The 136835-nt window shown below is 42.3% G+C and overlaps 1 protein-coding gene and 1 long non-coding RNA gene across 8 annotated transcripts; both read right to left on the bottom strand.

Annotated features, from left to right (window-relative positions):
* Nucleotides 1-15284: 15284 nt before the first annotated feature.
* Nucleotides 15285-17705, bottom strand: LOC139368633 (uncharacterized). 2 transcript variants are annotated; one of them, XR_011627003.1, is made up of 2 exons: nt 17688-17705; nt 15285-16133 (listed from the first exon to the last, which is right to left on the bottom strand). It is a non-coding gene; the product is annotated as an uncharacterized lncRNA (long non-coding RNA). The 2 variants fall into 2 exon arrangements; XR_011627004.1 differs by lacking the exon at nt 17688-17705 and adding an exon at nt 16183-16237.
* Nucleotides 17706-21265: 3560 nt separating this feature from the next.
* Nucleotides 21266-115683, bottom strand: LOC139368632 (vitamin D3 receptor A-like). Of its 6 annotated transcripts, none has more exons than XM_071107742.1 (11): nt 114935-115683; nt 114387-114526; nt 86549-86577; nt 58766-58913; nt 46222-46352; nt 38927-39111; nt 38598-38697; nt 33744-33927; nt 30535-30689; nt 24863-24979; nt 21266-24029 (listed from the first exon to the last, which is right to left on the bottom strand). In XM_071107742.1, the coding sequence occupies exons 3-11, from the start codon at nt 86553-86555 to the stop codon at nt 23776-23778; spliced, it is 1281 nt and encodes a 426-aa protein (XP_070963843.1). In that variant the 5' UTR covers nt 86556-86577; nt 114387-114526; nt 114935-115683; the 3' UTR covers nt 21266-23775. The 6 variants fall into 6 exon arrangements, with proteins under 6 accessions (XP_070963843.1, XP_070963844.1, XP_070963845.1 ...); XM_071107743.1 differs by lacking the exon at nt 114935-115683 and adding an exon at nt 114633-114792 and having other exon boundaries at nt 22711-24029; XM_071107744.1 differs by lacking the exon at nt 86549-86577 and having other exon boundaries at nt 22711-24029.
* Nucleotides 115684-136835: the final 21152 nt, after the last annotated feature.

The following is a 136835-nucleotide window of genomic DNA, read 5'->3' as shown; positions in this document are numbered from 1 at the left end:
GAAGGCAGAGAAGTACACGGAGACAGAGGAGAGAGAGAGAGAGAGAGAGAGGAGGCAGAGAAGTACAGAGACAGAGGAGAGAAAGACAGATGAGAGAGAGAGAGAGCGAGAGAGAGGAGGCAGATAAGTACATGGAGCCAGAGGAGAGAGAGAGAGAGAGGAGGCAGATAAGTACATGGAGCCAGAGGAGAGAGAGAAAGAGGCAGATAAGTACATGGAGACAGAGGAGAGCGAGAGAGCGAGAGAGCGAGAAAGAGAGAGAGGAGGCAGATAAGTACATGGAGACAGAGGAGAGCGAGAGAGAGAGCGAGAGAGAGAGAGAGGAGGCAGATAAGTACATGTAGCCAGAGGAGAGAGAGGAGGCAGAGAAGTACATGGAGACAGAGGAGAGAGAGAGCAAGAGAGAGATGAAGCAGGGATAGAGCAGAAGAGAGAGGGAGAGACACAGAGACCGGTATGTAAGGGAGAAGAGAGAGGGGGGAGAAAGTGAGTAAGGGATAGAGCAGTGGAGTGAGAGTGAAGTTCTGTGAGAGGAGGGCTGAGAGCCCCAGCTGGGTCCTGGTATCTGTGTGGTCTGGTCTGGTCCGGCTTTGTATGTGGTGCTGTTGGGAAACAGGCCTAACTCACCACAGCACGCAGACCCACAGTAATGCTATGTAGCTTTCAGATTCACATGCAACCAGAACAGAGCAAGAATGCAAGCTCTCCTCCATGTCCAATTCACCTCCCTCTCTCCATCCACCACTGCCTTTTACCCAGGCTGCAGATGCTTGCCTGGGCCTGGGTTCAAATCTCTCTCTTTGAGGCCATATCCAATGATTGTAGCAGACAGAGCTCTTAGCTCAAGGACATAGTGGTGGGTTTAACAGCATGCTTGGATGGTTCTGCACCTTGTTTGAGAGGCCATAATAGATGAGCCACACAAGAGGATGTTTAACATCTCCACAGGACTGATTCTTGGGTTAAAATCTGGTATACAATGTCCCCTCTGATGTCATAAACCCACATGGTCAAACCATGGTTGACCACAGGTCTGATCAACCTGGTCTGGTCCTGAGAGTTTAGAAAGTCATGGTGGACAACGCCGGATAGTCCTGGTCGTGATGTAAGAGCAAACATTACCCTCTGAACTTAGTAATGTAACAATGCTGCTGCTCACTCAGAGGAGAGCTACTCTGTTACATCAAATGGAACACATCTGCCTGCTGTTGGAAAAAAATAACAATTGGATACACATTTAATTCTATTATGGCTTTGTTTCACGAAGCAGGAGGAATTTGCTGTGAAATACTTTTCCTCCACTTTTTATTTTGGCACATCCGGAACTGGAACTAAAGCAGAAGAAAAACGTTAATAAAACATAAAGCTGTGTGGAGAAGGCGATCTTAAAGGGCCGGTACTCCTTTCCTCCTGTAGAGCCACCAGGCGCTTGGGCTGGAGCAGCCAGGCCACCGCAGAGGGCCCCCAACCCCATCTGCTTTTGTAGGTCACCATTACATCAGCAGGTTTATGGAAAAGACTTAAGAAACACTTCATCTTGACCTACTTTTAGATTGTGAATGTGCGCAATTCTCTGGTTTCTCAACATTCGTCACTGTATCAATGACGAATAGGTTGTCTTATGAGTGAGGTTACCTTGGTTTCCAGTATTAAATAAGACACCAATTGTGGTCGAGCAGACTAGAATAACCACTTGATGAAGGTCAAAATGATTATGTAAGAAGCTATGAATATATTTCATTGGCTCACATAATGTATATGAAGGGGTTGGGACTAGGGGCTGTGGGGGAAGTGAGCTCTCAGACAGACCTGGAGGAGGAGTGTTTGGGTCTGGCGTTATGTGATGAATGACTCCATGTTGACTTGTCGGTCCCAAGGGCTAAGTACTGACTCTGGCCTCTCAGGGAGTAGTGCGCCACAAAGGTCATGTTTTTCTCTCCCCTACAGGGTCGAGCTCAACTAGAGCGTATGGTTGTCTACACATATACTCTCTCTAGCACACACACACACACACACACACACAGTACAAATCACATTTTATTGGACTCATACACATTAAGTAGATATTGCTGGGTGTAGTGAATTGCTTGTGTTTCTAGATCCAACCGTGCAGTAATATCTAGCAATTCACAACAATACACACAAACCTGAAAGTAAAAGAATTAAGAAACGTATAAATATTAGGACGAGCAATGTCAGAGTCTGGAGCATATACAGTATGTGTGATGGGAAGTATAGACATTATGTACAGTATGGGGATAGAATATGTAGTATATCTAGAATACATAGGATAGAATAGTATATATACATACAGAAATAGTTGAATAGGATATAGAATACAGTATATACTTATGAAATGAGTAAAACAGTATGTAAACATTATTAAAGTGACCGGTGTTCCATGTCTATATACATAGGGCAGCAGCCTCTAAGGTACAGGGTTGAGTAACCGGGTGGTTGCCGGCTAGTGATAGGGACTAAGTTCAGGGCAGGATACTGGGTGGAGGCTGGCTAGTGATGGCTATTTAACAGTCTGATGGCCTTGAGATAAAAGCTGTCTATCAGTCTCTCGGTCGCAGCTTTGATGCACCTGACCTCTCCTTATGGATGATAGCGGGGTGAACAGGCCGTGGCTAGGGTGGTTGATGTCAATGATATTTTTGGCCTTCCTGTGATATCGGGTGCTGTAGGGGTACTGGAGGGCAGGCAGTGTGCCCCTGGGGATGTGTTGGGGTGGGGGGCACCACACTCTGGGGAGCAGAAACACACCATTCTCTTCTCTGGTCCTACTGTCCTCCTAACGTTGATGTATCAACACGCTATTAATTCACCTGCATTGTGATCACCTGCTTAGGTCTGTGCACACAAAACAGGGGATCATCGAGGAAGGAACATGGCAGCCAGGAACCAGAGGATGGGTTTTACAGGGGCCAACAGGGGCCAGTAAGGACAGTTGTCTCAGGGAATGTGGTGGCTGATTGGGACGTGTTCTCCTCATCGTCCGGTCGAGCCATGACTAAATATAGAGGAGGAAAAAGGAAGGGTTTTAGGAAGGCATCAGAAGATGCTTTGGTTTGGAGACAAATGTGCTTTAGACACAGTAAGACATTTGTGAGTGTACGTGTGTGTGCGCGTGGGTTTGGGGGTTGATTTGCTGTTCCAGTCAGCTGTGGCCTGTCTGTCAGAGAGACAGCCATTTCAGGGCCTCAGCTAAGTAAACATTGATTTTTCAAAATAATGATCAAAACATCAAGCAAACATGGATATTTAAGAGATTTGGCAGATTAGCACAGTTGGTAAATGCCATATGAACACACACAAAATATAATGTACAGTACCCTCAACAAATTAAGTATATATAACAACCTCCGTCCAATCCCCCCAAATTATATTAAATTACCTGTCTCGCTCACTCTCTCTCGTCTCACTCTCTCGAACGCACGCACACGCACGCACACACACACAGACAGATATGCTGAGTGGGGTGAGGAACAACTCATCACAGAGTGAAAAAAGGGTGTGGAGGGGTCAGAGCTAAGGAATGAGTGGTGGTAGAGGTGATGGTGTTGGAGAGGTGAGTTACAGTGTTACACTGGGGGAAACTTGGAGTGGGGGGGGGGTGCATCCATGAGTCATCACTGACAATATTGTGCTTCTGTCCCTTGAGTGACAAAGGTAGTACATAACGCCTGTAGAATGAGGCCTTACACACGGGGAAGATCTCCACTGCATACTCCTTGCGTCCTCTCGCATCATCTCCTTCTCAAAACCCATTGGAGGAGAAGTTCAGAGGAGCGGGACCTCTGGCTTTCTCATCCAATGGGTCTTGAGAAGGAGATGAGGAGAGAGGATGTGAGTAGTATGCAATTGAGATCTTCCCTCGGTCTCATTTACCCTAATACCTTTCTCTTCCCACCACCCCCACCTGCATGAACACAAAGAGCAGTTGCATGTGTGCAGCATTATGACAACTCTATTACAAAGAAACAGAGGGTAGGAGCATCATAACGTAACAACCTTCAGATTGAGCGGTGGATGCATATCTAAGGATCTTTGTGGTGTGTGGTCAGGTGAGCGGAGGCGGACGGCAGGGGGTGGTGGGGCTTAGAGTTCTGGTAGAATGCACCTGCACACAGCAGGAAGCCAACACATTGTCAACATAGACCCCCATCCTCTTCTCGTCACTCTAATGCATGCTGTAACGCTCATCTCTTCACTCCCACTATCTTCTCGATCTGTGCCTCTCTAGCATTCTGTATTTCTTCCTTCTCTCACACCTCTCTTTCACTCTCACATTCTGAGAAAATGAATTAAAGTGGGTTCTCTAATTCATTTTCTCAGAATGTGAGAGTGAAAGTGGGTTCTCTGGAGTCGGAGGAATTCTGCAACTGCAAAGATATGGGCATTTTAAGAACAAAAATACACAGTACTCGTGCATACGGTTTCTCGCAGACTATCACCACTCCCTTTGGAGGAAACTTTCTGCAGAGGGAATGCTTTCCGAGGGGGAGTCGTCAAAACAGGAAACGTTTTATGTTGCTGAAACATTCCATTTTTAACTCTCACAGGCAAACTAAAATAAATAACACACTTAGGCTGGCTGAGGGAGGTGGCCGGCGCCCGAGGAGACCAACCCTGGGGCAGCGTGGAGGCCCCAGCGCCTCGTGAAGTCATTTCCTCTAAGACACACAGCACAGCCCTGACTCTGTGGCAGCCTGCTGCCTGGTTGCAGTCATGACTGCAGGACTCCATACTGTAGCCCTCTCCTCTTCAGTAGTAGCAGCAGCACCCCCCTTCCTTTTAATGTTCTCCAATTGACCTAATGGAAAGAGATGTACTGCCCTACCAAGCAAAAAGGCAGTAACTGCTCATAGCGTGGAACTGAGAAAAATTGCTTTTATTTAACTTTATGCAGTTACTGCTAACATGACCCCCCATTTTCTCCAAAACACAAGAGGCAAGATACTTGTCCACATGATTAAACATGTATTTAATGTAGCAAAAATGTCTAACTCAATTTCAAACAAATGAGCAGTTACTGCCTTTTTGCTAGGGCAGCATAGGCAGTATAGGCCTACAACTGGAGAAAATAAGGACATGCAGAACAAAAAAACACACATACAAACCCTTTCTATATGAAATGGAGGTGCAAATTTGGCAATTATTTCTTCCTGTAGCTAATCATCTGGGCCATTCCGAGCGCTGGCGACATACAGGCACATCTGTTTGTGCACGCTGGATGATTCCCTGTTTTCTATTAGTCACAGCTACCCTATCTGGCCCCTGCAGAGGACCGACCGACCGACCGACCACACCCTGACGGACAACGGACTGCTGCCGAAAACTATCTTTGAGGAAGATGAAAAGTCAGAGGGAACTACTGTCACTAACGGAGACAAGGCTTTACATGTTACACTGAGCCAATACAAACCTTTCATCCACAGCCAGGTCTTCCTCCCATCCAGGAGCGGCAGAGCGACTTCAACAGAACATCCAGTCACCGGTGACAACCATCTCTCTCCACTCCCTCAGGCTGCTGCAGTGAAATGATGATGGGCTGTGGAGGCTGGGCCATGTCTGCAACCTGGACCTCGATAGAGAGTGGACAGGGTGACCGAGAGACTGACTACAGACATTGTAATTAGGAATACCTTGTAGTAGAATGGGCCTCTGATTCCTATAGAATTCACCTGTGTTAACTCAGGTTCACGTGGTACAGTAGGCCAGTCCCAGACTTCCAGTTGTCCAGGCCAGGGTAAATTGGTATTTGTTGTGCCGCTGTGTCCCTAGTTGCATTGGTCATGGAAGACTGAATTAATGAAATGAATGAATGAAAAGACTACTTCCGGCAGTACGGTGGTAGAGGATTTATTTTATGAGAGGAAGTAGGAGCTAAAATGAATAATTTTCATGCAGTAGTAACATGTGGATCTATGTAGCAGATTGTGTTTAACATAGTTCAAACCAAAAGTCAGTGCAGAGGAGGATTTTCCAATGCCAGAATTCTCCTCCACCCACACACACTTCCTACAGTTACAGCCACCAACATGTGTTCAGCTGGAGGTATGGAGAGCAGTGCAAGTGTGGAACTGAGAAAAAGAGCCACAACTTCCATATTGAAGTTATATACAGTATTGGACAGTTACACGGTATATCAAATGGGCAATTACAATGTGCCAGGTCCTATTTTCTTAAGAGAGGGGTAAATTGTTGTGTGCTTTCCTTATGTGGAGTGAGAGGAGAATGATTGATTCCCCATCATGCAATATGAATAAACCCCTGGGATACACACTTCAATCGCAATTCCAGTCCCAAAAACAGATTTCCTATTTTTACCACCATTACACTCCCTAGAGGGAAAGCACCAGCCCTGAGCTTTTGGTTTTCCACAGATATGTTGTCCCTCTAGAAATTAACATAAACACACAGAAAACCACAAGGATACATTTGGCAGCTTGTGTGGAAAAGCTTTTCTTCTGTCTCTGTGATTGTGCTTCCTAAACAAATTGGTAGTTGAGGGGCAGTCACGGGAAACGATGGAAATAACATTTTTTTAAAGTTAGTGGATGATGAAGTAAATTACTTTCTGGAATTGAGTGTCAGCAGAGAAAAGGATGAGATGGTTGTAATTTAGTTTGTAAACATGCAAGGAGGGATGAATGCTGCAAAAGCATTGATCACCCAGAACGAAATCTATAAAGCCAAGTAACAAGTTCCACCATATGAAGATCATAAATCATAAAAAGTGTGATGCAAACGATAGAAAGAGAAGTCATACTAATATACACATGCAAGAAACGTAGGGCAGTCAGACTTAAATAACTAGAGTCAACGTATTGGAATTGTAGTGCACACCTTGTGTCGTGATTAATCGCATTGTCTGAAGGCATTCAAATACATCATCTATACAGCCAAAAACAACCATGTAAAACCAAGTTGACATTGAAGTTCTGTGCTTTCTCATTTCACCAAATTGTGCTAACCATTACTTCAGACAAAATTACATCAATATTCTTGTAACGTTTAATGTACAGAAAAAAATCTTAAAATGCAGTTTAATTTGAGCAAATTCAGAATGTGATTAAATCACAGCAAATCCTGCAATTAACACATTTTTTTTATCGTGTGACAGCCCTAAAAAAAAAGAAAAAAAAAAAAGACTAAATCTATATGCTGGCTGTGACCATCAGAAAGAGTCAGAGGAGGGTTTTCTCTCACTTGCTAATCCGCTGATGTGTGTTAAATTAAGTTCTCAGCTTTGGCTAACGGACACAGTATCACCTGTCGCTCCATATCTAACTGAGAATGCCACTAGGTAATCTGGGAAACATCTCTGAAATAACAAACTATGGTATCACAAACACAGACAGGGTGTCTTTTGGGCATTCATTTTCAGAAATATTTCCGCCCCACTGCAAGCCAGTGATATAGCAGCTATGTTGTAGCTTGTGTTTAGGGTGGGGTCGGTATACAGTACAGTCAGTCTGCCTCTTGGCAGTAACAATGGCCGCTTCGCTTCTCCAGCTGAAGCAACAGTTGTCTGCTGCTCTTCCCAGATCTCCACGGTAATGTGAGCCATGCTGTTATCGGATCCAGGGTGCTTTTTCTCTCCGGGATGCAAAAATGTGTAGGGGAGGAGGCGGCAAAGGAGGAGAGATAGAAGGGGGCAGAGAGTTTGGTCATGGTCCCGTGTGGGGATATTTAATAACAAACATTAAAAATACCACAGAAATCCTTTACCACATTCCCACGGTCTGACTGTAGCCAGGCCCTGACAGCAGGGTTATAAATACCAACCACTGGACCCAATCCAGAGTGGGCACGTACGCGCACCAACATATTGGCAGACAGTCACAAACATACAACATAAACCAGCACACTTAAACACTATATACAGACGGATCAGTTCCACAATACAAACACAAATGCTGTAAAGAGCAAGCAAAAACATGAGCACAACATAAAACAATAAGATATGGGGAATATTCAAGATAATTCAAGATATTTGAATAGAATCACTCTGACAGCACAAAACATCCCATGTTTGTCCATGGAAGAAGTGGTCCGAAAGGGACTTTTTGGACCGAAATGCCAAAACATTCAGGTGATGAAGTTGACTCATTTTGCGTACTCCACCACAAGACATCCATGTCTTTATCATTTGGAAAAGATAAACGGTTGATTATCTAAAAACAAGGAAACTCTGATTTTTTTCACATTCGCATATGTTGTAGCTTAAACCCAATTTCACATCTGAGGTTTTGTGTTGTCCCCCTCATTGGTCGAGGCATGCTTTTGAATACAGGGTGTGTCATTTCAATCATAGAAATATAATTCATAGAATGGACCGATTTCTTGAGACCACTGCAATTTAGCTCGTACCACATTGAAAATTACATTGGATTGACATTTTTACTTCTAATTACTACTACAAAGATGACCACCAGTCCACACATCGTTGAATGTCAACTTAAATGGTCATGTCTATTCTATTATCTATATTTCTATGATTTCAATAGGTTTACTAGGGAGGATTGATAGTGTCAATTAAAACTGATATTCCTATTCAAGTCAACATTCTCGGATGTGTGGACCCCCAACCACCTTCGTGGAACCATATCAAATGTTATTCCCACTTTAGTACATTTATCCGACAAAACATGACACCCACCCTGTATTCAAGAGCATGTTGTGTCTCAACCGATGGCGGGCAGAGCACAAACACCTTAGATGATGTCGAAAATACAACATGCAGTATGTGAATAAGTAAAATATTGAGTTTACACATTATTTGATGTGACTTTAAAAGGTTAAAAACTATTTGTTGTGTGTATATATATATATATATATACACATATACACACACATATATAAGAAATTATAAAATACTTTGACAACCCTGTTTGTAAGGTTTAAAATGCTATCAATCTCAACTGTTTATTTTTTCCAGTGAGGAAGACATGGATGTCTCATGGTATGGTGGGGTATGCAAAATGGCTCAACGTTGAACACCTTTATTTTGTACAGTACCAGTCAAATGTTTGGACACACCTACTCATTCAAAGGTTTTTCTTTATTTTTACTATTATCTACATTGTAGAATAATAGTGAAGACATAAACTATGAAATAACACATGGAATCATGTAGTAACCAAAATAGTGTTAAACAAATCAGAATATATTTGAAATGTGAGATTCTTCAAAGTAGCCACCCCTTTGCATGATGACAGCTTTGCACACTCTTTGCATTCTCTCAACCAGCTTCACCTAGAATGCTTTTCTAACAGTCTTGGAGTTCCCACATATGCTGAGCACTTGTTGGCTGCTTTTTCTTCACTCTGCGGTCCAACTCATCCCAAACCATCTCAATTGGGTTGAGGTCAGGTGATCGTCAGGTGATCATCTGATGCAGCACTCCATCACTCTCCTTCTTGATCAAATAGCCCTTACACAGCCTGTAGGTGTGTCGGGTCATTGTCCTGCTGAAAAACAAATTATGCGCACACCAGATGGGAAGGTGTATCGCTGCAGAATGCTGTGGTAGCCATGCTGGTTAAGTGTGCCTTGAATTCTAAATAAATCACTGACAGTGTCACCTGCAAAGCACCCCGACACCATCACACCACCTCCTCCATGCTTCACGGTGGGAACCACACATGCGGAGAAGATCTGTTCACCTACTCTGCGTCTCACAAAGACACATCGGTTGGAACCAAAAATCTCAAAATTGGACTCATCAGACCAAAGGACAGATCTCTGTAATAACACATATTGAATCATGAAGTAACCAAAGTCTTAAACAAATCATTTTAGATTCTTCAAAGTAGCCACCCTTTGCCTTGATGACAGCTTTGCACACTCATGGCATTCTCTCAACCAGCTTCATCAGGTAGTCACCTGGAATGCATTTCAATTAACAGGTGTGCCTTCTTTCCTTCTTAATGCATTTGAGCCAATCAGTTGTGTTGTTACAAGGTAGGGGTGGTATACATAAGATAGCCCTATTTGGTAATACTACGGCAAGAACAGCTCAAATAAGCAAAGACAAACGACAGTCCATTATTACTTTTAGACATTAAGGTCAGTCAATCCGGAACATTTCAAGAACTTTTAACGTTTCTTCAAGTGCAGTCACAAAAAACAAGTGTTATGATGAAACTGTCTCTCATGAGGACCGCCACAGGAAAGGAAGATCCAGAGTTACCTCTGCTGCAGAGGATAAGTTCATTAGAGTTACCAGCCTCAGAAATTGCAGCCCAAATAAATGCTTCAGAGTTAAAGTAACAGACACATCTCAACATCAAACTGTTCAGAGGAGACTGCATGAAATCAAGCCTTCATGGTCAAATTGCTGCAATGAAACCACTACTAAAAGGACAGCAAAAATAAGAAGAGACTTGCTTGGGCCAAGAAACACAAGCAATCAACATTAGACCGGTGGAAATCTGTCTTTTGGTCTGATGAGTCCAAATTAAATATTTTTGATTTCAAAAATATCTTTGTGAGACACATAGATGATCTCTGCATGTGTGGTTCCCACCGTGAAGCATGGAGGTGGTGTGATGGCCTGGGGGTGCTTTGCTGGTGACACTGTCTGATTTATTTAGAATTCAAGGCACACTTAACCAGCATGGCCACCACAGCATTCTGCAGCAATGCGCCATCCCATCTGGTTTGCGCTTAGTGGGACTATCATTTGTTTTCAACAGGACAATGACCCAAAACACACCTCCAGGCTGTGTAAGGGCTATTTGACCAAGAAGGAGTGATGAGTGCTGCATCAGATGACCTGACCTCAATCCAATTAAGATGGTTTGGGATGAGTTGAACCGCAGAGTGAAGGAAAAGCAGCCAACAAGTGCTGAGCATATGTGGGAAATCCTTCAAGACTGTTGGAAAAGCATTCTAGGTGAAGCTGATTGAGAGAATGCCAAGAGTGTGCAAAGCTATCAAGGCAAAGGGTGACTACTTTGAAGAATCAGAAATCAAAAATATTCTTTGATTTTGTTTAACACTTTTTTGGTTACTACATGATTCCATATGTGCTATTTCATAGTTTTGATGACTTCACTATTATTCTACAATGTAGAAAATAGTAAAAACAAAGAAAATCCCTTGAACGAGTAGGTGTGTCCAAACTTGACTGGTACTGTTTGTTTTGGCCTTCAGGTCCAAAACGTCACTTGCTGATCACTTTTACAATGGGCAAAGAAGTATTGAAGAAGGTTCCATTCGTGTCAAAAGGGATGCTGTCAAAAAGTGATTGAATTTAAATTGATCTACCCATGTGATGGATCCCACACACACACAATAGTAAAGCAAGGAAGTGTTGAGCACAGTCGATAGTGTGACTGATAGCATTTCCCTCTAAAGGAACGATTTCTCGGAGACTCTTCCACCAAGCAGCGTCCTGCCATCCCAAGCTACAGAGGGGAAAGGCAGACGGGGGGCTGCTGTGCTGTGGGGTAGGAAATCAAAGTTCCATTGCTTTCCACTGCTGAGTCTGTCTCCTTAGCTCCTGCTGCTTGGCCACCTATCATCCTTCCTGGAGCGGCAGCTTAATAAAGCCTCCATGGAACGCTCTTCTGGGTCGAGGGTCACTAGCACATATGGAGAGGTAAATCATTCATAAGACATTGATAGTTATCAGACCTTTAAAAAGAGCTAGATTCTATCCCTTTCCCTGGTCCATGGAACACTTTGTTTGGGTAGAGGCCGGCACTTAGCTGATAACTATCAGTTACCTATGAATGACTTAACTACGTCAATCAGAGTGCTAGTTTCTCTCCCCCTTCAGCGGGTTGCAAAGTACATTCATGCTGTCGCCAGCGGCTCCATGACCCCGTCAACACTGGGATTAGAGACTCCTGCAAGGGATTCCATTTGCCCTCCCTTAATGTTTCCCTCGTGCGTCAGCACTGTTACCACAGGCCTTTTTCTCTGTTAACCTCCTCATTCTCTCATAACAGTCTAGCCCAAACTGTCACAGCCTCCCCTCTCAGCTGAACCAAACCCTCCAGCACCCCCCTCTCCCCAGCTCAGGGCCAGGGAGAACTTCCCTCCTTCCTCATCTCTGCTCAGACCTGCCAAGTTATCTGAAAAACTAAAACTAGCCCATCTGGGCCACACCAAGAGGAGCGATCAGGAGGGGGAGCCACAGCCTTTAACCCCTTTAGGCCCCATTCTCCTCAGAAGCACACTACATGTCCAAAAGTATGTGGACATGTGCTCGTCAAACATGTCATTCCAAAATCAATCATGGGCATTAATATGGAGTTGGTCCCCCCTTTACTGCTACAACAGCCTCCACTCTTCTGGGAAAGCTTTCCACTAGTTGTTGCAACATTACTGCGGGGACTTGCACTGGTATTGGGCGAATAGGCCTGGCTCGCAGTCGGCGCTCTAATTCATCCCAAAAGCGTTCGATGAATTTGAGGTCAGGGCTCTGTGCAGGCCAGTCAAGTTCTTCCACACCGATCGACAAACCATTTCTGTATGGACTTCGCTTTGTGCACGGGGGCATTGTCATGCTGAAACTGTTGCCAAAGTTGGAAGCACAGAATGGTCTAGAGAATGTAATTCTACGCTGTAGAGTTAAGATCTCCCTTCACTGGAACTAAAGGGGCCTAGCCCAATCCATGAAAAACAGCCCCAGACTATTATTCCACCTTCGCCAAACTTTACAGTTGGCACTATGCATCGGGGCAGGTAGCATTCTCCTGGCTTCCGCCAAACCCAGATTCATCCGCCGGACTGCCAGATGGTGAAGCCAGAGCCAGTTTGGAACTCGGTAGTGTTGCAACTGAGGACAAACGATTTGCACGCGCTGCCGCTTCAGCACTCGGCGGTTCCGTTCTGTGAGTTTGTGTGGCCTACCACTTCACAACTGAGCCGTTGTTGCTCCTAGACGCTCCCACTTCACAATAATAGCACTTACAGTTGACTGGGGTAAGCTCTAGCAGGTCAGAAATTTGACTAACAAACTTGTTGGAAAGGTGGCATCCTATGACGGTGCCAAGTTGAAAGTCACTGAGCTTTTCAGTATGGGCTATTCTACTTTCAATGTTTGTCTACGGAGATCGCATGGCTGTGTGCTCAATTTTATCCACCTGTCAGCAACGAGAGTGGCTCAAATGGCTGAATCCACTAATTTGAAGGGGTGTCCACATACTTTTGTATATATAGTGTATTTTGGCTGTCACTACAAAATTACTTTCACATTGTAGCCTTGCCTTGCGAAGGTATGCTGGACATATTTATGCTGTTATACTTAGCGTTATTCCAGGAAGGAAAATGACTAATATGACTAATAATCTCAGAAGGGGGCTGAATCATTAACTTGACTAGGAGACTTTTGCTAAATCACATTCCTGCATGTTGCTTAAAAAAATATTGAGGCACACAGAGATAATTAGCAATCAACACAACACTAAAACTCACTGCGTCTACAACTTCAACTTAAATCCGACACTTTCAGGGAACCGAAGTCGAGGGCTAGAAACGATTCTGTCATACCTCAGAAGAAGAGACCGCTCTGGGCGTTTATCTCCTTTCCCACTGTATGTCAGTCTCTTCCAGAATGTGCAGACTCCAGTACAAGTACATGGAATGCATTCTAGTGGGTCACATGCCAAAGAGAGGAGCTTGGCCTCGTGATGTTTGGATGACTTCAGAGATTTACCACACAGCCGCTCTCCTCCTCCGTCAGAGCATCTGCTCAGCTATAATGGGTCCCAATTTAAGTGTAAAGTATGAAGAGAATAAGAAAACATACTTAACAGAAAACAGTCTCACACGTTAAACATTCACAAGCCAAGTCATATGATAACCACCACCAAACTACGCTTGAACTAGCTAACAAAATCCTAATTCGTGCACCCCACTCAGTCTCTTGCTGATCACTATAACCAATTCATATATGGACGATTCACATTAGTCCCATGACTGGGGAGGCAGGACAGTTTAATAAAGGGAAGTTGACTGAGCAGGGGACTAGCTCCCTCTACTGCGGCAATTATTTATGAGAGGAAGGCATAAATCAAATTGTATTGGTCACATGCTTCGTAGATAGCAGGTATTTGACGAAATGTGAAATGTTTACTTACGGGTCCTTTTCCAACAACGCAAAGTTAAACATAAGATGAAATTGAAAAAAATAGTGACACGAGGACTAAATGTACAGTAAAAAAAACATGGCATATATATAAAGGGAGTACCAGTACTGAGTCAATGCGCATGGGTATGAGGTAGCCATGTAATGTACATATAGGTAGGGGTAAAGTAACAAGGCAAGCCACTAACAGGATAGATAAGACTGTAGCAGCGTAATGAGTCTATGATACGAGTCTATGACTTGGATGGCTGGAGTCTGACAATTTTTAGGGCCTTCCTCTGACACAGCCTGGTATAGAGGTCCTGGATGGCAGGGAGCTCAGCCCCAGTGATGTACGGGGCTATACGCAATACCCTCTGTAGTGCCTTGCGGTCGGATGCCAAGCAGTTGCCATACCAAGCGGTGATGCAGCCAGTCAAGTTGCTCTCGATGGTGCAGCTGTAGAGCCTTTTGAGGAACCGAAGGCCCATGACAAATCTTTTCAGCCTCCTGAGGGGAAAGAAGCAATGTGCCCTCTTCACGACTGTGTTGGTGTATTTGGACCATGATCAATCCTTAGTGACGTGGACACAGAAGAACATGAACGCTTGACTCGCTCCACTACAGCCCTATCGATGTGAATGAGGGTGTGCTCGGCCCTCCTTTTCCAGTAGTCCACGATCAACTCCTTTGTCTTGCTGACATTGAGGGAGAGGTTGTCGTCCTGGCACCACACTGCCAGGTCTCTGACCTCCCTAGGCTGTCTCAATGTCGTCAGTGATCAAGCCTACCACCGCTGTGTCATCGGCGCACTTAATGGTGTTGCCTACCCTCACCACCTTGGAGCGGCCCGTCAGGAAGTCCAGGATCCAGTTGCAGAGGGAGGTGTTCAGTCACAGGGTCAGTAGTTTAGCGATGAGCTTCAAGGGTACCATGGTGTTGAACGCTGAGCTGTCATCAATTTACAGCATTCTCACATAGGTGTTCGTTTTGTCCAAGTGGGAAAGGGCAGTGTGGAGTGAGAGAAATTGTGTCATCTGTGGATCTGTTGGGATGGTACACAAATGATAAACTAACAGCAAGAGCTGTTTGCATGTATACAAATCATTTCCATGTTCATGACTTTTACAGGCCCATCTTGAGGGTAGCAAATCTAGTATGGTTTCCTTTTGAGAATATATGAAGACATGGATTTTTGCATCAATATGTACAGAGGTTTATTTGTGATTTTTCAAAACATTATATACTACATACAATGCACATAAATCAATGTACAATGGATCAACTTCAGAAGAATAAGAGAAACACAAAAACAGCCGGCGATTGAACAAAGACAATGGTTTTACTATCAACTAGAGCATTGATATCATTAACAAACACCAAGATCGTTGAAAGACCGTGTGAAGCATTGAGTCATGAGAATGACATGGTGTGCATGTATAAAAAATGACTTATCTTGGGACTTTGAGATTAATTACAATGATTGATTACTAAATGAGAAATGGTCTGGCTACCAGAAGTCCGTCAACAAAAATGTCCAACAAAGTACACCAGTGTATGTTGTGTTTTTGGACCAGTCACAAGATCAACTGATGCTTCATCATCAACTAAATACAATAATATTGACCTAAGAAAATGTAATCAAGGAGAGCAGTGGGGATTAAAAGCCAACATACAGAAAACTCAAAGACACACACTCCTTGCTAACAACTATGTACTGTCCTCCAACAGGAATAAAGCAGTCCAGATTCATAACAGCTCACACCACCTTCCATTCCAGTAATACTTCCCGACATGGACATCGTAGTCATTTAGCAGATGCTCTTATCTAGAGCGACTTACAGGAGAAATTAGGGTTAAGTGCCTTGCTCAAGGGCACAGACAGATTTTTCACGTAGTCAGCTCTGGGAATCGAACCAGTGACCTTTCAGTTACTTGCCCAACACTCTTAACCGCTAGGCTACATCCGTTAGACAGGAGAAAACATAGGCCCTAATAACAACTACATTAGCATAGCACGGCCCTGAATATAATAACTAACCTAATAACAAGTACATTAGCATAACAAGGCCCTGAATATAATAACTAACCTAATAACAACTACATTAGCATAGCCCTGAATATAATAACTAACCTAATAACAACTACATTAGCATAGCCCTGAATATAATAACTAACCTAATAACAACTACATTAGCATAGCCCTGAATATAATAACTAACCTAATAACAACTACATTAGCATAGCCCTGAATATAATAACTAACCTAATAACAACTACATTAGCATAGCCCTGAATATAATAACTAACCTAATAACAACTACATTAGCATAGCCCTGAATATAATAACTAACCTAATAACAACTACATTAGCATAGCCCTGAATATAATAACTAACCTAATAACAACTACGTTAGCATAGCACGGCCCTGAATATAATAACTAACCTAATAACAACTACATTAGCATAGCACGGCCCTGAATATAATAACTAACCTAATAACAACTACATTAGCATAGCACGGCCCTGAATATATTAACTAACCTAATAACAGCTACATTAGCATAGCCCTGAATATAATAACTAACCTAATAACAACTACATTAGCATAGCACGGCCCTGAATATAATAACTAACCTAATAACAAGTACATTAGCACAGCACTGAATATAATAACTAACCTAATAACAACTACATTAGCATAGCCCTGAATATAATAACTAACCTAATAACAACTACATTAGCATAGCCCTGAATATAATAACTAACCTAATAACAACTACATTAGCATAGCCCTGAATATAATAACTAACCTAATAACAACTACATTAGCATAGCACGGCCCTGAATATAATAACTAACCTAATAACAACTACATTAGCATAGCACGGCCCTGAATATAATAACTAACCTAATAACAACTACATTAGCATAGCCCTGAATATATTAACTAACCTAATAACAGCTACATTAGCATAGCCCTGAATATAATAACTAACCTAATAACAACTACATTAGCATAGCCCTGAATATAATAACTAACCTAATAACAACTACATTAGCATAGCCCTGAATATAATAACTAACCTAATAACAACTACATTAGCATAGCCCTGAATATAATAACTAACCTAATAACAACTACATTAGCATAGCACGGCCCTGAATATACTAACTAACCTAATAACAACTACATTAGCATAGCACGGCTGAATATAATAACTAACCTAATAACAACTACATTAGCATAGCCCTGAATATAATAACTAACCTAATAACAACTACATTAGCATAGCCCTGAATATAATAACTAACCTAATAACAACTACATTAGCATAGCCCTGAATATAATAACTAACCTAATAACAACTACATTAGCATAGCACGGCACTGAATATAATAACTAACCTAATAACAACTACATTAGCATAGCCCTGAATATAATAACTAACCTAATAACAACTACATTAGCATAGCACGGCCCTGAATATACTAACTAACCTAATAACAACTACATTAGCATAGCACGGCCCTGAATATACTAACTAACCTAATAACAACTACATTAGCATAGCCCTGAATATAATAACTAACCTAATAACTACATTAGCATAGCCCTGAATATAATAACTAACCTAATAACAACTACATTAGCATAGCCCTGAATATAATAACTAACCTAATAACAACTACATTAGCATAGCCCTGAATATAATAACTAACCTAATAACTACATTAGCATAGCACGGCACTGAATATATTAAAAGTAAAAAATGTCCATCTGTTATATTTCACACAAATATACTCAACCAAATCCTCTCCACAGAGCAATGCAGTCGACATGAATGGACTAAAACCTGTCAGGTGAGACAGTGTATATAGACGTGTTATGTTGGCCTTCTGTACATCCCCACCCCTGAAACTAAAGCGTCACCTCAGCTTTAAAGATGTGAAGCATATTTGCGTCTGGTAGATCCTCATTTAAAATGTGCTTCCCGGTAGGGGTGAGCTGATGGCATGTTCTCCTAACCCATGAAGATTGATAATAAAATAAAACTGAGTTGTGAAAAGCCATTTGAACATGGTCTTAAATAAGAATTTAAAAAATGTGTTTCATTAATAAACCCCTGATATTTATTGTCCCAAAATAAGGCTCTGGATTCTAGGCACACCAAGGTAACTGAGCTATAATGTGCATTCAATGTTAAACGACTGGTGATTTGCTATAGTGATCATCAGTAATAGATTTCAGACAAAAGCCAGAGCAGAGGAGACAAACAAGTGCATCATTGGCAAAAACTGCTGGTGAAATAGAAGTGCATATTGAGTCTGTGCACATACTGTAGTACTGTATGCGTTTGTAGTACTGTATGCGTTTGTAGTACTGTATGCGTGCGTGTGCATGTGAGCAAGCGCATATTAAAAAGAGGTAGCAGAGGACAATCAGAGCAAAAATAAAAAGATTCCAAACAGTGCGCAACATTCATGCGATTACTCAATCTTTCCTGATCTCTCTCGATCATAAAGAAAAACTTCCACGTTTCTCAAGAACGTAGGTAGATAACTGCCCAGCCTCATCAACCATCACCACAAAACAACTGACACACACGTTTTCATTGAATCCTTTACAGAAACCCATTTAAAACGGTATGCTTAGTTGGTAAAGCACTGTGCTACCATGGGGCTGTGTCCTTTACATCCACGTGATACAAAAAAGCCCTGGATTGCAGAACCATGAGCTACAAGGGGCAGTAGAGGGCAGACCGAGCCGGTGACTGAGCAGCTGGCTGCAAAGCAGACATCGAAACCATCAAGACAGGATATAAACATGATAAGCGGTTCATAAGAAAATCCATCAATCTTGACACTACGACATCATACACACACACTATGCAGATCGCTAACTGAGGCCTCTAGCGTGGAAGTGATGTCAAAATACCCCGGTTCACAAGCTGTTCCATCCCAGTTAGCATAAATGGGTTGAACACTTAATACAAAGATGAGCCGTTTCAGCCCCCCCCAACAGACAGACAGACAGACGTGGAGTAACAACCGTCTCCTCTTGATCTGGAGGCTTATTTTGAGGTGTGTTGAGATAAATCATCCAGCATTTGAGAAGTAAAATGAATAAATACAATGAATTAGTATTAAAATAAGAAAAGATGAAACACAATCATGCCAAAAATACATGTGCAAAGGGAGAGGTAGTTTGTTTTGTTTAAAACAGGGCTCTATACAATGAACTAACAAGGATTCAGCTTGCTTCCCACATCACCAGAGCAATACAACAAAGCCACCAACAGCAGCAGCAACCATACAGGCCAAAATATAGGCAATATGTGATCAGTGCCTCATCAGGAACCTGTCTGCAATAATCGACTGATCTTAACAATACATTGAAAGAAGAAAATGTATTACCTTCATGTATTATTTTAGCCAATCCAGGTGACGTCAAAGTAAACCTAAAAAAGGTAATGATCACAGAAGCCCTGCCTGAACTCAGCCATGGTGACAACATGATATACATATTATTACGGAGTCATTCCTCGGCCTCGCTTATTCCTCAAAAATAAAAATATTGATTAGGACAGGACTTTTGACTGTGACAGCGGGAACCATAGATTTAGATTAACGGACTCTTTGTTTACATTGTGGACCGTTTATATCGCCTGCCTCTTTTACACATGATTATCGCGCTGCGATTAGAAAAACAGACAATGGATCCATATACATGGCCTGCAACACAGCCCTCGAGGCAGTTTTTCTTCAAAAGAACCTGGCAACTTTTTGATTGATAAAAAACAGAACACTGCAGAAGTTGCTGAAGAAACGTCATGGTGTGTGTGTCACATGTTTGGTTCCCTTCTATTCTATTATGAAAGTGTTCAGTTTCATTGAGGTATCTGTTAAATGTTTAACAGGGTTTTGTAAGGCTACTGAGGTGGAGTTGCTGACCTGCATTGGGAGAGGGGTGCAGTTTTTGGGCCGGTCTTTCTGAGCCAGCTTGGCAGCAGGCAGAGAGAGCTCTTGGAGGAGTTCCTCCCATCAGAACCCCTGACCCGATCTTTCCTGCATTCGTTTAAACGGATTTATGTATATGTGATAGAATGCAACAACAAAAGAGTATGCTTTCTCCACAACACCTGGTCTACACACAGTGGGGTCTGGACATTGCTGCAATGGGAGAAAATATCAGACTTTGGCTCAGGAGCTCTGTACACTGCACTTCTGTGATTCTTACTTTCTATACACTTCTATACAGTCACTCCTTTATTCACACCTGAGCCCACCTCCCCAAACTCTCATCACTGGATCAGTTCAGTGTTAATCACTTCCCAAGTAAGAGACGTCACACCTTCCATCGGTGTGACATATCCAAAGCCGCTGCTCACAAACTCCGTCCCATCAGCTCTTGATGCACTACAGCTGTTGAGTTGGTCCTGAATGGATGCCGTCGCATTAAAGCTATGAAGAGTGTCTGCCAGGCTGGCTGGCGTGTTGGAGAGAGAGGCATGTCCGCCACGACGGCGACTGATTGGCCTTTATCCTTGTCTGTTTGAGTTGAGGTAGTGTTAGTAGTAAAGAGCATGAACAAGATTGTGTTGTCTTTTTCCTGGTTCTAACAGTATGGTAGCTTTACAGAGCAGCTTTACAGAGCAGCTTTACAGAGCAGCAGGTTGAGTCAGAATGTCTCCTCAGTATGTGGAAAGATTTTGGTGCAGCGGCATGAACGCTGATGTCAGGAAACACAATCTCAAATCGAATAGTTTTTTAGAGTTTGCACACCCCCAAAAAAGTGTGTGTATATATATATATATATATATAGCTGTCAAAGCTCATCAAGACCTCAAAAGAGGAACATAAGAAAATAGCTCATCTCATATTTGCATATATCACCAGAGCATTCTTCCCAACAACTGAATCATCTTAGTATTTGCCTATTTCTTTCCTTATTATGTACAGAAATAACAAGTGGTATTTACAGACAACGACCACAAGAGGGTGACCAAGACCTGCAGACGGCGTGAGCGGAAACACACTCGTGATGTGCTGAACCTTCAACCCACTAAGGCCATAACATGGCTCTCAAACAGAAACTGGTGGGGGTGACATTGTAATTGTATTGTACCATGAATATAATTTGATCAGGCATGAAGAGCATCTGCAGATTTGATTAAAAAGGTTTTAGTAGTTACTACAGTAATTATTACATCATTACAAACAGGTTTGACCAGCGATGACTCCCCCTCTTGATTGTAAGCTTGCGTACGTACTACTCAAAATGTATATTGTACAATTAACAATATCAGGCTAACTTCTCCCTGAGGCAGGGCAGTTGTCACCTTAACAGGTTAGTTTAGCCATCTTATTTTAGCTAGTTTAACCAATAATAATAAAACATGTTTCTCTTTACTCTTATGAAGGAAAGAGGTTTTAAATGCCAAATGTGTATATTTTGAAGTTTGAAAGGGGGCAACAGAACCAAATTGTTACCAAATGATCCACATATATCCTGTGTGTAGCCGACACTTTCCACAATACATTAATGGAGCCTTAAACAGATGTCAGTCCCACTACTAAACACTTCGTCAGAGCCTGTACTCAACACCCTTTTGTGGTCATTCACTATTCTCACACAGAAACAAAAATAAAATAAAAAAAAGGTCCCTTGCACTCTACTCGGGGTGTATTTGTGTGTGCGTGCAATTGAAACACCCCACGTCAATACATACACACATTCATATGCACACAAATTGGGGCCTACATATATACACAGAGGACTACTCAACCACTTGTTTTAGTAGAAACAACCTTAAATATAGACATTAGCTTGCATGTATGTATATGCAGTACCAGTCAAAGGTTTGGACACACCTCATTCAAATGTTTCTTTGTTTGACTATTTTCTACATTGTAGAATAACAGTGAAGATATCAAAACCATGAAATAACACATAGGGAATCATGTAGTAACCAAAAAAGTGTATAAAAAAAATTAAAAAAAACATTTGTATTTGAGATTCTTCAAAGTGGCCAACCTTTGCCTTGACAGCTTTGCACACTCTTGGCATTCTCTCAAACAGCTTCATGAGGTAGTCACCTGAAATGCATTTCAATTAACAGGTGTGCCTTATTAAAAGTACATTTTTGAAATTCCTTTCCTTCTAAATGCGTTTGAGCCAATCAGCTGTGTTGTGACAAGGTAGGGGTGGTACAGAAGATGGTCTTTTACCAAATAGGGCTAAGTCCATATTATGGCAAGAAAAGCTCAAATAACAAAGAGAAACGATAGTCCATCATTACAAAAACCATCAAGCGCTATGATGAAACTGTCTCTCATGAGAACCGCCACAAGAAAGGAAGACCCAGAGTTTCCTCTGCTTATCCTCTGGATAAGTTCATAAGAGTTAACTGTACCTTAAATTTTCATCCCAAATAAATGCTTCACAGAGTTCAAGTAAGACACATCAACATCAACTGTTCAGAGGAGACTGAGTGAATCAGGCCTTCATGGTCAAATTGCTGCAAAGAAACCAATACTAAAGGACACTTAAAAGAAGAAGAGACTTGCTTGGGTCAAGAAACACGACCAATGGACATTAGACCTGTGAAAATCTGTCCTTTGGTCTGATGAGTCCACATGTCAGATTTTTGGTTCCAACCCGCCGTGTCTTTGTGAGACGCAGAGTAGGTGAACGGATGATCTCCGCATGTGTAGTTCCCACCGTGAAGCATGGAGGAGGAGGTGTGATAGAGTGGGGGTCTTTTGATAGGTGACACTGTCGTAATTTATTTAGAATTCAAGGCACACTTAACCAGCATGGCTACCACAGCATTCTGCAGCGATACACCATCCCATCTGGTTTGCACTTAATAGGACTATCATTTGTTTTTCAACAGGACAATGACCCAACACACCTCCAGGCTGTGTAAGGGCTATTTGACCAAGGAGAATAATGAATGCTGGATCAGATGACCTGGCCTCCCCAATCACCCGACCTCAAACCAATTGAGATGGTTAGGGATGAGTTGAACCGCAGAGTGAAGGAAAAGCAGCCAACAAGTGCTCAGCATATGTGGGAACTCTTTCAAGACTGCTGGAAAAGCATTCCAGGTGACGCCGGTTGAGAGTATGCCAAGAGTGTGCAAAGCTGTCATCAAGGCAAAGGGTCACCCGAATACTTGGAAGAATCTAAAGAATAAAATAGATATTTTATTTGTTTAACATTATTTTGGTTAGTACATGATTCCATGTGTGTTATTTCATGGTTTTGATGTATTCACTATTGTTTTACAATGTAGAAAATAGTAAAAATAAAGAAAAACCCTTGAATGAGTAGGTGTGTCCAAACTTTTGACTGGTACTGTATATTTATAGTTTAGTTATAAATACATTCTGTTTGAAATTCCCTTTTTCTTATGAACGGGAAATTACAACCTTATCGAAGCCCCTTCCTCCTCTATTTATCCATAATACCCTGATTAACCCAACAAAACCTTTTCTGTGACAGTGTGACTTTCCGGTCCATTCCGCTATTCCCCCTCAGAGACCCTGCCATCACCCCCATCGCTGAGCCCTCTATCCAGCAACTCAACAAATGAACTCCCGGGGGTCCTCACGGGAGGGATCGTCTGTCCATATCTTCCAACCAGAGGTGTGGTGGTGGGGGTCGGCGTGGCTGCTAGGACACCTCGCTCCCAAACACCTCCAGCACCAGCGGGGTGAGCTGCATGCTGTGCTCGGGCTGGAAGGACAGCGAGCGGTACTGTTTGGAGTGCTCCTCGTTGAGGCTGCGCAGGTCGGCAAGCTTCTGGATCATTCTGGCGTAGAGCAGCCGTCCTCCCGGGTGGTTCACCCTGATGTAGGCCTGGAGCACCTCTGACAGACTGTCCTGGAGATCCTCAATCTTAGCGTGGTCCTGCACCCCTGGACGATCTACATTGAGGGGAGGAGGGAGAGGCTGTCAAAAGGAGTTAAGAAGAGATGGGAATGCACACAAACACACCATACAAACATACAGTGTACAAAACATTAGGAACACCTTCCTAAAATTCAGTTGCACACCCTTTTGCACTCAGGACAGCCTTAATTTATCGGGCCATGGACTCTACAAGGTGACGAAAGCGTACCACAGGGATGCTGGCCCATGTTGGATGACTGCAATGCTTCCAACAGTTGTGTCAAGTTGGCTGGATGTCCTTTGGGTGGTGGACTATTCTTGATACACACGAGACACTGTGGAATGTGAAAAACCCAGCAGCATTGCAGTTCTTGACACACTCAAACCGGTGCACCTGACACCTACTACGATTGGGGCTCCCGAGTGCCACAGTGGTTTAAGGCACTGCATCTCAGTGCTAGTGGCACCACCACATACCCTGGTTCGATTCCAGGCAGTATCACAACCGGACGTTATTGGAAGACCCATAGGGCGGTGCACAATTGGCCCAGCATCGTCTGGGTTTGCCCGTAGTAGGTCGTCATTGTAAATAATAATTTGTTCTTGCCTAGTTACATAAAGGTTAAATAAAAATAAATACAAATATCCCTTTCAAAGCCATACATACACAATCATGTCTCAATTGTCTCAAAATCCTTCTTTAACCCATCTCCTCCTCGTCATCTACACTGATTGAAGTGGATTTATCAAGTGACATCAATAAGGGATCCTAGGAACACCTGCTGACCAGGTGAAAACTAATGTTTTGTACACTCAGTATAACCAAGCACACACACACAAACACAGATGCCAGCGGTCAGGTAGATACCTGGAGACAGCAGGCAGATGGCCATGAGCAGCACGTGTTCCTCCTCATGGAGCTGGAGTTTCTTCAGGCCCACCTGGAACTTCACTAGCGGCTCCAACAGGTCCAGAGTGTGACCCGCTACAGGGAGCGGCAGACAGGGGGTGAGTGTGTGTTCATGTGATTTGACATAGTGATTGAACTACAGTGCCTTCAGAAAGTATTCATACCTCCACATTTTGTTGTGTTACAGCCTGAATACAAAAACAATTAAATATATTCATCATTTTTTCAACCATCTACACACAAAACCACAATGACAAAGTGAAAACATGTTTTCAGAAAAATGAACGCAGGAATCAAATTTAGATAAGTAGACCTACTCATACCGTGTGTCAATACTTTGTAAGAGCATCTTGGGCAGCTATTACCGCTTTGAGTCGCCTTGGGTATGTATTCATCAGCTTTGGGATTTTCTCCTATTCTTCCTTGCAGATTTTCTCAAGCTCAAATCAAATCAAATGTATTTGTCACATACACATGGTTAGCAGATGTTAATGCGAGTGTAGCGAAATGCTTGTGCTTCTAGTTCCGACAATGCAGTAATAACCAACAAGTAATCTAACTAACAATTCCAAAACTACTGTCTTGTACACAGTGTAAGGGGATAAAGAATATGTACATAAAGATATATGAATGAGTGACGGTACAGAGCGGCATAGGCAAGACAGTAGATGGTATCGAGTACAGTATATACATATGAGATGAGTATGTAAACAAAGTGGCATAGTTAAAGTGGCTAGTGATACATGTATTACATAAAGATGCAGTAGATGATATAGAGTACAGTGTATACATATGAGATGAATAATGTAGGGTATGTAAACATTATATTAGGTAGCATTGTTTAAAGTGGCTAGTGATATATTTTACATAATTTCCCATCAATTCCCATTATTAAAGTGGCTGGAGTTGAGTCAGTGTGTTGACAGCAGCCACTCAATGTTAGTGGCTGTAGAAGTTTGTGAGTGCTTTTGGTGACAAGCCGAATTTCTTCAGCCTCCTGAGGTTGAAGAGGCGTTGCTGCGCCTTCTTCACGATGCTGTCTGTGTGGGTGGACCAATTTAGTTTGTCTGTGATGTGTACACTGAGGAACTTACTGTTCCATCGATGTGGATAGGGGGGTGTTCCCTCTGCTGTTTCCTGAAGTCCACAATCATCTCCTTAGTTTTGTTGATGTTGAGTGTGAGGTTATTTTCCTGACACCACACTCCGAGGGTCCTCATCTCCTCCCTGTAGGCCGTCTCGTCGTTGTTGGTAATCAAGCCTACCACTGTTGTGTCGTCCGCAAACTTGATGATTGAGTTGGAGGCGTGCGTGGCCACGCAGTCGTGGGTCAACAGGGAGTACAGGAGAGGGCTCAGAACGCACCCTTGTGGGGCCCCAGTGTTGAGGATCAGCGGGGTGGAGATGTTGTTGCCTACCCTCACCACCTGGGGGCGGCCCGTCAGGAAGTCCAGTACCCAGTTGCACAGGGCGGGGTCGAGACCCAGTCGTTTAGCTCAGTTACCTTAGCTTTCTTGGGAACAGGAACAATGGTGGCCCTCTTGAAGCATGTGGGAACAGCAGACTGGGATAGGGATTGATTGAATATGTCCGTAAACACACCAGCCAGCTGGTCTGCGCATGCTCTGAGGGCGCGGCTGGGGATGCCATCTGGACCTGCAGCCTTGCGAGGGTTAACACGTTTAAATGTTTTACTCACCTCGGCTGCAGTGAAGAAGAGGCCGCATGTTTTGGTTGCAGGCCGTGTCAGTGGCACTGTATTGTCCTCAAAGCGGGCAAAAAAGTGATTTAGTCTGCCTGGGAGCAAGACATCCTGGTCCGTGACGGGGCTGGTTTTCTTTTTGTAATCCGTGATTGACTGTAGACCCTGCCACATAGCTCTTGTGTCTGAGCCGTTGAATTTAGATTCTACTTTGTCTCTATACTGACGCTTAGCTTGTTTGATTGCCTTGCGGAGGGAATAGTTACACTGTTTGTATTCGGTCATGTTTCCGGTCACCTTGCCCTGATTAAAAGCAGTGGTTCGTGCTTTCAGTTTCACGCGAATGCTGCCATCAATCCACGGTTTCTGGTTTGGGAATGTTTTAATTGTTGCTATGGGAACGACATCTTCAACGCACATTCTAATGAACTCGCACACCGAATCAGCGTATTGGTCAATGTTGTTGTCTGACGCAATACGAAACATATCCAGTCCATGTGATGGAAGCAGTCTTGGAGTGTGGAATCAGATTGGTCGGACCAGCGTTGAACAGACCTCAGCGTGGGAGCTTCTTGTTTTAGTTTCTGTCTGTAGGCAGGGATCAACAAAATGGAGTCGTGGTCAGCTTTTCCGAAAGGAAGGCGGGGCAGGGCCTTATATGGGTCGCGGAAGTTCGAACAGCAGTGATCCAAGGTTTTGCCAGCCCTGGTTGCGCAATCGATATGCTGATACAATTTAGGGAGTCTTGTTTTCAGATTAGCCTTGTTAAAATCCCCAGCTATAATGAATGCAGCCTCAGGATGTATGGATTCCAGTTTGCAAAGAGTCAAATAAAGTTTGTTCAGAGCCATCGATGTGTCTGCTTGGGGGGGAATATATACGGCTGTGATTATAATCGAAGAGAATTCCCTTGGTAGATAACGCGGTCGACATTTGATTGTGAGGAATTCTAAATCAGGTGAACAGAAGGACTTGAGTTCCTGTATGCTTTTGTGACCACACCACATCTCGTTAGCCATAAGGCATACGGCCCCGCCCCTCTTCTTACCAGAAAGATGTTTGTTTCTGACGGCGCGATGCGTGGAGAAACCAGCTGGCTGCACCGACTCCGATAGCGTCTCTCCAGTGAGCCATGTTTCCGTGAAGCAAAGAACGTTACAGTCTCTGATGTCCCTCTGGAATGCTACCCTTGCTCGGATTTCATCAACCTTGTTGTCAAGAGACTGGACATTGGCGAGAAGTATACTGGGGAGTGGTGCACGATGTGCCCGTCTCCGGCGTCTGACCACAAGACCACTTCGTTTCCCTCTTCTACAAAGTCGTTTTTTTGGGTCGCCGGCTGGGATCCATTCCGTTGTCCTGGGTGAAAGGCAGAACACAGGATCCGCTTCGCGAGAAAGTCATATTCTTGGTCGTACTGATGGTGAGTTGACGCTGCTCATATATTCAGTAGTTCTTCTCGACTGTATGTAATGAAACCTAAGATGACATGGGGTACTAATGTAAGAAATAACACGTAAAAAAACAAAAAACTGCATAGTTTCCTAGGAACGCGAAGCGAGGCGGCCATCTCTGTCGGCGCCGGAAGTTAGATGAGGAGCGGTGGTGAACAGTAATCTCCAAGTCATTCCATAGATTTTCAAATGGGATTCAAGTCTGGGCTTTGGCTGGGCCACTCAAGGACTTTCATATTCTTGTTTTGAAGCCATTCCAGAGTTGTTTTGGCTGTATGGGTGTGCAGAGCTCATCAAGGCAAAGGGTGGCTACTTTGAAGAATCTCAAATATATTTTGATTTGTTTTCTACAATAATGAAATACCCTTGAATAAGTAGGTGTCCAAACTTGACTGGTACTGTGTGATGTATTGTTGTCTCTACCTTCTTGCCCTTTGTGCTGCTGTCTGTGCCCAATAATCTTTGTACCATGTTTTATGTTGCTACCATGTTGTTGTTATTTTGCTACCATGCTGTGTTGTCTTAGGTCTCTCTTTATGTAGTGTTCTGTTGTCTCGCTTGTTGTGATTAGTGTTTTGTCCTATATTAATATTGTATTTATTTTATAATCCCAGCCCCCGTCCCCACAGGAGGCCTTTTGGTAGGCCATTATTGTAAATAAGAATTTGTTCTTAACGGACTTGCCTAGTTAAATAAAGGATACATTTAAAAAAAGAGATCTGTATTTTATTTCAAATAAATGTGCAAATATGTCTAAAAACATGTTTTCACTTTGTCATTATTGGGCATTGTGTGTAGATGGTGTGAGAAACAATTTATTTCATCAAATTTGAATTCTGACTAACATAAAGTGGAATAAGGTGTATGAATACTTTCTGAATGCACTTTATGTAGTGTGAAGAGTATGAGTGCACACACACACACACACAGTGGAGCAAAAAAGTATTTTGTCAGCTACCAATTGTGCAAGTTCTCCCACTTAAAAAGATGAGGCCTGTAATTTATCGTACTCTTCAACTATGACAGACAAAATGAGAAAAAAAATCCAGAAAATCACATTCCCCTTGTTAAATCATGAATTTACTGTGGTTAATCACATTTCACTAGCCACACCCAGGCCTGATTACTGCCAGACATGTTGAATCAATCACTTAAATAGAACCTGTGTGACAAAGTGAAGTAGGCCAAAAGATCTCAAAAAGCAAGACATCATGCCGCGATCCAAAGAAATTCAGGAACAGATGAGAAATAAAGTAATTGTCTGGAAATGGTTAAAAAAGTTATTTCTAAAGCTTTGGGACTCCAGCGAACCACGGTGAGAGACATTATCAACAAATGGAGAACATTTAGAACAGTGGTGAACCTTCCCAGGAGTGGCCGTCCTACCAAAATTACCCCAAGAGCGCAGCGACGACTCATCCAAGAGGTCACAAAAGAACCCACAACAACATCTAAAGAACTGCAGGCCTCACTTGCCTCAGTTAAGGTCAGTGTTCATGACTCAACCATAAGAAAGAGACGGGGCAAAAATGGCATCCATGGCAGAGTTCCAAGGCAAAAACCACTGCTGACCAAAAATAACAAAGGCTCGTCTCACTTTTGGCAAAAAAACATCTTGATGAGCCCCAAGACTTTTGGAAAATATTCTGTGGACTCACGAGACAAAAGTTGAACTTTTTGGAAGGTGTGCGTCCCGTTACATCTGCTGTAAAAGTAACAGCATTTCAGAAAAAGAACATCATACCAACAGTCAAATATGGTGATGGTAGTGTGATGGTCTGGGGCTGCTTCAAGACCTGGACGACTTGCTGTGATTGATGGAACCATGAATTCTGTTCTCTACCAAAAAATCCTGAAGGAGAATGTCCGGCCATCCGTTCATGACCTCAAGCTGAAGCGCACTTGGGTTCTGCCGCAGGACAATGGGCCAAAACACACCAGCAAGTCCACCTCTGAATGGCTTAAAAAAATAACAAATAAAATAAAGAGGGTTTTGGAGTGGCCTAGTCAAAGTCCGGACTTGAATCCAATTGAGATGCTGTGGCGTGACCTTAAAAATGTGGTTCATGCTCGAAAACCCTCCGATGTGGCTGAATTAAAACTATTCTGCAAAGAAGAGTGGGACAAAATTCGTCCACAGCGATGTGAAAGACTCATTAGCAGTTATCAAAAACGCTTGATTGCAGTTGTTGTTGCTGAGGGTGGCACAACCAGTTATTAGGTTTAGGGGGCAATTACTTTTTCACATAGGGCCATGAAGGTTCGGATAGCTTTTTTCCATTAATAAATAAAATCATCACTTAAACTGCATTTTGTGTTTACTTGGGTTATCTTTGTGTAATATTAAAATGTGTTTGATTACCTGAAACATTTAAGTGTGACAAATGTGCAAAAAAATAAGAAATCAGAAAGGGGGCAAATGCTTTTTCACAGCACTCTACATATACATATGTGTGTGTGCGCCTCTGTCTCACCCTTGGTGACGTCGGTGATGCAGTACTTGAAGTCAGGGCTACCACCACAGCTCCAGGACATATCCTCTATGTTGAAAGACTGGTTGGAGCGTAGCATAATGATCTCGATGGCACTTGACTTGAGCAGTGCGATCTGGTCCTCAGCAGTCAGCCCTCTGGAAACACAATAACATGTACTGAGCCAAACATGCAGTGTGACAGGGTGCCCTTACCCATCACCACATCACACAGAGGGCCTCTTGTCGGATTCGATTATACCAGCTGAAGAATGAGGCAATAGGAACCCGTTTCTCCCATTGTGCGATTCAGTCCAGATTTAAAGATTGGGTTCCATTGGTAGCAAAAGATGGGGGAATCAGCATAACACCATACCCAGGCTGGAATCTTGAAGCCCATTGGATAATGCCTGTATTTTACTTCCTAACAAAACAAAGTAGTTCTTATCCTTGAAACTGGAATTGCAGGATTGTCTGAAAACAAAATAATACTATTTCCATCTCATACTAATTTTTTTGTACCCACAGACATGTCTTCTGACAGGATGAGTGAATCAGCACTGTTCCCTAGAATGTTCTAGGGGAGGAGAGAAACAGGAAGGACAAGATGTACAATGGATTATATGGTTACCAGGACGACGGCATTCCATTGTTTTCTTTTGAGCATGAGCACACAGGGGCATGCTGTTCTTTCCCTCCACCCACATCTCTCCCCATCCATATTCACACACCCGTACCAAGGTTAACACCAAACTAGAAAATGACATTACCTGAGGTAAATGTGTGTACTTGCTAGTCTTGAAGTATATGGTTGTGAAAGAGTAGTGGTAGTGAGAAAATGGAGGCACACACCAAGAAATTTAGGGGCACAATGAAAATATTTGAGGTAATAAAGCTAGAATCCTTCCTTTTTCTCGGGCACACTGGTGCTCCAAAATTTAAATATCAGGTCGAACACCAAAATATTTAGGCACATATGCACCTAAAATGGTCACACTAAACTGGTTGTGACTGCAGCAGTACTATGGTTTTCATAGGCCAACTGGTTAGTATTGGCAAAGATCTATATACTAACAGGATACTGGACTGACTGCTCTAACTATGGGAATACGTCTGCAAAGGCGGAAGGCAGGTGGGAGACGGCAGGATTAGTCGGGAACATTCTAGCCAATGAGAGGGCAGATACACGCGTGAACAACATGCACAACTCCGATATAAAGTAGTTTGTCTCAAAGTTGCCGTAATGCCACGTGCGCACAGTCACAAAAACCTTAAATTCTATTCGATCAAATAAACCTTGCGTAGCAAATTAGCAATTCAATTTTATGTTGCCCATTAACCTCCATACAAAAAAAAAATCCCCAGTTCCACAGGTTAACCTTGTATTTTCACATAGACAGATTGTCACTTTGTCTCCTCTTCTCTAGTTATAGTGAGCCAATTTGGGGGTGGTTTGTAGATGTGGAGATATTATAGCGGCCTATTTTAGTAAGCTTGAGTGAATACTACTAGCATCATAAGCCATGTGTGTTTTTACAAAATCTATTCTAGCACTTAAAGTGCTAGTAGACTACATTGGGTTTACATTTTTCAATTACAGCATTATTTAATCTGCAGTTATTATTCTGCTATGTATTCTGTTAAGAATAATATTTACATTATAATAATATCTTCCAATTACAACTATTATGTCTTAACTTTTAAAATAATGCAATCTAATAGCTTCCAAAATGCAAGTAGGTATATGTATCTGTCCGATAACATGTTCTGATGGAATAGCTTGTCCTGCACTTTGTAAAACCCAGTGCATTGACAGAATTTTTTAAAGACATTGGTCCCTTTCTAAACACAGCAATGTGAATGCAAAGAAGTGAGTAGTCACTAGAAGCGAGCAGAGTTTTTCCCATTCAAACCTATAGCCACAACATTTGCATTGGGATATATGCAAACGTTGTTGTGCGTAAAGTGGTAACAAAACTTTTTTTCCCCTCGCAAACTGAAGACGGGTAGCTTTTACAGTTGTTTTGGTGCTACAGGTGCCAGCAGAAGGTAAATAATAAGATAAAGTATGTCCGATTTATTAAGTTGTTTTGCTTTCAGCACGCACACCTAATTACAGGGAATCTTGATCCGCTGTGCCCGTACAGCACCTCTGACTGCTGGGGAACAGGCAGTCTCCCTGCCAACGACTGACGTCATGAGCCACACTAACACAGGCTGCCAGGCAAACACAGTCAGCCGGGTCATTCTAAACAGATCCTGTAACTGAATGGGAATCCTGAATACATGCAACACCAACTGATATGGCTGGTGAGAGAGATCCGTTTACACCTGTGAGCTAACCCTTCCTCACAAATACAGGTTTCAGCCATTTGCCTGAATGCTTTCTGAGACCGAAGTTCAAATAAGTACTGTAAGCACAGCGCATAGGCTTTGATAGTTCATGGAGATCAACTATTGGGGAGAGGGTGCAGGAATGACTCAAACGCAGGTCAGTAAAATGTACAATTTTCCACAGTATGAGAGTTTACCATTTCCCTATGCATATTTGACTTTGGCCTTTCCACATTTAATCATTTTGAGAACTCATACCCGCAGTAAATCAACTCTCTAGTGAGTCTATGAATGTTACATTTATCTGGCACACCCTTCCCCATGCCGAGGACATCATTACGGCTTTGTCAGAACCACATGTTATACATGAAACAACTTGTTGTGAATATGTATTCACGGCATGTTCTGTACAACATGTTCACTGACTGCATACATCTGGGGATGGATCAGGAGCCTTATTTGAACACGTCATGTGATGCAATCACTCTGTTCCAGCGTATTCCAGGAAGAGCACTGAGCAGTACTCGCCGGAGGCCCTACGTGTTTAGAAAATGGCCACACACACACACACACACACACACACAATAACACACTGTACCAAAGCTTGTAGCTATGCAATTAATGAAGTCGTCCACCCACAGAAATAACTACTAAAGGCTTAATGGACAGAAGGAGCCTATAAGATCAACATGTTGTTGTGTAATTGCCTAATTAAAAGATACAGAAGATGGTGGAGCAACCATTTGTTGCCCTTTAATGTACTATTGTTGGGCTCCGGGGTGAATTTTCTACTACGTACAATCCTAACTTGAACCATTAGTGGGCAAAATATAGAACTGACCCCAGACCAGAAGGCACATGATATGCAAAGACACCCACCTGAAGCCAGGGATCATCTTAGCGAAGCCAATGACCTTCTGGATGCTGTAACTGACCAGGTCAGCCAGGTGGGGTAACATGGAGAGCTTGGAGCCATCGTCCTCACTGGAGTCCGGGCTGCCTGTACTGTCCTGGTACATCATCAACAGACTGCTGAATTTCATCAGCTTGGTGTCCACCGACTCTACACAGGGAGAGAGAATAAAGGTGTTTAATGGAGATGGAGGAAAGAGAGGTGTTCAATAATAAAGAGAAAGGATAAATGTTAGTTCATGGGGAATGTGAACGAGGGAGAGATGTCAGTGGCAATAAATGGTTGCTAAGCAAAAGGGTGACAATGAAATGGTACAAAAGGCCATTCAACTCTTCCAGGGCCCAGTTTCCCAAAAGTGATGTAACTTAGGCTTATGAGTGCTTTAACGAGGCATCTTTCCTACAACAGCCGAAGATATAACATGCGTTTCCCAAAACACCACGCAAAGAGGACACTAAAAGTGCGTTGTTGGAGCATGTGTTGATACTGATTGGATCGAAAGAAAGGCAGTGCTTCTCTCAGATCATCTTTCTCAATTAAAATCTCATCTTAACATTTGTATTATTCACATTACCTACAATAGATCAGCTCCCAGAGAGATATTACCACCTACGGCTGCAAATATTGAGGTAGCTTACTCTAATGCTTATCCAATAAAATTCTAATGCTTACCGCACATTATGAAATATATTCAGACAGTAGCAAAACAGAACTACATTTATTGAACATTAAATGCATTTCAATATGATTGAAATAGGCCTGCAGTACTGCAGTAACAGTAATCATACCCCTAGACTGACACCAATTGTCGTGTTACAGCTGGATTTTTATTTAAATATAAATTTGACCAAATGTTATGAAAAGTACACTGCTCAAAAAAATAAAGGGAACACTAAAATAACACACACCTAGATCTGAATGAATGAAATATTCTTATTAAATACTTGTTTCTTTACATAGTTGAATGTGCTGACAACAAAATCACACAAAAATGATCAATGGAAATCAAATTGATCAACCTATGGAGGTCTGGATTTGGAGTCACACTCAAAATTAAAAGTGGAAAACCACACTACAGGCTGATCCAACTTTGATGTAATGTCCTTAAAACAAGTCAAAATGAGGCTCAGTAGTGTGTGTGGCCTCCACGTGCCTATATGACCTCCCTACAACGCCTGGGCATGCTCCTGATGAGGTGGCAGATGGTCTCCTGAGGGATCTCTTCCGAGACCTGGACTAAAGCATCCGCCACCCAGATGTGCTCAATTGGATTCAGGTCTGGGGAACGGGCGGGCCAGTCCATTGCATCAATGCCTTCCTCTTGCAGGAACTGCTGACACACTCCAGCCACGTGAGGTCTAGCGTTGTCTTGCATTAGGAGGAACCCAGGGCCAACCGCACCAGCATATGGTCTCACAAGGGGTCTAAGGATCTCATCTCGGTACCTAATGGCAGTCAGGCTACCTCTGGCCCCCCAAAGAAATGCCACCCCACACCATGACTGACCCACCGCCAAACCGGTCATGCTGGAGGATGTTGCAGGCAGCAGAACGTTCTCCACGGTGTCTCCAGACTCTGTCACGTCTGTCACATGTGCTCAGTGTGAACCTGCTTTCATCTGTGAAGAGCACAGGGCGCCAGTGGCGAATTTGCCAATCTTGGTGTTCTCTGGCAAATGCCAAACGTCCTGCACGGAGTTGGGCTGTAAGCACAACCCCCACCTGTGGACGTAGGGCCCTCATACCACCCTCATGGAGTCTGTTTCTGACCGTTTGAGCAGACACATGCACATTTGTGGCCTGCTGGAGGTCATGTTGCAGGGCTCTGGCAGTGCTCCTCCTGCTCCTCCTTGCACAAAGGCGGAGGTAGCGGTCCTGCTGCTGGGTTGTTGCCCTCCTACGGCCTCCTCCACGTCTCCTGGTGTACTGGCCTGTCTCCTGGTAGCGCCTCCATGCTCTGGACACTACGCTGACAGACACAGCAAACCTTCTTGCCACAGCTCGCATTGATGTCCCATCCTGAATGAGCTGCACTACCTGAGCCACTTGTGTGGGTTGTAGACTCCGTCTCATGCTACCACAAGAGTGAAAGCACCGCCAACATTCAAAAGTGACCAAAACATCAGCCAGGAAGCATAGGAACTGAGAAGTGGTCTGTGGTCACCACCTGCAGAACCACTCCTTTATTGGGGGTGTCTTGCTAATTGCCTATAATTTCCACCTGTTGTCTATTCCATTTGCACAACAGCATGTGAAATTTATTGTCAATCAGTGTTGCTTCCTAAGTGGACAGTTTGATTTCACAGAAGTGTGATTGACTTGGAGTTACATTGTGTTGATTAAGTGTGTATTTTTTTGAGCAGTGTATATACAGAAATCTAATTGACATAAGTATTCACCACCCTGAGTCAATACATGGTACAATCACCTTTGGCAGCAATTACAGCTGTGAGTTTTCTGGTTAAGTCTCTTAGAGCTTTGTACACCTGGATTGTGCAATATTTGCACATTATTATCTTTAAAATTCTTCTCCCACAAGAAGGTTGTTGATCATTGCTAGACAGCCATTTTTAAGTCTACGCATAGATCTTCAAGACGATTTATGTCAAAACTGTAACTAGGCCACTCAGGAACATTCAACGTCATCTTGGTAAGCAACTCCAGTGTAGACTTGGCCTTGTGTTTGAGGTTATTGTCCTGCTGAAAGGTAATGTCTCCAGTGTGTTTGGAAAGCAGACAACCAGGTTTTCCTTTCCGGATTTTCTTTGCTTAGCTCTATTCAGTTTATTTTTATCCTAAAAAAACTCCTTAGTCCTTTCCGATGACAAGAATACCCATAACATAACAGCCACCACCATGCTTTAAAAAATGAAGAACAGTACTCAGGGATGTGTTGTGTTGGATTTGCCCTAAACAATTTGTATTCAGGACATAAAGTGAATTTTTTCTTTGCCACATTTAGTGTCTTATTGCAAACAGAATGCAATTTTGGAATATTTGTATTCTGTACAGGCTTCCTGTCCACTCTGTCATTTAGGTTAGTATTGTGGAAGTAACTATCCATCCTCAGTTTTCTCCTATCACACCCATTAAACTCTGTTTTAAAGTCACCACTGACCTCATGGCGAAATCCCTGAGTGGTTTCCTTCCACTGCGTCAACTGAGCTAGGAAGGACACCTGTATCTTTGTAGTGACTGGGTGTATTGATACATCCAAAGTATAAGTAATAACTTCACCATGCTCAAAGAGATATTCAATGTCTGATTTTTTATTTTACCCTTCTACCAATAGGTGCCCTTCTTTTTTAATTTTACCTTTATTTAACTAGACAAGTCAGTTAAGAACAAATTCTTATTTTCAATGACGGCCTAGGAACAGTGGGTTAACTGCCTGTTCAGGGGCAGAACGACAGATTTGTACCTTGTCAGCTCGGGGATATGAACTTGCAACCTTTCGGCTACAGGTCCAACGCTCTAACCACTAGGCTACCCTGCCGCCCCTTTCCCTGGTCTTCGTGGTTGAATCTGTGTTTGACATTAATTTCTCGACTGAGGGATCTTACAAATAATTGTACGTGTGGGGTACAGAGAATAGGTCGTTTTAAAACACTATTATTGCACACAGAGTCCATGGAACTTATTATGTGACTTATTAAGCAAATTTTTACTCCTGAACTTATTTAGGCTTGTCTCAACAAAGGGGTTGAATACTTATTTACTCAAGACATTTGGAGAGACTTGTCAATGACGACAAGGGTAGTCCTCCTCATCATGTTAAACTTCTTGTGACTAGCTATCCCGGATCTGGGAGCGTAATCATAGCCTCAAACGAATTAGCATAACGCAGCGGACATAAATACCCCTAGAAAATGTTCCTATTCATGAAAATCACAAATGAAATATATTGTGACACAGCTTAGCCTTTTGTTAATCACACTGTCATCTCAGATTTTCAAAATATGCGTTACAGCCAACGCTAGACAAGCATTTGTGTTGATCATGGCATAATGCTATGCTAGGCTCTGCTGGCAGCAGGCAACATTTTCACGAAATAAGAAAAGCAATCAAATTAAATAATTTACCTTTGAAGAACTTCGGATGTTTTCACTCAGGAGACTCCCAGTTAGATAGCAAATGTTATTTTTCCAAAAATATTATTTTTGTAGGCGAAATAGCCAAACTTTTTTCCAAATTAGCTCCATAATATCGACAGAAACATGGCAAACGTTGTTTAGAATCAATCCTCAAGGTGTTACATACATACATACATACCACACACACACACACACACACACACACGATAATATATCCGTCTAGGCAATTGGTTTCTCATAAGAAGCGATTGGACAGATTTTCTGCGGGAGACATGTGACCACTTGCTAAATGTGGTCCCTTACGGCTATTCTTCAACAGAAATGCGTAAAAAGACGTCACAATGCTGTAGACACCTAGGGGAATACGTAGAAAACGTAAGCTCATTCGTAGCTCATTCACAGCCATATAAGGAGTCATTGGCATGAGGCGGTTTAAAAAAATGCGGCACTTCCTGATTTGATTTTTATCTGGGTTTCGCCTGTAACATCAGTTCTGTTGCACTCACAGACAATATCTTTGCCGTTTTGGAAACATCAGTGTTTTCTATCCAAAGCTGTCAATTATATGCATAGTCGAGCATCTTTTCGTGACAAAATATCTTGTTTAAAACGGGAACGTTTTTTATCCAAAAATTAAAATATCGCCCCCTAGTCGTAAAAGGTTAATGGAACATGCGATTGTGGTGCATGTATACTATGTGCCTTAGCGTGAGCATGTGTCCCTCACCTGGTGAGTGGTTGAAGGAGTCTGAGGAGGCATCTGACAGCGAGTGAAGGGAGGCTGCACGACTGGCACTGCGTGTTACTGGCCCGTCTCGCACCGGGGGCTGCAAACACACAACACATGCATTTAGCATAGACAAAAAGTATTATTGTTATATCTTGTAAAGTGCACATGTGAGTGATTGACAAAACAACAGACGCAGAATCACTTGAAGTGAAAATTTTAAAACATTAAAATGCATGTCATGCAATAGCTGTGATTTCATATCGCAATAAAATATATATAGCAAAAAAAGTTATAACGTGAGTGGCTAAATTTAGATCAGTACAGACCCTGAAGCGTGAGAAGTCGGAGTAGGAGTCATCGTAGGTCTTGTGGTGTGCCTCCACCAATGATGCGATGACCTGGCTCTGCTCGTCATTCAGCCTTGGTCTCAGGGCCTCCCGCGCCGCCTCCTCCTCCTTCCTCTTCTGGATCAGATCCTTCTTCCTCTGCACCTCTTCATCTGTCAGGATGACTGGGGGAGAGGGAGGTGAAGGGGAGACAGGTGAGAAGAGGAGTGGTGGGAAACCAGTAACACAGCTAGCCTGATTGCCTTTCACAGGAGCCTCTCTCAGATCCCCTGACAACCGTGGTCGATTAAGTGAGCTTCTATCACTAGCTGATAGCTTTCTTCACACAAAGAGAGGGTTGAAACAAGACTCAGTAGAATGCATATAGGCTTATGTTCTTCCAAGGAGAACAACCATTAGCACCAACAAGTGTCATCTGAGCTGTTCTGTTTCTCAAACAAACATAATGCCAATTTTCCATACTGCGGTAAACCACTACAAGATGATACACAAAGCAATGTAGAAATATAGAAATGTACCAGACAGAGGCTATCAACTACACATAAGTAAATACATGGAAACTAAACTAGAAGTTAATTTTAGTTTCAACGGATGAAACAAATAATCATATCAAATGTACCAGACAGAGGCTAACATGCAAACCTCACCGGACACATTGCGTTTGCGAGCATTACAAAATAAAAAAAATGTACATACGCATGTTATCCAATAAATTCTCATATACAACTGCTACCTGGCCAAGACAAAGCAAAGCAGTTCGACACATAACAGAGTTACACATGGAGTAAAACAAACATACAGTCAATATAACAGCAGAAAAATAAGTATATATACAATGTGAGCAAATGAGGGAGGTAAAGGCAATAAATAGGCCATGGTGGCAAAGTAAATACAATATAGCAATTAATAAACACTGGAATGGTAGATTTGACAGATGAGTGTGCAAAGTAGAAATACTGGGGTGCAAAGGAGCAAAATAAATACATACAGTAGGGGAAGAGGTTGTTGTTTGGGTTATTTATAAATGGGCTATATACAGGTGCAGTGATCTGTGAGCTGCTCTGACAGCTTGTGCTTAAAGCTTGTGAGGGAGATAAGTGTTTACAGTTTCAGAGATTTTTATAGTTCATTCCAGTCAATGGTAGCAGAGAACTGGAAGAGATGCGGCCAAAGGAGAAATTGGCTTTCGGGGTGACAAGTGAGATATACCTGCTGGAACGCGTGGGTGGGTGCTGCTATGGTGACCAGTGAGCTTTGATAAGGCGGGACTTTACCTAGCAGGGTCTTGTTGATGACCTGGAGCCAGTGGGTTTGGCGACGATTATGAAGCGAGGGCCAGCCAACAAGAGCGTACAGGTTGCAGTGGTGGGTAGTATATGGGGCTTTGGTGACAAAATGGATGGCACTGTGATAGACTGCATCCAATTTGTTGAGTAGGGTGTTGGAGGCTATTTTGTAAATGACATCACCAAAGTCTAGGATCGGTAAGAAGGTCAGTTTTACGAGGGTATGTTAGGCAGCATGAGTGAAGGATGCCTTGTTTACAAAATAGGAAGCCAATTCTAGATTTAATTTTGGATTAGAGATGTTTAATGTGTGTCTGGAAGGAGAGTTTACAGTCTAACCAGACACCTAGGTATTTGTAGTTGTCCACGTATTCTAAGTCAGAACCGTCCAGAGTAGTGATGCTGGACGGGCAGGCAGGTGCAGGCAGTGATCGGTTGAAGAGCAGGCATTTAGTTTTACTTGTATTTAAGAGCAGTTGGAGGCCACGGAAGGAGAGTTTTATGGCATTGAAGCTTGTCTGGGGGGTTATTAACACAGTGTCCAAAGAAGGGCCAGAAGTATACAGAATGGTGTCGTCTGCATAGAGGTGGATCAGAGACTCACCAGCAGCAAGAGTGACATCATTGATGTATACAGAGAAGAGAGTCAGCCCAAGAATTGAACCCTGTGGCACCCCCATAGACTGCCAGAGGTCCAGATAACAGGCCCTCAGATTTGACATACTGAACTCTATCGGAGAAGTAGTTGGTGAACCAGGCGAGGCAATCATTTGAGAAACCAAGGCCGTTGAGTCTGCCGATAAGGACGTGGTGATTGACAGAGTCAATAGACTTGGATAGGTCAATGAATACGGCTGCACAGTATTGTTTCTTAACGATGGCGGTTAAGATATCGTTTAGGACCTTGAGCGTGGCTGAGGTGCACCCATGACCAGCTCTGAAACCAGATTGCATAGCGGAGAAGGTACGGTGGGATTCGAAATGGTCGGTGATCTGTTTATTAACTTAGCTTTCGAAGACCTTAGAAAGGCATGGTAGGATAGATATAGGTCTGTAGCAGTTTGGGTCAAGAGTGTCCCCCCCTTTGAAGAGGGGGATGACCGCAGCTGCTTTCCAATCTTTGGGAATCTCAGACGACATGAAGGAGCAGTTGAACAGGCTAGTAATAGGGGTTGCAACAATTTTGGCAGATCATTTTTAGAAAGAAAGGGTCCAGATTGTCTAGCCCGGCTGATTTGTGGGGGTCCAGATTTTGCAGCTCTTTCAGAACATCAGCTGACTGGATTTGGTAGAAGGAGAAATGGCGAAGGCTTGGGCGAGTTACTGTGGGGGGGTGCAGTGCTGTTGACCGGGGTAGGGGTAGCCAGGTGGAAAGCATGGCCAGCCGTAGAAAAATGCTTATTGAAATTCTCAATTATAGTGGATTTATCGGTGGTGACAGTTTCCTATCCTCAGTGCAGTGGGCAGCTGGGAGGAGGTGCTCTTATTCTCCATGGACTTCACAATGTCCTAGAACTTTTTTGAGTTTGTTGCAGGAAGCAAATTTCTGTTTGAAAAAGCTAGCCTTGGCTTTTCTAACTGCCTGTGTATATTGGTTTCGAACTTCCCTGAAAAGTTGCATTTCACTTTCATTTTGCAGTATAGAACCAAACATCAATGAAACACCCAGCAGGCAACCACAGTCCATGAACAAATAAACTGAACTAAATGTTGAGCAGCAAAGTCCGCAATGATAAAAATAAGCTAAGATTTTATTTTGGCCACCATCACTTTTCCTTGAAGAGTCACATTTAACATGCCCATTAAAACCCAAGAAGCTAGGCACTTTTACATTCCAGCACTAGAAGGGCTCACCGCGCTTCACAGCACTCACCGCGCTTCACAGCGCTCACCGCGCTTCACAGCGCTCACCGCTCATAGCACTCACCGCTCATAGCACTCGCCGGGTAGTCTTTGTTGGGCAACAGCTTGTGTTCACACATTCATTGGCTAGGAATCTAAAACAGGCTTGTTTAATAGCCCAATGCACAAACACAAGATATTCTCCCAAAGAAACATCTAAAGGTAGAGCACCCCACATAGGAACAATTAGGAAGAAAGCACAAGAAATCTTAAAACTATACTGAACAACAATATAAAGCAACATGCAAACTGCTGGTCCCATGTTTTATAAGCTGAAATGAAAGATCCCAGAAATATTCCAAAACCACAAAAAGCTTTTCTCTCAAATTGTGTTCAAATTTGTTTACATCCCTGTAAGTGAGCATTTCTCCTTTGCCAAAATAATCCACTCACCTGATAGGTGTGGCTTATCAAGAAGCTGATTAAACAGCATGATCATTACACAGGTGCACCTTGTGATGGCTGGGGACAATAAAAGGCCACAAAAATGTTGTCACACAACACCACAGTTGTCTCAAGTTGAGGGAGCACGCAGTTGGAAGATAATTTCTCTACCACATGCCACCACCAATGTTGTTTTAGTGGCCTACATTAAGCCTGTTTGGGATTCTCTGGATCAATGTGTACGACAGCGTGTTCTAGTTCACGACAATATCAAGCAACTCCGCTCAGCCATTGAATAGGAGTGGGACAACATTCCACAGAGCACAAACAGCCTGATCAACTATATGTGAAGGAGATGTGTCGCGCTGCATGAGGCAAACGTTGGTCACACCTGATACTGACTGGTTTTCTGATCCACACCATTACCTTTTTTTTCAAGGTATCTGTGACTAACAGATGCATATCTGTATTCCCAGTCATGTGAAATCCATAGATAAGGGCTTAATTTAAATTGACTGATTTCCTTATAGAAACTCAGTTAAATCTTTGAAATTGTTGCATGTTGAGTTTCTATTTTTGTTCAGTGTAGTTGATATTTTAACCTGCATGTCATGATGGCATACGATGTGGATGAACAAAATCAATATGCACGTGGTAGGTATAGTCATGTAACTGCTACACGTTAGCCTTGTAGATACATAGCAACTAAATGCCTTATCTGAGTTAGTCACGTGAATCAGCTTCACGGCAGGACATTCCTGTCTTGACTGATGCTTTCTAGAAACTTCTGCTCACTTCATTTGCACAAAATGGCATTTGCGTTATTCATGCAAAAGCTTTCCGGACTACCCTTGTCAGAAAAGGTATTACGCAACTGTAAAACAAATGTTGGCCGTTTCATGCTCACATGTTGACAGATCAAGTTAACAGCAGCTGTGCCTGTGGTAGAATGTATTTGATGTTTTTGTCTATTATTTGCCAATAGTCTTCCCACTGTGAACAGCAAATTGAACGAAAAGAAGTTCATAAAACAGTTTTTGGGAGCTGACCGTAACCACAACCAGGCAGCTGGCTCGTGTTATGCAGTGCATTCAGAAAGTATTCAGACCCCTTCACTTTTTCCACATGTTATTACGTTACAGCCTCAAAATGTATTAAAAACAAATTCCCCTCACCAATCTACACACAATACCCAATAATGACAAAGCAATAAAATAATACTTTGGAAATTTATCAAAAATAAACAATGAAATTAGACTGGAGGTCCTGAGCGTTCTGGAGCAGAGCTTCAAAGATCTCTGTACTTTGCTCTGTTCATCTTTCCCTTAATCCTGACTAGTCGCCCAGTCCTTGCCACAGAACATACCCACAGCATGATTCTGCCACCACCATGCTTCACCGTAGGGATGCTATAGGTGATGAGCGGTGCCTGGTTTCCTCCATATGTGACACTTGGCATTGAGGCCAAAGAGTTCAGTCTTGGTTTCATGAGACCAGAGAATCTTGTTTCTCATAGTCTAAGAGTCCATTAGGTGCCTTTTGGCAAACTCCAAGCAGGCTGTCATGTGTCTTTTACTGAGGAGTGGCTTCTGTCTGGCCACTCCGCCATAAAGGCCTGATTGGTAGATCGCTTCAGAGATGGGTGTCCTTATGGAAGGTTCTCCCATCTCCACAGAGGACCTCTAACTCCAATCAACTTGTAGAAACATCTCAAGGATGATAATTGGAAACACGATGCACCTGGGCTCAATTTCTAGTCTCATGGCAAAGGGTCTTAATACTTATATATAAAAAACTGAATTACTTTATTTACATAACTTAGTAAAAATTTCTAAAAAACTGTTTTTGCTTTGTTACCATACGGTATTGTGTGTAGATTGATGAGGAAAACATTTTATTTAACCAATTTTAGAATAAGGCTGTAACGTAGGACAATGTAGAATAAGTGAAGGGGTCTGAACACTTTCCGAATGCATTGTATGCTAGCTAGTAGCTACCTATTTAACTATGCTGCTGTCGCCAACATTTGATTTAATCTATTGCCATATTTAAGGATTATCCACAATGGATTATCCACAATGGAGAAATGTTCAGAACTAGAGGTGGATCACCCTTACTCCATCGTAGACCGTCTTACTGTTACTGGCTGGTTGACTGTGCTGACATCAAGCCAGAATGGGACACTCCATAGCCCATCTAGCATGGCATAGTCAAAAGGACTGCCAAAGCACCCAAGCTAGCCAACAATGGTGATTTCCCAGAATTTGCCAGCTATTGTCTGCTGCGCTGTCTAGATAGTATTTCACAGTGCCTTCTGTATTGCTGGCACAGCACTGAGGTGACAGACAGCTGGCTGAGGACAGAAAAATCGAGCTGTTTACCACAGAATGTGTCCACATTTAGTAATTAGTCTAGTGCCTGGATCGCCATGGCGGAGGACTGAGATGCAGGGAGAGCGATCCTCGATTGGAATTCAAAGACTAATCATAAAAGATTAAGTCCATAGAAAATATTTTAAAAGGATCATAATTAAGGGCCACTTGATTTGCCTTGACTGTCACTACTGAATGTAGTAGTTTGGTATCGTAATACTCTGGGTCAGAATATCATCAATATCACAATAACCTTCCCCAGCTATTATTAACTAGAAACAAAGAAATGTTTTAAGTGAGAAGTAGGCATTGATCTGAAGCCAAAAATGAAAAGAAATGCACAAGCACCACCATACACACTTCACCCATGCTCTACCAAGGTTTTCCAGCACACAGCTTTGACCTACTACAGTAGTTATGTCAGTCTATTGTATATCAAACAATGTGTAGGCAGGTTGCTTAGGATTCAAACCTTCTCAAAACAGACTAATTAATACGCAAAGGTGCTCCCACAATGTGATTTGTACTGCATACAAGGTAAAGTATTGGATTCTTTAGGCACTACCCACACTAAGACATTATCCCATTTCACTACCTTTTCAAGCTTTGATTTTAAAATTCCAGGACCATCAGGCTTGATTGAGTGAGCCGTTTTGTCTTGTAGTAATTTAATTTCAATAGTAGTAATTTAATTTCACCTCTTTGCAGAATGAGCACAGAGGGGCTATTTCTGGCTGCCCTCCTGTTAACCCTGTAGCATAAGGGAGTGTGGATAATTGTGTACTCTTCACTGATTTGGCAGGCGGCAGAGTGGGCAGGACTGCTCTGTTGTCTTGGCACACACTATCAACTGCGGACAATGTGGCTGGATCCTCAGCCTATTTCGCTCTCCCCTCCTTCGCCCCTCTGTTACCTCAAAATGCACAGCGTGTTTATTTTCATAACCCTGCTGACTTGTTGGTGTTGAAGCATGGTAACCTGGAGGGCATTTTATAAAGAAGGATTCTATGACCAGCTAATTTTGGGGAATATTTTTGAAACAACCATATTTTCTTAGTCGGTACAGAATGTAAAATACAGTACAACCCTGGTCTATTTTTCTGGCTGAAAGCAACAGAAATACAGACATTAAAAAATAACATGTCCAGGCAAAGATGATTATGTAAAAACAGACAGTAGTAACATACTGTACAGTAGAGAGTGTACTGTACGTCTGTATTGCTCTTTCACATGATGTAAACAGTCTTCAGCCAGAATGAGCCAAGCACTTAAAGGGCTGAAGTTACTGTATTTATGACCAGTTAGAAATCAGGTGTCTCTGAGTACTCACACTCCTTCATCATACCCATGTCCACGCAGCATTTGAGCCGGCAGGCCTGGCAGTGGCGACGGTTGTCCTTGGTGATGGAGCAGCTGCCGTTGAAGGGGCAGGTGAAACTGGCCTTACGCTTCATGCTGCGTCTGGTGGGGGCAGATAGAGACAGAGCTGGCTCACTAGCACATTAAAAGAGGAAGATGCATTAAAACCGTGCTGCTATTATTGCTATTTTACAGGAAATGGAAGGCAGGTGGGATTATTACGCAACTGGGTTACACTACCCCCCTCACAGTAAAAACAAACACTTCATGAGCAGTCACATAGTGTTCCATTCGAACAGGAAAACAGAAATACAGCCTTGACATACAGCAAGCATCTGAGGCACATAGTTTAGAAATAGATTAACACACAAAAATGATAGATAAAACACACAGATCAGTAGAGCACTAGAGTCCCTCTTGTTCCCCCCCCAAACACACACAGGGGTTTCAAAGGGTGTCTGATGCCCTTTCTCCCAAATAGTTAACAAATTAAGCATGGCAGACATGAGAGGACCACAGACTAAGAGTTTTGTTTAATGAGAACATGATGTCTGAGAAAGACACAGCCTGGCATTTTCTCCTTTCCTGTCGGCACTTTCTGTAATCCACATACATCGGTTACATTTTCCCAAGCTGCGTCAAGTGGTCTTGACGGTATTATGATGAAACTATTTGGGGTGCTTTCTGCCCTGCAGTATAACTACTTCCATCACTATGAACTCTGTAGCTACAACCCCCATAGGTTTTTAGATGTTAAGACATTTTCTTGACGTTTAAAAACAAATTGGAACAAAAATAATCGAAGGGGAACAGCTCAGCTTTAAATTCAGCGGGAATAGCTTGTCTATGGCAAACTATTTTCCCTTTACTTGTAACATATACAGGTGTTGGAAGCACAGTCTATTTGGAAAGTATTCAGACCCCTTCACATTTTGTTCTGTTAGAGCCTTATTTAAAAAATCTATTTCAGAATGAGGCTGAAACGTAACAAAATGTGGAAAAAGTGAAGAAGATACAAATACTTTCCGAATGCACTGTAAGTGTCGATATGACAGCAGTCAAAAATAGTCAGTCGTCAGGTCGTGCTTGTGTGCATCTTCATGCAATGGAATCAGTTGGATTCCTTGTCCTAACAGTTGACACAATTGTTTTTTTTTTACTTTCACTTGCTTGAAACACTGACATATCTTTGTCAGTACAGCATAATAGTCTCAGGTTCTCTATCGTCCATGGTGACCTTTCTCCCCTTGCCAATGTAAAGTTCCACAAGGCTCATCACCACATTCTCCGACACTCACTCACCTGCTGCCCATGGTGGATATTTTCACCAGATTTTAAAAAGGTGTTCAGCATGTACAATTACGCACGCTTTCTCAGGGTAATATGTGATTGGAATATGTTCCAGGATTCAGCCAATGGCATTGAGGAATTTACCTCATCAGTCACAGGCTTCACAGTGACTGCATGTACATATCCCAACCAGAAGCCATGGAGTACAGGCAGCACTGAGCTAAAGGCTAGAGCTACTGCTTTCAAGGAGCGAGACACTAATCCAGACGCTTATAAGAAATCCTGCTACCCACTCAGAGACAAACCATCAAACTGGCTAAGTGTCAATACAGGATTAAGATTGAATCCAACTACACCAGCTCTGACGCTCGTCGGATGAGGCAAGGCTTGCAAACTATCCCGGATTATAAAGGGAGACCCAGCCGTGAGCTGCTCAGTGAAGCGACCCTACCAGACAAGCTAAATGCCTACTATACTGACTTTGTAGCAAGCAACACTGAACCATTCATGAGAGCACCAGCTGTTCCGGACAACTATGTGATCACGCTCTCCGTAGCCAATGTAAGACCTTTAAAACAGGTTAACATTCACAAGGCCAGATGGATTACCAGGACGCGTAGTGGCAAAGGTCTACACTGACATTTTCGACCTCTCCCTTACTCAGTCTGTAATAACTACATGTTTCAGGCAGATTACCATAGTCCGTGTTGTCAAGAAATGACTACTGCTCCGTAGCATTCACATTTGTAGCCAGGAAATGCTTTGAAAGGAGGGTGATGGCTCACAACACCATCCCAGAAATATTGGACGCACTTCAATTTGCATACCGCACAATCTCTTTTGTACTCCACACTTCCCACTCCACAGTGACAACAGCACAGCGTTCAACACCATAGTATACACAAAGCTCATCACTAGGCTAAGGACCCTGGAACTGAACACCTCCCTCTGCAACTAGATCCTGGACTTCCTGAAGGACACCCCCCAGATGGTGAGGGTCTGCAACAATACATCTGTCACGCTGACCCTCAACACTGGGGCCCCTCAAGGGTGCGTGCTCAGTCCCCTCCTGTATTCCTGTTCACCCACAACTTTGTGGCCGCTCACGACTACAAGACCATCATTAAGTTTGCAGATGGCGCGACGCTGGTAGGCCAGATCACCGACAACGATGAGACAGCCTATAGGAAGTAGGTCAGAGACCTGGCAGTGTGGTTCCAGGACAACAACATCTCCCTCAATGTGAGCAAGACTAAGGAACTGATTGTGGACTACAGGAAAAGGAGGGCTGAGAATGCACCCCACTCACATCGACAGGGCTGTAGTGGACAGGGTCGAGAGCTTCAATTTCCTTGGTATCCACATCACTAAGGACATATCCTGTTCCAACAACACCAACAGTCGTGAAGAGGGCACAACATTGCCTCTTCCCCCTCAGGAAGCTGAAAAGATTTGGTATGGGCACTCAGATCCTCAAAAAGTTCTACACCATCGAGAGCATCCTGATTGGTTGCATCACCGCTTGGTATGACAACTGCTCGGCATCCAACCACAAGGCACTACAGAGGGTAGTGCGTACAGCCCTGCCATCCAGGACCTATATACCAGGCGGTAGGGCTGGACGACATGGCCAAAATATATCAGGGTCTTTTTTTTTTTATATATAAATAAAAAGTGAGCGGTGTGACTATTTTATGTTTTTGAATAATAAAAGTTCTAAATATGCTTTATGAGTAGTGAATGACCCTAGGATGGCAACACATGAATTCTAAGTGGCTTTAAAAGGTGCTTTCTCCATTCTGATTGGTTTATACTGCTCAGTTAAAAAATATATTTTTTTATCAACTTCTGCATTTTCTGCACTCAGAGAGAATTTCCACACTGCCACGTAGGGCTGCACAATATGTGCAAACAATCTAGACCTTACTTTTAACCAAATGTTGCAATTTGAATTGTGATTTAGAGCAAAACACTTGGGTGAACTGTTGAAATCATGTAAATAGAAAGATTACTTAAATTCTATAGCAAGTAAATAAGTGGGCACTTTGAATAGTGTTGTTTGACATGACAATGAATGAAAATTCCAGGGGAAATTGTGACAGGGTAGGAACCAAAGTGTTGATAAGTGTTTGCAGGGGGACCCTATAATCTTTGGCTACATTGAATGTTTTCTAGTAGCTACTTAAAGTTAACATATTCTTGCTTTGAGTATTCCTCTTTGATTTAGAAGATACTGTTACACAAACATGCTGATTTAGGTCTACACCATCACTGGTATTATCTGGCTGTATAGCTAATTATGTTTGCGCTGACTCAAAACATTTATTAGCTAGCTATTAGCGGCTAACAAGATTTAGGCCCAACTTGCTTGGGCAGTTTGCAGATTTAAGAAACACAAACAGTGTAATTATAGAACACTAGTGGATTTATATTAAGAAGAAAAGTGAAAACAGCATAGTTGTCAACATTGTTGCATGTGCTACATTGACAACAATTGTGCTCCTTGAGTGACAGGGGGCGGGGTCTGTGTGAAAAGCGGCAGAGACCCACAGCGAGAGACCGAGAGAGAGAGAGGCAGAGAGAGAAAGTAGCGAAGTAAACTATGAAAATGTGTATCACATTTAACAAACCAAACATTAAAATACAGTTATACAGGTAAAGTAAAACCCGTCCGTGCATCAATACTGGTCTTTGGTAAAATAATGCCCTACCAGGCGGTGTCAGGGAAGGCCCTACAAATTGTCAAATGACTCCAGCTATCAATTGTTCTCTCTGCAAGCAGTACCGGAGCACATAGTCTGGGACCAAAAGGCTCCTTAAGAGCTTCTACCCAAAGTCATAAGACTGCTGAACAGTTAATCAAATGGCTGCTCAGAATATTTGCATTGACATCTTTTATTATGTTTTTTGCGCCGACTCTCTTGCACAGGCTCGATGTACACTCACTGGACTCTAACCACACACTTACACATGATACACTCCCCCACACAAGCGGTTTGTTAATCATCTCTGCATATAGTCACTTTACCCCTACATATTGCCTCAATTACCTCGACTAACCCGTACCCTTGCACTTAAGACTATGTACTTGTATATAGCCTTGTTATTGTATTGTGTGACCATTTACCCTTTCGTTTATTTAGCACATTGTTCTTACTTTTTTAAACTGCATTGTTGGTTAAGCAAGCACTTCACGGTTAGGTTGTATTTGGCGCATGTGACAAATAAATGTTACCTGTATCCTACTCCAAGTAGGCCATAGTAGATTGATAAAACTGCTTTGATGAACTGACTTAGGGTACATACCATTTTAAGATTACAATTAGAACGGATCAATACAGTATCAAAAAAATATATATATTTAACCTTTAACTAGGCAAGTCAGTTAAGAACAAATGATTATTTACAATGCCTTAGACCACTGCGTCACTCAGTAGCCATGGTCATTCCTGTTCTTCATTCACAATTAATGATTTGATACTTTACTTAGTCTGTTATATGCCCACCTAAAACTGGTTCTAACTCCAGTTCTGTTTGTGATATTAAGATTCTAACACCGACAGTGTTACATAAACCTATTCAGGAAAAGTCAAGGATGGAGGGGGGCATGACTTAAAAAATGGCGGACATTTCTTCAAAATCATGAGCAGTGAAAATGACTGCTTTAGCGGTTCTAGTGTCAAACAAAAATAAATGATCTTGTTCCTGCTCAAAAACACCAGTTTACACAATCTTTAAAAAGATAAAGGATTTCAGATAATAAGCTTCCATGTGGACAAGCAGCATTAGTAGAGTTGTTTTGGCTTGGCTCTCAGAGTATCAATCACTTGTCAATTATTTTTGCGCGTTTCAAAACTGGCTAATCGGCTACCTTTTTAATCCCTGGATAATGTGGTCTGTCTTCCTATGTGTGGGAAGTACATAGTATTAAAGGGGCATGATTGATTCATTTAAAGGACTAAAGCGAATGTAGCAATCATAGATTGACATACAAGGTCGACCGATTATGATTTTTCAACGCCGATACCGATTATTGGAGGACCAAAAAAAAGCCGATAGCGATTAAATCGGCTGATTTTTATTTATTTGTAATAATGACAATCACAACAATACTGAATGAACACTTATTTTAACTTAATATAATACATCAATAAAAACCAATTTAGTCTCAAATAAATAATGAAACATGTTCAATTTGGTTTAAATAATGCAAAAACAAAGTGTTGGAGAAGAAAGTAAAAGGGCAATATGTGCCATGTAAAAAAGCTAACGTTTAAGTTCCTTGCTCAGAACATGAGAACATATGAAAGCTGGTGGTTCCTTTTAACAAGAGACTTCAATATTCCAAGGTAAGAGGTTTTAGGTTGTAGTTAATATAGTATTTATAGGACTATTTCTCTCTATACCATTTGTATTTCATATACCTTTGACTATTGGATGTTCTTATAGGCACTATAGTATTGCCAGTGTAACAGTATAGCTTCCGTCCCCCTCCTCGCCCATACCTGGGCTCGAAACAGGAACACATCGACAACAGCCAAACTCGAAGTAGCGTTACCCATCGCTCTACATTTGTATATGAAATACAAATGGTATAGAGAGAAATAGTCCTGCATTCATTGTAGCTGGGGATTTTAACAAGGCTAATCTGAAAACAAGACTCCCTAAATTGTATCAGCATATCGATTGCGCAACCAGGGCTGGCAAAACCTTGGATCATTGCTATTCTAACTTCCGCGACGCATATAAGGCCCTCTCCCGCTCTCCTTTCGGAAAAGCTGACCACGACTCCATTTTGTTGCTCCCTGCCTACCAACAGAAACTAAAACAAGAAGCTCCCGCGCTGAGGTCTGTTCAACGCTGGTCCGACCAATCTGATTCCACACTCCAAGACTGCTTCCATCACGTGGACTGGGATATGTTTCATATTGCGTCAGACAACAACATTGACGAATACGCTGATTCGGTGAGCGAGTTCATTAGAACTTGCGTTGAAGATGTCGTTCCCATAGCAACGATTAAAACATTCCCAAACCAGAAACCGTGGATTGATGGCAGCATTCGCGTGAAACTGAAAGCGCGAACCACTGCTTTTAATCAGGGCAAGGTGACCGGAAACATGACCGAATACAAACAGTGTAGTTATTCCCTCCGCAAGGCAATCAAACAAGCTAAGCGTCAATATAGAGACAAAGTAGAATCGCAATTCAACGGCTCAGACACAGGAGGTATGTGGCAGGGTCTACAGTCAATCACAGATTACAAAAAGAAAACCAGCCCAGTCACGGACCAGGATGCCTTGCTCCCAGGCAGACTAAATCACTTTTTTGCCCGCTTTGAGGACAATACAGTGCCACTGACACGGCCTGCAACGAAAACATGCGGACTCTCCTTCACTGCAGCCGAGGTGAGTAAAACATTTAAACGTGTTAACCCTCGCAAGGCTGCAGGCCCAGACGGCATCCCCAGCAGCGCCCTCAGAGCATTCGCAGACCAGCTGGCTGGCGTGTTTACGGACATATTCAATCAATCCCTATCCCAGTCTGCTGTTCCCACATGCTTCAAGAGGGCCACCATTGTTCCTGTTCCCAAGAAAGCTAGGGTAACTGAGCTAAACGACTACCGCCCTGCCCCGTAGCACTCACTTCCGTCATCATGAAGTGCTTTGAGAGACTAGTCAAGGACCATATCACCTCCACCCTACCTGACACCCTAGACCCACTCCAATTTGCTTACCGCCCAAATAGGTCCACAGACGATGCAATCTCAACCACACTGCCCTAACCCATCTGGACAAGAGGAATACCTATGTGAGAATGCTGTTCATCGACTACAGCTCAGCATTTAACACCATAGTACCCTCCAAACTCGTCATCAAGCTCGAGACCCTGGGTTTCGACCCCGCCCTGTGCAACTGGGTACTGGACTTCCTGACGGGCCGCCCCCAGGTGGTGAGGGTAGGTAACAACATCTCCACCCTGCTGATCCTCAACACTGGGGCCCCACAAGGGTGCGTTCTGAGCCCTCTCCTGTACTCCCTGTTCACCCACGACTGCGTGGCCACGCACGCCTCCAACTCGATCATCAAGTTTGCGGACGACACAACAGTGGTAGGCTTGATTACCAACAACGACGAGACGGCCTACAGGGAGGAGGTGAGGGCCCTCGGAGTACTCGGACACTACAACTATGACAGACAAAATGAGGGGAAAAAATCCAGAAAATCACATTGTAGGATTTTTTATGAATTTATTTGCAAATTATGGTGGAAAGTAAGTATTTGGTCACCTACAAACAAGCAAGATTTCTGGCTCTCACAGACCTGTAACTTGTTCTTTAACTTCTTCGATATAGGGGGCGCTCTTAATTTTTGGATAAAAAAACGTTCCTGTTTTAAACAAGATATTTTGTCACGAAAAGATGCTCGACTATGCATATAATTGACAGCTTTGGAAAGAAAACACTCTGACGTTTCCAAAACTGCAAAGATATTATCTGTGAGTGCCACAGAACTGATGCTACAGGCGAAACCAAGATTATATTTCAAACAGGAAATGCCCCAGATTTTGTGTTTTGCGCTGTGTTCCAATGTCTCCTTATATGGCTGTGCGCAAGTAATGAGCCTACACGTTCTGTCGTTTCCCCAAGGTGTCTGCAGCATTGTGACGTATTTGTAGGCATATCATTGGAAGATTGACCATAAGAGACTACATTTACCAGGTGCTCGCTTGGTGTCCTCCGTTGCAATTATTGCGTAATCTCCAGCTGCGTGCATTTTTCCATTTGCTTCAGAGGAGAAACCCAACTGCCACGAATGACTTGTCATCGAATAGATATGTGAAAAACACCTTGAGGATTGATTCTAAACAACGTTTGCCATGTTTCTGGAGTTAATTTGGAAAAAAGTTCAGCGTTGTAATGACTGAATTTTCATTTTTTTTTCTTAGCCAAACGTGATGAACAAAACGGGCCGATTTCTCCTACACAAATAATATTTTTGGAAAAACTGAACATTTGCTATCTGAGAGTCTCCTCATTGAAAACATCCGAAGTTCTTCAAAGGTAAATTATTTTATTTGAATGCTTTTCTTGTTTTTGTGAAAATGTTGCCTGCTGAATGCTAGGCTGAATGCTATGCTAGCTATCAATACTCTTACAAATGCTTGTGTAGCTATGGTTGAAAATAATATTTTGAAAATCTGAGATGACAGTGTTGTTAACCTGTTGGATCTCTGGGGGCGCTATTTCATTTTTGGATAAAAAACGTTCCCGTTTTAAGCGCGATATTTTGTCACGAAAAGATGCTCGACTATGCATATTCTTGACCGTTTTGGAAAGAAAACACTCTGAAGTTTCAGAATCTGCAAAGATTTTGTCTGTAAGTGCCCCAGAACTCATTCTACAGGCGAAACCAAGATGATGCATCACCCAGGAATTAGCAGAATTTCTGAAGCTCTGTTTTCCATTGTCTCCTTATATGGCTGTGATTGCGCAAGGAATGAGCCTACACTTTCTGTCGTTCGCCCAAGGTCTTAGCAGCATTGTGACGTATTTGTAGGCATATCATTGGAAGATTGACCATAAGAGACTACATTTTCCAAGTGTCCGCCTGGTGTCCTGCGTCGAATTCGGTGCGCAATTGCCAGCTGCTTCCACTTTACCATTTGATTCAGGGGAGAAAGCATGTGTCCAAGAACGATGTATCAATGAAGAGATATGTGAAAAACACCTTGATGATTGATTCTAAACAGCGTTTGCCATGTTTTCAGTCGATATTATGGAGTTAATTTGGAAAAAAGTTCGCGTTTTGAGGACTGAATTTTCGGTTTTTTTTTTGGTAGCCAAATGTGATGTATAAAACGGAGCTATTTCTAATACACAAAGAATCTTTTTGGAAAAACTGAGCATCTGCTATCCAACTGAGAGTATCCTCATTGAAAACATCAGAAGTTCTTCAAAGGTAAATGATTTTATTTGAAGGCTTTTATGTTTTTGTTGAAATGTTGCGTGCTGGATGCTAACGCTAATGCTAACGCTAAATCCTTTGTTTGCTAGCTACTGTTACACAAATTATTGTTTTCCTATGGTTGAGAAGCATATTTTGAAAATCTGAGATGACAGTTTTGTTTACAAAAGGCTAAGCTTGCGAGATGGCATATTTATTTCATTTCATTTGCGATTTTCATGAATAGTTAACGTTGCGTTATGGTAATGAGCTTGAGTCTGTATTCCTGATACCGGATCCGGTATGGGGAGTTCCAAGAGGTTAACAAAAGGCTAAGCTTGTGAGCCAATATATTTATTTCATTTGCGATTTTCATGAATAGTTAACGTTGCGTTGTGCTAATGAGCTTGAGGCTATGATTACGCTCCCGGATACGGGATTGCTCGACGCAAGAAGTTAAGAGTCTCCTCTGTCCTCCACTCGTTACCTGTATTAATGGCACCTGTTTGAACTTGTTATCAGTATAAAAGACACCTGGCCACAACCTCAAACAGGTCACACTCCAAACTCCACAATGGCCAAGACCAAAGAGCTGTCAAAGGACACCAGAAACAAAATTGTAGATCTGCACCGGCCTGGAAGACTGAATCTGCAATAGCTAAGCAGCTTGGTTTGAAGAAATCAACTGTGGGAGCAATTATTAGGAAATGGAAGACATACAGGACCACTGATAATCTCCCTCGATCTGGGGCTCCACGCAAGATCTCACCCCGTGGGGTCAAAATGATCACAAGAACGGTGAGCAAAAATCCTAGAACCACACAGGGGGACCTAGTGAATGACCTGCAGAGAGCTGGGATCAAAGTAACAAAGCCATCATTAACACACTACGCCGCAAGGGACTCAAATCCTGTAGTGCCAGACGTGTCCCCCTGCTTAAGCCAGTTCATGTCCAGGCCCGTCTGAAGTTTGCTAGAGAGCATTTGGATGATTCAGAAGAAGATTGGGAGAATGTCATATAGTCAGATGAAACCAAAATATAACTTTTTGGTAAAAACTCAACTCGTCATGTTTGGAGGACAAATAATGCTGCGTTGCATCCAAAGAACACCATACCTACTGTGAAGCATGGGGGTGGAAACATCATGCTTTGGGGCTGTTTTTCTGCAAAGGGACCAGGACGACTGATCCGTGTAAAGGAAAGAATGAAAGGAGCCATGTATCGTGAGCCTTTGAGTGAAAACCTCCTTCCATCAGCAAGGGCATTGAAGATGAAACGTGGCTGGGTCTTTCAGCATGACAATGATCCCAAACACACCGCCCGGGTAATGAAGGAGTGGCTCCGTAAGAAGCATTTCAAGGTCCTGGAGTGGCCTAGCCAGTATCCAGATCTCAACCCCATAGAAAATCTTTGGAGGGAGTTGAAAGTCCGTGTTGCCCAGCAACAGCCCCAAAACATCACTGCTCTAGAGGAGATCTGCATGGAGGAATGGGCCAAAATACCAGCAACAGTGTGTGAAAACCTTGTGAAGACTTACAGAAAACGTTTGACCTCTGTCATTGCCAACAAAGGATATATAACAAAGTATTGATAATAACTTTTGTTATTGACCAAATACTTATTTTCCACCATCATTTGCAAATAAATTCATTAAAAATCCTACAATGTGATTCTCTGGATTTTTTTTCTCATTTTGTCTGTCATAGTTGAAGTGTGCCTATGATGAAAATTACAGGCCTCTCATCTCTTTAAGTGGGAGAACTTGCACAATTGGTGGCTGACTAAATACTTTTTTTGCCCCACTGTAAGTCCCAATTTCTGATCTTCTAATCGAAAAGACATATGCCGGAAATTCAAACACATTCCTGGCCTGTATTTGGTCATTTAGCCGGCTGACACACCCGTTCTGTATCCTCAGCCAGGGAGCTTGCTTGTCAAGAACAGATCGGCCTCTTTTGGGTTGTCAAACGTACGTGTTGATCCTTCGACTGTCACCTTAAACCGGGCTGGGAAGAGGAATCCATATCGGATGTTGGCCACCCTGCATTTGTTGCGTACCTCATTATACTCTTTCCGTTGGTTCCTCACCGCCAAGGTAAGATCTGGGTAGAAAGACACCCTGACTCCATTGTAGTTAAGGGGGAACATTTGACAAGCCAGCTTGAGGATGAGATCCCTGGTCTGGGGATAGTGCAGCCGTAAAATGAATGGCCTTGGTGGCCCGCCCTTGGCCGGCTTCGTTGCCTGAGATCTGTGTGCGCGGTTGATCAGGATGGCCGTTTTGAAGTGTACACTCACCAGCAATGCCTGTATCAGCTCCGAGACAAATTCAGTGGGTTTCCCTTTCTCAGTGTCCTCCTGGATCCCACATATTCGGATGTTCTGGCGTCTTGAATGCGACTCGAGCATTTCCAGTCGTGCTTTCAGGGTTTTGTTGTCATTTTTGAACATTGCGCAATGTTTCTCTATGTCCTGTAGCCTGGCCTCGTGATCGACTGTCGTCTGCTCAACCTCATGCACCATTCCTGTAGTTGCTTTCACAGTTTCAGCCAAAGTCTCAATACTCTTTGAGATATCAGCCAACCTTGTGTCCACCTTCTTGCTTAGTGAATTTATGGCAGCCAGTATGTCACTTTGAGTGGGCTCTGTGGGGAACTCTTGGAAGCTAGGCTCTTCAGCTAACTCCTCGTGGGTCGGCGACGTTAAAATTGGTTCGCTGTCTATCTCATTCAAATTATCTTGTTTAGCGCTCCCTTTTCTGGTGCCTTTTCCCTTTGTCATATTTGTTTGAAGTTATAGGTCGTGAGAGGTTAAGATAAATACTCATTTGTTTCAAAATAGAGCAGAGCTCTAGCAAAGCACGCTCTCTAGCGCCCCCCCACCCACTGATTCTTGACAAACATAACTTATAAATGCCTCATGAGCTTGAATCAAATTTTGCACACAATGACAACCCAAAGTATAGCTATTTTGGGGGGTTTTGTTTGTAAACGATGCAATTGTAAACAAACACTATGCAGCCTCAAAACATGGTTAAAATTATAATGTTGATTTCATGAAAGGTCAGCACTTGCATCGATAGCTCGGTCTATGGAAATTTGAGTGGTTACATATCTCCAGCCACATCCCTCAGATAACACTGGACAATTTGCGTTTCTTATTAGACAAGTCCAGGTAGTCCCTCCCCGTGTTCATCTGTTTGGTGCCTAATGAACACAACCCTGGACCACCCTTCCTGCTCCACCATTCCTAGTATGCCCCATCCTGATCAGTACCCACCTGAAGAAGCCCTTGCAGCCCTCGCAGGTCATGGCGTTGAAGTGGAAGCCGGTGGCCTTGTCGCCGCAGACGCCACAGATGCGCGGCATGTTGCGGTTGAACTCATCCGGCCCGACCACTGAGGTGCTCACAGCCATGGGCTCCATCACTGCAACGAGAGAAGAGAGAGAGTAGTTGGTGATCAGTGCTCTGGTACAGGTCTTTGTCCTTCCCACGTGTATCAGACAGGTTGCATTTGTTGCATCTAATTTTATAGGGACAGGTGTTGGAGAAATTAGCATAAGACAAAAAGAACACCCCCATGATTCTGCCCGTTATTGGCTATGTAGTGAGTCAATACAAACACACCATCTGGCCCTGTCAATGAAAAAAACAACAGTGAAGTAATGCACACCAGAGGTAACACGCCTAAAGCCTTTTCAATCTCACTCTGCCTCTCATTTCCTTTGACAGCTGAAGACCCTCTGGCATCGTCTGGACAGACCAGAGCAGAATAAATGATATCCTAGTTGCAGCGATTGAAATTAAGTACTGAAGGGCAGTTCAAGTCAGGAGTATTTTTGGGTTGCCCAATGATGATGATCACTTGCCCGAAAATGTTCTATTTACTGCCTTTTACCTACATGTACAGTGCATTCAGAAAGTATTCAGACACCTTGACTTTCCACACATTTTGTTATGTTACAGCCTTATTCTAAATTGGATTCAATCGTTTTTCCCCCCCTTCACCAATCTGCACACAATACCCCATAATGACAAAGCAAAAACAGATTTAAAAAAACATTTTGCAAACATATATATTACAAAAAAACTGAAATATTACATTTACATAAGTATTCAGACCTTTAACATTCAGTAGTTTATTTATGCACCTTTGGAAGCGATTACAGCCTCGAGGCTTTTTGGGTATGACTTGAATTTGGGGAGTTTCTCCCATATTTTCTCCCATTTTTCTGCAGATCCTCTCAAGCTCTGTCAGATCGGCTGGGGAGTATTGCTGCACAGCTATTTTCAGGACTCTCCAGAGATGTTTGATCGGGGTCTGGCTGAGCCACTCAAGGACATTGAGACTTGTCCCGAAGCCACTCCCGAGTTCTCAACCAGGTTCATGGGGTAGTCACCTGGAATGCATTTCAATTAACAGGTGTGCCTTGTTAAAAGTTAATTTGTGAAATTTCTTTCCTTCTTAATGAGTATATATATATATATATATATATATATATATATATTTTTGGGGGGGAGGGGGATTCAATAATGCCAACATGGGGTGTTGATTGATAGACATAGCTAAATCAAAATCAGAACTACCACAGGCCATAACATTATTCATCATTGTACTAGAGAAACCAACAAGAGTTAGCCAAGATTTGAATAATTGAACAGCTGTTATCCATTTCTGCTGACAAAGGCACTGGTTGGTTGGAGCATTTAGTGTGTTTGTCCATGGTTCACGACAGGGCAAGAGCAGAAAAACAACTTGTTTTTCCATTAAATAGTGATGATTGCACGCTTAGCAAGAAGCTGAAAACAATGTATACAGACAAGGGAGCCTCCATTTCTGGAAGGAAACATCAGGTTGTTGCTTGACTGGCTAAGAGTTGCATAAAGATCAATGCCTAATAAAAAGGCCAGGCTGCCCCAACGCTAGACAAGTCGCACATTGCCAGTCTCACGTCATTGTGCCAATCACTGAAACATGGGCTCCTGATCACCATCACACCCCAAAACACAGACCTAAATGGAAACTAGGACTAACATTCCTAATTGTGTAGTAGTGAGCGTGCACTTTCAACATCTGTTGTATTTTGGTTTGCCTTGTAGCTTGGTCTAATTGTAATTTTGACAAGGATAGAACCAGTTGTCCCATAAAACAATTCTCTCTTTGAACTCTACACAACATGGGGATATTCGCTTTCTTTCTAAACATGATCCACCCACCATCAATGCTGTGCATTGAACACAAATCTCAGTCCGGTCAATACCATTTAGGCATTGGGCAGATACTAACAAGACCCGGTAAATAGACAGCTGTATCAACACGTGAAGCAACAATGCATGCTCTGCAAGTTTCACTGGATGGAAGCATATGTAAAACAATGGAACAAGTACACTATTAAGCTACAGAAGTTTCATGTGATCTACCCAGGTCAAGGATCCGCCACCCTTGCTTCGACTGCATCCATGTCCTCGTCTGGTCAGACACACCCCCTACACTAAAGTGCTGTGACCTTCTTGTCTTTGTGAGTTCTTGCCATTACAAATCTGTTCCAACACAGACATATGACAGTAAAAGACTGCCTGCCTGGAGCCTCACTCAGAGAATGAAAAGTCTGGTTGCATGTCACGTTGCTGTGCAATAGACCTTGCTCCTCAGTGCCTCAGGCACAACTAATATACAGAATTATTCATTTTGCCACCAGTGTCACGACACTGAAAGTGCAAGTTGTTCCCATTGTCTGTCCCTCCAGACCTGAGAAACATCAACCAACCACCAGTAGCCTCCACAGAACAGCACAGCTACAGGACATCAAATGAAAGGGAAGAAAGTGTTGACGTTATCTAACCGGGCACTCACACAGAGCAAACGACCCAGAAACCATTAAAGATGGGGGAGCCGTAGGAGAGGGGGCCATGTGAGCCGCGTTAAGTCACTGACGATGTGCCTGTGAGCCATCGCTAAGTCGGAACATTTCCCTCCATTTCTTTCCACACAAAAAGGACTGGGCTGCATTCATTGTAGCTGGGGATTTTAACAAGGCTAATCTGAAAACAAGACTCCCTAAATTTTATCAGCATATCGATTGCGCAACCAGGGGTGGAAAAACCTTGGATCATTGCTATTCTAACTTCCGCGACGCATATAAGGCCCTGCCCCGCCCCCCTTTCGGAAAAGCTGACCACGACTCCATTTTGTTGATCCCTGCCTACAGACAGAAACTAAAACAAGAGGCTCCCACGCTGAGGTCTGTCCAACGCTGGTCCGACCAAGCTGACTACACACTCCAAGACTGCTTCCATCACGTGGACTGGGAGATGTTTCGTATTGCGTCAGATAACAACATTGACGAATACGCTGATTCGGTGTGCGAGTTCATTAGAACGTGCGTTGAAGATGTCGTTCCCATAGCAATGATTAAAACATTCCCTAACCAGAAACCGTGGATTGATGGCAGCATTCGTGTGAAACTGAAAGCGCGAACCACTGCTTTTAATCAGGGCAAGGTGTCTGGTAACATGACCGAATACAAACAGTGCAGCTATTCCCTCCGCAAGGCTATAAAACAAGCTAAGCGCCAGTACAGAGACAAAGTAGAATCTCAATTCAACGGCTCAGACACAAGAGGCATGTGGCAGGGTCTACAGTCAATCACGGACTACAGGAAGAAATCCAGCCCAGTCACGGACCAGGATGTCTTGCTCCCAGGCAGACTAAATAACTTTTTTGCCTGCTTTGAGGACAATATAGTGCCACTGACACGGCCTGCAACGAAAACATGCGGACTCTCCTTCACCGCAGCCGAGGTGAGTAAGACATTTAACCCTCGCAAGGCTGCAGGCCCAGACGGCATCCCCAGCCGCACCATCAGAGCTTGCGCAGACCAACTGGCCGGTGTGTTTACGGACATATTCAATCAATCCCTATACCAGTCTGCTGTTCCCACATGCTTCAAGAGGGCCACCATTGTTCCTGTTCCCAAGAAGGCTAAGGTAACTGAGCTAAACGACTACCGCCCCGTAGCGCTCACATCCGTCATCATGAAGTGCTTTGAGAGACTAGTCAAGGACCATATCACCTCCACCCTACCTGACACCCTAGACCCACTCCAATTTGCTTACCGCCCAAATAGGTCCACAGACGATGCAATCTCAACCACACTGCACACTGCCCTAACCCATCTGGACAAGAGGAATACCTATGTGAGAATGCTGTTCATCGACTACAGCTCGGCATTCAACACCATAGTACCCTCCAAGCTCGTCATCAAGCTCGAGACCCTGGGTCTCGACCCCGCCCTGTGCAACTGGGTACTGGACTTCCTGACGGGCCGCCCCCAGGTGGTGAGGGTAGGCAACAACATCTCCTCCCCGCTGATCCTCAACACTGGGGCCCCACAAGGGTGCGTTCTGAGCCCTCTCCTGTACTCCCTGTTCACCCACGACTGCGTGGCCACGCACGCCTCCAACTCAATCATCAAGTTTGCGGACGACACAACAGTGGTAGGCTTGATTACCAACAACGACGAGACGGCCTACAGGGAGGAGGTGAGGGCCCTCGGAGTGTGGTGTCAGGAAAATAACCTCACACTCAACGTCAACAAAACTAAGGAGATGATTGTGGACTTCAGGAAACAGCAGAGGGAACACCCCCCTATCCACATCGATGGAACAGTAGTGGAGAGGGTAGCAAGTTTTAAGTTCCTCGGCATACACATCACAGACAAACTGAATTGGTCCACTCACACAGACAGCATCGTGAAGAAGGCGCAGCAGCGCCTCTTCAACCTCAGGAGGCTGAAGAAATTTGGCTTGTCACCAAAAGCACTCAAACTTCTACAGATGCACAATCGAGAGCATCCTGGCGGGCTGTATCACCGCAACTGCACCGCCCTCAACCGTAAGGCTCTCCAGAGGGTAGTGAGGTCTGCACAACGCATCACCGGGGGCAAACTACCTGCCCTCCAGGACACCTACACCACCCGATGTCACAGGAAGGCCATAAAGATCATCAAGGACATCAACCACCCGAGCCCCTGCCTGTTCACCCCGCTATCATCCAGAAGGCGAGGTCAGTACAGGTGCATCAAAGCTGGGACCGAGAGACTGAAAAACAGCTTCTATCTCAAGGCCATCAGACTGTTAAACAGCCACCACTAACACTGAGTGGCTGCTGCCAACACACTGACACTGGCTCAACTCCAGCCACTTTAATAATGGGAATTGATGGGAAATGATGTAAATATATCACTAGCCACTTTAAACAATGCTACCTTATATAATGTTACATACCCTACATTATTCATCTCATATGCATACGTATATACTGTACTCTATATCATCGACTGTATCCTTATGTAATACATGTATCACTAGCCACTTTAAACTATGCCACTTTGTTTACATACTCATCTCATTTGTACATACTGTACTCGATACCATCTACTGTATCTTGCCTATGCTGCTCTGTACCATCACTCATTCATATATCCTTATGTACATATTCTTTATCCCCTTACACTGTGTACAAGACAGTAGTTTTGGAATTGTTAGTTAGATTACTTGTTATTACTGCATTGTCGGAACTAGAAGCACAAGCATTTCGCTACACTCGCATTAACATCTGCTAACCATGTGTATGTGACAAATAAAATTTGATTTGATTTGTTTGGTACAAACGTTGGCTTGCTAGATTAAAAAAAAAGAAAATCGCTAACCCCTTCTAATATTATGCTTTGTATCATGTAAAGAACAAACGCCAGAGTCTGGTAATAATTGACTTAAAAAATGTTTAGGCTTCGTATTTAACTGGAGCAAGTAGAGTTAAGTGCCGTGCTCAAGGGTACATACATTTTTTTTGATCATCTAGTCAGTTCGGAGATCCAAACCACCAACCTTTCGGTTACTGGCCCAACGCTGTGCCACCCTGGATGAGAGCGAAAAAATCCACACAGATTAAGACACAGGTTACACTCCTTTATGTAATTGGTTTATCCCGGTTAAGGGGTGTTTCATTGTTTATCTAAAACGTTAGGCTAATGTTTGTTTGCATTAAATGGCCAATGCAGCCATTTTTATATCAATATCAAATAATTTATTGGTAACGATTATCTTACCATAATAGCTGTCCATTAAAATGGACAAAAATAGATTTTTAGCTATGACTGATTAATTTTGCTATGACTGTCTGGGAGTGGTCTGAGTGGGGAGGGGAAAACTGAAAACTAGCTCTTTTTGGCAGAGAGGTTTGGATGTCTGTTATTAGTCTATAAACCAATTTACCACCTGGTGAGGTCACCAGCCAGGCCGAAACTCCTGCCCATGCAAACAGGCTTATTAGAAGGTCCTGTGTAGATTGACTGCACCTTTAACGCAATGAGAATGTGCATGGTTTCTGCCAGGATGGGGCAAGTCCTTACAGGATCCTCGGTCTCCCCATTCAGGTAACAGGCTGTTACTACTATAGCTCTGCCATTGAGACGTTTTGCCTGTGTCAAGGTCATCTTGCTGTAGGCCAAGTAAATTTGTTTTTCTGAGCTAAATATTTTTGTCAACTATTTTTTACATCTCTAAATGTGTAAAGACACAACTTTGGAGCCAGTCATCACCTGCACTGTCAAATTCCACTTATTTAGCTAATGCAGCTAACGCGCACCCCGTGGATGCATTGCTCTGATTGGTCTGGGAAACAGCACACTAGTTACACTCTCCAAAAAACATCAGGTCAATGCACCATGTTGTGCCTCCTTGTTTTGCATGTTATCAAAGCAACAATCATAGGGGCGAAAGTGAGCTGAAGGGCCCCAACAACAAAAAAAGCAGGTGGGCAGCATCCTATTCTTACAGAGGTAAGAGCAGGCGAGGGTAAGACAGGGTGAGATGCACACATGTGACAGGTCAGGTAAAAAACACATGGTGGCATAGGGTAGGGCTGCATGATTTAGACAAAAAATCTAATTGTGACTTTTTTGGGCCAGATAGTGAATTTGCAAGTTTCAAACACTTAGTAATTCCATCAGACATTGTTAAAACAAGTGTCAGGGTAGAGAACATCACTTCTAAAATGAGATCAACAAATTAATACATACTGTGCTAACTGAACACAGAACCAAATGAAACAAATATTTTCTAACATCGTTATCGGCTGTATATTATTACTACATATTAACAAACACTGTTGCCCCAATTTCATGGTATCCAACTGGTAGTTAGTCTTGTCCCATCACTGCAACTCCCATACGGACTCGGGAGAGGCAAAGGTCGATTTTCAAACACTTAGTAATACCATCAGACACGGTTAAAACACAACCCAGCCAAGCCGCACTGCTTCTTGACACAATGCCCGCTTAACACGGAAGCCAGCCGCACCAATGTGTTGGAGGGAATACCATACACCTGGCGACCGTGTCAGAGTGCATTGCGCCCGGCCCGAAATACTTACACATAATATAGTTTGTATCAGTAAGACAGTCAACATTACCATTATGTCACTCCAAAGATCTAATAGATGGGCCCGACTATGGCGGGCCGGGCACACAATCCCTGCCGGCTAAACCCTCCCCTAATCCCGACGACGCTGGGCAAATGGGTCTCCCCGGTCGAGGCCGGCTGCGACAGAGCTTGGACTCGAACCAGAATCTCTAGTGGCACAGCTAGCACTGGGATGCAGTGCCTTACACCAATGCACCACTCGGGAGGCCCACAAACATAATCAAAATATAGTGTGCTATTAACCTAAGTTAATTATTTATTCAGGCAGCCATAGGCTGTAGATGGAATAGGAAGATTATGATTGTAGGCTCAATCATTATGATAATTGAAATAAATCAAAATACCTGAAAAACATGTAATATGTAGTCTTCTGATTGCAAGATGCAGCCTTTGTCCAAAACATTGCAGTCTGGTCCATTCCTTCAAAGTAGCATGTTTCAACTTCTCCCTTCATTTTGTTATACAGCGTTGGGATGGAGACTTGCACGGCAGCAGGAAGTAGGGTTGCTGTGGGTGTTGCAGCACCTCCTGAATTTTTTATTCACTAAAGTCGTGCACTGGGCCGTTACTAGTCCTGTATTAGCGGACCGGTATATCAGTCTGTAGCGCGGGCAAAATAATGTTTTTGCAGACCCTTTTACTTGAGTCTGAAAATGTATCGGCAATCAATCAAGCACAACACTTGCATTTGGTTGACATCGGCCTGTAGCCGAAATACTGCTATTTCCAATGAAGATGCGCCCTTCATTGGCACCAAATCGACTTCTCGTTAGCACTAGCAGCACTCATGTTTCCAACACGACCAATGCCCTTTCTCTCTCACCAGCATGCAGGGACACTTGTGATTGGCCAGCATGTGCGTGCCATGCAGAGTGAGCGCCCGCTTGTGATTGGTCAGCATCCTCTGTGCATGTAGAGAGTGAATGAACAGAGTCTAGTAGCGCATCTCATTGGAGGAGTTACCATAGTATAGTTTTTGATGTATTAAAAGACGCACTATGCGGAAATTGCTCTGCCATTTCCTGGTTGCTAAAATTGCAATAGTTAGCTTAATTTTAGTTTGTGAGACAAAACAAGCAGGTATAGTGTATAGAATCACTGTACCATCTAAACCGCTGTGAAATACCGAGCCCATAACTCAAAATATTGTAGATCCCACTGATTGAAGATGTTGTACAAAACCCAAAGTAAAAAATGGAAAAACTAAAACTAAAGAACGGGAAGCATAGAAATAACGCACTAAGAACAGATTCTTATACGCTTCTTATACTTGCTTTCAATGAGTGACAGATCTATAACACATATTTCTATGTAAATTTGTTCAGGTTGCCCACAAAGTTACATACTGCAGCTTTAACGGATTGTCAAATAAAATCACAGCCTCGTGATATGGATATTGCACATGCCAATACTGCAATTTCGATCTGAAATAGATTAGTTGTGCAGAACCTAGCATACAGGCCATGTCATCAATCCTGGGCACTTCTGGAGCAGAGACATGGTTGTTTAGCCATGGGCACAGTGGGCAGGGTTCAACACATGCCCAGCTGTACAAACAGATATACTAATGAAATCACCAGGCTTCCCTAATCAGCCCTGGATATGGGCATCTGAAACTGGATAATTTGAATTATCATCTTGCTCATACATTTTATTTAAAAAAATGTAAGTCTGCATTATTCCTGGGTGAAAAAAAGCCCTTGCCCCAGATCCAAACTACTGGAGCCACTGAACTTTAGACCTTGTTTTTGCCATTGGCTGGAAATTAATAAGACGTGTTTGTGTTTTTGGCAGGCTGACAAAAGTGAGACTAGATTTGAGTAACTGGAGCATCCGCATTTGTGGGTTCGATTAGGCTCAAAATGGCTAAAAACAAAATAACTTTCTTCTGAAACTTGTCAGTCTATTCTTGTTCTGAGAAATGAAGACTATTCCATGTGAGAAATAGCCAAGAAACTGAAGATCTCGTACAATGCTGTGTACTACTCCCTCACACAGAACAGCGCAAACTGGCTCTAACCAGAATAGATTGAGAGGCCCCGGTGAACAACTGCATTTGCGTGTCTAGTTTGAGAAACAGACACCACACAAGTCCTCAACTGACAGCTTCATTAAATAGTACCTGCAAAAACACCAGTCAACAGTGAAGGAGACTTCTTCGTTTCCTGCCATTTTGAGCCTGTAATCGAACCCACACATGCTGATGCTCCAGATACTCAACTACTAAAAGCCAGTTTTATTGCTTCTTTAAATCAGAACAACAGTTGTGCTGTTGTTCAGTTGAACATTTTGCTGTGTTAACCATTTTGCTGTCATGTTTTCTAATGATCAATTAGCCTTTTAAAATGATAAACTTGGATTACCTAACACAACGTGCCATTGGAACAAAGTGGATGGTTGATAAATGGGCTTCTACACACCTATGTAGATATTCCATAAACAAATCAGCCATTTCCAGCTACAACAGTAATTTACAACATTAAATGTCTACACTGTATTTCTGATCCATTTTATCTTATTTTAAAATGGACAAAAAAAAGGGGGGGGAAAAGGATTTTCTTTAAAAAACAAGGACATTTCTAAGTGACCCCAACCTTTTGAACGGTAGTGCATGCATGTACAGTGGGGCAAAAAAGTATTTAGTCAGCCACCAATTGTGCAAGTTCTCCCACTTAAAAAGGAGAGAGGCCTGTAATTTATCATCATCATAGGTACACTTCAACTATGACAGACAAAATGAGAAAAAGAAAAATCAAAAAAATCACATTGTAGGATTTTTTATGAATTTGCAAATTATGGTGGAAAATAAGTATTTGGTCACCTACAAACAAGCAAGATTTCTGGCTCTCACAGACCTGTAACAACTTCTAACCTCTTGGTGTTAGGGGGCAGTATTTTCATTTTTGAAGAAAAAAGAAACGTTCCCGTTTTAAACTGGATATTTTGTCAGGAAAAGATGCTAGAATATGCATATAATTGCCAGCTTTGGATAGAAAACACTAACGTTTCCAAAACTGTAAAGATATTGTCTGTGCGTATAACAGAACTGATGTTGCAGGCGAAAGCCTGAGAAAAATCCAATCCGGAAGTGCCCCAGGTTTTGAAAGCGCTGCGTTCCAATGACTCCCTATTCAGCTGTGAATGTACCATCAACGAGCTTACGCTTTCTACGTATTCTCCAAGGTGTCTGCAGCATTGGGAGGTAGTTTTACGCATTTCTGTTGAAGAATAGCCATAGGCGGCCACATTGCGTAAGTGGTCACATGGTGGCTCCGAGAGAGATTCTCGCGTAAAATACAGAGGTAGCCATTATTCCAATCGGTCCTAGTGAAGAACGAATTGTCTCAACGGATATATTATCAAATAGATATTAGAAAAACACCTCGAGGATGGATTCTAAACAACGTTTGCCATTTTTCTGTCGATATTATGGAGCTAATTTGGAATATTTTTCGGCGTTGTGGTGACTGCAATTTCCGGGCGATTTCTCAGCCAAACGTGAAGAACAAACGGAGCTATTTTGCCAACAAAAATCTTCTTTTGGGAAAAAATGAACTTTGGCTGTCTACCTGGGAGTCTCGTGAGTGAAAACATCCAAAGTTCAAAGGTAAACGATTTAATTTGATTGCTTTTCTGATTTCCGTGACAAGTTTGCCTGCTGCTAGCAAGGCATAATGCTATGCTAGGCTTGTCACGCCCTTGTCTAGTATTTTCTTTATTATTTTGGTCAGGCCAGGGTGTGACATGGGTTAATTATGTGGTGTGTTTTGTCTTGGGGTTTTTGTAGGTATTGGGATTGTGGTATAGTGGGGTTGTCTAGAAAAGTCTATGGTTGCCTGAAGTGGTTCTCAGAGGCAGGCGTTTATCGTTGTCTCTGATTGGGAACCATATTTTTCTCATTTTGTCTGTCATAGTTGAAGTGTACCTATGATGAAAATTACAGGCCTCTCATCTTTTTAAGTGGGAGAACTTGCACAATTGGTGGCTGACTAAATACTTTTTTGCCCCACTGTATGTACATACATATATTAGGATCTCTCCCTTTGATCAAGCTTTTATGACATTACATTAGCAGATAACATACATTTAAGAGCAAACTAAAAACAGAACTGTAGTCTTCATGGTCTCCAAAACTAGACAGGATGAAGTATGGTAACTCTGTTCAGACCGGGGTCAAGGTGCATCATCTGTTACCACTAACTAGATCACAGTTGGGACCACAAAATCTAATCTCCCATCCTGTCCCATCTCCAAAAATGTGCATTCAGCCCATCCTCTATTTGCCTTCCCTCATAGTTCAAAGTTCATCAGAGGAGAACAGCGGTCAGAGGATCGACACACAGACATGCAAATCAGATTAGCACACAGTAAAAGACAGAGTCCCTCTCTGTGGAAATTATTGACTGAACTCTGATATCCCAGATAAGCACAGAACACAGTTAACAAAAACAGACTGGCACCTAACCTTTAAGATTAAAACTAGCGTGAGACATGTCCAACGGTATAGCCCATTGGGCTGACAGATTATCATAGCGTGTGATAAATTGGAGGGAGATGAACTCCCCTTTAGAGCAGCAAGCCATTTTGTTACTCCTAGTAAGACTGATACGTCAGCCATCTTAGACAGGTTTGACTGACAACATTTGTGGTTCACTTAGTCCCATTCTGATAATCACCCCAGTCCTTTCAAGGCACTAAAATCTGTTGTCTTGCCCATTCACCCTCTGAATGGCACACAGTCCACGTCGCAGGGCTCATCTACACGGATTGAAGTGGATTTAACAGATGACATCAATAAGGGATAATCGCATTCACCGGGATTCACCTGGTCAGTCTATCATGGAAAGAGCAGGTGCTCCTAATGTTTTGTACACTGCAGTGAATATGCATGCATATAACTACATATTCAGGCCAACTGCAAATTTACCAAATTCAATTATTTTTCTAGGACATTCCTTTTAAAAATCACCCGTGTCGCCAACCTATAGCTCGGGCTGTTTTTTTAAATGAGGACCTGGGGGTAGAAAGATTGGGGGAGCATAGATACATCTTTAAGATCACAAAATATTTTTTTTAAAACATTGCATCCTGAGAGAAGTGTTTTCATAAGCCAGTTATTATATTGGCTCTACTGACATATTTTGTCTACCATTAGTTTAACCCAGTGCATATTTATCAGCAGCGAGCGTGTCGGAACAATGTGAAATCCTTTACATTCCTAAACTATATTTATAAAGTTAAAATAGTGACATAGCAATTTTAATCCTTTAACATCCATTGACACACCCATGAGTCAATCTAAATAGTATAATACAAATCTGTCAGTTTAAACTACAGATATCAGGTTCTTTGCAATACACCGCATCCGCCTATGTCTGCCATCAGCATCTGCAGTGGAACGTCGCCGAGCTGCAGCAGTGTTTGTCAGACCATGAGACATAGGTCTTTTCACGAAAACTTCTGTAGCGGCTGAACAGTTTGGTCTACAAACTGATATGACCACACGGTGGTGTTCTACATTTTGCTTTACGATCCCCAGAAGTGTCACAGGACTCGTCTGAAGTTGGTAATGCTGTGCCAACTTCGGTCTGTAGCGTCTGAACCGGTTGAGCTACCAACTAATATGACCTCACCATGGAAAGGGAAGACACGAACAGTGTTCTCCGTTGTGCTCTACGACCCCCACAAGTGTCACGGGAGTCATCTCAGGGTAACCCATTGGGTTAGGGTTTTTGTGTCCCCGCAAAAAAAGGGGTTAAATGTGTCAACAAAAAATAACAAATCCTGACCTTTCTTATATCTCCTAGATATAGGACAGACACTTAAAAAATATTCCTTATTATTTATTTTTTGACTGCCTTTTTAGCCATTTATGAACATGTAATTCAATGCGTATCTATGGGCTAAAGGCCAAATTAAATGTTTTATCAAATAAATCCAAAAGAAAAATGATACGTAAAGGGGTCCTAAAATTCAAAATCAAATACCTAAATAATCCATAATATGACAATCTTAAAACAATTCCATACTGTATGTTAGCTTAGTATCCCTAAAAAAGGCTGAGGATTTTTAAATAGGAACGTATACTGTAGTGTGGAACCTAGGACAACTTATTAACCATTTCTACTGTAGTAATCCTTTATCTTCTCATAGCCCCATACTAAATGTGTTCATATTATTGATTTAAATTCTATTGTTCCGATTCACATCTGCCAGACGGTAGCTATAGTATAACAAGATACGGACTAATAATGTACACCAATCTTCACATCCTAGACCATCATCCTAGAACAGGACTTTTATTTACTTGTTTTTGCTGTTATAACGCCTGTGCAATCCTGTAAAAGTCTGGCAAACCTCATGTGTTTCCACCTGTCCTTCAACACATTTGTTTATATAGCATAGAAAAGAGCTCATAAGGCTTGGAGATATTTTGGTTGAAGGACAGGCAGGATGGTGTATCGCTGCACAATGCTGTGGTTGCCATGCTGGTTAAGAATGCCTTGAATTCTAAATAAATCACAGACAGTGTCACCAGCAAAGCACCCCCACACCATCACACATTCTCTTCCCTGCTTCACGGTGGGAACCACACATGCAGAGATCATCTGTTCACCTACTCTGCGTGTCAAAGACACAGCAGTTGGAACCAAAAATCTCATAATTGGACTCATCAGACCAAAGGACAGATTCCCACTGGTCTAATGTCCATTGCTTGTGTTCCTAGCCCAAGTAAGTCTCTTCGTCTTATGGTGTCCTTTAGTAGTGGTTTCTTTGCAGCAATTCAACCCTGAAGTCCGAGTTCATAGTGTTGTGAAAATAGTCAAAATAAAGGAAAAACTTTAATGAGTAGGTGTCCAGACTTTTGACTGGTACTGTACAATCTTTTTTGCTGGGGGTCTTTTTTCTATTAAAAAAAAAAAGTAAAAAAAATGTGGAGTAGGTTGTGTAGAACGGTAGGAAAAAATCCCAATTAATCCTAATTTAAAACGGCAAAATGTGAAGACTGTGCAAGGGGTGTGTAGACTTTCACTAGGTACTGTATGTTAAACAAAACACCTGACAGGGATTTGCCAAAATACAAAAATAGGCCTGTCGTAGTAAAGTGATCCTCCTGTGGGGAACAACAATACCACCTAAACTGGAAAGTCATGTGGGGTCTCTTCATGTCAGACTTCAACCCAAGTGAGAACTCATCTGCTGAATGGAGATCCAGCAAAGATCCATAGAATTCTGTCAATTATAGAATTGCAGTATAGAACCAAACATCAATGAAACACCCAGCAGGCAGCCACAGTCCATGAACAAATAAACTGAACTAAAGCAAATGTTGAGCAGCAAAGTCCGGCAATGATAAAAATAATCTAAGATTTTATTTTGGCCACCATCACTTTTCCTTGAGGAGTCACATTTAACATGCCCATTAAAACCCAAGGAGCTAGGCACTTACATTCCAGCACTAGAAGGGCTCACTAAGCATTCAGCGAGTGGAGCTGTCAATGAGCACTCACCACGCTCACCGCTCATAGCTCACCGGGTGGTCTTTGTTGGGCGACAGCTTGTGTTCACACATTCATTGGCTGGGAATCTAAAACAGGCTTGCTTAATAGCCCAATGCACAAACAAGATAAGCTCCCAAAGAAACTGCTGAAGAGACCAAGCGTAAAAATAAATCTGCTGAAATAAAGGTAAAGCACCTCACATAGGCCCTGTTAGGCAGAAACCACAAGACAACCTAAAACTATACTGAACAAAAATATAAACACAACATGTAAAGTGTTGGTCCCATGTTTCATGAGCTGAAAGAAAAAGATCCCAGAGACTATCTATACATACAAACAGCTTATTTCTCTCAAATTCTGCGCCCAAATGTGCGTACATCCTCATCAGTGAGCATTTCTCATTTGCAAAGATAATCCATCCAGATGTGGCATATTAAGAAGTGTGTCATTACACAGGTGCCCTTGTGCTGGGAGCAATAAAAGCACACTAAAATGTGCAGTTGTGTCACACAACACAATGCCCAAGATGTCTCAAGTTAGAGTAGAGTGCAATTGGCATGCTGACTGCAGGAATGTCCAACAGAGCTGTTGCCAGATAAATTAATGTTCATTTCTCTACCATAAGCCGCCTAGAAAAATATAGTTTGAGAATTTGGCAGTACGTCCAACCGGCCTCACAACCGCAGATCATGCGTATGGCGTCGTGTGGGCGAGCGGTTTGCTTAAGTTAACGTTGTGAACAGAGTGCCCCATTGTGGAGGTGGGGTTATGGTATGGGCAGGCATAAGCAATGGACAACAAACCTAATTGCATTTTGTCAATGGCAATTTGAATGCACAGAGATGCCATGACGAGATCCTGAGGCCCATTGTCGTGCCATTCATCCGCCACCATCATCTCATGTATCAGCATGATAATGCACGGCCACATGTCGCAAGGATCTGTACATAATTACTGGAAGCTGAAAATGTCCCTGTTCTTCCATGGCCTGCATACTCAGACATGTCACCCACTGAGCATGTTTGGGATGCTCTGGATTGACGTGTACAACAGGGTGTTCCAGTTCCCGCCAATATCCAGCAACTTCGCACAGCCAATGAAGAGTAGAACAACATTCCACAGGCCACAATCAACAGCCTGATCAACTCTATGCGAAGGAGATGTGTCGCACTACATGAGGCAAATGGTGGTCACACCAGATATTAACTGGTTATCTGATCCATGGCCCTACCTTTTTTTTGTAAAGGTATCTGTGACAAACTGATGCATATGTGTATTCCCAGTCAAATTAAATTAATTAGATTAGGGCCTAATGAATTCATTTTAATTGATATGAACTCTAACTCAGTAAAATCTTTGAAATTGTTGCATGTTTATATTTTTGTTCCGTATACTATAAATATAGTATTGATAAGCCAGTCCGACTTCGTCAAACGGGGTAAGATAAAGCAGCACTGACCTGAGCGACTCAGAGAGGGGTCTGTGGATCCATTTCCTCAATTAGAAAATACAGATAGGCTCCAGTCAAAATACCCCAAGGTCAGAGAGAAAATCCCTGTCTTCTCCTCTCTCCCTCGTCCTCGTTTTAGTGGCTTTCTTATTCACCCTCAACTGCTCTCCTTCTTTACCCTCAGCTGCAGTAATGTCTCAGTCTATACCTGTTCAATAGTGAAGCCAGAGGGGTGAGTGGTGATAGCTAATGTTTAACATACTCATGTGGTCAGCAGGGCAAACTCCAGAACTGGCATGGAGAAAAGAGAGCGGCCCACTTTTACCCCAACATAGGAGACTAGGACGACAAATGTGCTAATAACATAGGAAGACCGTACAAATGTATGCTCATAAAACTGTAATTCCATTAATCTAAATAAATGGCCATTGGCAAAGGAAGGCTAGGTAGTGAAATTGCAACAGTTAAGCGACAAGCCTTTAAATCAAGAGTAGGTACTTGACTTCACTAAAAAGGAAGGCTTATATTTTATTACAGCACAGTAGTAGAAAAACAAAACAGATTATGGAAAGTGTAGGGGAGTGCACACCATCTCAAGACAGACAGGGCAGAGGATGAGCACTTCAAAAGATACAATCAGGTGATGAGTCTCTTATAAGCATACTTGGAAAACTCCAACGTCACATTCTCTGGACAGCACAAAGACCTAAACTTTGTCTAATGGGGTGGACCCAACAAGAACATTGAGGTTTACTTGGTTTAAAAAAGGGGAACAGATTTAGATCTGAGCTTTGCACTCCCAAAACTTCACGTTAAGCCAAAAAAGGCACCAAGCCAAACAAACATATTAGCCTGCTGAAATAAAATATGCTTAATATGGCAGTAATAGCCCTATAGACAACTTGATGAGATGTATGATTAGTGATAGGTTCCGTGATAGGATGTAGATGCAGAAAGTAAACAGCAAAGTGGGTCAATTTCCACAACTAAGAGCGTTGAAGAGTGAGGCTCAACTTCTCCACTGTTTTGGTCCTGTGGCTACCACACTGAAGAGCGTGAAACAAACCCATGTTGCAGACACTGTGAGTGCAGACTTGCATCTTGCTCATCTCAACTAGCCTGACCGATTTATCAGTAGACCAACATAATAAAAAACACAAAATATGCTGATTAGCCTTTTATGGATGTATTTGTCTGTGTTTAATCCACCAAAAATAACCTACATAAAGATGTAGAAAACGCTGTCTTTAATAGAATTTAAAAGAAATTGCATTACATGACTTTACATGACTATAAACACATCTCGTCTTGGCACGCTACAGTAAGACTGACACTACCATTGAACACAACTACACCAGTCAGATAGTGATGGGAAGTTTGGCTCTTTTTACTGACTGATCGGAGACTCCTCAAAATAACATCTCTTTCGACTAATCTCGCTAATTTGAGAAAGTAATGCACATAGCATGGAGGACCCCTTACCGGCGAACAATGAACTGAAAACTCGAAAGAGTCATGATTCTACAAGCCTCTCGTTCACCATAAGCAGAGAGGAATAGGCGAAGCTAGTGCTTTCATTCTCACCAAAATCTGCCCAAAATATTTTGGACTTGTTGACTTGTTGCCTGCCTTCCCGCCAACGACTCCCATTGTTAGGGTGGAGACATGACCATCTCATTTATATACATATCTCTGCCATAAAAGGGCTTATTGGAGCTGTCATGTGACTGACACTTGTAAAAAGTGTAATTTAAAAACAATGTACATTTGTTGATTACTGGGTCTAGTAGTGGCCGCAACTGGACTGGATTGTGAACGACTTTTGGCGGAATGCATTGCTCACCAGCAGGTCAGACAAACGACTAAAATGAACAAGTCACTCAGAAAAAACGAATTAGGATTCTCGAGTCAGTAAAGAGAGTCATTCAAAAATAATGAATTGTTTGCTTACTTCACATCACCACAGTCGAAGAGGAGTGAACTACTGCAAACGAACTGATGGTGCTTCTACAGTGAGTGCCGAGTAGATAGAAGTTTGACAGCTCAACAGTGCCAAAAATGTGCACTGGCTATATACAGTTATGTGAAGTGTCATGGTGGGGTGTCGTAGCAAACCATGGATGCTATGCCAAAATGTAAAAGCAAGTGCCGTGCTAAACGTTCATCTCTGTGGTAACGTTGACTACAGCCCTTTATTGAAGGCCGCAAAATATGGTGCGTTAAATTTGACCTTTGCGTAGGGTATTCCTCAAGCTCTATCATTTAAATATTTTCAGAGACACAAAAAAACATGGCAGGTTACAAAATAGCACTTTGAAGCAACATTTTGGTGTATGGATTGTCACTTGTCAGGGACTGGTCCAAAATCACGTTTCACCACCGCCATTTCCATAACGAGTGCTTGACACTGTTTACCGAGGGTTAATGCTATCTGGGAACCTTGGGACGTCCCTACACTTAAACCCTACCCTAACCATTTAAAAATGTCAACTTCAATGGGGTAAGATTTCTGCCCTGCTAGGGCTTCCCCGATTTCACTGTAAGTGCTGTTATTGTGAAGGTGAAATGTCTAGGAGCAACAACGGTTTAGCCACAAAGTGGTAGGCCACACAAGCTCACAGAATTGAAACGCTGAGTGCTGAAGCGTTGTTGCTGAAGCCTGTCTGTCCTCAGTTGCAACACTCACTACAGAGTTCCAAACTCGCCTCTGGAAGCAACGTCAGCTTCATGAAATGGGTTTCCATGGCCGAGCAGCAGCACACAAGCCTAAGATCACCATGCGCAATGCCAAGCATTGGCTGGAGTGGTGTAAAGCTTTCCAACATTGGACTCTGGAGCAGTGGAAACGCATTCTCTAGAGTGAGGAATCATGCTTCACCATCTGGCAGTACGACAGACAAATCTGGGTTTGGCGGATACCAGGAGAACGCTACCTGCCCCAATGCAGTGCCAACTGTAAATTTTGGTGGAGGTATAATGGTCTGGGGATGTTTGTCATTGGAACTAAGGAGCCTAGCCCCAACAATGACGGGAAATCTTAACGCTACAGCCTACAATGACATTCTAGATGATTCTGCTCTTCCAACTTTGTGTCAACAGTTTGGGGAAGACACTTTCCTGTTTCAGCATGACAATGCCCCCATGCACAAAGCGAGGTCCATACAGAAATGGTTTATCGAGATCGGTGTGGAAGAAATTGACTGGCCTGCACATAGCCCTGACCTCAACCCCATCAAACACCTTTGGGATGAATCGGAACGCAGACTGCGAGCCAAGCCTAATTGCCCAACATCAGTGCTCAACCTCACAAATGGTCTTGTGGCTGAATGTAAGCAAGTCCCCGCATCAATGTTCCAACATCTAGAGCAGGGGTGTCAAAGTCAAATGGACGGAGGGCCAAATAAAAAAATCAGCTACAAGACGAGGGCCGGACTGTTCGAATGTTCATTGAAAAATTTTTAAATGACGCATATAGTCTAGTGAACCTAATTGAACCTACTGAAAACCTAACAAATATATTACAATATGATCAGATAAATAAAGCAATATTTTCTTATGGCTCTGTCAGTAATCTTTAATTTTCAACAGACACAAAAGACAAATTTCCTTTATATAAATATCCCCATAACATGAACATTAAATGAAAGAAACCGGTATTCAAGGCACCATCAGTAGACTATATTTTCTATTTTAGCAAAAGTGGGCTAAATTTACTTCAAAGAAAAAACAATAATAGCAATTTTCTATCATCCACTCAACTGAAATATTTTTAAAATATAATTGGATTGAAATACAAAAAAATAAAGTGCAAAAATCTATTAATCAAAAACAACACTTTGTTTAAGGAGAAGTAACATGCAGTGAAAACAAATATTAAATTTTAACTTTTAAACTTGAACTGAGTAAAAACTCTAAATATGTGATTGCACAGTAATGTTCACTTGTTTGAGGTTGAGGGTGATACTTGGTGGTGTCCCATCTTTTCCACAAGTTCATCAATGTTCGGGGTAAGGCTCTGAGCTGAAGAAATCCTCAGAATTGAGTGGAGGTGTTCAGCAGTAAGTCGACTTCTGTGTGATGTTTTGTTCAGGTTCATCAAAGAAAACAGTTGTTCACACAGGTATGTGCTGCCAAACATAGACAACGTTTGAGCAGCCTGGATGCGCAGCTGGGGCATTGTGCCGGGGAGGAAACGGGCGAACTCCGCAGCACCCACTGCCGCATATTTTGCCCTCAGTGCATCATTGCATTGGAGGTCAATCAACTCCATTTGGAGGTTTGGTGGTGAGCTTTCCACGTCAACAGCAAATGGGTTACCGAGCAGTTCCAACCTGCTTTTTTGTGCTTCAAAGTCAGCAAATCGGCGTCGAAAGTCAGCGGCAAGCATACCTATTTTATCAGCCAACTGTGTGCTCGGGAACGCACTGGTAGAGAGCTTCTCTTTCATGGTCTGGCAGCTGGGAAAGTGGCTCAAATTTTCTTTCCGCATCTGCGTCTCCCACAGAGTCAGTTTGGTTTTAAATGCCTTCACTGTACTGTACATATCAGAGATGACACGATCCCGACCCTGCAGCTGCAAGTTTATTGCATTCAGATGACTCGTAATGTCACACAGAAAAGCCATTTCACACAGAAACATTTCGTCTCGGAGTTGTGTTGTGTCTTTCCCTTTGCTGTCCAAGAACAGACAAATCTCCTCACGAAGCTCGAAACATCTTTGAAGCACCTTTCCCTGGCTTAGCCATCGCACCTCTGTGTGATAAGGCAAATCACCATGCTCCGTTTCTAACTCCGTCAGAAATGCCTTGAACTGGCGGTGATTCAAACCTTTGGCTCTGATAAAGTTAACTGTGCGCGTGATGATGCTCATTACATGCTCCATTTTCAAGGCTTTACCGCACAACGCTTCCTGGTGTATGATACAATGATAAGCTGTCAGCTCACCTGTCGCGTTTTCCTCTTGCATCTTTTCCCGTATCTTCGCCACCAGTCCGCTCCTGTGTCCACACATCGCAGGTGCTCCGTCGGTTGTCAAACCCACGAGTTTTTCCCAAGGCAGCTCCATCTCATTTACACATCTTGACACCTCTTCATACAAATCATGCCCCGTAGTTGTGCCATGCATAGGACGTAAAGCCAAAAACTCCTCTGTCACGCTTAGGTTGGAGTCCACTCCGCGGATGAAAATTGACAACTGGGCAATGTCAGAAATGTCGGTGCTCTCATCCACAGCCAAGGAATATGCAATAAAATCTTTTCCCTTTTTCACAAGCTGCTCTTTTAGATTGATGGACAACTGGTCTACTCTCTCGGCAATGGTGTTTCTGCTCAGACTCACATTTAAAAAGAGTTGCCTTTTTTCTGGGCAAACTTCGTCACAAACTTTAATCATGCAGTTTTTGATGAAATCCCCCTCCGTAAATGGCCGGGCTGATTTAGCGATCTCTTCTGCCAAAATAAAACTGGCCTTGACAGCAGCCTGGCCTTGTGATTTGGCTTTTTTGAACAGAGCCTGTCGAGATTTGAGGCCTCGTTTTAATTCCTCTGCCTTTTGTAGCCTTTGTTCCATGTCCATATTCTTGTTTTTATCCGCGTGTTTCGTTTCATAATGTCGTCTCAGATTATACTCTTTCAGTACCGCCACACTTTCTCCACACAGAAGACACACAGGTTTTCCAGCTACCTTCGTGAACATATACTCCGACTCCCACCTTGTTTGAAACCCCCGGTTCTCAGTATCCACCTTCCGTTTTGCCATTTTTGATGGGTATCTGAAAGTTAATTTTACTGTGATGCTGACGACTGCTGTGCCAATAAATATTGAAATGAAGCAGCCTACTGCTCGGTGCGTCACCTTTGCATTGTGGGAAATGTAGTATTGGTGCGTGTAAAAGATCTGCGGGCTGCCGGCTTGCTGCGGGCCGGTTCTAATAATAAATCAAGATCATCCCAGGGGCCGTAAAAAACCTTCTTGCGGGCCGGATGTGGCCCGCGGGCCTTGACTCTGACATATGTGATCTAGAGGAAAGCCTTCCCAGAAGAGTGGAGGCTGTTGTAGCAGTAAAGGGGGGACCAACTGTAAATGAATGCCCATGATTTTGGAATGAGATGTTCGACAAGCTTTTGGTCATATAGTCTAACAGCGTATTGCGAACATTCTTGGATAATTGGTTAGATAGCTTTATATATTTCCAAAATGTTGGTTTATTTTATTGTAGCTGTAAGCTAGATGTTGACAGCAACTGGCTGACTCATGCAGCGCTAATGTCATGTTAGCAGTCTGGTAGGGCTAACATTAGCAGGCTAACTGGCTAACAATCTCACAAATTGATTTTTAACAATAAATTAAAAGTTGGCTGCAAATTCAACTGAAACCATGAGTGCAAACGATTTGGTTTAATTTGAAGTTATTTCTTTTGGAGTTTACATTATAACATGGTTCCCCCAACGGGCGACCCCCGGGCCAGTTTTAAGCAAAAAAATAAATACAATTGTTGAATTTTCATTTAACACCAGGAAATCAGCTACAAGTGATTTCAAATTTGGGAAATCTGTGTCAAGTATTTCCAGGCATAATAAAAAGACAAATGTAAGCAAGGTTTGAAATGATTATGTTTTAGTCAAATATTACATCTCTTTGGGATTCTTGCAGTCTACAAAATATTTGTAATATTTGTAATTATGTTCCGGCCCCCTGACCACCACGCTCAAGAATAACAAAAAAACAAAAACATTGGCCCGTGGCTGAATCTAGTTGATGATCCCTGCATTATAGGGAATAGGCTGGCTTGCCGGGTCCTCCATATTATATCGCACCTGGAAAAAACTTTTCCGATATGACTTCTTTGGAATACAGATCTTTTTATGTAATAACTCGAAAAATTGAAAAATGAGGTGTAACTTTGCATTGGGACTTTTGATGCGTATTCTAATGCAAATCCATGTTACGTTTATGCTACCTACCCTTCAAGAATTTCCCGTCATTGCATCTTTGTAGATAATAGAACAATTACTAAAGCAGTTGAGTTTCATTAAGCATAACAAAATGTACCCAATTTGAGTCTTGAACTGTTATAGGGCATGATATGCACCATCTGCTGTACATTGCATGTAGGGGCCTAGTTACAGTGCCTTCAGAGAGTATTCATACCGCTTGACATTTTGCACATTTTGTTGTGATATAGCCTGAATTGAAAATTTGATTATTTTTCCCCATAATGACAAAGTGCAAACATTTGAGAATCTTTTGCAAATGTATTGAAAATTAAATACAGAAATCTAATTTCCATAAGTATTTACACCTCAGAGTCAATACATGTTAGAATCACTTCTGACAGCGATTACAGCTGTGAGTATTTCTGGGTGTCTCCAAGAGCTTTGTACACCTAGATTGTACAATATTTGCCCATTATTCTTTTCAGCATTCTTCAAGCTCTGTCAAATTGGTTATTGATCATTACTAAAACAACCATTTAAAGTCTCACCATATACTTTCAAGCAGATAAGTCAAAACCGTTACTCAGCAATTCACAGGAACATACCCCGTCTTTGTGGTAAGCATCTCCAGACAACATTTTTACATTATAGTCATTTAGCAGACACCTTACAGGGGCAATTAGGGTTAAGTGCCTTGCTCAAGGGCATAGAGAGATTTCTCACCAAGTTGTATCGGGGATTTGAACTAGCAACCTTTCGGTTACTGGCCCAATGCTCTTAACCGCTAGGCTACCTGCCACTAGCAAGGTTTTCCTCTAGGATTTTGCCTGCACATACCCTTTATTTTTCATCCTGAAAAACGAAATTTCTTAATGATTGCAAGTTACACACATAACATGATGCAAACACCACCATTCTTGAAAATATGGAGAGTAGTACTCAGTAATGAGTTGTATTGGTATTCGGGACAAAAAGTTCATTGCTTTGCCACATTTTTTTGCATTATCACGTCAGTTCTGTGTTGCAAACAAGATACATGTTTTGGAATATTTTGATTCTGAATAGCAGTGGTTCAAACGTTTTATTGTCCCGTACCCCTTCAAACATTCAACCTCCAGTTGTGTAATCCCCCTAGAACCAGGGTCAGTGGAGTCAAATGTTTTACCATCATTGTAAGCCTTCCACACACACACACACTAAACAATACATTTACTAAACATGAGAATGAGAAGAGTTGTCGTCACAATCCAGCTCGTGGGAAGTGACAAAGAGCTCTTATTGGACCTGGGAAAATAATAATAAATAATGTTGCTCTTTATTTAGCCATCTTACATACAGTGCCTTGCGAAAACTTGAGTTATTTTGCCACATTTCATTTTTGACTGTATTTTTTTGTGAAATAACCACAGGTTAATGAGAAGGGTGTGCTTTGAAAAATTGGATGCACATTATTCTTTACTGTATGCAGCAAACTCTCCAGAGTTCTGAGGATCTCTGAATGATCTTTGACCTAAATGACTGAGTCTGTGCCTGTGTGTTAGTTATGCTAAGTGAAATGTGGCAAAAGGTCGCAAAGTTCCACTCTCACATAGGTACGTGGTTGCAAAGGGCATCAGTGTCTAAACAGCATGATTTGTCAAGGCAGGATACTCTGAGCACAGCCCAATCCAGAAATCTGGCAGTGGTGTCTGATTAAATACAATTTTCACAGAACCGCTTGTTGCAATTTAAATGAGGCTCTCTTGTTCAGATATCGGTAAGTGGACTGGAGGCAGGGCATGAAAGGGATAACGAATCCAGTTGTTTGTGTCATCCGTTTTGACAAAGTGCCTGCGTAATTGCGCACACAGCTCACTCAGGTGCTTCGCTATATCACATTTGGCATTATCCGTAAGCTTGAGTTCATTTGCACACACAAAAAAATGTATCATACAACGATGTAAAGACCTGTGTGCTGTCCTTGTTAATGCAGACAGAAAAGAGCTCCAACTTCTTAATCATAGCCTCACATTAACATCTGCTTACCATGTGTATGTGACACAAAATTTGATTTAAATATAGTTGTGGAGAGTCACTGTAATCCTAGATTCAGATCATTCAGGCGAGAAAAAACATCACCCAGATAGGCCAGTCGTGTGAGAAACTCGTCATCATGCAAGCGGTCAGACAAGTGAAAATGGTCAGTAAAGAAAACTTTAAGCTCGTCTCTCAATTCAAAACAACGTGTCAATACTTTGCCCCTTGATAACCAGCACACTTCTGTATGTTGTAGAAGCGTTACATGGTCGCTGCCCATATCATTGCATAATACAGAAAATACACGAGTTCAGGGGCCTTGCTTTAACAAAGTTAACCATTTTCACTGTAGTGTCTTGGGTACACTGGATGCTACAGTGTGAATGCACACTACCACTCGACTGTGTCTCCCTGTCATGGCGATTGCGCCATCAGTACAGATACCACCACATCTTGACCACCAAAGTCCATTTGATGTCACAAAGCTGTCCAGTAAATATCCTCTCATGTTGTCCTGGTTTCCAGGATTGACCCCCTCCCCATAAACGTAACAGACATATACCAGGAGCTGTGCCAGGCCCGCCACGTCTGTTGACTCATCCAGCTGTAACACATAATTTACTGGCTTATATGCAAAGCAGTAAATCGTTTTAAAACATCTCCTGCCATGTCACTGACGCGTCGTGAAACAGTGTTGTTTGATGAAGGAATTGTCTGTAGTTTTTTGGGGGCCTTTCCCCAGCATTGTCCCATCCATATCCGCAGCAGCAGGAAGAATTAAGCCCTCCACAATAGTATGGAGCTTGCCTGTCCTAGCCACTCGGTAACTCACCATATACAGTAAGACTCTAAGAGCCCCTTCTGATTAATGGTATCTGTTGCTTTTGGTTTCATTTTATTTTTGGCAGGGAAAAGAGGCTACAACGGCAAGAGAAAGAAAAAAAAAAAAAACTCACCCAAATGTATAGCCCTGTTGTAAAATATAAAATGTACAGTTTGAAAATGTGAAGAAAAGAAATGCCAAGAATGCGCACGTACCCCCTACCCCAGTTTGGGAATACCTGCTGTACATGATTCCTTCTTTTCCCTCCGTCAGTTAGGTTAGTATTGTGGAGTAACTACAATGTTGTTGATCCATCCTCACTTTTCCCATCACTGCCATTAAACTCACTGTTTTAAAGTCAACATTGGTCTCAGTGAAATCCCTTACTGGCAAATTGGTTAGAAAGGATGCCTAAATATCTTTGTATTGACACACCATCCAAAGTGTAAGTAATAACTTTACCACGCTCAAAGAGATATTCAATGTCGGCTTTTCTTCCTACCCATCTACCAATAGGGACCCTTCTTTGCGAGGCCTTGGAAAACCTCAGTTTTTTGTGGTTAAATCGGTGTTTGAAATGCACTGCTCGACTGAAGAACCTTACAAATAACTGTGTGGTGTACAGAGATGAGGTCGTCATACAAAAAGCAGGTTAAACACTGCTGCACACAGTAAATCCATGCATCTTGTGATCTACTTGCCATAACAAAGCACATTCTTACTCCTGAACTTATTTAGGCTGGCCATAACAAAGTGGTTGAATGCTTATTGACTTCAGATATTCCAGCCTTTCATTTTTAACTCATTTGTAAAAAAAAAATAAAAAAATAAAAACTTTTACATTATGGGGTAGTGTGTGTAGGCCAATGACAAAAACACATTCATCCATTTTAAATTCAGGCTGTAAAACGAACAAAGTCAAGAGGTGTGAATACTTAAGGCACTGTAGGTCTTACTCAAATGAAAATAGTGTATAAAAAAAAGAAAAGGTCATGTGGTCATGTGCAGTTATTTCATTGATAGAAGATTTACATTGTATCCTGTAGGCTGCATTTGGGTTAGCATGAGGACCCAGAGAACTGAGCGGTCCTACATGTCCACAGTAGTCTTCTGGAGACCTTGGCATTTGACACTTTGGCTTCGTCATAAATCATTTTTCTATCAATCATATTTTCCCGACTAGCGGTTTTGAGCTGGAGTGGTGGGGTGACACTGACAAGGTTACTCTTTCCAGGACTATTGCTGCGGAGCCCATTTCAAATGGGGGGGAATGCATGCAGAGGTGACACTGACAAGGTTACTCTTTCCAGGACTATTGCTGCGGAGCCCGTTTCAAATGGTGCATGCAGAGGTGACACTGACAAGGTTACTCTTTCCAGGACTATTGCTGCGGAGCCCGTTTCAAATGGGGGGGAATGCATGCAGAGGTGACACTGACAAGGTTACTCTTTCCAGGACTATTGCTGCGGAGCCCATTTCAAATGGGGGGGAATGCATGCAGAGGTGACACTGACAAGGTTACTCTTTCCAGGACTATTGCTGCGGAGCCCATTTCAAATGGGGGGGAATGCATGCAGAGGTGACACTGACAAGGTTACTCTTTCCAGGACTATTGCTGCGGAGCCCGTTTCAAATGGGGGGGAATGCATGCAGAGGTGCAGATTTTATATTATGTATTGATAAACTGAATAAAAATAGATGAATCTCACAAATGCAGTGACACTGTGCAAAGGGAGAGGAAAAGCTTGCTTTATGGAATGAAAAGCTTAAAATGTAACTGAAAACTGAAAATAATAAATCTGCAGAGCTTCTATCAATGGAGAGACAGACTAAAGATGCAAATAACTTACATTCCATCACTTCACTTCTAAAAAGCTTCCTGAAAGAGAAGAGACAGGAAGGAATCAGCAGCATTCAGTTCTAATTTCTGACATTACAGAGTTGAAGTCGGAAGTTTACATACACTTAGGTTGGAGTCATTAAAACTCATTTTTCAACCACTCCACAGATTTCTTGTTAACAAACTATAGTTTTGGCAAGTTGGTTAGGTCATTTACTTGCATGACAAGTCATTTTTCCAACAATTGTTTACAGACAGATTATTTCACTGTATCACAATTCCAGTGGGTCAGATGTTAACATACACCAAGTTGACTGCCTTTAAAACAGCTTGGAAAATTCCAGAAAACAATGTCATGGCCTTAGAAGCTTCTGACAGGCTAATTTACATAATTTGAGTCAATAGGGAGGTGTACCTGTGTGTTGTAGACCTCCACAAGTCTGGTTCATCCTTGGGAGCAATTTCCAAATGCCTAAAGGTACCATGTTCATCTGTACAAACAATAGTACACAAGTATAAACACCATGGGACCACGCAGCCGTCAAACCGCTCAGGAAGGAAACGCGTTCTGTCTCCTAGAGATGAACGTACTTTGGTGCAAGAAGTGCAAATCAATCCCAGAACAGCAGCAAAGGAACTTGTGAAGATAATGGAGGAAACGGGTACAGAAGTATCTATATCCACAGTAAAATGAGGCCTATATCAACATAGCCTGAAAGGCTGCTCAGCAAGGAAGAAGCCACTGCTCCAAAACCGGCATAAAAAAGCCACACTACGGTTTGCAACTGCACATCGGGACAAAGATCATACTTTTTGGAGAAATGTCCTCTGGTCTGATGAAACAAAAATAGAACTGTTTGGCCATAATGACCATCATTATGTTTGGAGGAAAAAGGGGGAGGCAAGCTGAAGAACACCATCCCAACCGTGAGCACGGGGGTGGCAGCATCATGTTGTGGGGGTGCTTTGCTGCAGGAGGGACTGGTCCACAAAATAGATGGCATCATAAGGGAGTAAAATTATGCGGATATATTGAAGCAACATCTCAAGACATCAGTCAGGAAGTTAAAGCTTGGTCGCAAATGGGTCTTCCAAATGTACAATGACCCCAAGCATACTTCCAAAGTTGTGGCAAATTGGCTTAAGGACAACAAAGTCAAGGTATTGGAGTGGCCATCACAAAGCCCTGACCTCAATCCTATCGAAAATGTGCGGGCAGAACTGAAAAAGTGTGTGCAGGCAAGGAGGCCCAGAAACCTGATTCAGTTACACCAGCTCTGTCAGGAGGAATGGGCCAAAATTCACCCAACTTATTGTGGGAAGCTTGTGGAAGGCTACCAAAAACATTTGACCCAAGTTCAACAATTTAAAAGGCAATGCGGCCAAATACTAATTGAGTGTATGAAAACTTCTGACCCACTGGGATTGTGATGAAAGAAATACAAGCTGAAATAAATCACTCTATTATTATTCTCACATTTCACATTCTTAAAATAAAGTGGTGATCCTAACTGACCTAGGACATTCATTTTTACTGAGTTTAAATGTATTTGGCTACGGTGTACGTAAACTTCCGACTTGAACAGGCAGTTAACCCACTGTTCCTAGGCCGTCATTGAAAATACGAATTTGTTCTTAACTGACTTGCCTAGTTAAATAAAGGTAAAATAAAATGTAAAAAACTGTATAAGACGCAGCAAGATTTTTTCGGTGTTTTATCTTTCCCTTTCTGCGTGAAAAACACATAACCCTGGTTAACAAGACCCATATATCAGTCCACTTCAGACTACTGTGTATTGGGGAAAACATGACCTACTATAACCTCAGGTGAGCTATGGTGAGTTTGTCATCTTGTGTGGAGGGGAAGCCAACAGTACAGTATCAGTGGCAAGAAAATGTAAACCCTTTGGAATTACCTGGATTTCTGCATAAATTAGTCAAGAAAATTTGGTCTGATCTTCATTTTAGTCACAACAATAGACCAACACAGTGTGCCTAAACTAATAACAAATTGTATTTTTCTTGTCATAATGAATACATCATTTAAACATTGTGGTTGGAAAACGTATGTGAACCCCTAGGCTAATGACTTTTCCAAAAGCTAAATTGATGTTGAGTCAGCTAACCTGGAGTCCAATCAATGAGACATGATTGGAGATGTTGGTTCAAACTGCCTTGCCCTATACATTTTTTTTTTTAATTCAGAAAATTGGAGTTTGCTATTCACAAGAAGCATTGCCTGATGTGAACCATGCCTTGAACAAAAGACTTAAGATTAAGAATTGTTGACTTGCATAATGCTGGAAAGGGTTACCAAAGGCTCTATAAGAGCCTTTATCTTCATCAGACCACGGAAAGACAAATTGTCTATAATTGGAGAAAGTTCAGCACTTTGCTACTCTCCCTAGGTGTGGCCGTACTGCAAAGATGACCGCAAGAGCACAGTGCAGAACTCTCAATGAGGTTAAGAAGAATCCTAGAGTGTCAGCTAAAGACACCGAAATCTCTGGAACATTCTAACATCACTGCTGACGAGTCTGATACATTAAACACTAAACAAGAATGGTGTTCATGGGAGGACACCACGGAAGAAGGCACTGCTGTCCAAAAGAAAACCATTGCTACACGTCTGAAGTTCACAAAAGAGCACCTGGATGTTACACAGCGCTTCTGGCAAAATATTCTGTGGACAGATGAAACTACGGTTGAGTTGTTTGGAAGGAATACACAACACCATGTGTGGAGAAAAAAAATGCACAGCACACCAACATCAAAACCTCATCCCAACTGTAAAGTATGGTGCGGGAGCATAATTTTTGGGGCTTTTTAAAATTAATTTAGCAGGAGAATGTAAGGCTATTTGTCCGCCAATTGAAGCTCAACAGAAGATGGGTGATGCAACAGGACAACCCAAAACACAGTAGTAAAATCAACAACAGAATGGCTTCAGCAGAATAAAATAAGCATTCTGGAGTGGCCCAGTCAGAGTCCTGACCTCAACCCGATTTAGCGGTTCACACCAGACATCCTAAGAATATTGCTGAACTGAAACAGTTTTGTAAAGACGAATGGTCCAAAATTCCTCCTGACCGTTGTGCAGGTCTGATCCGCAACTACAGAAAACATTGGGTTGAGTTCAATGCTGCCAAAAGGAGTGTCAACCAGTTATTAAAATGTAGGTCACATACTTTTTCCACCCTACACTGAATGTTTACATGGTGTGTTCAATAAAGACATAAAAACATTTAATTGTTTGTTTTATTAGTTTAAGCAGACTGTCTATTGTTGTGGCTTAGATGAAGATCAGATCAAATTTTATGACCAATTTATGCAGAAATTCAGATAATTCCAAAGGGTTCACATACTTTTTGGTGCCACTGTCAGTCCAACGGGTAGCTATGCAACGCCAAGGAACAGTCAGAAGGTTTAGGTTTTTCCTCCATATATCTGAATGAACAGACACTGGGAAGGACATTGAGGACAGAAGAGCAGCTTCAGGCACAGTCATATTTGAGTACCCAAATACAACAAACATAAGTACGGCGCAAACATGGACGGATGGGTACACACCACACACACACACACAGCAGATTCCTGCCTCCTGATTCTTTCACCTGACTCAGACACCGTGTGAAGGCCGGGATAATTAATCCCATCAATTGCTACCAATGCTGTTGCTGAGAGTAATGATGGCAAAACATGTTTAACCTTTATTTTACTAGGCAAGTCAGTTAAGAACACATTCTTATTTACAATGACGGGCTAGGAACAGTGGGTTAACTGTCTTGTTCAGGGGCAGAACGACAGATTTTTACCTTGCCAGCTCGGGGAATCGATCTAGCAACCTTTCAGTTACTGGCCCAACGCTCTAATCACTAGGGTACCTGCCGCCCCAACATCACCTTAAGTATCACCACTGTAATGATTGTGGGAGCACTATGATGACACCCTCCATCTAGACAGCTAAGTATGTAGCTGTAACACGGCTTGGGCTGAGCAGGAACCCCCACCAGCGGTGACGATCAACCAGAAAAAAAGGTTCTCTCTGCCTGGTTTACTGAAGGAGTGGTAGTCTAGAGGATCTTTTGTTATCACACAGCTTAGCTAAATGATTCAATCAAACTAAAAAAGATAAATACAAATCTTCTCTCTTCTAAATATAAGTATTTGCTGTATGCATAAGTACATTGAATGGTGCCCTCATTGATCTTGTCCCCACTTATAAAAATCAGGGCATCTGGATTTACGAAAAGCTTTTTCAGAAAGCATGCTGATGAGCTAGTATTTTCACATCCGGATGAAATGCGTGTCCAAAGTAAACGGCCTGCTGCTTAGACCACGAAGCTAAGATATGCATATTATCAGTAGATTTGGATAGAAAACACTGAAGTTTCTAAAACTGTTTGAATCCTGTCTGAGTATAATAGAACTTATTTGGCAGGCAAAACCCAGAGGTAAAACGGTTCAGATTTTTTTTTTTTTTTAGGCCGCTCTTCATTGGGTTTTCATTGGGAATCCAGATTTCTAATAGACTTTCCAGCAGTTCCCATCGCTTCCACTGGATGTCAACAGTCAGTAGAAATTGGTTGAGGTTTTTCCTTTGAGAAATGAAGAAGTAACACTGTTCAGAATGAGGCTCCAGGGAAGTGTACTCTTTGTTAGATGCGCGTGACCTGAAAGCACGCTCCACTTTGTATTCCTTCGGTATTGAACACAGTGTATCCAGTCTTCAATTTTTTTGATTATTTACATTAAAAAATACCTGAAGTTGTATTACAAAAGTAGTTTGTCCAAATGTTTGGACAATACTTACAGGTAACTTTTGAGATATTTTGTAGTCACGTTGCGCAAGTTGGAACCAGTATTTTTCTGGATCAAACGCGCCAAATAAATGGACATTTTTGATATATATCAACGTAATTAAATCGAACAAAAAGGACCATTTGTGATGTTTATGGGACATATTGGAGTGACAACAGAAGAAGCTCGTCAAAGGTAAGTAAGGTAAATATTTTTATTTCTGCCTTGTGTCGCGCTTGCAGGGTTGAAATATGATTTTCTCTTTGTTTACGGAGGTGCTGTCCTCAGATAATAGCACTGTTTGCTTTCACCGTAAAGCATTTTTTTTTTTTTATCTGACACGTTGGCTGGATTCACAACAAGTGTAGCTTTAATTTGGTGCTCTGCATTTTCACTAGATGTTGGCCAGGTGGGACGCGTCCCACATATCCCAGAGAGGTTAATCCCCTTTGCTTTCCACTCAGTGTGCAGAGTTCAACTGATATTAAACTTTCCTGGAGTCACGTGTCCAGACACACCACCGCCACTCAGGGATTCAACATGCCCTAAAACTCCCGCCACACAGCTTCACTAATACAAAATTACCCCTAAAATAATCCCCCTTCCACCACACAACCATGGTGTCAATTAATGACAAAAAAAGAAGCAGAAAACAGGCTCACGTTTAACAGAGGAAATGACTCATCCATCGCTCCCTATGGTGTCAAATAATGACAAAAATGAAGTAGAAAACAGGCTCACGTGTAACGTAGAAAACAGGCTCACGTGTAACGGAGGAAATTACTCATCCATCGCTCCTTACATCTGTTAAATAAAAAAGCCACAAATCTACAGCCTGTTCTAGGAACGAACAGCAAGTGCGAGCGAGTCGAGACGCCAACATGCCAGCTCACATGCAGATTTATAGTAGAACTGGGAAGAGGAAAAGTGGGGGGAGCACGTTAACGCCACTAATTCAAGACCCACTCACTGCACTTACCACACTTGATTAGTATAGCAGAAAAATACCTCCCACACAGCCAGAGTCAGCAGTAGTGTACAGTGTGGGTGGTACCTGCAGTGAAAGCTGCCATCTGCTCTACAAATCCAGGCCCCAAACTACACACACAGGTGGATCTGACCACAGGGCCTAGGGGCTAACACTGCTGCCTGCCACTGAGCCAAAGTTCTCCATCACTGAGAATTATAACAGAAGCATTAAATCAGATTTATCCATCATATTTAAAATCTTAACATGTCACAGTACAAAATACATTTCAACAGTCAAGATGAATTATCAAATCTCAATCTGGTACACCACCTCTATTGAACGGAAGTGTAAACAAGGCCTTATGGAGATAATTGGCAAAGCACACACAACTACATTGTCCCTCCAGTCCATGGTGGAGCTGGATGTTTCTCACTCTGGATTCCTCAGCCAGGAAGTCTCTCTCACATGTTACCGACTGAGGGAGGAAATACAACAACCAAGTCCATATGGGGAAAAGAACGAGAGGGGCAGTTCTGAAAATCATTTCCTCACTTTTATTTGGTATTGGCCTAGTGTTGCTCCCTCCTTCAGTAAAAGGACACCCTCAGAAACAAAGCGTCTGACTGATGGTCTGTTAACGCAAAAGCAGCACACAGGGTTTGATACTGCAACAAAAATAGTCGCATTTGCAGCCGCTTGACTTGGCAGTGCGGCACACATTTGTAATTGGTCGCAAGGTTGCCAGTGATATTTTTTCTGGTCACGTTCATTTTTGGTTTCCATTATTTTATCATGATTTATTCAAAAACAGCAACTAACCAAAAATCAACCAACTTTCTGAATAGGCAACAACAGCATGGGAATGCCCGGTCGGTGTCTGTCAGGCCTCATCCCCACCAATGGCCCGTTTGTAATAATATATATTTTTTTTTTATGGATTACTGAAGTTATTTGTTATGTTAATTATTTATCACACGTGCGCTGCACACATTTAACCTATACATAATCTGTCAGGAAGAGAGCATGCTCAGCTCTCAAGCAGCTGGTTCTTGCGTGGAGCGAAAACCGACAGCAGAAGGGGTAGGAGGAGAAGTACTAATTTATGATATCTACCAGTAAATGCTAAGGCAGGAATGGGTATGCAAACTTGGTATTTAAGTCTTGGAAAATCAGATACTTCCTATAGACAATTTGCCCTTAAAGTCAAGAGCGACATCATTAATATATACAGAGAAGCGAGTCGACACGAGAATTGAACCATGTGGCACCCCCATAGAGACTGCCAGAGGTCCGGAAAACAGGCACTACGATTTGACACATTGAACTCTGAGAAGTAGTTGGTGAACCAGGCGAGGCAGTCATTTGAGGAACAAAGGCTGTTGAGTCTGCCAATAAGAATGCGGTGTTTGACAGAGTCGAAAGCTTTGGCCAGGTCGATGAATACAGCTGCACAGTAATGTCTCTTATCGATGGCAGTTATGATCTCGTTTAGGATCTTGAGCGTGGCTGAGGTGCACCCATGACCAGATCGGAAACCAGATTGCATAACGGAGAAGGTACGGTGGGATTCAAAATGGTCAGTGATCTGTTTGTTAACTTGGCTTTCGAAGCCTTTAGAAAGGCAGGACAGGATGGATATAGGTCTGTAACAGTTTGGGTCTAGAGTGTCACCCCCTTTGAAGAAGGGGATGACCGCAACAGCTTTCCAGTCTTTATGGATCTCAGACAATACGAAAGAGAAGTTGAACAGGCTAGTAATAGGGGTTGCAACAATTGCAGCGGATAATTTTCTAAAGAGAGGGTCCAGATTTTCTAACCCAACTGATAAGTAGGCATCCAGATTTTGCAGCTCTTTCAGAACATCAGCTATCTGGATTTGGGTGAAGGAGAAGCGGGAGGGGCTTTTGGCAGGTTGCTGCGGGGGCTGCAGAGCTGTTGGCCGGGGTAGGGGTAGCCAGGAGGAAAGCATGGCAGGCTGTAGAAAAGTGCTTTTGAAATTCTTAATTATCGTAGTTTTAAAAATCGGTGGTGACAGTGTTTCCTAGCCTCAGTGCAGTGGGCAGCTGGGAGGAGGTGATCTAATACTCAATAGACTTACTTGGGAATTTGTGCTACAGGATGCAAATTTCTGTTTGATTAAACTTAAATTAAAATAAATACAAGGGAAAATAACGGTTAAATAAATCATTTCTGATATAATTTCTGATCAGTTTTATGGAGAGATGTCGGCACTTTTGTTTGATTCCCGCCGTTTCAATTGAAGAGTGTTGCGGTAAAACTGTGTGTGGTTATTATGAGCAAGACAGCATGTATACCCCCTCCCCGATTCGGGCCAGTAGCTTTCGTGACCCAGTGTGCCACTGGCAAATTTATCTGAATGTCGAGACGCAGTCATTAGCGTTGCTAATGATTGCATCTACCCAAAAATGGTTAGGCTCAGACAATTAAAAAAAGGTACCTACGAAGCTAGATACCCGGCGGAATCATGATTTTCGTCAATTCATTGGCCATTTCTTTTGAAAACTCCATCACAAGTGTGCTACAACACAGCTAGCTAAACAGAACAGTCTGGTGGGTGTGCACCTGAATTAATCTTAAGCTTACCCCCTCCTTTTTCGAACATTCTGTTAAAAATCGCGCAACATTTCAGCGTCCTGCTACTCATGCCAGGAATATAGTATATGCATATGATTAGTATGTGTGGATAGAAAACACTCTGAAGTTTCTAAAACTGGTTAAATCACAGCTGTGACTATAACAGAGCGTGTGTTTCATCGAAAAGCGCAAGAAAAACTGGTCACTGAAAGCTGAAAATAATATCCATGCGCCACTTGCATGTATTGTTTAAAGGACACCAAATTAAATATGGACACGGATGCAATTCCTACAGCTTCCACACAATGTCGCCATTGTCGTCATTTTCCTGAGAATTATTTATTGGGAAAATAAAGGAGAGGGATTCCATTTCTTCCGGTCTCCGACAGGATGTTTTGGAGGAGAGTTTTCCGACCATGATTTCAAGACGTGGAGCTATTGAATACACATCGCCCCGTGATCATTTTGATAGATTATAAACGTTTACTAATACCTAAAGTTGGATTACAAAAGTATTTCAAAGTGTTTTGTGAAAGTTTATCGTCAACTTTTTTAATTTTAAAAAATGACGCAGCGTTTTGAAACAATGTTTTTTTCTGAATTACACAGTTTCCATAGATGGCTATTTTGGGTATATATGGACCGATTTAATCGAAAAAAAGACCCAATAGTGATGTTTATGGGGCATATAGGAGTGCCAAGAAAGAAGCTCGTCAAAGGTAATGAATGTTTTATATTTTATTTCTGCGTTTTTGTGTAGCGCCGGCTACGCTAATTATTTTGTTTACGTCGCCTTCAGGCATTTTGGGGTGTTGCATGCTATCAGATAATAGCTTCTCATGCTTTCGCCGAAAAGCATTTTAAAAATCTGACTTGTAGGCTAGATTCACAACGAGTGTAGCTTTAATTCAATACCCTGCATGTGTATTTTAATGAACGTTTGAGTTTTAACCTCTTGATCCTAACTGAGACGCAGACGTTAAATGCTAAATGTACTCGTTAAAACTCAAACGTTCATTAAACAGACTTCTCTCAAGGACATGGAGTGAAACATGGCTGCCCAATAAGTTCAACACTATTTAATAACTACATTAATGAATTGGCAAAAACATTAGAAGAATCGTCAGCACCTGGTCTCACCCTACCCAACACTGAAATCAAGTGTCTGCTGTATTCAGATGACCTGGTGCTACCGTCTCCCACTAAGGAGGAGTTGCAGCAGCACCTAGATCATCTGCAGAGGTTCTGTCAGCCCTGGGCTCTGACCGTTAATCTAAAAATAAATAAATGACAATATAAAAAAGGTCAGGAAATCAGGATGACAAATATAAATTCTAATAGAACACACCAAAAACTACACGTTTCTAGGACTAAATTAGAGATCGACCGATTAATTAGGGCCGATTTCAAGTTTTCATAACAATCAGTAATCAGCATTTTTGGACACCGATCACGGCCAATGACATTGCACTCCACGAGGAGACTGCGACGCAGGCCGACTACATGTTATGCGAGTGCAGCAAGGAGCAAAGGTAAGGTGCTAGCTAGCATTAAACATCTCTTATAAAAAAAACTATCAATCTTAACACTAGTTAACTACACATGGTTGATGATATTACTAGTTTATCTAGCTTGTCCTGCGTTGCATATAATCAAATCAAATTTTATTTGTCACATACACATGGTTAGCAGATGTTAATGCGAGTGTAGCGAAATGCTTGTGCTTCTAGTTCCGACAATGCAGTAATAACAAGTAATCTAACTAACAATTCCAAAACTACTGTCTTGTACACAGTGTAAGGGGATAAAGAATATGTACATAAGGATATATGAATGAGTGATGGTACAGAGCAGCATAGGCAAGATACAGTAGATGGTATCGAGTACAGTATGTACAAATGAGATGAGTATGTAAACAAAGTGGCATAGTTAAAGTGGCTAGTGATACATGTATTACATAAGGATACAGTCGATGATATAGAGTACAGTATATACGTATGCATATGAGATGAATAATGTAGGGTATGTAACATTATATAAGGTAGCATTGTTTAAAGTGGCTAGTGATATATTTACATCATTTCCCATCAATTCCCATTATTAAAGTGGCTGGAGTTGAGCCAGTGTCAGTGTGTTGGCAGCAGCCACTCAGTGTTAGTGGTGGCTGTTTAACAGTCTGATGGCCTTGAGATAGAAGCTGTTTTTCAGTCTCTCGGCCCCAGCTTTGATGCACCTGTACTGACCTCGCCTTCTGGATGATAGCGGGGTGAACAGGCAGTGGCTCGGGTGGTTGATGTCCTTGATGATCTTTATGGCCTTCCTGTGACATCGGGTGGTGTAGGTGTCCTGGAGGGCAGGTAGTTTGCCCCCGGTGATGCGTTGTGCAGACCTCACTACCCTCTGGAGAGCCTTACGGTTGAGGGCGGAGCAGTTGCCGTACCAGGCGGTGATACAGCCCGCCAGGATGCTCTCGATTGTGCATCTGTAGAAGTTTGTGAGTGCTTTTGGTGACAAGCCGAATTTCTTCAGCCTCCTGAGGTTGAAGAGGCGCTGCTGCGCCTTCTTCACGATGCTGTCTGTGTGAGTGGACCAATTCAGTTTGTCTGTGATGTGTATGCCGAGGAACTTAAAACTTGCTACCCTCTCCACTACTGTTCCATCGATGTGGATAGGGGGGTGTTCCCTCTGCTGTTTCCTGAAGTCCACAATCATCTCCTTAGTTTTGTTGACGTTGAGTGTGAGGTTATTTTCCTGACACCACACTCCGAGGGCCCTCACCTCCTCCCTGTAGGCCGTCTCGTCGTTGTTGGTAATCAAGCCTACCACTGTTGTGTCGTCCGCAAACTTGATGATTGAGTTGGAGGCGTGCGTGGCCACGCAGTCGTGGGTGAACAGGGAGTACAGGAGAGGGCTCAGAACGCACCCTTGTGGGGCCCCAGTGTTGAGGATCAGCGGGGAGGAGATGTTGTTGCCTACCCTCACCACCTGGGGGCGGCCCGTCAGGAAGTCCAGTACCCAGTTGCACAGGGCGGGTCGAGACCCAGGGTCTCGAGCTTGATGACGAGCTTGGAGGGTACTATGGTGTTGAATGCCGAGCTAATCAATGCGGTGCCTGTTAATTTATCATTGAATCACAGCCTACTACGCCAAACAGGTGATTTAACAAGCGCAGTCGCAAAAAAAGCACCGTCGTTACACCAATTTGTACCTAACCATAAACATCCAAGCCTCTCAAAATCAATACACAATTATATATTTTTTCAAACCTGCATATTTAGTTAATATTGCCTGCTAACATTAATTTCTTTTAACTAGGGAAATTGTGTCACTTCTCTTGCATTCTGTGCAACAGAGTCGGGGTATATGCAGCAGTTTGGGCCGCCTGGCTCGTTGCGAACTGTGTGAAGACCATTTCTTCCTAACAAAAGACAGCCAACTTCAACAAACGGGGGATGATTTAACAAAAGCGCATTTGCGAAAAACCTAACCATAAACATCAATGCCTTCCTTAAAATCAATACACAGAAGTAGATTTTTTTTAAACCTGCATATTTAGTTAAGAAATTCATGTTCGCAGGCAATATTAAACTAGGGAAAGTGTGTCACTTCTCTTGCGTCCATTGCACGCAGAGTCAGGGTATATGCAACAGTTTGGGCTGCCAACCTCGTTGCGAACTAATGTACCAGAGTTTAACATAATTATGACATAACATTGAAGGTTGTGCAATGTAACAGCAATATTTAGACTTATGGATGCCACCCGTTAGATAAAATACGGAACGGTTCTGTATTTCACTGAAAGAATAAACGTCTTGTTTTCGAGATGATAGTTTCCGGAATTGACCATATTAATGACATATTTCTTTGTGTTATTATGTTATAATTAAGTCTGATTTGATAGAGCAGTCTGACTGAGTGGTGGTAGGCAGCAGCAGGCTCATAAGCATCCAGTCAAACAGCACTTTATTGCGTTTGCCAGCAGCTCTTCGCAATGCTTCAAGCATTGCGCTGTTTATGACTTCAAGCCTATTAACTCCCGAGATTTGGCTGACAATACTAAAGTACTTAAAAGAACACCCAATAGGCAAAGGTTAATGAAATACAAAATGGTATAGAGAGAAATAGTCCTATAATAACTACAACCTAAAACTTCATACCTGGGAATATTGAAGACACATGTTAAAAGGAACCACCAGCTTTCATATGTTCTCATGTTCTGAGCAAGGAACTTAAACGTTAGCTTTCTAACATGGCACATATTGCACTTTTACTTTCTTCTCCAACACTTTGTTTTTGCATTATTTAAACCAAATTGAACATGTTCATGCCATGTCATGCATCTTCTCAGTCATGTTGAGACTGGTCTACTACTTGCTTTGATGCATTGTTATTCTCATCAATATTGTTGTAGTTGCGGTTAATGGGAATCCCATTTCAACTACTACTATTATTGCTGTTGGTCCCACCATTTATTTATTATATATACACTGACAATGTAAGTAATGAACTTGCCATAAATATATAAATAAGAGAGTGAGAATGTTTTCACAAGCTACCTCATATTGCACACCTCCATTTGAGACAAACAAAATGAAAAACAGAACCATTCAAAAAAGGAGGGAGGAGAGGAGACCGGAGAGGAAGGAAACACCAAACGTGCTCGGTCCTGTCCCATGGGCTTACCCCTGTGTTCTGTAGGCTCCACAGGAGTCTGCAGCTCTTCTGTGCAGCAGTGGCAGTGGGGAGGGGGCTAGGGTGCGCATGACAGCAGATGAATAGGACACAAACAGGAAGGGGAGGGGGCTACAATGGGGGGCTTGTGGTCTCAGCCAATCCCATCCATTGGGCTCGGTTTACACCCAGTCCCTCCCTGATCCACGAGCTGCAGCAGTAGCTGAGGAGAGAGAAGGGAGAGAGAGGAAGCGGAGGGAGGGGGAGTGGCTAGCCCCCAAGCCTTGGGCCTCAGAGATGACAACCAGTCAGAGAGAGCTAAACCAAGAGGCCTTTTCAAAAGCAATGCGCAGGGGAAACGCATGTGAACAACTGCATTGCAGACCACAATGACACTTTACACATCAGCACTGCCCATTACGGCTTAATGAGCAGTAGTAGCACTACCAGAAATTGTTGTTGTTGCAGTAAAAACATTAAAAAGGGTAGGTAGAATAAATGTAACCTCATCCATTACTACACACATCAAAAGTCCCCCTTGCAAAGTTACACCAAATAGTCTAGCCACTACATAAAACCTCAGAATTCAAAAGAAAGCCTAAGTCATGTTAGAAAATGTTTTTTTACGGGTGCGATGTAACATGGAGGGCCCGAAAAGCCAGCCTATTCCCTATATTATAAACTGAAATAACTTCAAATGTATAGCTTCAAATTAAGCCAAATCCCTCCCATTTCCAACTTACAAGCAAATACTTCGAATTTATTATAACAAATCAACATGCAAGGTGGCCATCTAGCCTTCTAACGTTACGTTAGCACTGCAGGAGTCAGCCAGTTGCAATCAATACCTAGCTAGAGCTGCATTAAAGTAAACCAATGTTTTGGAAATACATAACGCCATCTAACCAGTTACCAAAGAATGTTCGCTATATGCAGTGATCTTACCAAGCCAGCGAGCCAGGCAGCTAACGTTAGCTATTGAGCAAACTAACTTTTAGCCTGGTCAACCAACAACATAACCGCATATCAAAAGCAAAGACATACAGATTGAAGGCTGGGGGCACATCTGATGGTAAAAGAGAGCAGGCTGAGTTAGCTACAAAAATGAAGGGAAGGAAGGAGCGTTACCGGGCCGAGTGAGTGAAATCTAATAAACTCAGCAAAAAAAGAAAACATCCCTTTTTCCAGGACCCTGTCTTTCAAAGATATTTAGATTTTTCCGAATTAACATCACAGATCTTCATTGTAAAGGGTTTAAACACTTTCCCATTCTTGCTCAAAGAACCATAAACAATTAATGAACATGCACCTGTGGAACGGTCGTAAAGACACTAACAGCTTACAGACAGTAGGCAATTAAGGCCACAGTTATGAAAACTTAGGACACCAAAAGAGGCCTTTCTACTGACTCTGGAGAAACACCAAAAGAAAGATGCCCAGGGTCCTTGGTCATCTGCGTGAACATGCCTTAGACATGCTGCAAGGAGGCATGAGGACTGCAGATGTGGCCAGGGAAATAAATTGCAATGTCCGTACTGTGAGACGCTTAAGACAGCGCTACAGGGAGACAGGACGGGCAGCTGATCGTCCTCACAGTGGCAGACCACGTGTAACACCTGCACAGGATCGGTGTATCCGAACATCACACCTGCGGGATAAGTACAGGATGGCAACAACTGCCCGAGTTACACCAGGAACGTACAATCCCTCCATCAGTGCTCAGACTGTCCGCAATAGGCTGAGAGAGGCTGGACTGAGGGCTTGTAGGCAGGTCCTCACAGGCAACAACGTCGCCTATGGGCACAAACCCACCGTCGCTGGACCAGACAGGACTGGCAAAAAGTGCTCTTCACTGACGAGTCGTGGTTTTGTCTCACCAGGGGTGATGGAAGGAATGCGTGTTACACCGAGGCCTGTACTCTGGAGCAGGATCGATTTGGAGGTGGAGGGTCCGTCATGGTCTGGGGCGGTGTGTCACAGCATCACTGGACTGAGCTTGTTGTCATGGCAGGCAATCTCAACGCTGTGCGTTACAGGGAAGACATCCTCCTCCCTCATGTGATACCCTTCCTGCAGGCTCATCCTGACATGACCCTCCAGCATGACAATGCCACCAGCCATACTGCTCGTTCTGTGCATAATTTCCTGCAAGACAGGAATGTCGGTGTTTGGCCAGTGAAGAGCTCGGATCTCAAACCCATTGAGCATGTCTGGGGCCTGTTGGATCGGAAGGTGAGGGCTAGGGCCATTCCCCCCAGAAATGTCTGGGAACTTGCAGGTGCCTTGGTGGAAGAGTGGGGTAACATCTTACAGCAAGAACTGGCAAATCTGGTGCAGTCCATGAGGAGGAGATGTACTACAGTACTTAATGCAGCTGGTGGCCACACCAGATACTGACAGTTACTTTTGAGCTCCCCCTTTGTTCAGGGACACTTTATTCAATTTCTGTTAGTCCCATGTCTGTGGAACTCGTTCAGTTTATGATGTTTCAGTTGTTGAATCTTATGTTCATACAAATATTTACACGTTAAGTTTGCTGAAAATAAACGCAGTTGACAGTGAGAGGACATAACTTTTTTTTTTTTGCTGAGTTTAGGTATATAGTGAGAGAAGAAAAAAAGATTCAAGATGTCAAGTCAACTATCACTAAGCCAAGCTGGACAAAGTGAAGGCTCAATTGTTCTCAGTGGAGTACTTCAACTTTTTTCGTCAGCATTGAATGCTAGCACATGATTAACTAGCCATGTGGCTTCTGTCAATGTGCTTGGAGACAGTGTCAAGGTGTCCAGATCCACCACAGCAAGCCACGTGGCCTGCCTGTTACAAACACGGCAACTCCTTACAAAGCCCCTTAGGCCTAAATCACAAAACCATAACATCCACGCTTTTTCTTAAATGCCTGAATTATACCTACACTTATGTTGTTCCATTGCAATTACACTCGTGGAAACCATTAGCACCTTTAAAGAAATGGTACCACTACTAAGGCTGCAAGGCTACTGGGGTGTAGTGATTGAACAACAGTGAAATACTTATACCTAAACTCAATCTTCAAGGAAAATAGCAAAAGATAGTGAGGCAAAGGGTAATCATGTAGAACTAATAATGGCATGGGTCTCTACTCAGTTTTTTAAAATGTTTTTCATCTTGTCAAATGATCTCCCGTGTCACTCGCTGCGAGTCAGGGGCACGCCAGTACAGCATGCCATTTGTTTCCCCAATGTGTGGTAGAGGGAACACAACGAATGATACACCTTCAGTTCTGTTTTCAAAGCATGTAGATGGGAATATTTCACAAGCCTTGACCATCCAGGAGCTGTCAAGAGAAAGCTCATCTGTACTACACGAACCAGGGAACTGCTGTAGCTCAGCTATAGCCAAGATAGCTGAACATGGAGATGTTTACAGTGTTTGAAACATTTTTGCTTGACAGTTTGTACTACACTTTGAACTAACTTAAGCTTACTGTTTTTTTACAGCTACTAGGAAATAACTCAGATGAGCTGGGAACACTTGACTGAATGGGGTTCTATTATGGCCACTCAAAAGGGAACCCTAATCAAATCATAAACCACACAACAGCGTCCAACTGAATTTGACCGGTGGGTGGTTATTTGTCCCCAAGTTTTGGGCATAAGACTAAACACCAGGAAATCAGCTCCACGTGATTTGAGTTATGGAAATCTGTTCCCACGCATAAGAGACTGATTGTATACAAAATGTAAGCAAGGTTTGAAATGATTCAGTTTTAGTCAAATATTATATCTGGCGAATTTTTCAGTCTACAAATGATTTACAATTATGTTCCAGCCCCACGACCATCAGCTCAAGAGAAAAAAACATCCCACTTGGTTCAATTTGAGATGTGCTCCAAGTCCTGCCTCTCCCATCGTTTTTCAAGAGCATACAAACCAAAGTGGGTACTTGAAAGCTGAATGAGGAAAGATTATCTATGATTTAAAAGGGGAATCCTTGTTATCTGTGGATTAATTATAGAAGTGTCATATGAACATTTTAATGAACCTACGCCGCCATTTTCAGTCACATCCCCTTGTCCTTAACTTTTTACAAATAAGCCTATTGAACACATCGTCGTTGTTAGAATGTCGATATCACAGTGTTACAAGCTGTCATTTTTTCCCCCGTCCTTCCTTCACCCGACAAGTTGGCTGCCACCTGACAGAACGACCGATAATTCAGACGAGCCGATATTTACACAATATATTATCCCTCTCCAAAACAAATCCAAGTGCATAGTAGCCAAAGATTGTATATATCTAGCTAGTATGTTCAGAAACACTGTAGTAGCAGCAGAAAGTAATCTGACCAAAACATGCAAGGGGATATGTGAGCGGTTAGCCTCGCTCTATCCAGTCATAGCAGTAGGATTACAATCCGCCCACGTCTTGATGGATAGCTAAACTAGCCAACTGAGTTGTCATGAGCTGTGGCTCTTAGCCAAGGTAACATACACAGTATTGAATAATGCATTTACCTATATTGTGTGTGGAACAAACGGTTTCTGCTGCACTCATTTTTGCTGTGGCGCTGTGCCATGGCAAAATCATTGCCGCCACACAAAAAAATATAGAACATGAAAAATATAAATGAGTATCATAGGGAAGGAAACATGCATTCTTACAAGCAGTCAATGCACAACAATTAAAGCAATCGTGAAAACAGCAGGTTTTAAAATGGGGGATCCCTCTTAAAACAAAAGGCTTCTAAATGCTCCTAAATATGCTGCACCATTTTAAAAACATTTTAATACCATAGTCTTAGCATCTGCATGGTTAAGCACATCACCGCTCCACAATTAGTGCATAAGGGAGAGTGGGGCTAAATGTAACACCGGTCAATTGTAGGGTAAAACGCCATCTACCTCAAAAACATTTGTTTAGGGGTGACGAAACAATTTTAGTTGAGAAAGAGTAATGCAACCAGGGAAAGTGTTGGGGGGGGGGGGATAGTGACATGAATTAGTACAAGCAAGTGGCGTCTTAGGCCTACATTATATTCACTGTGTTTATTGGGACCAAAATAAATCAATAGGATAATAACTAGTTAAAAGATCACATTTGGAATCTGGCTAATGATTAGCCCTATGAGGTAAATGCAGATAGGGAACCCCATTATTTCAACAAATAATTTTACTAATGTGTTATTGGGCTCATACTTCATACTTGTGTTATTGTCACCATACTTTTATTTTCATTCATTTTGGAGTAGAATGTCCTTTTAAAAAGTCACTAGAAGTGAGCTTCTCAGTCCTTCTACAGAGTCTTCAGAGAAGGGCTAAGGATTTATATATTATCTTCAACGATGTTCTGACTTAATCCTTTACTTTCCAACAAAAACTGAAGATTGTATCTCCCCAGAGACGGCAAAGAGAAATCCTGATTGAAGAGAAAAAAAGATCCAATCTAACTAGCCAAGTCAGCCATTGGCTAGAACATCAGAAGCTAGATCAAAGGCATCTGCCATTCAACTTTATTAGGGCAACATTTTGGAGTGACAGTGGAATCAACCAATCAGGTTGACTTAATGAATAGGACCGTTTTTACAAAAACGCATGGAAACGTCTGCCTTCTTGAAGGCCAACAGGCAATAGCGAGCAGTAGTTTTCCCACGGTCTTGCTAGCTAGCTTTTGTTGTCGGCTAGTTTGCAGCGGCTGCAGCAGGTGTTATCGAAGAGGATGCGGTTGCTAATTTGTTAACTTCTTTCTTTTCAAGAATAACTTTCAATAAGAAGTTCAGTTTCAAATGATCATCAACTGGTTAGTGGAAATGCGTTTATTGCAGCACGCTTGCAGTTAACCATCTCTATTAAAATATATTGGGAAAATTGTTGCATTGAAAGGGCAACTGACAGCATTTTAGCAACATTAAATCTTATTCAAATATATTCATATACAGCCCCAGGATGACTATGACAACAAAAAATAATTCAGACGAGAACAGACATTGTAATTTTCACGTTTTCATAAATTCTTTGAATGTTTGGGAATTACGTATACTAAGGCATTTGTGAACGCAATAGAGTGGGAAAGCGGCCGTGCATTTGGACAATTAGGCACTGCAGTAAATAAAACAGCCGTCTTGTCCAGGACTGGAGTCTACACAGACCAGTGTGCCATGGCCAATCAGAGCTACAGTAGACCTTTACACCAACAAGCCATTTGCCACACGGGCCAGCCATCATTCACTTTGAACTGGACTGTGTTTACAGGCAGTTGTAACAGTGCGACTTTAGATCATTAGAACGCATTCGCCAAAAGCCACAAAATACACTTGAATGGATGTCTGCAAATATGTCACCACAGGAGTCCTCTTATATTTGAGAACTTTGCAGTCCTATTGATAAAACCATGAAAAGTCAGGCTCTCTCCCACAGTTATGCATATCAACAAGATTAACTAATGTTAGAGCAAGATGAGCTAAATTCTCATTAAAGGAACATTAGACAAGGCCTCCCAGGTGGCACAGTGGTCTAAGGCATTGCATCGCAGTGCTAGCTGTGCCACCAGAGTTTCTGGGTTAGAGCCCAGGCTCTGTCGCAGCCGGCCACGACTGGGAGGCCCATGGGGCGGCGCACAATTGGCCCAGGGTTTGGCCGGGCGCTGTGTCAAAAAGCAGTGCGGCTTGGTTGGGTTGTGTTTCGGAGGACGCATGGCTCTCGACCTTCGCCTCTCCCAAGTCCGTATGGGAGTTGCAGCGATTAGACAAGACAGTAACTACTAACAATTGGATACCACGAAATTGGGTAGAAAAAACCAAACTTTCACCTAATTGGCCGTCAAAATTGCACTAATAAACGATGGGGAATTGTAGCCTCCTCGTCCTTCTGCATGCTTGTCCCAACCAAGCACCCAGACAAACTGGCTAGCTAGCAAGCTACTTCCAGTCACAAATGAGAGAACACCTTACTCTGGCCATTTTACTTGCTGAAGCAGAGCTGGTTACATGTTATCTTGAGTGTTCTTAACCATTACTTTTTTTAAACCTAGGTTTACTGACACAGCAGGTCGTAAAATGCATCAGTTCTGTGGTTTGGCACATTCAGTTCTCTGAAATCGAGTGAATTTGCTAACGCAAAAGACATGCTAACTGTAACAGTCATTCAAGTTATTGCTAACCAAATGAAACTGGCATCTCTAGCTGTAGCCACCGAAAAAACAATGAGTGGAAAAAGTCAGTCATTCACTCACCCACTCCAATGGCATGACATCCTCCTCACACCTTGCTAGCTAACGTTAGGCTCTGTGATCTCAGCTTGCTACATAGATATGCTAGCCTATTAGCTACGTTATGACTGCCTTGTGATCATTGCCCTTGCTAAGTTTGAGTGTATTGACATTCCCAGCCTTAGTTACATTTATCAGTTTCTGTCCAGAAAATTGAGTCACTAATCAACTGACTGGCTTTCTTGATGTCTATAGTTCTCTCAGGTATGCAATCTGGTTTGCGCTCAGGTTATGGATGTCACTGCAACCTCAAAAAAGGTCCTAAATGATATCACCATTGCAATGTTGTGCTGCTATTTTTATTGACTTGGCTAAAGCTTTTGATACGGTAGAACATTCCATTCTTGTGGGCCGGCTAAGGAGTATTGGTGTCTCAAACCAGGTCTCTGGCCTGGTTTACTAACTACCTCTCTCAAGGAGTGCAATGTATAAAGTCAGAACATCTGCTGTCTCAGCCACTGCCTGTCACCAAGGGAGTACGCCCCACTCAGGAGTCCCAATAGACAATACCAGTAAAGATGTTCTATCAGTGGCTTGCATTTAGAGTCAGGTCCAGGAATGGTTGTTAGGGCATAATATCTTTATAGACCTGGGTAAAGTATTTATTTGTAGAGCAATATTGGTAGAAGTGCTACAAATTAGGGAGGTTCAGGTCCCTCGTAAGATATCATACTAAAATGGAGGGATGAACTGTAAATAGAAATGGCAAAATGGCCTTATACTGGGAAAGACAGGTTACTCTGTGGACATCGGAGGGTTGGAGTATAGATCAGAATGAATCGTGGATTGGCCAGTGCGAGTGAAAATCCAGGACTTGAATTAGGAATATGCATAATTATTTAAACTACAGGTACCGTAGTCATTTTACCCCACAAAATAAAGACTCATCCTCATGAAATAGTGTTCTGTGTTCCTGAGAAGCTTCTCTAGAAAACATGGAATACAAAGTATAACACCAGAACCAAAGTTTCATTTTGACCCAACACACTAGAACAGGGGTCTCTCAAACAGGTCGATCACGAGCTACAAGTAGCTCACAGACCACCTAAGAGTAGCCAAACTATTCTGAAAGTACATGCAATTTTCATGTGTTCCAACAAAACGAGTCATAAACAAATCTCTTAAGGATCAGAGACCGTAAGCTCCCATCTAACCAATGCAAAAATGTACCTTGTCCCCCCCTGGTTAGCCACTATTGCCTTAAAAAGCCAAGGCCTCCCGGGTGGCGCAGTGGTTAAGGGCGCTGTACTGCAGCGCCAGCTGTGCCATCAGAGTCCCTGGGTTCGCGCTCAGGCTCTGTCGTAACCGGCCGCGACCGGGAGGTCCATGGGGCGACGCACAATTGGCCTAGCGTCGCCCGGGTTAGGGAGGGCTTGGTCGGTAGGGGTGTCCTTGTCTCATCGCGCACCAGCGACTCCTGTGGCGGGCTGGGCGCAGTGTGCGCTAACCAAGGTGGCCAGGTGCACGGTGTTTCCTCCGGCGCATTGGTGCGGCTGGCTTCCGGGTTGGATGCGTGCTGTGTTAAGAAGCAGTGCGGCTTGGTTGGGTTGTGTATCGGAGGACGCATGACTTTCAACCTTCGTCTCTCCCGAGCCCGTACGGGAGTTGTAGCGATGAGACAAGATAGTAGCTACTACAACAATTGGATACCACGAAATTTGGGAGAAAAGGGGTAAAATTCAAAAAAAAAAAGGAAAAAAAAGCCAAACAATACAATAATCATTTCCAGTGTGTTGCAGACCTGTGACTGTGTAGCTAGTAGTGATTGGTCATTTGAACTAACAACTTTTTGGTGAAAGACGGGAACCAAATCACATAGTAAAAAGATATGCATACTTTTACTACTGCGGTTTGAGCTCCAGACATCGATTATCTGCAGATATATTATAAAAACAGTCTCAAGATATTGTTCCTGCGCTGAGGAATTACTATAGTGAGAAGAGACTCATTGTCTTCATTTTTTCTTTTGCATGCCATCTAATAATGTGGTAAGGTAAAAATAGTAGGCAACGTTTTAGGCTTTCAAATTTAGAGTGAGTATTTTTTCATGATTTATGGTCAATTTCAAAGCATTAACATTGCAAAGAGCAGTTTGGGAGCAAAATGATCCAGCTCACAGAAAGACACAGAATGTCCATTACTAGTGGCCAGTTGATTTGATAAGCTTCATGGGCTTCTGGAAATACTTTATGACTCGTTTTCTCAATTAAATGTTAACTACAAAGGCTTAGCTGGCAGAGGTACAGTACATTCGGAAAGTATTCAGACCCCTTGACTTTTTCCACATTCACATTCCACGTTCAAGTCCAGGCTCTGGCTGGGCCACTCAAGGACATTTTGACTTGTGCCAAATCCACTCCTGAGTTCTCTTGGCTGTGTGCTTAGGGTCGTTGTTCTGTTGGAAGGTGAACCTTCACCTGTCTGAGGTCCTGAGCGCTATGGAGCAGGTTTTCATCAAGGACCTCTGTACTTTGCTCCATTCATCTTTTCCTCGATCCAGACTAGTTTCCCAATCCCTGCTGCTGAAAAAACACCCCCACAGCATAATGCTGCCACCACCATGCTTCACCGTAGGGATAGTGCCTGGTTTCTTCCAGACGTGACGCTTTGCATTCAGGCCAAGGAGTTAAATGTTGGTTTCATCAGACCAGAATCTTGTTTCTCCTGGTCTGCGAGTCCTTTAGGTGCCTTTTAGCAAACTCCAAGTGGGCTGTCATGTGCATTTTTCTGAGGAGTGGCTTCCATCTTGCCACTCTACCATAAAGGCCTGATTGGTGGTGTGCTGTAGTGATGGTTGTTGTTCTGAAAAAGGTTTTCCATCGCCACAGAGGAACTCTAGAGCTCGGTCAGAGTGAACATCGTGCTCTTGGTCACCTCCCTAACCAAGGCCCTTCTCCCTGATTACTCAGTTTGGCTCAGCTCTAGGAAGAGTCTTGGAGGTTCCAAACTTATTCAATTTAAGAATGATGGAGGGCACTGTGTTCTTGGGGACCTTCAATGCTGCAAAAATGTTTTGGTACCCTTCCCCAGATCTGTGCCTCGACACAATCCTGTCTCGGAGTTCTACGGACAATTCCTTCAACCTCATTGCTCGGTTTTTGCTCTGACATGGACTGTCAACTGTGGAACCTTATTTCAAGAGGTGTGCCTTTCCAAATCATGTCCAATCAATTGAATTTACCACAGGTGGACTACAATCAAGTTGTAGAAACATCAAGGATATCAACACAATACCCCATAATGTCAAAGTGAAATTATGTTTTTTTAAATTGACAAATTAAATAAAAGATGTAAAGGTGAAATGTGTTGAGTCAATAAGTATTCAAACCCTTTGTTATGGCAGGCCTAAATAAGTTCAGGAGTAAAAAGTTGCATGGACTCACTGTTTGCAATAAGTATTTAACATTATTTTTTTTAATGACTGCCTCATCTCTGTACCCTACACATGCAATTATGTGTAAGGTTCCTCAGTCGAACAGTGAATTTCAAACAGATTCAACCACAAAGCCCAGGGATGTTTTTCAATGAATTGTAAAGAAGGGCCCCTATTGGTAGATGGGTAAGCGTGGTGAAGTTATTAATTACAGTTTGGATGGTGTATCAATACGCCCTATCACTACAAAGATACAGGCATCCTTCCTAACTCAGTTACCGGAGAAGAAAGAAAACAGTTAGGGATTTCACTATGAGGCCAACGCTGACTTTAAAACAGTTAAGAGTTTAATAGCTGTAATAGGTGAAAACATTGTAGTTACTCAACAATACTAATGTAATAGACAGAGTGAAAAAAAGCAAGCCTGTACAGAATAAAACATTCCAAAACATGCATCATGTCTGCAACAAGGCACTAAAGTAATACTGCAAGAAATATGGCAAAGTAATTAACTTGTTGTCCTGAGTTGTCCTGTTTGGGGCAAATTCAACACATTACCGACTACCACTCTCCATATTTTCAAGCATATTGGTGGGTGTCTGCGTCATGCTATGGGTATGCTTGTAATAGTTAAGGACTGCGGAGTTTTACAGGCCATACAATTAACAGAATGGAGCTAATCACGGGCTAAATCCTAGAGGAAAACCCAGTTTAGTCTGTGTTCCACCAGACACTGAGAGATGATTTCACCTTTCAGCAGGACAAGAACCTAAAAACACCAGGCCAAATCTACACTGGAGTTGCTTACCAAGAAGACAATGAACATTCCAGAGTGCCAGAGTTTTGAAACTAATAAATGGGCAAATATTGTACAATCCAGGTCTGCAAAGCTCTTAGACTTACCCAGAAAGACATGGATGTAATCTCTGCCAAAGGAATTTTTACCATGCATTTACTCAGGGTGTGAATACTTACAGTATGTAAATGAGACATTTCTGTATTTAATTTTCAATAAATGTGCAAAAATGTTTTAAAAAATTATGTTTTCACTTTGTCATTATATGGTATTGCATGAAGATAGGTGAGAAATATTTTATCCTTGTTGAAGGCAGGCTATAACAAAATGTGGAATAAGTCAAGGGGTATGAATAATCTGAGTATCAGAAGTGTGTTGCGTCTCACCCGATTTGAGAAGTTTGATGTGTTCTGTGTGTCTCTTCGGAACAGGGCACCCCTCGGGGGTAATATCTTGCGTTTCGTGGGAATTTGATGTTGCAGACATCAAAATATTCCTGGAGTTATTCATGTTTGTCAGATGAATCTAGAAAAAGTTAAGAGTATCTGTTCTTCTGTATCTGTATTTTTATATGGAGTCTCTCCCTACTCAAGTGCAGTTGGGTTATATGGGGCGGCAGAGTAGCCTAGTGGTTAGAGCGTTGGACTAGTAACTGGAAGGTTGCAAGTTCAAACCCCCGAGCTGACAAGGTACAGTGCCTTGCGAAAGTATTCGGCCCCCTTGAACTTTGCAACCTTTTGCCACATTTCAGGCTTCAAACATAAAGATATACAATTGTATTTTTTTGTGAAGAATCAACAACAAGTGGGACACAATCATGAAGTGGAAAGACATTTATTGGATATTTCAAACTTTTTTAACAAATCAAAAACTGAAAAATTGGGCGTGCAAAATTATTCAGCCCCCTTAAGTTAATACTTTGTAGCGCCACCTTTTGCTGCGATTACAGCTGTAAGTCGCTTGGGGTATGTCTCTATCAGTTTTGCACATCGAGAGACTGACATTTTTTCCCATTCCTCCTTGCAAAACAGCTCAAGCTCAGTGAGGTTGGATGGAGAGCATTTGTGAACAGCAGTTTTCAGTTCTTTCCACAGATTCTCGATTGGATTCAGGTCTGGACTTTGACTTGGCCATTCTAACACCTGGATATGTTTATTTTTGAACCATTCCATTGTAGATTTTGCTTTATGTTTTGGATCATTGTCTTGTTGGAAGACAAATCTCCGTCCCAGTCTCAGGTCTTCTTCCAGAATGGTCCTGTATTTGGCTCCATCCATCTTCCCATCAATTTTAACCATCTTCCCTGTCCCTGCTGAAGAAAAGCAGGCCCAAACCATGATGCTGCCACCACCATGTTTGACAGTGGGGATGGTGTGTTCAGGGTGATGAGCTGTGTTGCTTTTACGCCAAACATAACATCTTGCATTGTTGCCAAAAAGTTCCATTTTGGTTTCATCTGACCAGAGCACCTTCTTCCACATGTTTGGTGTGTCTCCCAGGTGGCTTGTGGCAAACTTTAAACAACACTTTTTATGGATATCTTTAAGAAATGGCTTTCTTCTTGCCACTCTTCCATAAAGGCCAGATTTGTGCAATATACGACTGATTGTTGTCCTATGGACAGAGTCTCCCACCTCAGCTGTAGATCTCTGCAGTTCATCCAGAGTGATCATGGGCCTCTTGGCTGCATCTCTGATCAGTCTTTTCCTTGTATGAGCTGAAAGTTTAGAGGGACGGCCAGGTCTTGGTAGATTTGCAGTGGTCTGATACTCCTTCCATTTCAATATTATCGCTTGCAGTGCTCCTTGGGATGTTTAAAGCTTGGGAAATCTTTTTGTATCCAAATCCGGCTTTAAACTTCTTCACAACAGTATCTCGGACCTGCCTGGTGTGTTCCTTGTTCTTCATGATGCTCTCTGCGCTTTTAACGGACCTCTGAGACTATCACAGTGCAGGTGCATTTATACGGAGACTTGATTACACACAGGTGGATTGTATTTATCATCATTAGTCATTTAGGTCAACATTGGATCATTCAGAGATCCTCACTGAACTTCTGGAGAGAGTTTGCTGCACTGAAAGTAAAGGGGCTGAATAATTTTGCACGCCCAATTTTTCAGTTTTTGATTTGTTAAAAAAGTTTGAAATATCCAATAAATGTCGTTCCACTTCATGATTGTGTCCCACTTGTTGTTGATTCTTCACAAAAAAATACAGTATTATATCTTTATGTTTGAAGCCTGAAATGTGGCAAAAGGTCGCAAAGTTCAAGGGGGCCGAATACTTTAGCAAGGCACTGTACAAACCTGAACAGGCAGTTAACCCACTGTTCCTAGGCCGTCATTCAAAATAAGAATTTGTTCTTAACTGACTTGCCTGGTTAAATAAAAGGTTAAAAAATAGATATATATATATATATATATAATAATAATAATATTTACTAGTCGGAGCACTTGTTCCAATACCAACGTAGTGTGATCATTGTAACGCCTTTGGACATGTTTCAAGTTTTTGCAGAAGGGAGAAGCCGAGATGTCCAAGTTGTGGAAAAGATCATATCATTCATTTTAAAAGTGATGAATGTGACATGTTGCAATTCTGGTGGGAACCATGAAGCCATGGCTTTGGAATGCCCAACAAGGGTAAAATAGAAGAGGTGGCCAAAGTCAGGGCTGTCCAGAGCATTTCATATGCAGCAACTGTTAAAATGGTTGAGGTTTCGAATGGTGCGCCTGAAGAGTCCAAAGACAAACCTTCACTGTTTGCCCTTCCAACAGCAGGTCCCAGATATGTTCAAGGTTAAGAAGGTGGACTTTGTGGCCTTTAAAGCTATGGTGATTAATGGCACTGCCAAGGTGGAGAGAAAGTCCAGGAAATATATATACACATTTTGGATGCAGTGGAACGGTTCCTGGGACTGAAAGACTTCTTGGCCGAGGAGTATTGTCACAAGCAGTACCACCCTCAAGTAAATCATAGAGCCTGAGAAGTGAGAGATTTGAAGGGACTTTTTTTTGTTGCTTTGTTTTGGGTGGATTAAATTAGGTTCCTTATCACATTGGGGGTTTTCTTTTTACCTTGGTTTGTTAACCCCGTCCAGTTGGTGGAGGTAATAAACTTTTGGGGGTTGTAGTCTGCCAAAAAACCCACAGAAGAAGAATTAGCGTCTAGTCTGCCAGAAAGCCACACGGAGAAGTTGTTCACACGCAGCCAACGGTGGGCGAAGCTAACAACTGAAAACCCTACATACAGAAGGGTTTTCATGCGCTACCAAGGGTCCTAGCTTCAAAGCTAGCTGTGGCTGGCTTGCAGTCTCTGCTGTGAATTAATCGAGTTGAGTAACTAACGTTAGCTATCCTTATGCAAGCTGGCGAGCTAACTTGAAAGCAATTTTCTTACCTGATGTGGCATATCGCCCTTCTTTACTTTGCTGGGTATCGTGACTGAAACTTGAAGCCAGTTCAAGAATTCTCTAAAGGTTTGGTAACGTTATCTGGTGAACGTATTCTTCGTTCAATGGAAACTTTTCTGGTGTTTAACTGTGAAAGAAATGGCAATGCGTTACACAAAGATAACGTCAATCGGCTAGCTAGGAGTAGGATACGATAAATCAAAGCAACATTTATGTATAATAACAAAAGTTACCTAACATTACTCTGATATTCCATCGATAACCATATTTGCTAAGTAGTTATATTACAATGCTAGAATACACCATTTAACATAACCAAATTGATCGCACTAAAATGACAGTTAGCTACATTATTCTGTCAACATTAGCAAGAGCGCTAGCCGCGCTGTTCGAGCGTACAGCGTTACGCGAGCCAATAATTTCAGTCTCAATCGCAACAAAAACACATTGCTCAGCCAGCGCCTCGTTATCAAATGTATTTGAAACGTGCATGTTATGAAGGCCAAATGGTAAACTCATTCGCAAAACAACTCACGGTAATCAATCAGTACGAAGAGGCACGTCTTTAGTCTATTCCTGAATAAACACCATTCTGCTTCGTCCCGCCCCATAGTTCAGCAGAAAATGCACAGCTATACGTATATCACCGCCAGCAACCAATCATAACTAACGTGTAAGAATAGTATCTTATTTTAATTGGACAGGAGCATTACAGGCTCACTTTTCTGGTCGAATTAGAACCCGCGATATTAGAGAAAGGAGGAGAAGGAAATCCCATTGGGCAATGAATGGAGGAACGTATAACTTATTCTAGTATTCTAATTCCTATCCTAATTCAATGCGTATAACGCTCCACCCTGCAGACTGTCGACCAATCGCGTTCCGGTTGTCATGGTGCGTCACAAGGTTGCTAAATAATCGTCACGCAACACCTTCCCAAAGGCAGTGTATGATGCTGCCTTAACGTGCTAGGCGGACCAAAGAAACTCGGACATTTCCGACTTGCTAATTTGTTTCGACTACCATCTGAACGAGTTATGAGTCGAGACATCTGCCTAGTCACGATTCCAAAACGATAGGATATTACAGTGAAAATATGTGTGATGTTGTACTTCTTGTTCACGAAATGCATGCTAATGTTGTCCAGAATGCACCGCGCGTCCCATTGACGACCAGGGTTGCCATGTTGGCGGTTTTATGACCTGGGGTACTTTGAAAACGGTGTCGCGGGTGAAAGTGTTTTGGTAGCGGGTTTTTGGCCTACTTCTAAATTGCACTGCAGCCGCCTTGGAATTTCTCTTTAAAAATAAATGTAAAAAAAACATTCTCTGTGACCTGCTGATGCTGACTATCAGGCATTGAGTAGGTGACTGAATGCTGGGGAGGGAGAGGGAGAGGGAGAGGGAGGGGTGTGTGCGCACGTTGAGAGCACTGATTGAGAGACAGCTGAGTTACTGAGACAGAGCAGCACAAGCCGTACATTGCTTTGCTGTTTGGGATTTTAGGCTGGTTTTCAGTATAGCACTTTGTGACCTACTAATGTAAAAAGGGTTTTATAAATACATTTGTTAGTGACTACCTTTTACCATTTGTAGGTAGGCTATTTAGTTTGATCGTTAAGGAGACACCCATTTTCCATAATATATATATTAAAGTGCAAGAACTGATATTAAGTCGGCAAAGCATTGGAAAAGGACTTTAGGTGCACTAGAGCTGTTTAGGTAAAATCGCTCAGAGGTGGTTTAAAATAAACTGCATTCTAATGTCGACTTCTAATGCCTGCTAGTTATCTATAGCATATTGAACTGTTAGCTGATCCACCGGCCAGTTTCTTGGACCACTATACCCATTTTGCCAATTGGACCTCTGCTACTTGAAACCCTACTAATTCCACGACTGGTCTATCGACGTCACCGCACGAGGAGGCAAAAACAGACTTTTCCCCATCGCCTCTAAGGCTCTTATGCTAGCTTGCTAGCCCCGGCCTGCTAACTGCTAGCTTGCTAGTACCAGCCTGCTAACTGTCTGAATCGCCGTGTCTCCAGCCAGCCCAACCACTCACTGGACCCATACGATCACTTGCCTCTCCCTAATATCAATATGCCTTGTCCATTACTGTCCTGGTTAGTGATTACTGTCCGAGAGTAACTGTCCCTGTCCGGGGGTGTCCTCGGAATGGGCCACAGTGTCTCCTGACCCCTCCTGTCTCAGCCTCCAGTATTTATGCTGCAGTAGTAGTTTATGTGTCGGGGGGCTAGGGTCAGTTTGTTATATCTGGAGTACTTCTCCTGTCCTATTCGGTGTCCTGTGTGAATCTAGGTGTGCGTTCTCTAATTCTCTCCTTCTCTCTTTCTCTCTCTCGGAGGACCTGAGCCCTAGGACCATGCCCCAGGACTACCTGACATGATGACTCCTTGCTGTCCCCAGTCCACCTGGCTGTGCTGCTGCTCCAGTTTCAACTGTTCTGCCTTAATATTATTCGACCATGCTGGTAATTTATGAACATTTGAACATCTTGGCCATGTTCTGTTATAATCTCCACCCGGCACAGCCAGAAGAGGACTGGCCATCCCACATATGCTCTCTCTAATTCTCTCTTTCTTTCTCTCTCTCGGAGGACCTGAGCCCTAGGACCATGCCCCAGGAATACCTGACATGATTACTCCTTGCTGTCCCCAGTCCACCTGACTGTGCTGCTGCTCCAGTTTCAACTGTTCTGCCTTATTATTATTCGACCATGCTGGTCATTTATGAACATTTGAACATCTTGACCATGTTTTGTTATAATCTCCACCCGGCACAGCCAGAAGAGGACTGGCCACCCCACATAGCCTGGTTCGTCTCTAGGTTTCTTCCTAGGTTTTGGCCTTTCTAGGGAGTTTTTCCTAGCCACCGTGCTTCTACACCTGCATTGCTTGCTGTTTGGGGTTTTAGGCTGGGTTTCTGTACAGCACTTTGAGATATCAGCTGATGTACGAAGGGCTATATAAATAAATTTGATTTGATTACTGTCTTACTTCACTGTAGAGCCTATAGCCCTGCTCAATATGCCTTAACCAACCATGTTGTTCCACCTCCCACATATGCGATGACATCACCTGGTTTAAACGTCTCAAGAGACTATAGCTCTCTCTTCATCACTCAATACCTAGGTTAACCTCCAACGTACTCTCATCCTACCATACCTTTGTCTGTACATTATGCCTTGAATCTATGCTATCGTGCCCAGAAACCTGCTCCCTTTACCCTCTGTTCCGAACGTGCTAGACGGCCAGTTCTTATAGACTTTAGACGTACCCTTATCCTACTTCTCCTCTGTTCCTCTGGTGATGTAGAGGTTAATCCAGGACCTGCAGTACCTAGCTCCACTACTACTCCCCAGGTGCTTTCATTTGTTGACTTCTGTAACTGTAAAAGCCTTGGTTTCATGCATGTTAACATTAGAAGCCTACTCCCTAAGTTTGCTTTATTCACTGCTTTAGCACATTCTGCCAACCCGGATGTCTTAGCCGTGTTTGAATCCTGGCTTAGGAAAACCACCTAAAACCCTGAAATTTCCATACCTAACTATACCATTTTTTCGCAAAGATAGAACTGCCAAAGTGGGCGGTGTTGCAATCTACTGCAGAGATAGCCTGCAGAGTTCTATCTTACTTTCCAGGTCTGTACAAAAACAAATCAAGCTTCTACTTCTAAAAATTCACCTTTCCAGAAACAAGTCTCTCACTGTTACCGCTTGCTATAGACCACCCTCTGCCCCCAGCTGTGCCCTGGACACCATATGTGAATTGATTGCCCCCCATTTATCTTCTGAGCTCGTGCTGCAAGATGACCTAAACTGGGACATGCTTAACACCCCGGCCTTCCTACAATCTAAGCTTGATGCCCTCAATCTCAAACAAATTATCAATGAACCTACCAGGTACAAGCCCAAATCCGTAAACACGGGCACCCTCATAGATATCATCCTAACTAACTCACCCTCCAAATACACCTCTGCTGTTTTCAACCAAGATCGCAGCGATCACTGCCTGCATCCGTAATGGGTCTGCGGTCAAATTACCAACCCTCAGCACTGTCAAACGCTCCCTAAAACACTTCTGTGAACAGGCCTTTCCAATTGACCTGGCCGGGGTATCCTGGAATGACATTGACCTCATCCCGTCAGTAGAGGATGCCTGGTTATTCTTTAAAAGTGCCTTCCTCACCATCTTAAATAAGCATGCTCCATTCAAAACATTTAGAACTAGGAATAGATATAGCCTTTGGTTCACTCCAGACCTGTCTGCCCGTGACCAGCACAAAAACATCCTGTGGCGTTCTGCATTAGCATCGAATAGCCCCCGTGATATGCAACTTTTTAGTGTAGTTAGGAACCAATATACACAAGCCGTTAGGAAAGCTAAGGCTAGCTTTTTCAAACAGAAATTTGCATCCTGTAGTACAAACTCAAAACAGTTCTGGGACACTGTAAAGTCCATGGAGAATAAGAGCACCTCCTCCCAGCTGCCCACTAAGGCTAGGAAACACTGTCAACACCGATAAATCTACAATAATTGAGAATTTCAATAATCACTTTTCTACGGCTGGCCATGCTTTCCACCTGGTTACCCCTACCCTGCTCAACAGCCCTGCGCTCCCCACAGTAACTCGCCCAAACCTCTCCCACTTCTCCTTCACCCAAATCCAGATAGCTGATGTTCTGAAAGAGCTGCAAAATCTGGACCCCTACAAATCAGCCGGGCTAGACAATCTGGACCCTCTCTTTCTAAAAATTATCTGCCGAAATTATTCCAACTCCTATTACTAGCCTGTTCAACCTCTCTTTCGTATTGTCTGAGATTCCCAAAGATTGGAAAGCTGCCCCGGTCATCTCCCTCTTCAAAGGGGGAGACACACTAGACCCAAACTGATACAGACCTATATTTATTCTACCCTTCCTTTCTAAGGTCTTTGAAAGCCAAGTTAACAAACAGATTACCGACCATTTAGAGTCCCACCGCACCTTCTCCGCTATGCAATCTGGTTTCAGAGCTGGTCATGGGTGCACCTCAGCCACGCTCAAGGTCCTAAACGATATCATAACCATCATCGATAAGAGACATTACTGTGCAGCTGTATTCATTGACCTGCCTAGGCTTTCGACTCTGTCAATCACAACATTCTTATTGGCAGACTCAACAGCCTTGGTTTCTCAAATGATTTCCTCGCTTGGTTCACCAAATACTTCTCCGATAGAGTTCAGTATGTCCGGCCTGTTGTCCGGACCTCTGGCAGTCTCTATGGGGGTGCCACAGGGTTCAATTCTCTGGCCGACTCTCTTCTCTGTATACATCAATGATGTCGCTCTCGCTGCTGGTTATTTTTTGATCCACCTCTATGCAGACGACACCATTCTGTAAACATCTGGCCCTTCGTTGGAGACTGTGTTAACTAACCTCCAGATGAGCTTCAATGCCATACAACTCTCCTTCCGTGGCCTCCATCTGCTCTTAAATGCAAGTAAAATTAAATGTATGCTCTTCAACCGATCGCTGCCCGCACCTGCCTGCTCATCCAGCATCACTACTCTGGACGGTTCTGACTTAGAATATGTGGACAACTACAAATACCTAGGTGTCTGGTTAGACTGTAAACTCTCCTTCCAGACTTACATCAAACATCTGCAATCCAAAGTTAAATCTATAATCAGCTTCCTATTTCGCAACAAAGCATCATCACTCGTGCTGCCAAACATACCCTCGTAAAACTGACCACCCTACCGATCCTCGACTTTGGTGATGTCATTTACAAAATAACCTCCAACACTCTACTCAACAAATTGGATGCAGTCTATCACAGTGCCATCCGTTTTGTCACCAAAGCCCAATATACTACCCACCACTGCGACCTGTATGATCTCGTTGGCTGGCCCTCGCTTCATACTTGTCGCCAAACCCACTGGCTCCAAGTCATCTACAAGTCTCTGCTAGGTAAAGCCCCGCCTTATCTCAGCTCACTGGTCACCATAGCAGCACCCACCCGTAGCACGCGTTCCAGCAGGTATATCTCACTGGTCACCCCCAAAGCCATTTCTTCCTTTGGCCGCCCCTCCTTCCAGTTCTCTGCTGCCAATGACTGGAACGAACTGCAAACATCTCTGAAGCTGGAGACTCTTACCTCCCTCACTAGCTTTAAGCACCAGCTGTCAGAGCAGCTCACAGATCACTGCACCTGTACATAGCTCATCTTTAAATAGCCCATCCAATCTACCTCATCCACATACTGTATTTATTTACAGTGCCTTGCTTGTTTTGACTCTTATGATTAAGCAATTTTGCCTGGGGAGGTGAGGTATATGGCCAATATACCAGGGCTAAGGGCTGTTCTTAGGACATAGCCCTTAGCTGTGGCTAATAACAGCCCTAAGCCGTGGAATATTGCCCATATACAGTTGAAGTCGGAAGTTTACATACACCTTAGCTAAACTCAATTTTTTACAATTCCTGACATTTAATCCTAGTAAAAATGCCCTGACTTAGGTCAGTTAGGATCACCACTTTATGTTAAGAATGTGAAATGTCAGAATAATAGTAGAGAATTATTAATTTCAGCTTTTATTTCTTTCATCGCATTCCCAGTGGGTCAGAAGTTTACATACACTAAATTCTTATTTGGTAGCATTGCCTTTAAATTGTTTAACTTGGGTCAAACATTTTGGGTAGCCTTCCACAAGCTTCCCACAATAAGTTGGGTGAATTTTGGCCCATTCCCCCTGACAGAGCTGGCGTAACTGAATCAGGTTTGTAGGCCTCCTTGCTCGCACACGCTTTCTCAGTTCTGCCCACAAATTTTCTATAGGATTGGGGTCATGGCTTTGTGATGAGACCATGAGAATACCTTGACTTTGTTGTCCATAACTTTGGAAGTATGCATGGGGGTATTGTCCATTTGGAAGACCCATTTGCGACCAAGCTTTAACTTCCTGACTGATGTCTTGAGATGTAGCTTCAATATATCCACATAATTTTACTCCTCATAATGCCATCTATTTTGTGAAGTGGACCAGTCCCTCCTGCAGCAAAGCACCCCCACAACATGATGCTGCCACCCCCATGCTTCACGGTTGGGATGGTGTTCTTCGGATTGCAAGCATCCCCCTTTTTCCTCCAAACATAACGATGATCATTATGGCCAAACAGTTCTATTTTTGTTTCATCAGACCAGAGGACATTTCTCTAAAAAGTATGATCTTTGTCCCCATGTGCAGTTGCAATCCGTAGTCTGGCTTTTTTATGGCGGTTTTGGAGCAGTGGCTTCTTCCTTGCTGAGCTGCCTTTCAGGTTATGTTGATATAGGCCTCATTTTACTGTGGATATAGATACTTTTGTACCTGTTTCCTCCAGAATCTTCACATGGTCCTTTGCTATTGTTCTGGGATTGATTTGCACTTTTGCATCAAATTACGTTCATCTCTAGGAGACAGAACGTGTCACCTTCCTGGGCGGTTTGACGGCTGCATGGTCCCATGGTGTTTATACTTGGTACTATTGTTTGTACAGATGAATGTGGTACCTTCAGGCATTTGGAAATTGCTCCCAAGGATGAACCAGACTTGTGCAGGTCTACACTTTTCTTTCTGAGGTCTTGACTGATTTCTTTAGATTTTCCCATGATGTCAAGCAAAGAGGCACCGAGATTGAAGGTAGGTCTTGAAATACATCCACAGGTACACCTCCAATTGACTCAAATTATGTCAATTAGCCTATCAGAAGCTTCTAAAGCCATGACATAATTTTCTGGAATATTCCAAGCTGTTTAAGACTACGAACAGTTATAATGGACAATTTGCAAGATTGACTTGTTATTTGAATAGGCATATGCTACTGACTAAAATCTGGGTTTATAATTGCAATTTAACTTTGCCATGGTTTTCTGGGCTAGATGCAGACAGCCTATAACCCCTGATAGGCCAACATCTAATTTCAGGTTAAAGTCCACAATGAAATTGACATTAAATGTGGAGAATAATGTATTTGCGATAGAGCTGTAACCATGATCACAATTGATTACTTCCAATTTAATTAACTAAACATGGCCATTAATAATTGCATAATTACACAAGGCTACAACAACAAACGGAGTTATATGCTGTTTATTAAATCTTTTGCCAGCTCCGGGTAGGCAACACAAGTGGCACAAATTGATTTGCAATGACTCCAGTGAAATCTTCATTTCAACATATTTATTGCATCAAATGGTAGGCTACAGTAGCCTACAATAGCATATAAATTAATAACCTAATTGATGGCCAACTGATGCAAATGTAGCCTATCATTTTCCACATTTAATGCAATTTCAATTGTGAACTTTTTCCCATAACAGAAGCACGCAAAGGTGTTCCATAACTTCCATTCTAAATTCTACATGTACATCGCTCCAGACACTAGAACTGACCATGAGTAAAACACTAAGCTTGATACGATTATCCATTATTATTTATTTTATTTTTATTTCACCTTTATTTAACCAGGTAAGCTAGTTGAGAACAAGTTCTCATTTGCAACTGCGACCTGGCCAAGATAAAACAAAGCAGTTCAACACATACAACAACACAGAGTTACACATAAACAAACATACAATCAATAATACAGTAGAAAAATCTATATACAGCATGTGCAAATGAGGTAGGATAAGAGAGGTAAGGCAATAAATAGGCCATGGTGGCAAAGTAATTACAATATAGCAATTAAACGCTGGAATGGTAGGATGTGCAGAAGATGAATGTGCTAAGTAGAGATACTGGGGTGCAAAGGAGCAAGATACAGTGCCTTGCGAAAGTATTCGGCCCCCTTGAACTTTGCGACCTTTTGCCACATTTCAGGCTTCAAACATAAAGATATAAAACTGTATTTTTTTGTGAAGAATCAACAACAAGTGGGACACAATCATGAAGTGGAACGACATTTATTGGATATAAACAAATCAAAAACTGAAAAATTGGGCGTGCAAAATTATTCAGCCCCTTTACTTTCAGTGCTGCAAACTCTCTCCAGAAGTTCAGTGAGGATCTCTGAATGATCCAATGTTGACCTAAATAACTAATGATGATAAATACAATCCACCTGTGTGTAATCAAGTCTCCGTATAAATGCACCTGCACTGTGATAGTCTCAGAGGTCCGTTAAAAGCGCAGAGAGCATCATGAAGAACAAGGAACACACCAGGCAGGTCCGAGATACTGTTGTGAAGAAGTTTAAAGCCGGATTTGGATACAAAAAGATTTCCCAAGCTTTAAACATCCCAAGGAGCACTGTGCAAGCGATAATATAGAAATGGAAGGAGTATCAGACCACTGCAAATCTACCAAGACCTGGCCGTCCCTCTAAACTTTCAGCTCATACAAGGAGAAGACTGATCAGAGATGCAGCCAAGAGGCCCATGATCACTCTGGATGAACTGCAGAGATCTACAGCTGAGGTGGGAGACTCTGTCCATAGGACAACAATCAGTCGTATATTGCACAAATCTGGCCTTTATGGAAGAGTGGCAAGAAGAAAGCCATTTCTTAAAGATATCCATAAAAAGTGTCGTTTAAAGTTTGCCACAAGCCACCTGGGAGACACACCAAACATGTGGAAGAAGGTGCTCTGGTCAGATGAAACCAAAATTGAACTTTTTGGCAACAATGCAAAACGTTATGTTTGGCGTAAAAGCAACACAGCTCATCACTCTGAACACACCATCCCCACTGTCAAACATGGTGGTGGCAGCATCATGGTTTGGGCCTGCTTTTCTTCAGCAGGGACAGGGAAGATGGTTAAAATTGATGGGAAGATGGATGGAGCCAAATACAGGACCATTCTGGAAGAAAACCTGATGGAGTCTGCAAAAGACCTGAGACTGGGACGGAGATTTGTCTTCCAACAAGACAATGATCCAAAACATAAAGCAAAATCTACAATGGAATGGTTCAAAAATAAACATATCCAGGTGTTAGAATGGCCAAGTCAAAGTCCAGACCTGAATCCAATCGAGAATCTGTGGAAAGAACTGAAAACTGCTGTTCACAAATGCTCTCCATCCAACCTCACTGAGCTCGAGCTGTTTTGCAAGGAGGAATGGGAAAAAATGTCAGTCTCTCGATGTGCAAAACTGATAGAGACATACCCCAAGCGACTTACAGCTGTAATCGCAGCAAAAGGTGGCGCTACAAAGTATTAACTTAAGGGGGCTGAATAATTTTGCACGCCCAATTTTTCAGTTTTTGATTTGTTAAAAAAGTTTGAAATATCCAAAAAATGTCGTTCCACTTCATGATTGTGTCCCACTTGTTGTTGATTCTTCACAAAAAAATACAGTTTTATATCTTTATGTTTGAAGCCTGAAATGTGGCAAAAGGTCACAAAGTTCAAGGGGGGCGAATACTTTCGCAAGGCACTGTATCTTGCTCCTTTGCACCCCAGTATCTCTACTTAGCACATTCATCTTCTGCACATCCTACCATTCCAGAGTTTAATTGCTATATTGTAATTACTTTGCCACCATGGCCTATTTATTGCCTTACCTCTCTTATCCTACCTCATTTGCACATGCTGTATATAGATTTTTCTACTGTATTATTGATTGTATGTTTGTTTATGTGTAACTCTGTGTTGTTGTATGTGTTGAACTGCTTTGTTTTATCTTGGCCAGGTCGCAGTTGCAAATGAGAACTTGTTCTCAACTAGCTTACCTGGTTAAATAAAGGTGAAATAAAAATAAAATAAATAATAATGGATAATCGTATCAAGCTTAGTGTTTTACTCATGGTCAGTTCTAGTGTCTGGAGCGATGTGCATGTAGAATTTAGAATGGAAGTTATGGAACACCTTCGCGTGCTTCTGTTATGGGAAAAAGTTCACAATTGAAATTGCATTAAATGTGGAAAATGATAGGCTACATTTGCATCAGTTGGCCATCAATTAGGTTATTAATTTATATGCTATTGTAGGCTACTGTAGCCTACCATTTGATGCAATAAATATGTTGAAATGAAGATTTCACTGGAGTCATTGCAAATCAATTTGTGCCACTTGTGTTGCCTACCCGGAGCTGGCAAAAGATTTAATAAACAGCATATAACTCCGTTTGTTGTTGTAGCCTTGTGTAATTATGCAATTATTAATGGCCATGTTTAGTTAATTAAATTGGAAGTAATCAATTGTGATCATGGTTACAGCTCTATCGCAAATACATTATTCTCCACATTTAATGTCAATTTCATTGTGGACTTTAACCTGAAATTAGATGTTGGCCTATCAGGGGTTATAGGCTGTCTGCATCTAGCCCAGAAAACCATGGCAAAGTTAAATTGCAATTATAAACCCAGATTTTAGTCAGTAGCATATGCCTATTCAAATAACAAGTCAATCTTGCAAATTGTCCATTATAACTGTTCGTAGTCTTAAACAGCTTGGAATATTCCAGAAAATTATGTCATGGCTTTAGAAGCTTCTGATAGGCTAATTGACATAATTTGAGTCAATTGGAGGTGTACCTGTGGATGTATTTCAAGACCTACCTTCAATCTCGGTGCCTCTTTGCTTGACATCATGGGAAAACCTAAAGAAATCAGTCAAGACCTCAGAAAGAAAAGTGTAGACCTGCACAAGTCTGGTTCATCCTTGGGAGCAATTTCCAAATGCCTGAAGGTACCACATTCATCTGTACAAACAATAGTACCAAGTATAAACACCATGGGACCATGCAGCCGTCAAACCGCCCAGGAAGGTGACACGTTCTGTCTCCTAGAGATGAACGTAATTTGATGCAAAAGTGCAAATCAATCCCAGAACAGCAGCAAAGGACCATGTGAAGATTCTGGAGGAAACAGGTACAAAAGTATCTATATCCACAGTAAAATGAGGCCTATATCAACATAACCTGAAAGGCCGCTCAGCAAGGAAGAAGCCACTGCTCCAAAACCGCCATAAAAAAGCCAGACTACGGATTGCAACTGCACATGGGGACAAAGATCATACTTTTTAGAGAAATGTCCTCTGGTCTGATGAAACAAAAATAGAACTGTTTGGCCATAATGATCATCGTTATGTTTGGAGGAAAAAGGGGGATGCTTGCAATCCGAAGAACACCATCCCAACCGTGAAGCATGGGGGTGGCAGCATCATGTTGTGGGGGTGCTTTGCTGCAGGAGGGACTGGTCCACTTCACAAAATAGATGGCATTATGAGGAGTAAAATTATGTGGATATATTGAAGCTACATCTCAAGACATCAGTCAGGAAGTTAAAGCTTGGTCGCAAATGGGTCTTCCAAATGGACAATACCCCCATGCATACTTCCAAAGTTATGGACAACAAAGTCAAGGTATTCTCATGGTCTCATCACAAAGCCATGACCCCAATCCTATAGAAAATTTGTGGGCAGAACTGAGAAAGCGTGTGCGAGCAAGGAGGCCTACAAACCTGATTCAGTTACGCCAGCTCTGTCAGGGGGAATGGGCCAAAATTCACCCAACTTATTGTGGGAAACTTGTGGAAGGCTACCCAAAATGTTTGACCCAAGTTAAACAATTTAAAGGCAATGCTACCAAATAAGAATTTAGTGTATGTAAACTTCTGACCCACTGGGAATGCGATGAAAGAAATAAAAGCTGAAATTAATAATTCTCTACTATTATTCTGACATTTCACATTCTTAACATAAAGTGGTGATCCTAACTGACCTAAGTCAGGGCATTTTTACTAGGATTAAATGTCAGGAATTGTAAAAAATTGAGTTTAGCTAAGGTGTATGTAAACTTCCGACTTCAACTGTATATGGGCAATATTCCACGGCTTAGGGCTGTTATTAGCCACAGCTAAGGGCTATGTCCTAAGAACAGCCCTTAGCCCTGGTATATTGGCCATATACCTCACCTCCCCAGGCAAAATTGCTTAATCATAAGAGTCAAAACAAGTTAAATAGACATCCATTAATGGAAAATAATGGTGATGTATCTTTTCTCTTGCACCATATTTTTAAACTTGCAATAATTGTTATTTTGATGGAAACCTGAATTTAGCTTTTTTGCCTATGCTATAAATGATGTGGATGTTCCTCTTAATTCACTCAATAACTTATGGAAAAGGGTTTAATTGATAAATGTGGCAACTCCTCTCTAGTTTTCAAACCTTGTAGGCGGGTTTTCACGGGTAATTGAGCTCCAAATTTGAGCTATACCTGGCAAACCTGTTGACAGCGCATGGACAACTGATTGACCGAAGTCTGTTCAATTTTCATTAAGCAATTATGAAACCTATACTGAACAAAAATATAAACCCATCATCTAACAATTTCAACGATTTTACTGAGTTACAGTTCATATAAGGAAAAAATCAATTGAAATACATTCATTAGGCCCTAATCTATGGATTTCACATGACTGGGCAGTGGAGCAGCCATGGGAGGGCATAGGCCCACCTACTGGGGAGCCAGGCCAAGCCAATCAAATACATTTGTTCCCCACAAAAGGGCTTTATTACAGACAGAAATACTTATCAGTTTCATCAGCTTTCCAGGTGGCTGGTCTCAGATGATCCCACAGGTAAAGAAGCCGGATGTGGAGACCCTGGGCTGGCGTGATTACACGTGGTCTGTGGTTGTGAGGCCGGTTGGACGTACTGCCAAACTCTCTAAAACAAAGTTGGAGGCGGCTTATGGTAGAGAAATTAACATTAAATTCTCTGGCTACAGTTCTGGTGGACATTTCTGTAGTCAGCATGCCAATTGCACGTTCCCTCAAAACTTGAGACATACACTACCATTCAAAAGTTTGGGGTCAGTTAGAAATGTCCTTGTTTTTGAAAGAAAAGCACAAAAAAAATTCCAGTAAAATAACATAAGATTGATCAGAAATACAGTGTAGACATTGTTAATGTTGTAAATCACTATTGTAGCGAGAAACTGCAGATGTTTTATGGAATATCTACATAGGCGTACAGAGGCCCATTATCAGCAACCATCACTCCTGTGTTCCAATGGCACGTTGTGTTAGCTAATCCAAGTTTATCATTTTAAAAGTCTAATTGATCATTAGAAAACCATTTTGCAATTATGTTAGCACAGCTGGAAACTGTTGTTCTGATTAAAGAAGCAAAACTGGCCTTCTTTAGACTAGTTGAGTATCAGCATTTGTGGGTTCGAGTACAGGCTCAAAATGTCCAGAAACAAATAACTTTCTTCTGAAACTTGTCAGTCTATTCTTGTTCTGAGAAATGAAGACTATTCCATGTGAGAAATAGCCAAGAAACTGAAGATCTTGTAGAATGCTGTGTACTACTCCCTTCACAGAACAGAGCAAACTGTCTCTAACCAGAATAGAAAGAGGAGTGGGAGGCCCTTGTGCACAGCTGAGCAAGAGGACAAGTACATTAGAGTGTCTAGTTTGAGAAACAGACGCCTCACAAGTCCTCAACTGGCAGCTTCATTAAATAGTATTCGTAAAACTCGTCTCAATGTCAACAGTGAAGAGGCGACTCCGGGAAGCTGGCCTTCTTGGCAGAGTTGCAAAGAAAAAGCCATATCTCAGACTGGCCAATAAAAAGAAAAGATTAAGATGGGCAAAAGAACACAGACATTGAACAGAGGAACTCTGCCTACAAGGCCAGCATCACTCTTTCCTAGTCTGGTTAGTGCCAGTTTGCGTTAGGTTTGGCTGGCAGACTGCTACTGCCTGAACAGAGATGAGGTGACTTTAAAGAATGAAAATCAGTTAAGTCATTAAATAAAAACGAAGTAATATACACAACTGAAATATTTGATTATTTCATAGTAATTTCTTATTTTTGTATTGATGTCTACCTAATGTGGACCTGACAGAGACAATGGAATACTTTCAATGTTTTGGCAAGTGGACACTCACTATTTTGGGCTTTTGGTATTTCCATTAAAATGCTATATTTCATAATGTATTTAATGTTCTAAAAATAATAAATCGTAAAAAGTGATCATTTTTTCATAATCGGACTGAATCCGAAACGACATCAAAAGCACTAATCACTCAGCACTATGGGCAACGTACACAATGAGCATTAATTATATTCCAATGGAGTTTCTCCTCAAAGTATCTCTGATAAAACTCATCTGAATTCATTGAAGGTGACGCCATAGCAGTGGTGACTCGTCATTCAGGGCAGGTGGGGCCTATTTTGCATGTTATTTTGGCATTAATTTGTGTCACATATCAGTTCAACTAATTTATTGAGGGAATAATTTATTGAGGGAATAAAGTCGCACACCAACATGGCATAATCTTCACTAGTTGCGCTGCGATTGGCTCAGTGTTCTGTCAATCATGGGGACACTACGTCGCTGCAGAATCTACAGGGAGAGCTAGGCAGTTCAAGCCCCCTTGGGTGCTGCCATAGATTTACATTAGAAGTGCCCATCCAAGAAGGCTTAAGGTCATTGGCCACAGGTAAAATGACGTCAAATCATGTTATACACTACTGGTCAAAAGTTTTAGAACACCTACTCATTCAAGGGATTTTCTTTATTTTTACTATTTTCTACATTGTAGAATAATAGCAAAGACATCAAAACTATGAAATAACACATGGAATCATGTAGTAACCAAAAAAGTGTTAAACAAATCTAAATGTATTTTATATTTGAGATTCTTCAAAGTAGCCACCCTTTACCTTGATGACAGCTTTGCACACTCTTGGCTTTCTCTCAACCAGCTTCATGAGGTAGTTACCTGGAATGCATTTCAATTAACAGGTGTGCCTTGTTAAAAGTTCATTTGTGTAATTTGTTATCTTCTTAATGTATTTGAGACAATCAGTTCTGTTGTGACAAGCAGGGGTGGTATACAGAACATAGGCATATTTGGTAATAGACCAAGTCCATATTATGGGAACGAACAGCTCAAATAAGCAAAGAGAGATGACATTCCATCATTACTTTAAGACATGAAGGTCAGTCAATATGGAACATTTCAAGAACTTTGAAAGTTTCTTGAAATGCAGTTGCTAAAACCATCAAACGCTATGATGAATCTGGCTCTCATGAGGACCACCACAGGAAAGGAAGATACAGAGTTACCTCTGCTGCAGAGGAAAAGTTCATTAGAGTTACCATTAGGGTTATACATTTTGGGGAAAATTCAGAGGTGGAAACTTTCTGTGGCAATTAATGAATAATATATAGGAATATATAGGAATTAACGGGAATATATGCAAATGAATATGAATATTAAACATCCATTTAAATGTAGATGTTTTTTGCATTGGATATATTTAACATCTCATATGGAGACAGAAACAACCCTTTTATCTTATCATAAGTAGACATAATTGCAAATTATTAAATCCTTTCAATAAATAAATAAAAATTGTTAAGAATTTAATTTTAATTAGATGAGTTGACTCTTCACATGGGATAATTTCACTGAACAATAAAAGAAAGGGAATATTGTATGATCCCCAATGATCCATCGCATCTACCAAAAAACATTTTCAACATACATCTGTAAAATGAAAGTCTAGAAACTAAAGCTTTGGTTGTCTTCCTCTCAGGCTTCTTCTCGCTGGACCTCCTCAATGTCCACCTCTTGAACATCAGACTCTGAGGGCACATCTTCACTGTCACTTTCCAACCTTGTTGAGAATGGCTCGTTGTCAGGATTAAAAAGCCTAAAATTTGCCCGAATGGCCACCAATATTTTCAACTCTTGTATTGGTCAGCCTGTTGCGTGCTTTGGTGTGTGTGTGTTCCCAAACAAAGACCAGGTGAGCTCTGAGACAGCTGATGTTGGTGGGATTTGGAGGATGATGGAGGCAACAGGGGAAAGAGCATCAGATCCACAAAGTCCTTTCCACCAGGTGGCTGATTAGATACAGTATGTTGGCACGACTGCCATATTGCATCTCCATCCCAAAGCCCTTGCTTGGAAGTGTACTTTGCCAGACTGCCAAGAACCTTACCCTCATCCGGGCCAAGGAGGCAAGACACGATAGTGATGACACCATAGGCCTTGTTGATCTCTGCACCAGACAGGATGCTCTTGCCAGCATACTTGGGGTCCAACATGTATGCTGCGTGTATGGGCTTCAGGCAGAAGTCTTCACGTTTTTTTATGTATTTCAGAACTGCAGTTTCCTCTGATTGGAGCAGCAGTGAAGTGGGCAGGGCAGTATGGATTTCATCTCTTACATCTGCAAGCAGAGTCTGAACATCAGACAGGATGGCATTGTCTCACTCAATCCGGGCAATGGCTACTGCTATAGGTTTCAGGCTGCTTACCACTCTCTCCCAAAATACATAATCCAGGAGGATCCTCTTGATGGGGCTGTCCATATCGACAGACTGTGATATGGCCATTTCTTGGAGAGACTCCTTCCCCTCGAGGAGACTGTCAAACAGGATGACAACACCACCCCAACGGGTGTTGCTGGGCAGCTTCAATTTGGTTCTCTTATTCTTCTCACTTTGCTTGGTGAGGTAGATTGCTGCTATAACTTGATGACCCTTCAAATACCTAACAATTTCCTTGGCTCTCTTGTAGAGTGTATCCATTGTTTTCAGTGCCATGATGTCCGTGAGGAGCAGTTTCAATGCATGAGCTGCACAGCTAATGGGTGTGATGTGAGGGTAGGACTCCTCCACTTTAGACCAAGCAGCCTTCATGTTTGCAGCATTGTCTGTCACCAGTGCAAGCACCAAGGTCATTGATGACTGCCTTCAGCTCATCTGCAATGTAGAGACCAGTGTGTCTGTCCCTTGTGTCTGTGTTCTTGTAGAATACTGGTTGAGGGGTGGAGATGATGTAGTTAATTATTTCTTGCCCACAAACCTTCAACCACCCATCTGAGATGATTGCAATACAGTCTGCTTTCTCTATGATTTGCTTGACCTTCACTTGAACTCTGTTGAACTCTGCATCCAGCAAATTAGTAGACAAAGCATGTCTGGTTGGAGGGGTGTATGCTGGGCAAAGAACATTCAGAAATCTCTGCAAATGTCTGTGAACATCAGAGGTGAACCAGTTGCATACACAGCTCGAGGAAGACATTCATCAGCATTTCTCTGACTATGTTCCTCCATTGAGTCAAAAACACTTCTGATTCCAGGAGGACCATGAGCTGTTGCTATCAATAAGGTGTCTGATTCATAATTTCCGCCTTGAATAGAAGTAGAGGGACTTTTGTCAGAGATTGCTTCTTGTGAGCGCTGAGGAAACTTTTGCACGTAGCCAGATGGTTCTGCATCTTTGTTGCATTCTTCACAATAGATTTTGCACAGTATTTGCAAATGTACACAGCTTTTCCTTCCACATTAGCTGCAGTGACATGTCTCCACATATCAGATAATGCCTGTGGCGTTTTCCTGTAAAGATTAGAAAACAACTCCTTAGTAAGATAAATGTTTTCAAATGAAACATGTATGGAAACAGGTGAATTAACACTCCTCAGTTAGCAGGCTCAAGCAAGCTAAAATCCACATGGTAGCAAAAACTAAGTAGCATAAATTGTTAACAAGTTATAAATTATTTAAACACACTTTGCTGTAGACTACTATTTACTAGTTAACAAAAAAATAATGTATGTCATAAAACATATATTCACCCCATCCAGTATCGTAATCAAAACTTACCAGAAAGCATGTAGTCCTTGGCTCAGACAGTGTAGTAGTGTGGGCTCAATAGCATCTCATTTGTGTGCAAGATTTTGAGAATCAGCTGTACATGTGATGGAAGAGTGCACTGCACATGTGATGGATGTAGAGTAGAGGTTGACCGATTAATCGGAATGGCCGATTAATTAGGGCCGATTCAAGTTTTCATAACAATCGGAAATCTGTATTTTTGGGCTCCGATTTCCGATTATTAAAATATATATATATATATATATTATACCTTTTATTTAACTAGGCAAGTCAGTTAAGAACACATTCTTATTTTCAATGACTGCCTAGGAACTGTGGGTTAACTGCCTTGTTCAGGGGCAGAACGACATATTTTCACCTTGTCAGCTCAGGGGTTGCAATCTTGCAACCTTACAGTTAACTAGTCCAACGCTCTAACCATTGCACTCCACGAGTAGCCTGCCTGTTACGCGTTTGCAGTAGAAGCAAAGGTAAATTGCTAGCTAGCATGAAACTTATCTTATAAAAAACAATCAATCATAATCACTAGTTATAACTACTAATCCAGTTTAGCAGGCAATATGAAATTGTGTAATTTCTCTTGCGTTCATTGCACGCAGAGTCAGGGTATATGCAACAGTTTGGGATGCCTGGCTCATTGCAAACTAATTTGCCAGAATTTTACGTAATTATGACATACATTGACGGTTGTGCAATGTAACAAGAATATTTAGACTTAGGGATGCCACCCATTAGATAAAATACAGAACGGTTCCGTATTTCACAGAAATAATAAACGTTTTGTTTTCGAAATGATAGTTTCCGGATTCGATCATATTAATCACCAAAGGCTCGTATTTCTGTGTGTTATTATGTTATAATTAAGTCTGATTTGATAGAGCAGTCTGACTGAGCAGCAGCAGGTCCGTAATCATTCATTCAAACAGCACTTTTGTGCGTTTTGCCAGCAGCTCTTTGCAAGCACATCGCTGTTTATGACTTCAAGCCTATCAGCCTAATGGCTGGTGTAACTGATGTGAAATGGCTAGCTAGTTAGCTGGGTGTGCGCTAATACTGTTTCAAAAGTCACTTGCTTTTAGATTTGGAGTAGTTATTCCCCTTGTGCTGCAAGGGCCGCGGCTTTTGTAGAGCGATGGGTAACGATGCTTCGAGTGTGGCTGTTGTTGATGTGTTCCTGGTTCGAGCCCAGGTATGGGCGAGGAGGGGGACGGAAGCTATACTGTTACACTGGCAATACTATAGTGCCTATAAGAACATCCAATAGTCAAAGGTATATGAAATACAAATGGTATAGAGAGAAATAGTCCTATAAATACTATATTAACTACAACCTAAAACCTCTTACCTTGGAATGTTGAAGTCTCATGTTAAAAGGAACCACCATCTTTCATATGTTCTCATGTTCTGAGCAAGGAACTTAAACGTTAGCTTTTTTACATGGCACATATTTTACATGGCACACATTTTTACATGGCACATATTACTTTCTTCTCCAACACTTTGTTTTTGCATTATTTAAACCAAATTGAACATGTTTCATTATTTATTTGAGGCTAAATTGATTTTATTTATGTTTTATATTAAGTTAAAATAAGTGCTAATTCAGTATTGTTGTAATTGTCATTATTAAAAATTAAAAAATCGTACGATTAATCGGTATCGGCTTTTTTGGTCCTCCAATAATCGGTATCGGTATCGGCGTTTAAAAATCATAATCGGTCGACCTCTAATGTAGAGGGTTGCAATTCCATTGAATTGGGGATAGTTTAACCAAAATATGCCACAAGACCTAGAATTGCCTTATGTGTATCCAACAAAAAAGGTTCACTGTTATAAACTAACTTTTTTGATGAATTTATGCATAATTCCCATGGAAAATTTCCTAATTAATTCCAGAAATTTCCCAGAAAGTTTCTGACCTTTTGCAACCCTAGTTACCAACCTCAGAAATTGCAGCCCAAATAAATGTTTTACAGATAACAAATAACAGACACATCTCAACATCAACTGTTCTGAGGAGACTGTGTAAATCAGGCCTTCATGGTCGAATTGCTGCAAAGAAACCACTACTAAAAGGACAACAATAAGAAGAAGAGACTTGCTTGGGCCAAGAAAACCAAGCAATGGACATTAAACCGTGTCTTTGTGAGATGCGGTGTGGGTGAATGGATGAAGTGTATTTCCCACCGTAAAGCATGGAGGAGGTGGAGGTGTTATGCACCACTCGGACTCCCAAGTGGCGCAGTGGTCTAAGGCACTGCATCTCAGTGATAGAGGGGTCACTGCAGACCCTGGTTCGATTCCAGGCTGTATCACAACCGGCCGTGATTGGGATTCCCATAGGGCGGCGCAAAAATGGCCCAAGATCGTCCGGGTTAGGTTTTGGGTAGGCCATCAGTGTAAAGAAGAATTTCTTCTTAACTGAGTTGCCTAGTTTAAATAAAGGCTAAATAAAATAATATAAATCGTGTGAGTGTGCTTTGTTGGTGACACTGTCTATTATTTATTTAGAATTCAAGGCACACTTAACCAGCATGGCTACCACAGCATTCTGCAGTGATACGCCATCCCGTCTGGTTTGGGCTTAGTGGGACTATCATTTGTTTTCAACATGACAATGACCCAATCCACCACCAGGCTGTGTAATGCTATTTGACCAAGAAGGAGAGCGATGAAGTGCTGCCTCAGATGACCTGGCCTCCACAATCCCCCGATCTCAACCAAATTGACATGGTTTGGGATGAGTTGGACCACAGAGTGAAGGAAAAACAGCCAACAAGTGCTCAGCATATGTGGGAACTCCTTCAAGATTGTTGGAAAAGCATTCCAGGTGAAGCTGGTTGAGAGAATGCCAAGAGTGTGCAAAGCTGTCATGAAGGCAAAGGGTGGCTACTTTGAAGAATCTCAAATATAAAATATATTTACATTTGTTTAACACTTTTTTGGTAACTACATGATTTCATTTGTGTTATTTCATAGTTTGATGTCTTCACTATTATTCTACAATGTAGAAAATAGTAAAAAATTAAGAAAAACCCTTGAATGAGTAGGTGTAGGTGTTCTTACACTTTTCACCGGTAGCTTTTATTGGACTGATCATGTTAATGTCATACTTTCAAAATCTTAGCTAGCAAGCTAGACAAGAAATCATCATGAATCACGTCGACAATCTTCTGGCAAATTCTTGTCATATGAAGAGAAATTATAAATAAAACGTATTGGCGCTTATTGGCCATTGGACAAACATTACACAACATGTCGGAAATCGCAAATTCAACAATGAGAGGTTTGGAAGGAATCAGTGGCTAACTGCAAGCATTGCAAAGCGATCACTATTTTTCTTCCCCTGCCTGCTATTCGGTGGAGAGGGTGTGTGGTCCAAGTCTGGGTTTAAGGATATAAAACATCTGTCTGAAAGGATCTCTTTTCCAAGCTTAAAAGGATAAACTTTCACACGCAACACCAGGGGCCCAGAAAATCCCTCAATTCATCATGACTTCTGCTGTGTTCAAAACAACTAGGGACTGGGAAATCTCAGACTTCAGTGAATTCAAGACAACTGGGAACTTGGGAAAAAACAAGCTCTGACTGGGAAAATACATTTTGAACAGTCATCCAACTTGGAATTCGAAGTTGGGAACTCTGGCCTCTTTCTAGATCACCAACTTGTTTTTTCAGAGTTCCCAGTTGTCTTGAAAGCACCATAAATCCAGAGAATGCCAGACTGATGACAAAGTTTGATGACAAGTACCACCGCGCCGCCTTCCTGTTCAAATTAACACAGCACAACAACGGTAAGTCCAAAAA

The sequence above is a fragment of the Oncorhynchus clarkii genome, chromosome 16, assembly GCF_045791955.1.
Source record: "Oncorhynchus clarkii lewisi isolate Uvic-CL-2024 chromosome 16, UVic_Ocla_1.0, whole genome shotgun sequence".
NCBI classification, from domain to species: Eukaryota; Metazoa; Chordata; class Actinopteri; order Salmoniformes; family Salmonidae; genus Oncorhynchus; species Oncorhynchus clarkii.
This window is presented reverse-complemented; position numbering and strand designations above follow the sequence as displayed.

Bases quoted from the DNA above. Each gene is read 5' to 3' on its own strand.
- LOC139368632 (XM_071107741.1), bottom strand. From the start codon at position 99,666: ATGCGCACCCTAGCCCCCTCCCCACTGCCACTGCTGCACAGAAGAGCT. The intron at 58,914-86,548 runs GTAAGTTATTTG...CTCTCGTTGCAG, and splicing joins TAGAAGTGAAGTGATGGAAT to TGATGGAGCCCATGGCTGTG. The intron at 38,698-38,926 runs GTCTGTACTGAT...GTGTGTTTGCAG, and splicing joins CCGACTTCTCACGCTTCAGG to CCCCCGGTGCGAGACGGGCC.